The sequence below is a fragment of the Aulonocara sp. 'chitande type north' Nkhata Bay genome, linkage group LG22 (assembly GCF_057382095.1).
Source record: "Aulonocara sp. 'chitande type north' Nkhata Bay isolate Kocher_YH1m ecotype deep benthic linkage group LG22, A_spYH_male_GT1.1, whole genome shotgun sequence".
Classification (NCBI taxonomy): domain Eukaryota; kingdom Metazoa; phylum Chordata; class Actinopteri; order Cichliformes; family Cichlidae; genus Aulonocara; species Aulonocara sp. 'chitande type north' Nkhata Bay.
This window is the reverse complement of record NC_141364.1, coordinates 10,460,297-10,604,475: the sequence shown is the minus strand read 5'-3', so window position 1 is coordinate 10,604,475 and position 144,179 is coordinate 10,460,297. Positions and strand designations below refer to the sequence as shown.

Genomic DNA, 144,179 nt, shown 5'->3' with positions numbered 1-144,179 from the left:
AAGCACTAAAAGTGTTTGGCTTGCTCCGGTTAATTTGCAGGAGTAACACGTTGTGCTTCCACAAAGGAAATAAATTCATGACAAGTGAAAACAAGTTTTGAGCTTCTCACAACATCTTTGCAGCAGAAATGAACCGGGGAGAAAATCCAAATTAATCAAATCAAACAGCCGCGAACTGCAGCTGTCACAGATGATGAGCTCAAAGTCGGTTTAAGTCAGAGGAATGAGAGGAGCTCCTGCAGATGGCTGGTGGCTAAAAAACACCCAAGAGTCACCACAGCACCCGAGACTTTCAGACAGATAACCCAGATTCATATCTATCACAATTTAATAACTCTGTGGTTTAGCAGTGATGAGTGTGGTGAAAGAAAGTTGATGAACTTGATTGGCATGACATCAGAGTGTCTTATTTTGTTTGTTTAAAAGGAGACCTGTTATGCAGCAGATTTGCAATGACTGATTCATAGTTCAAGATAAACCTTATCTTAGTGCGCCTCCGCAGAGCCCCACAAATCATTCAGCGGTGGGACACGGAGCAGCTTGGAGCGTTTTTATTGTTAACAACAAAAAACTGGTATGTGAGACCTTCTGAATGTTAGAACGCTAAAAACTACTATTTTAAGACAAATGTTTTCTAATTGGCTGCCCCTCACAAAAAGGCTGTTTGTAGAACAGGTAGTGTAGCATCTTTGTTTACATCCATGTGGCAGGGATGTCACATCTCATTTTACATCGAGGGCCACATACAGTAACACACTGATCTTAACTGGGCTGGACGAGTGAAACTTCACTTTCTGTCAGCATAAGCACATTTAATAACACATTTAATCCTCGAGATATCTCCACGCAAGATAAAGAAGTGCAATTTCAACATCGCATCTCAGTTTTTCTGCATCATAAATGTTTAAATTACAGAAAAAGGCCTGGTAGCTCACTGCCCAGACTGTCCTACGTTTATAAAAATAACGTTTTTGTTGATTGATGAAAACTTTCTTCTAACCAAAATGTCCTTAGTAGACAGTGAAAAACAGTAACTTGTCATTTAACTGTTTATCTATTACTTAACCACTTTGGTGAAGGTCTTTATCAGCAGGAAAAGCTATAAAACTTACAGTTAAGTTAAAAAAAATGCATGCCCTCCTTCATATTTAGTTATCCTGTGGGCCGGATTGGAGTCTTTGCCAGGCCGATTCTGGCCCGTGGACTTTATGTTTAAAAAAGTCACAAAAAGTGGCTGCATTTCCTGATAATGGATTGCTACTTATACAGTGCTTTTCTACTTCCTGAGTCACAGCCACCCAAAAATAAAGGAAAAGTGCTTCTGTGTTGATGTTTGAACCTGTTCTGAAACCTGTGGAGGTAAGTCACTGTCTTTTAGGGCACTATGTTTACATAAATATGTCTATATAGACATTTTAACTAATTATAGACAATTACAGCACATTATTCAAGCCTCTGAACTCCAATTGTTTAAATTCGATTTTTGAAAATTAGCCTGGTAATGCTGTCACTGTGTCTAAAATGCTGTTTTTTACAGACTTTGTCGTAAACTTCACAAAATATTATGATTTTAGGAAATGTTGCTGAGCGTTTGGTTCACCTATTTGTTTAGGGTTGGCGTATCTGTGTGTAGCTGCAGGAGGTCTCTGCTCAGCGTCGCGGCAAGAACAGAGAGGCCCCACCTGGAAGTACTTCACTGGGGTCAAAGGTCAATACTATTGAACCTGAGTGACAACATCTATGAGTAAACAGAAAACACTGAGTGAAATGAGAGAAAGGTTCACAGGAACAAAGGAAAATGTATTCTCGTGTCACATGAGACTGTCACTGTTTCTAAAATGCTGTTTTTACACACTTTGTCGTAAACTTCACAAAATATTATGATTTTAGGAAAAGTTGCTTTAATTAAGTTTTCCTGAAAAAAGGGAAGAAATGCATATTTTTATTTAATTTGATCTTTTAAAGGTCAACTGTTCATATCTGAAAGGGGAATGGGCACAGCTCTAATTACAAAAATAAACTGGTTTATCAAAAGTAGTCAAATATAACAATTTTCCATTACTTGATTAAAGCAAAAATAAAAGATTTGCTTCTTTGATGGTCTTAAATGTGACACATATAAAGTGACCGTAGCACTGCATCACTAAAGCGGAAACCGTTCAGTGAGCTGCATTTTTCAGACACAGCTGTGAGACGTCTTTTAGAGCGGTGGCCCGCAGGTTGTGGAATGCTCTCCCTCCATCATTACGTTATTTGTGCTGAACGTTTGACTGTTTTTTTTTTTTTAATGTATATCTGTTTTTATATTACTGTGAAGCACTTTGTGGTTTTTATCCTGTGAAGACTGCTATGTATATATTTTTGCAGGCAGTGAGTAAAGATGGCAGACACTGCCAACACTGATTGGCTGTTTGTGCAAAGTCCGTGTCTTTAACTGTCGTTTCCAGTGTTGCGTCACAAATGTCTTTTATATTTCCCACTATGTTCACTCATAGACACTCAGCAGTATTTACTTCCTCTTAGCGTAAGCATCACATTTCCTATATGAATATCCTCCTTAAATTGCGTGAACCAGTTGCCATTCACTCCCCTAACACCGGTTTTGAGTTATATAAATTCGGGAACTGCATATCCCATAGTAATAGCTTCCTAGGCTAACACTGGGATCATTTAACTTTCCCATTTAAAGAATGTCACACACAAAGGCCGATTGATGCATCTTTCTTTGTGTGTGTTAACTTGTAACAATCGAGAAATCAATTATAAGCCAAACGTCTTTTTTCGTCTTTGTAGCTTTTCCCTTTGTGTTACCGAATTGTTTCACACAATGATGGGAAGCATTAAAGGCTTTAATATCAGGAGGGGCATCTCTCCTGACATTGTTTATCATGTGCGCACGGAGCAGAAAACTGACAGCTACAGGAAGGCCTCCGCCAGCAGAGAAGAATAGGTGTCATTTTGTTTAGCAGCTCTGCTGGAGGATGCCCCTAACCCAATATTAGAAAGTCCCCGATTAACCCACAACAATGCCAGCTATGCCAAACTAATATGAAGCCTGATGAAGCTCAGGAAAGCCCCGTCGGGCTGGAAACAACAATATCAACAACAGCGCTTGTTCCCGCAGACCGAGTCCTTCGTTCTCATTGTCTGCTGGTGGTGATAAGACACATTTCAAGAAGCCGCACTCCGCTGTGTTTTTATTCTCTCCAAAGAAAGACAACGCGACAGATAAAACAGCTTTTTACTGTGCACGAAGGAGGTCATGAGACTTTTTCAACTAGTTGGGGAAAAAAAACCTTGAAAACACGAGCACGAGGAGCACTTTGACCCACAAAGAACAAGAGTCCATATTCGACCAAGGTCACCGAATCATCTCGGAGAGTATTTAGTCTATTCAGCGATGGCTCCTCATAACATCCACAGGGGGTTCAAGTCTTCGTGTCTCTGCTTATCGAAGCATGCCAGACATTCCCTGCGCTGTGTGTGAACGTACGCTTGGATGTGTTTGTGTGTGCATGCTCTGACCTGAGCACAGACATGAACATAACATGTGAATTCACCTCCTCAAAATTCCAAACACTTGTAGCTACCACGAGCCAAAACAAGGGGATGGTTTCCTGTTTTGTTCTCGGCCCTTTTGAAAGGAGAGACTCCCACCTTTCCACCGCTCACCCAAAAAAAAATAAAAATAAAAATATCCTCCCTCGAACACACAAAGCACATGCACACACTTCACTCCTTGGTCTCATAAGCAAAGGATGGAAAGTCTGGAAAGGAAAGCTGAAAAGCTTTCAAAGTCTCCATCAGTAAGTAGTTTTCCATTTCAGATGGTGCTCATGTGGAGCGATTTCATTTGCAGCTTTTGTGTCTTATCTCGCTCACAAAAAAAAGCTACGTAACCATCTGTGAACTACCTGTTCCACAAATACGCAGCACAGCTTCCTGTTGTTCACTCCAAGATCAAGTGCTACTACCCACAATGAGTGTGTTTACATGAACATGAATGCGCTGTTTCTGAGGCTTATCCAATTTTTGATCATATTCAGGATATTACACCTCCATGGGGCACAGAAAATGCCTGTGTACACACTAAACATTAGTCTCCGTGTTACTGATTAGTGCATTTTGTTTGTGCGTGCAGCCATAACTATACAAACACAAACTGTGAATTTTAGAATGGGGAATGTGACATTCCTGGAAAAGTCACTGGCTTCAGCCCTGGCTAGTTCTTTAAACAGGAGAAAAAAAAAAAAACCTAACTGGTGGACTGGACGATACTAAATGTTCTCCAAACCAGTTATTACTGCACTCAAGAGCCCTCTGAAACCATTAATCACATCCTTTGTGATCAAGTCATATTTTAATTCCTGCTAAAATGTGCAGGACTTTGAGCTATATGCGTGTTGGATACACACGATGTCAGGTTAATTTGCAGAGTATTAATAATGTTAGCAGTGCAGGTAAACGTCCACACCCCTGTGCAGAATGTGATTACCCATTGCTCCAGTACAGCTTACTCTGACCGCGCCTTCATGCGCTCACTTTCTTCAGAACCAGTCTGATTCATGTGGTATCAGTAATACTTTCACCTTCCATGTTACAACTTCCTGATAGATAAAAAGGGAAGGAAAGAGAGAGAGGGCGCAAGGGGCGCTGAGGGTGTGGCTTCATAGACCGAACCATTTGAGTCTAAGAGGTATTTTTTGTTGTGGCAGATGGATGATCTCCCTGAGCCTTCTTCCTTTCAAAATGGAGTTTTTCCTCTCCACTGTTGCCAAGTGCTTGCCGATCGCATCATTGGGGTTTTCTCTGTATTATTGTAGGGTCTTTATCTTATAACATAAAGCACCTTGAGGTGACTGTTATTGGGATTTTCCCCTTCATAAATAAAACAACTGAAATAACTGATTCTGTGTATTAGTAACCAGGAAACTGGTCTTCTACTGTTTTTTAATTACACATATTCTAGCTGGGATCTGGTCTTCTATCTATGTGGCGTGAGACTACAGTGAATCTGGATTGGTCCAGACAAACAGTGTAAAAGATGGATGCAGCCATTGTGACATCACCCATTGGACTTTCATTCTAAAGTCTCTGTGTTAACATTTCTGTGAGAATGTGGAGTTAGCAGGCAATCAAGCAGCAACCATTAGCAGCGCGACTGCAATCCTCAGAAACACTTACCTGCTAAATAATGCTAACAGGCTAATAAAATATTACAATTTCACACAGCAAAACTAAAACACAGACATCTTGGGCTGTTATTAGTAAGATAACTTCGACTTAAAATGCTTCAAAAGGCACCAAGAGCACAAACCTGCCAGAAAGATCTAATTAGCAGAGTTGAGGCCTAGAACTCTGCTGATCAGCTTCGGATTCAGGACAGCCCCAACTCTAGTAACCTGGCGGATCAGTTATAAAAAAGTACTCTGGGAGGGAATGTAAGAAATTTGGCTTTTGGATCGAACCTCAAGTGGACATTAGAGAAACTTCTATTTTAAGGTTGTTTTCAAGCTTTTCGTGTGAAAGCATCACTTCTAAATCTGCAGAGTACTTCAACCTGTAAGAAGAACCTGCCTTTTAAATTATGTTCACTATTTACTCCACATGAACACTTCCAAAAGAAATATAATGTTTTGTCATTTGATAGTCATTTGATATTCAACATAAAATGCTAAGTAGGACAAAAATGACAATAAGAAATCTTGCATAAAGGCAGTTCAGATACCCGTATCATTTGCAGGTATAATCAATGGCAGGCTCGATTAACTGACTCTGCTGACTAATTTTAGATCTTCCCATGTGAGAGGGGTTAGATATGTCAAGTTCAGGATGAGGCAGGGCTGGGACTTTGCTCCCCTGGATGACAAACAATATCCTCTGACTGAAGAGTGGATGACCGCATCCACATAAAGAAAAATCACCTCTGTCTAGGAGACAGATGACAGTGAGTGCACTAATTGTTGGCTGGCTGAAAACATGTCTGCAGAAAGTTTAACTTTTGTTTTTTTCCCTAAACATAACCTTCATGAAGTTGGGATTTATGCAGGACTAGACTACATTAGCTTTAACCTTAGACTGTATATAAAAGATGGACAACACAATGTCACCCACTTGTTTATGAACTCCCAAAGTGAGGCTTATATTTACAGAAGAAACAAACACAAAAACATCCCGGTGAAATAATCTAAAACACAATTTTAGTTCGGTTAGCCCTGTGGTAACGGTTCAGACACCTTAAAACCGTCTTAAAACCCAAAAAAATCAGAAGAACCTTGAGGCCCCACTTTTACAGTCAAGATCATGTAAACATTTGCACTACTGCTCCACGTGAGGCTTCTGTCCTCTTTGACTTCACCTTAGGACACCTGGATTACAGTATGACAGGCGTGTCACTTTCCCAGACTGAGTTACCCAGGGGTGCTGCTTACAGCTCACCTCCTCAGATAAGGGATAAGCTCCAGACCTCCTCCTACGTGACCCTGATTTGAATAAAGATCGGTGGATGCTTTACTAAGATTTTTTGGCTCTGTGAAACAGGTGGATGCTGTTTGATCTTGGATCCGTTTCAGGTCCATCAGTGTATCGACACGCCCGGCTAACCAAGCTTGTTAGTGTCGTCTTTTAAAAAAAATAAAATAAAATAGTTTTTGACTTTATTAACTGGAGTCACCAAACTGGATCCTCTACACCATGTTTGTGCTTTTTGGAGATATCTTAAATAAACCCCATTCCATTATTTTATCACCTTGTTTTGTACCATGAATTGAGAGGTTACTTTTTAAACACAATACTAAAATGCGAGTTTAATTTGGGAATCCAGCAGCACTGTCATTATAGACAAAGCTCTGCCTGGCAAGCAATACAAAGGAGGTGGGACTTAGCCAGTTAGATTAGTTACAGAGGATTCAAGTGAGTACACTTCAGTGCAGTAAATGCACAGAACCATAAAGGCACTATGGATGTGCTGAGAGTGCAATTTGCTGTAAAAACTTTGAACATAATCATCTTACTTTAGTAACCAACACACCTTTACTGCAGTTTTAAGATGCCCTCATTCCAGTTTTACATAACACTTTACATAAAGTTTTAATTATTGATTAACTCGGATGTGCTGCTGACAGCTGTCAACACCGCAGGAAATTCCTACTTCGTTTCACATCATAAAATGGAAAAGCTAGAGGAGGTTTATCTACCCCAGTAAAAGTAAGACTGAGGATCTGAGAGTTACATCTTTAGAGGATTCCTTGCTGTAAATAAACAGAAGAGAAGGGGGTTAAAGGGAGGGGGTGAGTTGTGCAGGGAGGGAGGGAGAAAGGGAGGCTCTTTTATTGCCACAGTTGATTGTTCTCAGAGTCAAAACAACGCACGCTCAAGCTACTGTGGACTGGCATTGTAATAACAAACAGTCTTTATTTTCTGCCATTGAGGTTTATACAATCTGAATTTTCTTGCAGAGGAAAAAGAGCCCGGCCGCAGCCAAAGTGGGTGCAAGTATCTGCCTGCAGGCCGGGGGATCGCAATAACAGGAACACGCACAGCGACTCCTGCAGCGCTGCAGATAAGAGCCATGCTGAATGAGGACCTCGGGCCACATGAAAAGTTCCAGTAATGAATAATGCTGATAATATTCAGCTATTTCAGACAACATAGTACCTGGAATCTAAGGGACAAAGCCAAAATGGAAATGACACACTCATCGCCAAGGTCCCGCGTGCATCAGACAATGTCACAGCTCACGATGACGTGAAGTCGACGAGATGCATTTGTCTCCCTAATTGTTAGTTATTTTCTTCTATTTATGTCTTTTACATTGTGCTGGCGTAATGGAACACATAAATGACAGCAACTTCTGGAATGCAGCTCTCTTTAACTGCTTTTCACGCCCCTCCGCCTTCTCAAACCATAACACTCAACAGGAAGTGGTTATGAATGTAAAGGTGGAATAATTGTATACAACACACTGCTTTGCTGTACACTGTTTTGGACAAGAATCCAGGACCACTTCCAGTTAATGTCAAACATCTTCGCTGTCGGTCTCTGTGAATGAAAATATTATGAAACTACTAACCAGTATTTGAAAAACAAATAGGCTTATCAGCTTTTATCATCAGCAAACAGAAGAGGCCTGAGGAAAAGAGCTTCCACTGTGTTATGCAATTCAAATAAAGAGGCATTCGTGGTGCTAAAATGAGGTCAGGAGTTCCCTTTATTTTACATCTTGTTTACCATTTAATACAAGTTTGCATGCCCTGGGTGTGCTCCTCCTGACAAACTGCAGGAGTGAATGTAGACGCTCCACTCTGTGATTATGAAAAGCAAAATGAATCTGTTCCTTCAAAGGGTATACTTGTCATAAACAAACCCGTAGTTTGCGCAGAGTTGCGTTTCGAGGCCTCGTAATCATCACAACTTAGATTAATCACTTTAAATATAGATACAGGCTATTGCGTACAACTTTTCTCATGGTGGAGGTGCACAAAAATAACATCACAGAAAAGGAGGATATAAAAGGCGTATCTGTCAATTGCTGAAATTGGAGGGTAAACAGTAATTAGAACAGAAATTCAGTTCAATCTGAGATTTGTGACTAAAACTGTGGAGGGACACGCTAAAAAACCCCCGTCTGCAATAAATTACATTTATACGCTGCTAAACTGTTTTTCCAAATACATTTAAATGGAAACATAATTACTGCCTGGAACACCAGGAATTCAGTTTAGGTATCATTATGTTCCTGAACTGTGTGTGGTTTTGTGTACGCAACAAACCTTTGGCTCAATTAATACAGAATAAACTTTTGTGAGACAGTTACATGTAGTTACACACTTTCGCTTGATCACAAAGACTGTATATAAACATGGACACAAAGATCTCAATTGCCTGATCTCGAGCCCCTGGTGGCTTGTTACGGTATAAGCTCCACCCCCTACCACCTTAGCAGAGTTCAATTTACACAGCCAACTCGCATACAGGTAAACATTCAATGTGTAAAGGGCAAATGAGTCGTATGAAAACTTTATTTAAATTATTTTGCCTTTCTAACGAAGCCCTGGCCTCATCTGGTTACAATGGAAACCCCCAGATACTACATCAGAGTAGAAGTTGGGTTCCCAGATTGGTTGATGAAATAAACGACACTAAAAAAAGAAAAACATAAAGTGCATTTAAAAAAAATAAAAAAAAATAAAAAATAAATCACCAAATATGGTCATTATAATAAACACTTCATATGAATGGGTATTGAAACAAGCTAATGATCTTCTATTTAGTGTTATATCTGTCCTTAGTTCTGTCAAATCATAACTATGTTTTAAAAAATTAATGTATAAAACAATTCCAAATATATGTATTTTTCTAAATATGCCGAAGACAAATGCAAAGACTGAATACATATGAAAATCTATGGCTGAATTAATACAATTTGAATGTGGATTCCTTAGTGAGAACAGCAAAGTGATGTCTCCCAAATTTTTCTATGCATTTGTGAAGCTTTGCCAAAAATGTCCAGTTTTGCTCTGTATTGCATTCCTGGATCCAGATTCAAATCCCGATTGCTTTCAAAACTTAGTCATATGCTAAACCTGCCATTAAGTAAAATTTCATGCAAATTTGTCCATAAAACTTTGAATAATCCTGCTAACAAACACATAAACAAAGAAAAACAATAACCCTCTATGCCATCTTCCAGTATTTGTTAAAAATAGGGCTACTGGGACCAGGAACCAGTCATGAAAATCAGAAATGACAACCACACCAGAGAACATGAAACTGTGTTAAAAATTCAGCAAGTGTCACTCCAGGTCCCCATTTAGCCACCACTTTGTGTCTTTTAAGTGCTAATCAAAGAAACCATGTATAACAACTAGTACTTTCGTGGCTACGTGACTCTTACAGTTTCAGACTACAACAACTAATAAATCAACAAACAAAGAGCACATTAAAAAACTTTAAAAAAAAAAAAAAAATCACTGACATGCTTGAGGATTTAGAATGAATTAGGTGCCATTTCCCCAGCTACAATTCAAAGGTAAAATACCCAGCAAACACGGTGAATAACTGTTTGCTCGTTGTCCCTTCAAAATGTTTAGTTTTGGTTCAAAAATAGCTCCAAAACCAAAGTTGTGCTAATGTTGAAGACATAACTTTCCTGAACAGCACCTAGATGGCCTTCTTGGGCTTTCTAGCAAGTACAGTAACCATTTTACCTTTATTGATGAGAACAAACCATAAACATTCTCGGTTGTAAAAAAAGAATTTAAAAAAATGAAAAAGAAACTGCTGCACAAATGAAAGTCAAGCTGTTGATGTCTACCTTTACTGACATATCAGAACAGATACAAATTCATACCGCATAACACATTTATGTTTAAAATACACTCTCCCAGTAATAGTGGTTTGTGCACTTGAAGTGAACATTGTCTATTCTATTGATTTATTTAATGTCTTTAAACTTGCTTTTTTCACTGCAAAAAAATGTGAACAATATTTCTTCTTTTTATGAGACAGGCTGACTGAATTACTATTGTCCTTAGAAACAATGTCAGCATCTCCATCGGCGGTGCTGTTTCTGTTCTCATACTGTGACCAGTTTTGACAGGAGTTATAACATAAAGGGACGGGTTCAGTTGCTCAATGTAATTTTAACAAAGAATCTCAGATTAACTTCCCGTTTCAGGCTAGTAGCTATCATTATGTGTTGTGTAATAAAAGGACACAAACGTATGAAAGCAGTCATTTTGACCGTCTGCCATTAAACTCTAAAGAAGCACCTTTTTAATACTGCCAGTCAGCCATTAAGCTGCTGAGAACTCAATCTCTCTGAACTATGGATGCCCTGAGGACACTGGCATGTGAGCCAGAATCACATTCTTGCCACTCCTTACGAAGTATTCCCAACCAATCAAAACAATTAATGTGCAAAGAGGAAGTCGAGACGAAAGACTGCTTCAAATCGATGGCCTTCGAAGAATTTTTGTTGAAAAAAGATAAAGACAGGTCCCCAAAGCAGAAGCGAGAAACGCGAGTGAAACATTGTCCCTTCAAACACTTCAAAACAAATTTGCCACCACTGTCCTGCACCCTACCTCTGCTAATGTTTGCTGGTTATTCAGGTTAAACAGGAACAATCACACATTCATCCTCACTGGGGACAAGGAACAGTGCTAGGTAATTCTGATAGGCGTAAAGGTTGTGTTGTGCTCGGCGTTTGCTGCTTTCTGACTTTGATCTATTAAGTGGTACTGTATTTCTAATTAGTTGTGAGATATAATGTTGCTATGGGCGAAAATGTTTCTACAACAAACCACTCCCTGTAAGTGCTGCAGTTGAGTCACTTAAGCTTCAGTGCATGTTCTTCCAAGTCTTCAGTGTTTTGAACTAATGTAGCCCAACTCCTTTATGCCAAGTATACAATTCACAGCCCACAAGATCAGATTTATCATAAATGCTTTGGCAGTTCTTCCATATGTAATTGCAATACCACAAAACAGGTAACAGTGGACACCCTTACACCTGTCCCACTATGTTTCTCACTACGTTCGGTAGAAAACATTTAGGAAAGACTCTGAAAGAGTAAAAAAAAGATTTCATATCTCTGTGTTTAAAAGGAGAGAAATATGAAGGAGAAAAGCTAAAACATAACCCATAATCATCAAAATGCATCTGCACATTAGTAAAATCCATAGGCTTCTTTAGATGTCTTAGCACACATGGTTAAGCTTGTGACCCATGACGTTTTTGCCAAAAGGCTGCAGGAGCCTGGGTTCAAATTGGCACTGGACCATTTCCTGAACGTCATTCCTCTTGAGACTTGTTTTACAGTTCCACATTTGTGGCTGCGTAGGTATTTGTTAGGGGTGCAACAATACTCGTATTGATATTGAGCCGTTCGTTACAGTGCTTTCAGTTCGGTACGCATCGAACAATAAAATTTTTTACATTTATTTTATTAACTTTTCTTCTGACGATGCTGTCTGTGTTGAGCGCTCAGTGGATCTGTGTTCGACTTATCCGCCTAGGCTGCACTGTCGAGTGCAGATCCACTGAGCACAGCGCAAGCTAGCGAGACAGACGCTAAGCTCATTGCAACATGGCAACTGCCTCAACGCTACCCGAAATTGAACCTACCCCCACCCTCATTCAGATCTGGCGTTTGGAACTATTTTGGTCTTCATGTGAAGTATGACTCTGATGGTAAGCACGTCATTTCAACGAGATTAACGCTGACAGCACTAGTGGGAACACAACGAATATGACTGCACATTTACGCCGGCATCATCCTAGTGCAAAGACAAGTGGAAGCAGACAAAAACAACAAGCGCCATGCTACAAACTTTACCCGAGTCATTTAGACAACCGTTAGCACATGATTCTCCTTATGGGGACCTGATATGTTTAATATGCTGCTGAGAATATAGCCCAGAAGAAGTGTATAGTATAGCTTTTATTTTGGAAAGAGCCATTTCTCTGTAATAAACTCTTTTTCCAAAGATGAGTGATTTCTCGATCAGATAGATTTCTTTTTTTATTACTTTGTTGTTTCAGCAACATCAAATTTAAAAACTGTACTTTTGAGTTAAAATATAAATGTATAATTTTAATAAATGACAAATTAAAAAGGCATGAACATTTTTTTGTATCGAAAAAATATCGAACCGTGACACCAAAGTATCAAACCGAACTGTGAATTTTGTGTATCGTTGCACCCCTAGTATTTGTGTACATTAAACCTAAGCAAACTAGGTGAAGATCTGCAAAGCTGTCCATACATACGACCACTGCAAAAAACACATTCAACCCATCACCTACCTACTTCCCTGTCTGTTCTCTACTATCCTGTCAAATAAAATATTAAGCTGATCAAAAATGTCAATTCAATTATTAAAAGAAAGTTTTAAGAGTAATCTTAAAAGCAGAGAGATTATCTCTATCCAAACTGGGAGTTGGTACCACAGACAAGGGGTTTGAAAGCTGAAGGCTCTGTCTCCCCTCCTACTTCTACATACAAAGTACAAGTAAGCCAGTAGTCTGAAGGTGGAGCGCACTCATTGGACGACATGGTACTAGGAGGTCTTTAAGATGGAGGCTGATTATTCAAGACCTTGTATGTGAGAAGAATTTTCAATTTTAAACTGGATTTAACAGGGAGCCAATACGGGAGAAATATGCTCTCTCGCTGCAGCATTTTGGATCAACTCAAGGCTTTTCACTGACTTTTTAGGACATCCTGATAATAATGAATTAGAATAGCCCAGACTAGAAGTCATAAATGTATGAACTCATATTTCATCATCACTCTGAGACAGGATGCTTCTAATTTTTTAGATATTGCGCAAATGGAAGAAAGCAGTCCCACATATTTGTTTAATACACGCATTGAAGAAAAAAACATGACTTTAAGATTCCTCACTGTGTTACTGGAGGCCAGGGTAATGCCATCCGGAGTAAGCATCTGGTTAGACTAAGGAATTTAGGAGCAGGAAATTAGAGGTCATCATATGTGTTTAAGACACGACTGCAGTCAAACTGATTTATGGATAAAGCTGGGTATCATCTGCATAGTAATGAAGATGTATGCTATGCCTATTAATAATTCTGCCTGAGGGAAGGATGTATAATGTAAAGAGAAGTGGTCCCAGCACAGAACCCTGTGGAACTCCATAATGAACTTTAGTGTGTCATTATGGCAAATTGGAGTCTAGATAAAATTAAAACCACTGCATGGCAGTGTCTTTATTGCCTATGGCATGCTCTAATCTTGATAATAAAATATTGTGGTCGACAGCATTGGGCACCGCATATAGGTCTAGCAGGACAAACATAAGAATGAGTCCAAATTATTAAGTCAATTCAATTGTATGTATATATGAACAAATCACAACACAGCTGATTCAAGTAGCAATAATACAGAGAAAAGAGAAATATGGTGTAAAAATTTTCATCTTTGCTTCTGTTGTTTTTTGCTTTAATCACTTACCAGAAAGTTAAGAAAAGTTTAACTCAAGACCCACCCTCTCAGTGATGCAAACAGTTATTTTACTGTTATCCAGTTATTAAACTTCACAGACATTTATTAAGGTAAATGTAAGGTAAAAAAAATAATTTAAAAAAATCCAAATCCTTTGTTCTTTCTTTTGATACATATTAATTGGAGGTCTTAATAAATTAGTGAATAGGATTTAAAGAAGAAAAAAAAAAAAAAAAAAAAGGGGTTTGACTTTGTCTGGTCATTTCAAATTAACATAATTTCAAGATGATTATTTTGCACAAAAGCATCACACACACGCGCACACACCTTTTGTTTCTTTCATTTCAGCAGCTTTCCAAAACTATGTGTGGAATTTACAGTCATGAATCAGAATGACACGAAAAAAATCTCACCATTCAGTAATCCCCTGTGTGTCACAGACGAGGTTGTTGTTGGTGTCATGTTTCTTTGTTTTGGTTTGTTTGGACCGTTTCTGTGACACTGGTGGCGTCTGACCAAACCGAAACACTCGACGCCTTGGGAGTGAGAATGGGCTGAATGTATACGATACAATGCAAACAATAACGGCAACACAAGTTGTGAATAGAAAGTTTCACTGTCCATTCTGTGTACAGATTCAGTTGTAAACTTTACGTGTTTTCTCCTTTCATTTGAAAAGCTCTGTGGCACTGTTTGCATAATGGCTTTTGGTCTTTTGTGAATTAACATGAAAGCCGATTTGTGAGCTTACGGAGCTCTGAGTGCCACGACTGCTGAGAAAAGAGAAAAGTATTACACGTGACTCGTTTTTTGGGGTTTCTTTTTTAACAAATAACATTATATTAGTTAATATTGTTAAGTTAATTACCCTCTGGACAAAGTAATTAATTTCACTACTCGTTACATTACTTTTGTATTACCCTGGAACATGCGTCACATAATTACTAGGTAATAGGGGTGCAACGATACTCGTATCGATATTGAACCGTTCGATACAGTGCTTTCGGTTCGGTACGCATTTGTATCGAACAATACAATTTTTTAAATTTATTTTATCAACTTTTCTTCTGACGATGCTGTCTGTGTTGAGCGCTCAGTGGATCTGCGTTCGACTTATCCACCTAGGCTGCACTGTCGAGTGCAGATCCACTGAGTGCAGCGCAAGCTAGCAAGACAGAAGCTAAGCTCGTTGCAACATGGCAACTGCCTCAACGCTACCCGAAATTGAACCTCCCCACCTTCATTCAGATCTGGCGTTTGGAACTATTTTAGTTTTCATGTGAAGTATGACCCTGATGGTAAGCGCGTCATGGACAAAAGTAAAACAGTATGTCGGATGTGCCACGCAATGCTCAATTGGTGGGAACTAGTGCGTCAGCGCAGTTAGCTTGTTAACGTGTTGGCCGTCCAGCCCCATGCACGGGGCGATCCGCGGTAGCTCGTTAACGGAGATTTGCCGCGTTATGGCATTAATGTCATTTTAACGAGATTAACGCTGGCACTAGTGGGAACACAACGAATATGACTGCACATTTACGCCGACATCATCCTAGTGCAAAGACAAGTGGAAGCAGACAAAAACAACAAGCACGCATGCTACAAACTTTACCCGAGTCATTTAGACAGCCGTTAGCACATGATTCTCCTTATGGGGACCTGATGTTTAATATGCTGCTGAGAATATAGCCCAGAAGAAGCGTATAGTATAGCTTTTATTTTGGAAAGAGACATTTCTCTGTAATAAACTCTCTTTTTCCAAAGATGAGTGATTTCTAAATCAGATATTTATTTATTTTTATTATTTTGTTGTTTCAGCAACATTAAATTTAAAAACTGTACTTTTGAGTTAAAATATATATTTATACTTTTAATAAATGATAAATTAAAAAGGCATGAACATTTTTTTTGTATCGAAAAAATATCGAACCGTGACACCAAAGTATCGAACCAAACCGAGCCGTGAATTTTGTGTATCGTTGCACCCCTACTAGGTAACAATACAAAAACTAGGCAATCTGATTTAATGACATAAATTCTTCTAATGAGGATGAAGATCCTTCTTTTAACGTATTAACACAAATTGGACGGCAAATTTCACAACCAGAGCAAAGAGTTTACGGAGATTCTGCTGTAGAGACAGGAACAGGCTACCATCCTGCTTATTGATGCTGTTCTTACTCATCAAAGATCAGACTGTGATTGCTTATCTGGGCTCAACATACAATCACTTAATAGGCCACTAACATTACTCTGGGTTCTTTGCTAGCTCTTGGTGTAAATGCTTGCAAACAGCCAGTGCCCTGTTAGTGGTATAATGCAGTAATTGAAGTAAATTGCAGATGACTCTATGACTTTCTGCCTTCTTGCACATGAGCTGAAGGCGCAGGGGAAAAAAAAAAACAACGTTTTTATTACTTTTTCCTTTGTTTGATGCAGATATTGGCAGAACATTTGCAATGCAAGTAATGACAACTGTAACTGCAATGTGATTACTGAATTTATTACAGTAATGACTTACTTACTGCATTACAGAAAAATGTAATTCGTTAAAGAAAAATGTAATGTGATGACAGCAACAGGTTATGCCTAAGGCGTAACGTGTTACACCCAGCGCTGCCCATTGCTTACTGGCAAAAGTAACTTGTTTGCCTTTAATACCCAGTGCATCCATGTGTCTTATACTGGGATTCTCCTCCCTACTGATGCCCAACATTCAGTTATATTCTGCTTTGTGACATCAAAATACCAGAACTATGCAGCGCTCAGCTCGTAATGTTAGAGGTGAGGACTCGGTGCAGAGCTACAGGACACAGTCAAAACTCTGGCACTTTTCAAAATCTCTAACTGTAATTGATGTCCTTAGTGGCAACTACTGTCTAAAATCAACACGATGTGAAGAAAAGACGTGCTTTTTTTGCTAACCTATAAATTATTTGCAGGATTAGGTTAAATACTCTTCTCTCAATGTTTTGTCTCTGAAAAGGAAAGAAAAAATAGAAAAACAATAAAGTAAGAAACACCAGTTGTAAAATTAACAACAAGCTTCTTCAGTGGATCCTAATAATAGAGCATAAACTTTTTTTTTTTTTTTTTAAGGACCCCAATAGACCAAGTGTTTTATCTGCACTTACTATCACCATCCCATATGTTGTTGTCCAGTATCTCCAGTTTGGTACCAAAGAAAAGTGCTAGCTAAGAATTCTGGCATCAACTTGGTGTGAAGTATCAGTTCTTGGAATTTCATTGTGACTGGAACAGACACTAAAATGGACTTCAGGGTCGGCTTATTCTATCAACACTTTTCCAAAGTCAAGAATTAACATTGAGGTTTAATTTGATCTTAGTTCAAGACAATTTAAAGACAACCCATCGTTATTGCTCTCTGAAGAGAAGTGCAGTGCAGTTCCATACATGACAGTTAAACTACATTGCTCTCTACACACACCCACACTCTTATTTAATACCTCTGAGGGCTCTGATTAGGCAAACGTATTGCATGTACACAAACACACAGGCACATGCACACACTTCACTCTAATAATACCATAGCGTGCCGGCTGTGCTTCTGCTTCCCTACTCTCTCACCGTGACATCACAGGGTTAACATATTCGTGTGTTACCGAGCGGCTCATCTAAAGTCAGACTGACAGCCGGTGACATTAAGCAGCATTCTTTACGTGCTGCCCTGCTGGGGAAAGCAGTTAGAAGATCATAACATATTTGAGTGAAGTGTGATGAGCATGCAGAGCTGAGGGGGAGAGGCTTAGAGAGGATTTCACTGATCGCGTTAGAGCCAATAAATGGTGTTGCTCAGTTCAGCTCAGAGTGGAGCATATTAAACAGGAAAATCACTGTGACATCGAAAACATTCAGACATTTAATCTGTTTCAACAGGTCTAATGTCGAGACACAAAAACTGCAAATAGGCCGGTGTGTTCCAGCTGTTTGCCTCAAGTGCTTTAAAGCCATTTAAAGGTAATGATTCTTCTAATGTAACTAAAGTAGCCTTTCACTTATAAGTCCAAAAGGCTTCTTTAAAATCTCTTAAGATATCAAGTGTGATGAAAAGTATTTACTGAGGTGATTCACACGCACACAGCCGCACCAAATCCTCAAGTCTTTGATCAGCCAGAAGAAGGCCTCTAAAGGCAATGATGTCCCAGAGCACAATTGTGTCAATGGCTCCATGATCTGAAACAAGAAAGTGGGCAAAAAACAAACAAACAAACAAACAAACAAACAAACAAACAAACAAAAACCTGTTTTTTTCTGGTACAGACCATCCAAGTAGTTTATTCTCCCATTTTAGTAATTGAAAATCTTTTATTACAGCTTGCTGATAACTTAGCTCTCACTTCTGGCATCAGAACAACTAACATGTGGGAGCCAAAGCGCTAACACAGAGGCAACAACTGCAGAGTGAGTTGGTGATGCCACTGAGGCAACTTCTATCTGTTAAACTGTCTGTGATACATCTACATTAATTCCAGCGCATTATTATTTGGCGTTATTATAAATTTTACTTTATATTTTTTGCACACACCGTTTCAGTAAAATGCATTTAGAACTACTACATACAAAGAGCAGAAAACTTACAATTAAAACAGACTATGAAGTGAAGACATAAGTCTGCAGTCTTTCTAATGGCCAGCAGGGGGCGACTGTGTGGCTTGTGGTTGTTTATAGAGCAAACACTCACTGTTTACTCTCCTGCTTGCAGAAACACGGGAAAAAGTGCTGCACAAACCAGATATGAAGAATTTTCCACCTTTTAAGTAAAAGTTGTATCCAATTGCTGGAACATAATTCTCTTAATACTCTCAAGACAGTCGATGTTTACAGTTTGTGTTGCACTTTTCAAAACTCATAGGCCGCATCCTCCTGAGGACCCAGTCTTCGCGGTCTACGTGGGCGGGATCCTCCGAAAACGGGGTAGGCCGGAAGTGAGCGGCTGTGAAATTGGACAGTCTAGTCTTCAGTTTTGCATCAACAGCTGTCTCGGTGGAGTTTAATAACCTCAGCTGTCTGCTCCCTGCTATGTAAAATATAACAGGACACTACCGTAAATTCTCGACCAACTCACACTTCTGTTTAATCCGTTTAACGTTTAATTAGCTGTAATCTAACCAAACCGATTTACTCAGAACAAATAAAACACAGAAAAAAGCCAAACAATAACATTTTTAAGTTAAGTGACTTATATATCATGTTTAACCTGAGTAGCGAAAGACCGCAAGGGGTTTGAAAACAATGCAAGTCCGCTGTTCTCGCCCCAGTTAGCTATCGAGCTGTTGGGTAACAGACGTCTCCGAAAACGTCGGAGCACTTTTACAAATATGTGCCGTCTTGATAAACCGAGCAGATATTTGAAGTTTACACAGCTACATTCTCGCCTGAAAAAATCTTAAAAGTTTATTTTGTGACCCAGAAAGAGTAATAAGAGTAATATTAACACTTAGTAGCTGCCGCCATTTTTGGAAACTGGAATTGGCTGGGCCGCGTTATGAATTTTGGAACATGTTGTGCCGCGAAGGATACACCCGACCCATCCTTCAAATTCAGGGAAAAGAAGGAATCATTTGTCGGCTGCATTTGGAGGAGTGTACGAATTTGGACAGTCTTCTTCGTGTCGCTGTGACGTAACTGGCCTACAAATGCAGCCTCAGGAGGATGTGGCCTAACCTGCAGTCAACTGAGACTGAAGAAGTCGCCTGGATGACTGACGAAATGTTTCTCCCACAAAACGCTACGTTGAACAGAATCAACTTTTGGAGATTTACTTACCTGGATGATTGAGAATGCATCAAGATGCGGCCTATGAATTTGGAGACCCCCAGGATGTGGTTTACAACATAGCTACACTGTTAATAACAGTTGGCAGCATGGGTGTGCACTGTTCTTCTCTTGGTTTCTCAGTCACATCCATCCAACACTTATGACATCATCAATAAAAACAAAGAAACAAGGTGGCGTCTTGGCGAAAATGAAGAATAAACAGACAAAGGAGTTACATTAGACATGTAATGTACAGCACTGAAGTCATGGTGGGTGAAGTTATGACATATATGTAAATAATATTTATAGAAAGCACATAGTGTTGATAATAAACAGCATGATTAACAGAAAAATGATAGCTTTCTTATCCTATAGTCTGAAAAACATACATTATCACAGTGAAAAAAAATTGGAAGATACTTCATCACCATCTAAGATAAGAGATTATAACCGATGATTGTCTACCTCCATAACTGCAAATGAAACGAGCTGAAAATTTGACACCGATGCATCATGATGACGGGCTGAAAAAGGACGTTTACACAATCATCTGCTAGCACAAACCCCAAAAACGTCACATGGAACAAACGTAAAACGTATTCACATTCCTAATACCGCGTTACAATTATGTTTTTGTATGTTTTGCCATTGGTCGTGTAGGGGTTCGTCAGATAACAACCCAATCTCAAGAATATCCGCGGATAACTATGCCCTGGCTGAGACAAAAGCATCCGGTATGCCATCTGATACGCCCAAACGGTGTGAAAATTCCTCCGCGTGAAAAGATATGGGGTGAATCATAAGAGAAGAAAAATGTATACAGTCACGAATACCCTCATTGCCATTTTAAGCTCTAATTAATGCATTTTAAAATGTAATAAACGGTTCTGTCGGCAACATCATGACAAAATTTTATTATTAACCACATAATTCAAGAAAAATTAGGGGAACAAAAAAATAAATTCTGAGGTTTTCCCATCTTTGTCCAAAACAGGGGTGGCGTGCAGCCTGCAGTCATACGGGTCAACCCTGCCAGAGCAGAGTTGAGGTGGTATCACATTCCTGACACATGATGTCATGGACGCCACTACTGTCTGCTATCTTTGTCCATCCATACCAAACGACTGCTCATCCCTATCAAATCAGGGTATGAGGGTTTGTAACATCCCTGCTCTGTTTTCACAGGCAAACATCATCTAATCGCTGAAGGAAAAATAAATCTTACATAAAGAAATCAAAGACGGCAAAGTGAAGAAACACTTTGACCTGCTAAACATCTCTTTAAAATGGGTCCGTTGCCAGCCTTGTTTCCTCCGGCTTGTAAACTCTTGGAAAGACACAGCAGTGCAGGAAGCAGAATTGAATGCATCCCTCCAGGGTTAGCATGATCCCAGGAGAGCCTGCTCGCTTTGCTCCTTTCTCTGTTTGACTAAGCAGGATGAAAGTTTGGCTGGAGCTGCCATGCTGGAAGCTGACAAATGAACATTGTGCTGGCAAGCGAGAGAGTAGTTATGAAAGAGAGCAACTCTGATGCAGTGTTCACCCACAAACGAAACAGTAAACAGAGTGAAGCGAGTGCACGGTCTAGGAAAGTGAGCACTGATTTGCTGATTAAAGCCGTTTGGGTCTTTCCACAAGTGAAAGACCCAATTCATCCAGACCTACTTTAGTGTTTTTACTCACACAACCACACACATGCAAAGCCACCTTTACCTAACTTTATCCTAAGTACTTTATATATTGGCAAAATTGAAAGGGGCACTTCATTCACTCACAAATAATTCATCATCTGCACCCAAACACACTCTAATGAACAAAAATCGAATGATCTTATGATAGGCAGAATTGATTGAAAAGAAATAAACACAGTTTTACCTCAGTTACTATCAACTATTCTGTCTGCACAATCCTTTAAAATACAGCCAGTGTCTAATACTAGTCATGTTACTCTCAGTAATAGGGAAACTAATTCAAATGAACAAATATGTACAATTAGAATCAAACTAAGGAAAGCATTAAAGGTCATGATCCAGTGGATTTGTGCTTGTATTTTTAGGCTTTTACACTGTGCATATATGTTATTTAGCTAATGTTTACCACAACTCTGCCATCTTTGATTGCTTTTGCATTTTTTGTGCATTTTTGCACATGCACGTTAAAATTCTCCACCCAGTAACTACATATGAAAATGATCTTTTTGCTACACCTGGCACAATACATCTATTGTCCAATGTTCCTGCTGAAGAAACTAAATATGCAGCCATAGCCCGCTGTACCACAATGAACTCAGACTACAAATGCACTACTGTAGTATCAAATCTTGTACTTCGCCTGTTGTCAGCAATTAAACATAATATAACAGAGAAAAATTGAAATCTGTCTTGTGGTTTTTTTCAGAAGCAACTGTTCAAACCTAGACTGAAGAAGCTTTGTCTCCTGGCACCTCTAACAAACAAGCCGCACTTGTTCAGTCTTTTTCTAATTTTACTCTCATGAACTTCAACATTTAACATGCTAGCTGAGGCCTGTAGAGTCTGAGATGTAGCGCTTGGGTTTTTTAAAATTCTGCTAAGAATCGCACTGTCTGACCTTGGGATGAACTCTCTGGGATTTCCACTCAGACTGAGAATTGCCTTGAATGTTTTCTACCTAATAATCTTTCTCACAATAGAATGATAGACTTTAAATTGGTTGACTTTATAACCCTTCCCAGACTGCTACGCAACAACCGTTGCTTCTCTAAGATCATTACTGATGTCTTTCCTCCTTAACGCTCTGTTAACACCTGAATGCTTCCTAGCAAACTGCCAAAATGTCTGTTTTTACTAAGGTGTTCATACTTGCTGACGATCAATTAATCAAGTGCATTTGACTAGCAGCAACTGGCTGCTACTTACACTCTTAATTCCTATGGAAGCAGTAAGAATTTGCTTTTCAAGCGACAGCAAGAAGTCCTGTGAAAACTTTCTTTTACAAACGAATGAATATATTTACACTGAGTATACATCGCTGTAACTCAGATATGTTGGAGAAGATGGGTACAAAATAATGCACAAAAACAACATTTGTATTTGATAGAAGGGTGCAGACATAAAAGCATAAAGTCTTAATGACTCATATACAGTCTTTCTCAGTTTTAACATCACAAGGAATGAATGAAGAGAAGCATCAAGCCAGTCCAGAAATTAAATGATATGCAGTCAGACTCTCGAATAAAGTTATTCTAATAGCAGTAAAGCTTGAAAAGTGGATGTTAGAGGTTTGAAAAAAAAATATCTGCCAGATCTTTGATCCATAATCATCCGAGCGTTACGTGTTTGGGTGCCTATTAAGCATGACTACACTGTTTTCCAGTGGCCATGGCAACAAAGGAGCCTGATTGAGCTGCATGAGCAGGAAGTGCTGCAAGGACAACAGGATGTGCCCTGGCTCCGCCGCCGGGGGTCGAAGAATTCAAGGAAGTTATTGTACTTTGTGGAATGAGCTCAGGAATGCAAGATGTCTGCCATTTCTTTTTTTTTCCATTTTTTATTTTGAGCTCTGAGTCGTATCACATGTTGAAGGCGACAGGCTTTGAAGATAATGCGACCCCGTTGGATGCATGTGTGGCACGGTGCTGGCACACGGATGTTTGCGGTCACCCACCTCCACATTCCCCGACGACGGCCTGAAGGATTCACAGACAGGAACAAAACCCTCCCTCAGCAGTTATTCGGCTGGGGTACGCAGGCGTCCAGTCAAGCAACCGAGGTGGATGGAAAACTTGTCACCTGAAAAAACAGATCGAAATATGCACCTTGTAACCTCACTGGAAGGCAGCTTACAACAAAAACAGTGATAAAATTCAGTGCGGTGTCACCGTCTGATAGATGCAGAGTTTCAGAGAAGATAAAGAGCAGGAACACTGACCAGATCGCTTCAATGTCCCATTTAAGTTTGGCTTTCATTAGCTGGAGCTAAAAATTCTTTCCACTAAGGAAAACAATGTACTGTATACAGTGCATTGACTGTGTGGAGAAAAAAAAGGAAAAAAGCTTTAGGCCTGCATCACATGTGGGTGAAATGTCTTGAATTAAAACCACGTTTTAAATGCAACAAATGAGAACATTAAATGTGCATGATTTTACACCTGACCCACCCGAATATATTTAACACTGCTTCGAAAACGGGGATATGATCTTACTGTAAAAGAGTTGATAGATAATCATGTTTTTAAATCAAGACAAAAAAAAATGTCACATGCAACATCAGTGCAAGCTGAAATTTTTCCACTTAGACCGCATATAACCTGCGGCTGGAGGATACATCGCTGGGAGTTTTCCACTTTCCACTCCTTTGACGTGTTACCCAGTACAGCAACGTGAATGATTTGTTTTATTCACACTTTTATATACGATCGCCTATCATTGGTCTCATAATAATGTTATTTTCTATTAATCATTTACCAGTGAGGAACACCAAACGCTAGCCAGTTAAATGTGACGATTCCTTCTGCCTGTCCCCAAAAAGCTCACACTGAATTTGGAAAACGAGCACTCAGATTTGTAGCTCCTTCCTCCTGGAACCAACTGCAAAATCAACTAAAACTTGATTGATTACTTCATGCAGGAATTTGTGATGAATATTTTTGGAGATAAAATTTATCAAATAATTCAGAAGGCAGCACAGATCAAATTGATTGGTGATTATTTAACATTTCCCTGATCTTATTGACCACTTAAAGCTTTTACACAGGGAGCCATATTAATTAATCACTTTATCACACTCACTAATCAATGTATGCAAAGTGTAAAATTGGCCTCTCAGTTAGTGAGAAACACACTCTACCTCCTAAGCCAAAGCTATTCCACAAAGGCAGAAACAATTAATTAATTGTAAAAATGTGTATACGCGTCTTCTAAACTCTTAAAATGAGACTAAATGGATATTAAAAGTAGAAAACATCCATCCACTTCCATTTCCCCAGCTACTTTCTCTTGCTGTTCCAGTAGTGGGCACCGACGAGTTCCCAAGCCAGCTGAGGGATGTAACCTCTCCTGCATTTCCTGGGTCGACCCTGGGGACTCCTCCCAGAAAGACATGCCTGAAATCTCATCGAGAGGCATCCTGATCAAACATCTGAACCTAAGAAAGAGGAGCAGCTCTACTCTGAGTCTGAGCTGCTCACCCAGTCGCTAACAATGAGCCCAAATGCTTTATGGAAGAAACTCATTTTGGCTGCGTGCATCAAATATTTCATTTTTTCCTCTCACTATCCACAGCTTGTGGTCATAGTGAGGGTACCAGTCACTAAGCACCAGTCATAGGCAGAGGCCTTTTACATTTAATAAAACATTAATATTTTGTGGATGTGTAAGTCTGATAATCCAACAAGCTAAGCCCATGTGATCAAGCTATTTTAGCAGCTAAAGCGTTTTTTAGTGTGGTTACTTATGACTAATAAAATTGATACCTAAAAAAAACAGGCAGCCATTCACACCTGTGGCCAAATTCTAAATTAATCTAACGAGCACATCTTCTGGCTGAGGAAGAAAACTACAGTACCCAGAAGCTCTGTACTCACAGGCACAGAGACAACATATAACTTCAAACCAGGAACCTTCTCCCTGCAACAGGTTAACAATTTCAAACTAGAAAATAGTTTTATAACTAGACATATCACAGTGGTGCATATAAATATACAGCTAGGATCATAAATGAGCCACTTGAATTGAATTCAGCTGAGGTTTATTTAAATAGCACCAAATCACAACAGCCACATCAAGGTGCTTCAGTACCAATGATGAAAACGACGCCCTGTGAGCAAGCACTTTGTGATGGTGGGAAGGAAAAACTCCCTTTTAACAGGAAGACACTTCTGGCAGAACCAGGCTCGGGGAGGGGGGAGGGGGGCGGCCATCTGCTGTGACAGGTCGTTTGGTGATTGGAAAGAGAGAGGGGAAAAAAAAGAGAGCTGGGATGTCATGACAAAATATAGACTAAAGCAAAGACTAAAGTTTACTGACGTGCTGCAGAGGTGTATAAATATGTGGGGAGTGAAAAGAAGACTCGGTCGGAGCCTGTAGCAGCTTAATGATGGGGTGGTATGGAGTCACCTGAACTAGCCCTAACTTTAAGCTTTACTTTTCCATAAACGTTTGAGTCCAATCGTAGAAGCAGAGAGGGTGTCCGTTTCTCAAATCCAAACTGGGAGCCAGTTCTGAAGGAAAGGCTCTGCCTCCCATTTTAATCAGTCGTTTAATCCACTCACTTGCTCCACAGAAACCTCCAAACTGCTTGTGGCATCTATTCGCATATTTCCTGCAGTCAGATTATTAGCTGTCCTCTTGTGCGGTGTTTTTGATCCTGACTCTAATTGACCTCCCTCCCTGCGAGACTTGCCCGTGTTCTGGATGTTTCCGCTGTGAAAGCCCTTCTCCCTGACGCGTGGATAGAGCTGTTGTGCTGGGGGTCAGAGGGCAGCGGGGTCGTGGGTTAACACCACAAGCTGCTCTACAACAACAAACAAGTTGTCCCAAAATCCCCAAAAGGGAGCTTAAAGACTTCACTTTCAGGTCCCATAAATCCCATCACACCCCAAATAAACAGCTAATTTTCACGCTCAAGGCGCCACCGTGAATGTCTCTTTCAAAGCCGCTGATGAGTTTGCGAGCATGTGGATCTCGTCTTTCACAAGACAAATCTATTTTCCACGCTGCCGTCAGCTCTACTGCATCTCCTCGCTCTGTATCTACAGCATTAAAAACGAGTAATGGAGTGAAACACGTCGAGCTAATGGGGGATGAGGGTGAGAGGCCTGATCCGCTGACGGAAGAAATGTTTGCTTGGCGATGAAAGCTACGTTCTGCCTGTGGGATCAGGGTGTCTGTTTGTGCCCCTGGAGGTGTAGTGAACTGCACCAAAATCCCCGCTGATGATGCGATCTTCAATGGAGAGGTTAACAAGTTTGACCCCAAAGGCCTCATGGTCAAAGACAGACAGACAGGCAGACAGACACACAAACATACAGGACGCCAGCAGAGAGGATGTGTAGAAACTTTAGCTGTGGTTAAACAGCGTACAGGAACATGTAGCACAAAAATGTTAAGCTATCTGAGCTGTTTTGTTTCTTTAGAAGTACTTTGTAAGAGAAAACGAAAGTCAGAAAAACCACTGAACATCCTACTTAAAGAAAATAATAACTTGGGCACTAATAAAATATACCATAAATTGATATGTCTGGTTTTATTTCCTCTGTCTTTATTTATTTACAAATTAATTAATGATTTAGGCAGTTTTGATCCTGATGCCTTGAAATAATGGATCTGTGGTCTCATCTCTTGTAGAGCACCTTCAATAATAGAAGTGGTGATATCTGATGGATGGAACAATGACTGTGCACACAAACACAGTCACCTCAAGCTGCAAAAAGCAGATCACTGTGCAAAATGCTTGATAATGAGAGATGTGGCAAATATTAAGTGTGTAGCAGTCAATACGTTTGACTTGATTGATGCACTACTGCCCGGTCACTATAATTATTATTTGTGTGGTGGATCAGACACAACAGCAGATCAGCATATGTACAAGAAGAGGATGGAAGCAAAGATTTAACCTTGTTTATAGAATTCATTGTATACAATGAATTATTTAACCTGCAAATATTATTGGACATGAGCGGGTGAGGAAAATGAACAGGTAAAATGGATTTCTGTCATAACATCTGTTCATTTAACCATTTTTTACTTCTTTGAGTTCATTTCCAGTTTGTTTGTTTTTTTAAATAACATTGTAGCAGGCTGAAGCTGGGCAATTAATCAGGATTTTGGCCTTCAGTGAGTCTAAAAACAACATTAAAGAAATAAAACTATGACTTATTTGCAGTAACTTTCCTTATAAAGCTCTCACTTTGTCCTGTGTTATAAATTCAGCATTTCCTTTTCTTTTACAGCGTTTCTAAAAGCTCCAAATCTCTTACTGTTTATTTCAAATCAAGCCAAGATGACTAAAAGACTGTTTTTGGTCCAACTAGAGGAAATAAAAGTCATAAACGGTTTCAGTCTGTAATTTTTTTGGGATGGACTGTTAAGAACTGAATCGCTCTTTGTCTCTGGACGTTCAAGGTGTGAGACCAAAGTTGTCTGTTTGCCCCCCAATTTTCTCTCTGTGGCAACAGTGCAGGCCCCTCGAGCCGGCCAAGTCGCTTGCCACATGGGCCTCCTGTTTCCTCTGTCTGCCACGGTAAAGTCCTCAGGCTGGTAGAAAATATCAAGCAGAATCACAAGGTCACACTTATGATGAAGAACAGCTGCTAGTCAAGACCTAAGTTAACTCCAGTTAAGTCCTAAGTTGGACCAAATACACTGAAATATTCAGCTACTATTCACAGGCAACAAAATACTTCAGTTTAATATCAGAGGCTGCTAAGAAAAAGAGCAAATAATCACAGCGACAAGCATGAAGTCACAGAATGTAAAGTATTTCTCTATAAAAAAAACTTCACAGCTTGACTGTCTTCTTAATCCAGTGATAAATTCACTAATTGTTTCGGCTTTTGTCTCTTTATCTGATACTGGTTCATTTATCAGGAAATTATTAAACAATGTACATGACAGGCTGGAAGAAAAAACTACACAACAATGATAGATGACTGAAATAAATGTGTTTGTTTTTTACTGTAGTGCATTTGTTTGGACAGGCGGATATGAAACAGCCAAGGCCTCCAACCCTGCCTCGGGCTTCGCTCCAACATGGAGACCTAGTATCTCTGATCTTGACAAGTTTGGTGTTCCTAGTTATTATCTTCCTTGCGGGTGTTAGTATGATTCCACATCCAGGACCAGGGGCTGCCCAACTACACTGGGATCACATGCTCACAGAGCCCCTCCACCATGATTCATGAAGTAGCTCCTCAACATCAAACTGAGCCATTTGAGATGGTCTCGGCATCTGATCAGGGATTCCCCTGGTCACCTGTGAGGTGTTTTGGACACGTCAAACTGTGAGCAGACCTCAGAGCAGACTCGGGACACACTGGAGAAATTTTGTCTTTCAGCTGGATCGGGGAGGCCTCTCTATCCCCTCAGAAGAGCTGGTTTAGATGGCTGAAATTCCAGGCATCTCTTCCTTAATTGCTACCCTATGCAACCTGAATAAACAGAAAATGGATGGATGGATGGATCTACCCTCTGTAAAACCCTGAAACCTCTTTTTGCTCCGGGATCCCAACAGCAATGCATGAAGCAGCTCCGCCAGTGTTGAAAAAGGCAGCGCAGTCAGTAAAAGCCAGCCCACACTTCATTTGCAACAGTCACACTGATGGAGCGTCACTACTGTTGTATTCTGCCTAAACAGGTTAGGTCCAGACTAAACTGGCAGTCAGTGATTTAAAATCACAAACAATACACTGAGAAGTTAAGGCTGGCGTGCAAGGGAATAATCATCATCATCATCCATGCACATGGATCTACTGCCCTCTACTGGGAAAGAATATTTGAAACAACCGCAGAAGCAAAAACATTTCAGCTCCCTGCACGATTTAAAGCCGCTTGTGCAGTGCTCTCGTTACACAAAGATCACAGGAAATAAAATATACTCAGCACAAAGTGAGCAAAGGAAAGTCGTTAGGCTGTGGGACAGTGACATTTGATTTTTACGTGCAGCCATCACCTTAGAAATTAACAGCACCGACTGGAAATTCAACAATAAAATAATTAACATGAATTCAAATGTTTATTTTACATCTTTATCTGCAACAATGATGGATGTTACTGCTGTATTTGTGTCTCCTGTACACATTTATAATCACGTTTTTAGCATCATCTGATAACGCCGCTGATTGGAGCAGCAGCACTTTCGCGATCCTTTAAGCGCAGAAGAGTCACATGACCCGTCTAATCCAATCCTTTATGACAGATTCAAAATATTTTTGGTTCAAAATGTCTTGATATAATTCATAAGACACATATTTGACATATTACACTGTAGGTCAACAAGTAACAACAGTTTAAACCGATAATTACTTTCCGACACGAAATGTTTATGAGAGAAAGTTGATGCCCATCATCTCCAAATTGGTTTTAAGTTTTCTCGAGTTAAGGCTAATAAAGACTGGCTATGTTTAGCACACCCATCGGGTCACTTAAAATCATGCTTAATATTCAATATAAATCAAACACAAACAGGTTTCAGCGCAGCAGAAATAACCTGCTGATAATAAAAATGGTGAACACACAAATAGTGACTGACTCCAACTGCTGTAAACACCAGCAAACACTCAAAGATGTTTCACCTGTGCGTTTCACTGTCCTCTCTTCATCCCGCTGAACAGGTGGTTGAAATCTTTAGAGAGCAGGTCTTCGACTTCTTCCATCATTTTTATTTTGTTTCACTTGAGAGATGAAAGTTTTCCGAATATCTGTTGTTGGTCTGTTAGCTTGTCAGCAGGCTAGCAGGCCACGCCCACCAGCACCTGGCTCTCCATTTTTATTTCTCTTTTGCTCAGCGGGCTCCTCCAAAATTCATCCTCTCAGTTCAGTCATGAAACTCCCTCCGTGCAGCTTAAAGGTCAAAGTTCAAAGAACTTGTGGAACCGGTTCCCAGTTTGAGTTCAGGAGACAGACACCTTCTCTAGTTTTGATATTGCCATGAACCTTTTCCTTTCCTAAAACTTCAGGTTCAGACCTTTATCTCCCCTCTATTGCATGTCATTAAATGTCATCTCTCTCCCTTGGCTTGTGCTTTGGCCTTTTTCTCCTCTCTTTTGCCTGAGCCTGAGTCTTTCTGTTTAAAAGGGGTTCTTCTTTCCCACCTTCGCCAAGTGTTCCCACAGGAGGTCGTTCGATTGTTGGGGTCTTTCTCTCTAACATTTTAGGGCCTTTACCTAAAAACACCCTGAGGTAACAGTTGTGTTGTTGTTATACAAATGAAACCTGTATAGGACTATATATACATGAGTATTATTTATATACAGTCTGACTGGTTTACATGAAAGCTATATAAGATATTCAGATTTTACCATCTACATGTTGAACTTTTTTATTTTATTGTTTCGTGATCACATTATAAATTCTGTAACTTTCATGAGCTTAAGAAGACAAATAACTAATGATGAAGAAGTCTCAAAAACCCTCAAAAACTCATCAACAATGACACTCTTGGCTTTAAAGGGTTGAAGTGGAAAAGTAAACCAGCTTTCGTGCTACAGCGTTGCACAACCATTTTTACCCACTAGATGGCAGCATCACCACATGGATCCACAGTATGGTTAGTCTGTATAAAGGCTGTAAAAGCCTTTTTATTCATTCAAACAGAAGCAGGAAGCCTTGAACTCCTTTACATATGTGTTGACACAGAATTTTGAGGCTCTGTGAGGCACACACACATACCTTTGAAGGCTAAAACAACGTATATTTTCCATTCGGTGAAGTTTCAAATGTGATGTAATTTCCTTCGGGATTAATAAAGTATTTCTGATTGTGAATGTTCAAACTGAATTTCTGCCCCATTGTGACAGGGAAGTCATTGAAACACGATTTGCATCAGTGTGGCATGCAATGTAAAACACACACACACACACACACACACACACACACACACACAAATGTAAAACACTTAATTTAAAGTGTTTTCTAATTATTAAATGCAGAAGAAAAATACTGCATCCATTATTGCTACTCCTGCTGAAAGGTGTATCCATCATATTAATTACATAATTGGTCAAAGCGGGGCTAATTTGAACATTTTCTTAATATATTTGCTTTAATCAGAGCCCCTGCATATTTTATAAGTCTGTGTTTTTATGTAATTTCTTAGCACTTTCCAATCTGCAGGTTGTTCTTCCAGAGTCACCTTGTCTGACTGTTATTTAAACAGGATGCCACATTTTTGTGCTTCCTTTCTGTTGCATGAAATGTGGTTAGAGAGCTTTCAGAAAAGCCTCAGTGTGAGAAACTCCTTATTTTATTGCTGTTATTTAACCTCCTGTTTAAAGTTTTGAATCATTGCAGCCTGGAGATAAGGATAAGGAGAGTTATTTTGTTAGAGAATTCACTCAGGAATCTCTGATCTTCAGATAATCGACTTATCTGTTTGACCTTTGACTGAATTTGAGCATTTCAGCTTTGAGTTAAAAGAGTTCAAATCACAAACAAAAACCTATTTTATTGTTTTTCCTTCACGACAACACAAATGGATATCTGCTGTTTAATATAGGCCTGAAAACTGGCCTGAAACATCATGTAATCCATCTGCGGTGTGTGTTGTGTTTTCCCAGTGTGTTGTCTGCTGCTTCCTGCAGGTCTCTAAGTGAGAGATTACAGAGTCTGGGTGAGTCAGACCGACAGATGTGTCATCAGGTGAACCAGTCTGACTTCGGCAGCAGCCACAGCTGAGCTTACCGTCCCTCTCTGACCGTCTGTGCCCTCGTTCTGCAGCCCCCGTTATTGTCTCCTCTCACTCTCGCCCTCCTTTATCCTCTCCATCCATCTCTCTCCTGCCGCTGTTCCCTTCTGTCTGTGTCCTCCTTTTTACGCCTTTCACCCACTCCCTTTCTGTGAAGTCCCTGCCCTCATTTCCCTCATGTCTGCATCCCTTTACTTGCTCTCATTTTGATTTGTTTTGTTTTGATGCGGCTGGCTTTGTTTTTGTCCCTTAAAGAGCTCAGGGTGGGATCCTTTCCAACCTGAAGTGCCCCTGCCCCTGCTGGTGCTGGTGCTGCTGCTGCACAAACTGACTGAACTCAAATGGCCTGAAAGAATGCCAGTTGGGTCTGTAGCACGCAGACAAGCCATTACGTTATAAAGTATTCAACGCAAATGAATGACAAAAAGCACCAGCGAGCCATAATTATACCAAGAAACACTTAGATGAAACAACTCAGGGAGCTCTGCTGCTACAAAAAAGGAAAAGAAATCAGGAAGGCTTCATTTCACAGCCTTCCTGTAAGTCTTTTAAAGAAATTAAATAAATAAAATAAGATCAGTGGGTGTGTGACAGACAGACGAGATGGATCCACTGTGTGTTTTGATGTGAGCAGAACAAAATACAGCTTGTGGGCTTCTTTGTAACTGAAGCCTTGCTGCAGAAAAAAAAAAGAAAAAGAGAGAGAGCGAGAGAGAAAACTGACAGGAAACGATTTGTTGACTGCACCCGCCTTCCTCTCCTGCTGCAAAATGTGGGACATGACAGTACAAATCACAATTGCATAATGGATCTAGGTCAAACAACAAAAAATGACAGACCTGTGGAAAAGCAGCTCAAAACAAGGGAACTTTGGGAACAGTTCAAAGATTTTTAGGCAAAAGCTAAGATGCAGCTACGAGCCTTTCATCCACCTTTAATCTGAGGGTTCAACAAAGTAAAACGCCATAAATGGGGATTAGGATGACACCACAAGTCTGTGCTTGTGATTCCTGCTGCTGTAAAGTGATGTTGTGCACGTGTGCTTGTGTGTGTATGTCTGTTTGTGTAGGGATACAAAAGAGGGAGCGGGTGGGGAGGAGTCACCAGTGGACAACAACAGCTCTTTTCATTGCTGTCAGTAGATCCGGGTCAGCTGTGCAGGAGATGCTGAGAGTCCTGCAGCTGTTGGAGGGAAGAACAGCAGAGCAAATGAGGATGGAGAAGGAATAGCAGTGTGTGTGTGTGTGTAAGTGTGTGCGTGCTAATCATGTTGTGGGTACAAAAATCAGTTTTACACAGTCACATTGTGGGAACCTGCCTCCTTTTTTGGGGGACCAAAAAAGTTCACATAATCATAACCAGAGTATGAAGACCTGGTCTGAGGTGAGAGTGAACCTCCGGGAAATTAAACAAAGATATAGACAATGTTTGTGTGTGTGCGTGTGTGTGTGTGTGTGAGAGAGAGAGAGAGAGAGAGACAGAGAGAGTGCATGTGTGTCTGTTGAATGAGGAGATCTCCCCTATACAGCTCGAGCAGCCAATCAGCTGGCTCACTCTGACATAAAACCTAAACAGAGGCGAAAACAAAGATGGCTTTATGCCAGAAGACGACAGCTTCTGCTTACTCAAACTATTCCCTCCGTCTGTTATTTGGGTTTTAAGCATGTGATATGACACCATTTGAATAATCCACACACACATAACCTCGAATATGAAAAACTGTGCAGAGCATCTTCCCCTCTCATACACTCTGAATTCTGGCATGGAGCTACATCAGAGAGCCACGCTGTATGAAATTTGTTGAAATATGTGTGAATCTTGGTGCGTGTAGTTGCTTTTTCCTCCATTTCTGTATTTTTCTTCTTCTTTTTTTTTCATTTCCCATCAGCGCTCTCCTTTTGTGGTGTCACAGAGTCTTGCTGCTGTTGTGACAATAGTGGTGAGTCATGCTCTCAAACAATGTGCCAAATTTGTCCATGATTAAATTCAGATTTATTATGCACGGGGACTCAACTCGACACTTTGATCTTCAATCTTTATCCTCTGTATCTGGGCAGAAGGCTTCACTAAGACAGACGGTAATCAGGAAAGGCTTTTCAGAGACAACAATAAGGAAAACTCATATTTTAAACTGTATTGAATTTTCCAGGAAACTAGTCCTGTAAGAGCTAATGTCTTTAGAACAGCGTATACTCAGGGAGGCCACGAGACTGTTGGGTAAAAGGTTTAATTCACAGAAAATGATCACAATGTTGGTTTAAATATTCAAAATGCCATTGCGTGTTGAAAAATGATGCTTAACTTTACATGTACATGTTCACATGTTTCCAGTCTTTAAGCTGAGCTAACTAGTTTTGATATGAGAGTGGGCTCAGTAATCAGAGTGAGCTCCCAGGAATATCAAATTAAGCTTCTTCCCAAAATGTTGCACTATTCCTTTAATACGTGTATGTAGTTGATTTAGTTTGGTTCTTATAAAGCATTTGTTCTTTATTTGATGGGCCGAGTGGGTCAGGATTTTGTTTTTAAATCTTGTTTTCAAACACAAAATCCTTCATGCGTCAGTGAACATTTGCTGTACCCATGAAGAGATGCTGCGAGTGCACAGTCGGGGAGTTTTATCTTATTAAGCCTTCACTCTTCTGGAGGATGAGTCAGTAATAAATACAGTGGAGGGCTGTTTTTGTGACAGCTTGTTAGAGAAGCTGCCAAACAAGCTTTTAGACACATTCTGCAAGGTTCAAAAGTGATTCATGATCAATCAGGTGAGTGGTTTCAACCAAAATAACTTTTGAGAGGTCCTTTGTTGTGGTTATCCCTTTCACCATTATTCAGTTCTTTTATATTCATTCTTTGGAAAAAGATCTAATTAACCTCTTAGAAATTTAACTACCATGTGTCTTATCTTCTAGTTGGGGCACCTAAACACTGGAACTTAAAACACTAGTGGAGGAAAAGCTGAGATCTGCTTTCATTAAATGAAGCGATGTGCTGTTGACCTGACTGTCTCTGGGGGATTTTTGTCCTTCAGAGATGCTGAGCTGGGGGATTTTACCACCGGAGGGAAGGAATGAAGAGTCTGTTTGACAGATTTGAAGACATCAAGGTGATCTAATTTTGCCGCTTTACTCTCCTCTCTGAGAAGCTGATGTAGCCGTCCTTGAAAAGATTGAACTCCTCATATGTTAAAACTCCCCATCTGTGCACTCATGACGTCCTTTTCCATTCACTGCGATTATGGACAGTGGATGATACAGGCTGTATTTGGTGTACAAACATATGATTTGATTTTATTCTCATCGCCAAGCAAACATTCACTGGCCTTATAACAAGATAAATTATTGAATGTATTAAAAGATTCAATATTTCAGTTCAATATTTGTTTGAACTTGGTGAGAGTTACAAACCTCTGTGTCAGGGCTAAATCTTTTTACCGTGCGCAGGATTGTAGCTATTCACAGCTTTAATTGGATGATAGAGTGGTCGGCAGCTAAATTTATCTGATGTGTTTATTTGTGGACCTAAGCAGAGAGCATTTTACACTCTGATTAACTTTCTTCATGGAAGCAGGTTAGTCAGAATATAAAAGGAACCTGATGTTACTCTGCTTGTTCATCTGCAGTTTTTATCCTGTGTTTTCTTGTTCAGTGAGATAAGACTAGTCTGCTGTGGGTTTGAACACGTGAATTAAAGTCAGCTTCAGTGTCTGAGGTGGATTTGTGAAGGACAGTTACATTATTAACAACAAATGAAAGCCCTCCGTTCTGCATCTGAGATGTCGAATGTCTTTCCCCTTTTTTCTTATGAAGCTCTCAGATTTTTGCTCTCAGGTCCCAAACTCTTTTAGCACTTTGCCCAGGCGGAGCCACCTGACAGCTGTGTGGTAGCCTATGTCACCATGCTCCTCTAAAACTTCAAACTGTGATTCAGCGATCTTTTCCTGATGAAGTTAACTATTTTAGTTACAACAAGAGCAACATGGTTAATTTTTGGCACTGACTCACACAGCACCTGCCTGTGAAAATACGAAATATGAAAATACCACTTTTGGGTTCATTCCACTTAATAGCAACATTTCTTCCTGACAGATTTGAACAGCCATCTTTTGTAACACCTGCCAGTTTGCCCATTTCAGCCAAAGCGTTTCCAAGCATGCACTTACTTCTGTGAACGAATCACTCCTTGATGTAGGGCCTTTCATTGAGCACATTGCTGCCAGCTCCTGCTTCGTTTCAAACTTTCATTATCCCGTGCGCAAAGATAAGTAAGTGGGATGTGCCGTAGTAAAGCCAAAGAAGTCAGAATTGTCCATTTTGTTTTCCAGTTGAAGCTCCAGATTTCCTCCATTGTCACTGATCTGTTTTATTACGCTTCACCATGGAAGGTGAAGAGTAATAAAATCAAAGTCCACCAAAGGCTATTTGATAAACTCCCCCATTAGAAAATGGTTTACTGTATTTTGTGTGATTGTGAAAATCACAAAGCTGGTAGAGGTAAAGCGCACTTTCTTCTTTTTCATATGAGCTGACATCTTCCGGGAATTGCAATCTCACATCCTTTTCATAAACATCAGGTCCAAGACATTTACAGTGAAGCTTACACACACATGTTATATAAATCTTTAAAAAATATCAGTCAAACAAAAGCAACAACTGAATTGTGATTTCCCACAACTGCCAAAAAACAGTTTTCTGATGGGGAGTTTATCAAAGAGTGTTTGTTGGTTTGATGTATACCCATTTATGTTTGAATCCTAATTTCACACACAGGTCAGTGTGGGGGACACACAGACGTGGCTCGCAAGAAATAGAATTTAATCTAAGGGGACAAAAAACCTAAACCACACCAGGAAAAGAATCACCTCTCTGCAAATATGCGGTCACATTCTAACAGTAACATCTACCAGTGTTTCTAAACTTCAAAGACTTCACCTCTGTCTTGTCTTCACTCATCAACTGCTTGTTTATCTTCTGCCTGCTTCCCGTCCTCTGCACCCTCCTTATCTCTTTGGCCTATTATTACTTGTTTAAAACTCTGGTTTCCTGCAATCCTTCATCTCTGAGGAATCCTTGAGATACAGTCTAAATTTATCCTGTTTTCCCAGAAAGTCCTGAGCTCTCCATTGATGCCAAAGTGCCAGGGAAAGCCTCTGAGTCCCTGGCATGGAAAATTAAAGAGTGAGGTAAACAAATGCGTGGAAGCACTTTGCAACAGGAAATCTTTTTAAAGACAAAATTAAACACATTTTCAGGTTGCAGGTATATTTTGTTGTATTCAGTGGTCAATGCATTATGAATGCTAAGTTTTTATAGAACTGTTATTTTATTTAAAGATACAAAGTTATAAAAGGAAGCAGTAAAACAAGTTAATAAGGCATTAGTTCTGCAGTTGTAACTATTAGGAAGTTGGTAATAAGACTCAATGGGATTTTACAAAATCTAAAAACAATACTTATTCAAGATTTCTAAAGCTTTAGTAAATTATATCTTTGTTCTAGTTTAATACTCGCAAGCACTAAAAAAAAAACCATTTGGTTTCACTGCACGTGGCTTCATGACAAAGATAGACAAAAACTGTACAAGTTATTCTGCACGTGACTTCGTTTCCTCACACATAGATCCAAACAGTAGAAGAACAGAAGATATTTTATCATCCTTCCTTCCAAACAATATATCTGATCCTCTTATGAGCAACAGCTCAGGCTGACAAATGACCCGCAATACAGGATGGACACATGAAGACGGTTGCATAATACCAGCAGACCTGCCTCCACGTGAGGGAGGCTTACTCACTGTAACCCACAGTAAACCCTCGCAGGTATAGGTTACTCACTGTCATTTCATCATCATCGTCTGATATTTCATTTTCTCTGTGATTTGATTTGTGTCCAAAGGGTTATTCATCTGAGGAATGTCACGAAAAAGATTATCATGACCAGCAGGAATCGCACTGCAGCAGAAACAAGGCAGAAAAATACAATAAAAATAGTAAACAGGAGCAAAGGCTTCAGGGATGTGCTTCGTGTGCAGTTTCATATATCTGTGAGGAGGACATTTAATCTAACGATTTTGCCTTAATGTTCCTATAAATCAACACCAACCGATAATTTTAGGCCCCCTCTTCCTCCTGTACTTGACACTTTTCTCCAGGCTTCTGGGAGACTATTATACAACTTCATTCAAGTCATTACACCTTTATTGGCCCGAATGCATTCTGCACCATTTGCGGTTTATGTAGCTGAGAGCGTTTATTAGACAATCCCATCATTCAGCAGGTGAAGTGTTGCTTTGCGCAGAGTTGGCAACAACATTTGTGCAAATGTTGCTTTACAAACAAATAATACTACAGCTGCTCCTGCACTGCCACATAGACCAATAAAGTAGCACTTGCCTTACTGTGCTGCTGTTTCTCTGCAATTTAGCTTCATCACAAATTTCAGATATCTTGAACACACAAATTCAACCTGAGAAAGAAGGTTTAAGCTTGTGTCAAAGCGCAGCATCACTGATAAAAATCAGGACATATAATTAAAGCCTCCAGATGAGCTACTTAATGTGTTGAATATGTTATCTCAAAAAGTTTTAAATATTTTTAGTTTACAGCGGCCTAAATGTTAATACCCATAATTTTTTAATTAAGTATTTTATCCGTATAGTTTAAAAAAATATTATTTATTGTACTTATTTAATTTCTGCATAATTTCGTAAATTGCACAGTAGGTTATTTTATGTTTCTTGAATTGTTATATTTTAACGTCACTTGTATTTATTTTAATAATTATAACTTATATGACTTATACTATAGCCTGTTTTCTGATATAAACATGTATTTTTTGCGCAGATACTATAAAAAAACACATATTTAAGCAATCGGATGCATTGTGCTGCTGATGAATCTTGATTATGTGTGTGTGTGTGTGTGTGTGTGTGTGTGTGTGTGTGTGTGTGTGTGTGTGTGTGCGCGCGGCCGTCGAGCGCTGTTAGGAGGAGTCTGTGTCGGAGGGGGGCGGTGTGTGCCGAGCCGCTCCGTGAGCTCACTGGCTGCTCTGTCTCTAATGTGTGAGAGTCCTCTTAGAGGTCTGGCCACCGCGACCGACGTTTGGTCATTAGGTGACTGAAGCTCGCAGTGTGCGGACACTCCAGCACCGCCTTCAGTCCGACCCCGGGACCGGGAGAAGTCAGACAGAGGAGACTTTACGCACAGCTCTGCTGAGGAGATGGAATACATTGAAAGGACTCCGACTCTGTGAAAGTTTGGGTTTTTCTCGTGGAAAAGCAAATTACAGACAATTAATCGGAATGCAGTCACGCTTCACATTCGCCTTCTTTTGAGGTGCAGCAGAGGATGACACCTGCACCACACTTGGCATCTTTGAATAGTAGGTCAAAGCTTCTGCGAGAGTGACTTTCTGCCTCTCATTCTGCACTCAGATCACAGTCCCGCTCGCTCTGGTCCTTGGTTATTTTCTGCAGCTGCAGAATCAGTGCATGTGTTGCGCTCCTATAGCCTATGTCTTCATCTTTGCACCGTCGCGGACTGCGGCAGGAACGCACAAGCGGGCAATCATCTCGTACCTGGACTGCGCGTAAACGCAGGTGAGCTGCTCTGAGGACAGTCATGTACATTTCTGGTTCTGCTGTCACATTTTTCATCTCTTTGAACCAAAGAGAAGGTTTAAAGCAAGGAATAGCCAGATGTAGCTCTGTAAACAGCCTGAAGTGCATTCTGTGCTCACTGTGCTATATATTCACCATGTTGGTTCAAGCATTTGCTGATTAAGAGAGGAATCCCTTTAATAGTTTAAAATCCAGGAATCTGGAGGGAGATTAAATTAGACTGGTGGTTAACCCCTTATAGACCAGTTTATCCTGTGAGCTTTTTGCCCTTAAGGGTTGAAACAAATGGTGTTAATCCACATTGACTATGTTAAACGTTAAATAAGCGTTGCACCAGCAGTTTCAATTAGCTCCCCAGAGATGTTTAGTCTCAGTGAATTTTTATCCCAAAATGGTTTAATTACTGCAAAAATTCATGATGTTTACCCAACATTTCCAGGATGTTGGAGGCGCTTTTGGGATCTCCTCTGAAATTCAATGCACAGTTGAGTCCTTTTTTGGCTGCACAAGATGAGTTTAAAGAGGTTACAGTCAGCCACCGGGTCATTTGGCAGTAGATGATGTGTTTGTGGGATTAGTTGGCTTTGTTTACGTTCGTTCTACTTTGCATTAGATTAAACTCTTTCCTTTTTTTGTCTCTGTCATTCAGCACTCTCTGACATGCCTGCACTACTCACCTCTTCATGAGATCACACCTCCTGGATATTTAGAATAAAAGAAAAGGAAAAACTTCCTCCTCATCACCAGTGAGGCAGTATAATCTGTGAAGCACTGACTGACTCACCATGGGCACCGTACTATCATTATCACCCAGCTCTCGCAAATCAGGCTACTATGACAACCGTCCCGGCTCTCTCAGCCACTACCCGAGCCTCAGCAGCCGCTCCCTCAACAGCCAAAAAGACCGCGGGCTAAAGAGGGGCCAGTCCATCTTCCTCCCAGCACTCACATGGAAGAGACTTGTGGCCTCTACAAAGAAGAAGGGCAACTCGAAGAAAGGCTCTGGTGGCCCGGTGGCCCTCGGGGATCCTCTGAATAACAACAACAACATTAACATCTACCAGAAGGATCCCGTGCTGCACCTCAACCATGAGAATGTGAAGAAGTCGCTGTCATGTGCCAACCTGTCCAGCTACGAGGGAACAGCCGGTCTGGGTCTGGGGCTCGGCTACGGACTGGGGATGGGTCAGGGACATGGATATGGCTACACCAAATCCCAGCAACTTTCCTCTGTGAAAAAAGTCCCCCAGGGCACGGTGACCTCGTCTCCGAAGCGCGTCATCGTCCAGGCCTCCACCAGCGAGCTCCTCCGCTGTTTGGGGGAGTTCCTGTGCTGTCGCTGCTACCGCCTGAAGCACCTGTCTCCGGCCGATCCGGTGCTCTGGCTGCGGGCTGTGGACCGCTCGCTGCTGCTGCAGGGCTGGCAGGACCAGGCCTTCGTTACTCCGGCCAACGTGGTCTTCGTCTACATGCTGTGCCGAGACGTAGTGGATGGTGATCTAGTGGCGTCGGAGCACGAGCTGCAGGCCATCCTGCTCACCTGCCTCTACCTGTCCTACTCCTACATGGGCAATGAGATCTCATACCCTCTTAAGCCCTTCCTGGTAGAGGCGGGCAAGGAGGCCTTCTGGGACCGCTGCCTCGCCATCATCGACGCCACAAGCTCCAAGATGCTGCGCATCAATGCAGACCCGCACTTTTTCACACAAGTATTTGCTGAACTCAAGAGCGAAGGAGGCTGCGGCCCTCAGGATTATAGCCGGGTGCTTGATCGGTGAGCACCCATCCTCGCTGACCACATGCCTTTGTGTACACTCATGCACTCGTACACACACACACACACACACACACACACACACACACACACACACACACACACACACACACACACACATAATTGTCATGCAGATTGCTCCACCCCTTTTTCTTCTATGAAGGCCTATCTTAAAAGAATTACACAGAAGTATTGAATCATTGCATTTGTGCTTGTTGCCATTGTCCCATCCGTCCACAGATAACTGGTTGAGTGGGGCTTACAGCTGTTTGTGAGTTTACTTTAACCATTTGGTCCACCTGCTCCCTTCCGTGTCTGGTCCCAGTCGTCCCAGCTACTCCTCTGTATCTGCACAGCCTCACCTTAACATTATCAATCTGTATGCACAAGGCAAGGAGATGCCATCACCTTACGCAAAGCACGTTTTTTTTCCCAATAGTGACAGAAGAGAAAATAGGGCTCAGACAACATAGTCCACATGAAAATTTCATGGATAATACAAAGCAACATCTTGACATCCTCCGCCGTCTCAAGTGCCCGCGGTTCAGACTGATGGGAACAGCTGAGACGTCCATGTTTGCTCAGTAAAACAAAACGAACAGGCAGTGTGTTTTTGTGGAGCCTTTTGAGGGAACACTTGCTGTTTGTTTTTCCCTTCACTCACTCAAACCTGCCAGCGGCTCTTCCGTGTGTTAAAGTCTCATTTAACCCTGAGGAGGAAGCCGAACATGCGTTTACCGTGGGCATGTTTGGTGCGAGCGCATGCATGGCTGTGCGCGCAGGCATCGTGCGCTGGACGGCAGCCAAGGTCATCAGCTGTTTACCCCATCCTTTGTTCCCTGCATCTTGTTGACAGGGCACCCACAGCCGTGGTATTAATGAGATTAGCCGATTACTGCTGCCCCTCCCCTACGTCAACCTCTCCCCCTTCTTGTCCGGTCGGCAGCCCTGCAGACCTTCAGTGGCTAATCCAGCCCAGGCAGGACTGGGCAGGACTATAGACACACACACATTAAAATACTTTGCTGTGTGTGCTTTATTCTCCGTGCTGCGTGAATGTGTGGCACACGTGTGCAGCTTGGGGTCCGAGGTGGAGGCAGCAAATCTTTCCAGAGGCCATCCAGGCAGAAATGACAGACGAAAGGCGTTTGTTATTGCTGCTTCTGAATTTGTCCCACTTTCTCATCCCTCACCTGCGCATCCTCATCTGCCATCAACAGGCTCTCAGGAACTGGGAGTTCATTTCTCTCATGTTCCTCCCTCCGCTCGACTATTCCCTTGAATGAAGCCATTGGCATTTGTGCTTCAGTGGCTTTAATCCCTGGTCCTCGTGTGTTTTACTGTGCATGTCAGTGATGGGTCACAGATGAGCTCCGAGTTCATTGTTTTTAGATTTTAAGGGCTTATCAACTGCATTTGAACCACTGTAGTCATAAGAAGATTTGGTTCTACAGTAATTTATATTTGGTGGCTTTTTATTTTTTTTCTGGGAGCTCTCTCTTCTTTCACATGCATGCAGGGGAAGCCAGAGGAAGGGAGAGCAGCTGCAAGACCCAGCTGAGAACAGAGCAGGCATCAGCGGCAGCAGACGTGATATTTATTAAGTCAGACACAGCATGGAAGGACGAGCTGGGGTGGAAGTGGGTTGCAAAGTGACTTGCCCTATATGAGATAGAAAGTTGGCTCTGTAGAAGGGTAACGGCTGAGCAATCAGCTGATCTGGGCTTGCGTTAAAATCAGCCAATCTGCCAAGATTGCGGCTGAGCTTGACTTCATGGCCGCCGTGAACTAGAGCTACGTCTTGTAATGCTGACAGCACAATAAAAGCTCGATTAAAGCCCAAATGTTCAAATTTTCAGAAAAACGCTAGACGTATGGATTCTTTTAGATTTTTTAATCAAGGTTGATAAACTCACATATTTAAAGGGTTTGGGGGAGAAAAATGAAGAGGCTTCCCAACTTATTTTGGGCTTATGCTCCTTTAAAAATTATATGTGTGTCTGTGACTCATCGCTGATGCGTATGTCTAATTGTAAAACGTGTTTTTAAAAGAAAAATGTAAGTAATTTACATAAAGAAGGTAAATGTTTGTGGAAAAAAAGATATCTTTTTGTTCTCCTCCTCTTTTAATCACTTCAAGATCCTTCAGAGTCTTTCCTGTGACCCTTATTTTGGGTTCTTGAGGGGGTTTATGATGAATTTGAACCAAGAAGCTGTTTAAAACATAAAAATTTCTTATTGTGTGAAGTGGAAATGCCTTAATCTTATTGTAGCAGGGCATCTGGAGGTTTTGGTGCTCCACCTCCCTTCTCCACGTGGCAATCACTTTGGTGTGATGCTTCGCTATATTCTCGGCCACAAGGTCGTACGATACACGAGCATCTTCTAATCCTGCAGCCCAATCAAACAGATAGAGGGAACCCAGGATGAAAACATGGAGAAATAAGCAAACAATTCCCCTCGAGTGAAGCCTTCAAGCCCAGCTCTGACAAAGTGAAGGCTGCCCCACCGCCTACTCCAGCTCATCCAAGCTTACTGGAGTTGAGCCTCCCTGCTCTCCTGAGGGGTCTCGCATGAGCTCACGCCAGCCTGAGAGGAGCGACTGTGGTGAGTCACGCTCGGAGAGTCGAGTAGTGAAACATCGCTTTCTCTACAGCGTTGACCAGCAGCCATTTTGGACTTGTAGGTCAGCGCAGCTCTCTCTGCGGCCTGGTTTCGTCTCTAACAAGGACACTTGTGTCTTAACTCACCCCCTCCTGCCTCTCCCCTCCCTACACACACTCAGCTGTTGTTCCCTGCCTGTTTCATTAGATTTGACACCCCGCACCCGCCAGCCATTGTCAGGACGAGGAAGGGCAGAATGGGCCAGTTTGTTGGCACCGGCTTGGTTTGTGTTTGCGTGTGCATGCAGGTCAAAGTTAAGGGCAACATCTGCTTCCACCATGCAGCTCATGCAGACCTGGGTGATAATTAAATCATCTCATTGACATCAGCAAGAAATGAGGAGTAGAGGAGCACATCGCGACCCTTTTCTTTTAATGAAAAAGGCCTTTTTCTTACACGTGGCCTATTCCTCACTCTCTGTAGCAGCACAGACACAGCACAGAACCACGATTATATCAGCCTGATCGTTAGAATTTGACCCTAAACAAAAAGGCAACACCTCCCCCGCCCCTTTTTTCAGCACATCTGTCCAATCAGTCGGCAGCTGGACTGTATAGCTGTTCCTTAACTAACTCGCTTTTTAGCTGGAACTGTAATTCTGTTTTATCCAATCAAAACCCCCCGATATGCGTCCCGAGCGGATTCTTGCTTCTGACTGACGGCGGACACACGATGCCTGTGATTTAACCGTGATAAAACAGTGCAGTTTGGACCTCGCTCTGTAGATGGGACCTCCGTCTGGGACTCTGGCAACTGAGAGTTGCAGAATATTTCAGGTGGCTCTTTGCAGGAGGCTTTGGCTGTTTGTGAACAATGTTACAAAAGACTTAAAAGATAAGTCTGGTATTGTTCTTTATTTTTCTTACTGTCAACAAGCATCAGACTGGGTTTTTACGCTTTCAGACTTGTCTGCAAGCTGGTTCTGACTGAAGACGGGACGTGAATGTATACTTTTATTTTATGAAAAAGGGGTGGGCACTTTAGTTTATAGGAAACATCAATGACACAGGAGGAAATTAGTTGGGGAATTTACAGCTGCAGGGTTCGAGTTAGAAAAACTACAGTGCCTATGTTCATTAAATTAAGCAGCATGTGTTTGTGTTTAAGCTGCTGCGTATCAATAATTATTTGATCTGTTGACACTAAGAAATCTGGAAAGTACATCACTGCTTATCCTTTAAGCTGCCACAGCTCTGTGAGCTGTGTTATTTCAGTGCTGCTGTAGGTTGGTGTGTCATTTCAATGGCACGCCTTAGACTGATGATGTAAATACGAGGATGTGTAACAAAAAGAGCTGTTAAGAATGAAAAAATGAACAAAAACAAATAGTGTTGCTGTGTAGTAGCATGCATGCCAGCCAGGTAGTTTAGATATTTTTCTTTCTTTTTTTTTTACTTCTGCTTTTGTTGGATATGTGTGATGTTTTAAATGAATTTCTATGGTAATTTAAAACTGGATCTCATTGGTTACAGGAAACACGATGTCGTCAGTATTAAAGTCTCTCATGGCTGCAGGTGTAACGATCAACATTATGGTCTGCTCATGTTCAGAAACACTAGAGACATTTAACGAAACAGAAAAGCTCGTTTTTCGAAAGTCCTGAAAGATCAAAGCGTGTCACGTGACTCACTCTCACACCAGGCTTCATTTGTCACTTCGCTAAGTTAGATGTGGTCATCTGGAGTCTTTTTTAAAACCCGAGCTCGCCCCTGTCTTGTTGCTAAATTCGTAAAGAACTGATCGAGTTAGAGGCTTTTCTCATCGATGCACCAGCTGGTGACACAAAGGCGTCCATTGTGCGTGCAGCAGTCGTCGCAGGCGGCTCCGGCTCGGCCTGCGTCCTCTGATGCAAAACAACACGTTAAAATTTCACCACAACTTCACTTTATTTCTGCGTCTTTTCCTGTGCCAGGAGTGGACAGATGTTAGTCCAGAGATAAATATGTGACTGTCCAGTCCATTTCCTCCTCCACCGCTGCTGCTGCTCCTGAGTTTCCATGGTTACTTTCCTCAGACATCTTTTATAACTGTCGCACCGAGATGAAGCAGCACCTCGAGCGACTTTTGTAAAGCCACTCAAGTGTGCGTCTCTCTAAAAGTGAAAATACTGTTGATGGGGAAAACTTGAAGAAAAACAAATGTGACTGTTTCATTTTTTTTTCTTTTTTTTGTTGTTTATTTCCTTTTTCATGATGATGACGATGATGATGTTTACTATATTGATTATTTAATAAAGTATTGAGCTGAAATCCAAACCTGCTGCTTCCCATTTTCCACTTAAATAAACTGCCTTTGTCCTCCACACAGCACATGATGATATATTCTCTGCATTCAATCCAGCTAACTTAAGGCTGGCTGTAAATTCATGTGGGACATAAGAAAAAAACTTAATGCACAGACACACAATGGCGCTGCGCTGCAGATGGCCTTTTGGCTTCCTGTCAGTGAGGGCTGGGCTCCATCTGAGCATTTCTCTGCACTCAGTTGCCACCCTTTCCTCTGTTACCACAGGTGGAATTGCTGTGATGTGAAGCTGCCTCTGCTCTCCTCCGAGTGCGATGAGAAGATTTTTATACGACATGAAAGAACAAAGTTGGTGCTGCAGAGCTGAGACGGCTTTGTTCTGCAAGCGTACATGAGTTTAAAATGAGAAACGCAGAGAGGAAAGCAGGTTTTGTGTTGCTGATTTAGTAGCTGTGGTCAGCAGAGCGTCTGCCTCGGGCTGCCTTCACACACACACACACACACGCACGTATGCACACACACACATGCACGTATGCACACACACACACACACACACACACACACACACACACACACACACACACCGATATCTCTACATCTTAGCTGCTTCTCTTCCCACAACTTTGCATTTTTCTAAAAATTTTTCTTAAAATTTTGATTCAGAAACTACAACATTTATTTCTTGTTACGTTTACATTACTTTAAAAGAAAAGGACACCTTCGAATTGGTGCACTGTTACTAGCTAATAATAATAGTTACATAAATGAACCGCATACATGAACTTTATATGTAGAATATTCTCCAATAGCTCCAACATATTCGGACTGGCACAAAATCACAGCACTGAGGGAAAAAACAATCATAGGCATCGTCCGCTCAATGTTATTGTTAAAGGTAATATTGAATCAGATACCCTAGCAGAAGCCATTAAAGGCGTTTTAATGGCTGGCTCAGTAATAAATTGAGCTGAAGTTTTAGACTGTTTTGCTTTCTAACATTTAACTGAGCCATCGTTAGCCTGTTCTAGGCCTCAGTCACACAGGCTAAGAGTTTAGTTGCCAAACCTTTGGCAGTCGCAGGTCAATAGGGAAAAATGCACGTTCCCTCAATAGCTGGTGAGCGGATTGTTGTTTCTTGGTGATGGTTGCTGCACCAAAAACCCCTGTGTGATTGTTTTGGTTGCTCGAAGAATGCTTCCATCGCCTGGAGTTTGCAGCGAAGACTACCAAGTGATAGTGAAACTTAAAACAGTGCGATTAAGATCAGAAACGGTAAGACTCGTGTTGTTCTCTGAGGCTCGCTGGACATGGGAGCTCAGTCTTTAACGTATTCTACAGATGTGTGGTGAAGGATTCCTCTGCTTCTGCATCACTGTGTGGCATGGCAGAAAATAAGTCTTTGCTGACGATCGGTCCAACACCACCACCATCAACTCCAGCAGATGCAGGAAAAGTGTCTTCTGCATCTTGAAAGACCTTACTCACCCAGCACACACACTGTTTGTTTCACTTCCCTCAGGCAGGAGGCCGTGGAGCATCAAAGCAGGACCCCCAGACTGAGGAAGACCTTCTTCCCTGAGGCTGTAAGACTGCTGACCTCGGGTGGTGCTCTGTAGTCTGCTGCTACAAGCTAAAGATGACAGGCATGAGAAACCACTTGAGTCTTCACACTAGTCACTGCACTTTCTTTGAAACTTGTAAACTGTCACACTGTCATTTTATTATTGATAGTTAATTCACGTGGCTATGATGCTTCTTTGGTCCCAAATAAAAGCCAAGAAGGTTAAAAATATAATAGAAATTTATGCAAAAAAGAAATGCAGCTTTTAAGGCCTTTACACACTGGAAGCGTCCGTGTGATTATTTTGTGCAATAAAACATTTTTCAGACTCACCAATCCTAAATGCAACCCTCCACACCGACCAAGTAATTTCCTTGGATGAGTTTATTTAGTTATTTTTTCAAACCAATTTTTCAGATCCGAATAAATAGATCTGACCAGTCAGACCACAGCATTTGGCAACAATACACCCATAGCTCAAAACACGCACTGGTACTGAACATACAATGATATGAAAATAGTGAAATAACACTAGTTTATGTCAAACGCTCGGTGTAATGGCCTTTTCTTTGATCTCCTCACTGTGTGACTGATTAGACAAGCTGGCATCTCTCATGCAAACTACAGGCAATCGGGTAGCGACTGGAGAGGTTTCTGGCACAGCACCGTAACCTTGTGACTAATTTCACCTAGCAACTGCCGGAAACCACTCCCCAACCTGTTGGTAGAACACACATTTCTCCATAGCAACGGGTGGTAACCAAGGAGTTGCAGACCAGACTCTAAGCCTTTGTGACTGAGGTCTTTCCTTTGCTATTCCTTTTACAGTGAGTCCAAACGTCTGCCATGAAAATAAAACCCTACATTTTTTTACTTTAAAGCTTTTAAATGTCCCAGAGGAGACGTTTGCTAACAGGTGGCTAAATGAGAGTGGCACCGTTATGGCGTGTTTAATCCACGTTCTTACTTTTTACCAAAGCTAGAAATGGTTAAGTGCTTCTTAACAAACACATGGGTTTTCCTTTTAAATGCATATATTTAGCTTTTGTCATGTAACAGCTGTTCTCCATCTAACTATGACTGAGAAATGAGTTTTCGGTGAAAGAAGCTTACTTGGCGCGGCACTATGTCACCCTGTCGATGATACTAGAAAATGATTATTTAAATGTCATTTATTATCTCTTCACAATGCGAGGGTGAGAGGGCAGTCAGGGAAAACTACACAGCGGTGGTCAGTGGCCGGCACGGGGGACCCCTCATAGGGCAAAGAGGTGAGGGAGGTGAGGCCTGGGGTGCTTTAATAAGAAAAAAAGGAAGAAGACAGATGAGACGAGATGGAGAGGATTCGCTGCAGATGGCTGCCGCGGCCTGACCGAGTCCTTTCCAGCTTTCTCCTGTCCTCGGAGGACACAAATCACCAGCTCTCTGCCTCCCGGTGTCACTCTTCTATAGAGCCTCTGAGCTCCCTGGGGCTTTTCAAAGCCTCGGCTGCTGTTCACTGACTTTTATCGGTCCTCTGGGAACCAACATGCACCAAAACCCTGCTGCCATTCTTCCCATAGATGGTCTCCAAAGACATTATCTGTCCGAGCTGTGCTGCACTTTTCTGCCTCAGTCCCTGCTTTAAGTACATATTTAAAAAAGAAAACATGTTCAGGTGTTAATACGAAGAGCAAAACAGTTGCTTTCCAAACTGTATATTCAGCATATTCAGCTATTGGCAAGCAAGGGCAAGGAGCATATTACTGGGTAATTAGGTCACATTAGTGTGTGGTGGTCATAATAATAAAACCCTGTTTACAAGAACAAGCATATCCTCTGTGGTGGCTATATCAGTTATGTCTACTCTACACTAATGTTAGACACAGGGGTCATTTTCAACGCTCAATGCCGTGTTCACGTCATAGTGTAATTACCAATTTACCACTTATAAACAGCACTGGCGTCAACACTAATTAATACTGAATGGGGAGGCTGTTTGTTTAGTGTTTAAATAAGCCAACCGACTCATTATTTCCTGCTAATGGTCAAATGGACAAAATGACATGAAACAGTTCTGGTGCACATGTAGGACTAGGACTAACTGGCACTAGATTGCAGTACGAGAACAGAACATCCTTTATTTCCAAGCCTTCTGCACATACCATGAACTACCGAGGGACATCTTTTGCCCTTGACTGTTAGCTTTAGAGTAGCTATCCGTATATAAGGCAGCTTGCTTTGAGTGGGCACTCAAAGTGCTTTTTACTCAAAGCCTCATTCACCCAATTACACACACATTCATATACTTTTTTGTATACCTAACTGCCTCGTCTAAGGATGCAATCACAGGCGACTTGAGGTTCATTATCTTGCCCAAGGATACGTCGACATGTAAACTGGAGTAGTTAGAGAATCATTCCACCGACCTTTCCCTGTACCTTCTGAGCCACAGCCACCCTAACTTAATCAATGCAAGCCTGTGATCCGCTCTCACTGGGAATTCCTCAATCATGGGAAATAACTGTAATCTCAAATCCCACTGGATTCCTACTGTAGAATGGAAATTCTTTTGTGTCCATTAAAATGATCAGAGTGGCTGTTCTTCTAGGTGTTGCAATAAAGTTTGAAGTCCAGACATCCATAAAAAAATAGGATATATGAGGTTTAGAGGCAGGAATAGAAATTGGCAGTAAGTGTTCTGACTTAAATAAACAAAACAACCCCCCAGAACAGCGCTGCTATTATTTTGGATGAATGAAGATGGAAAAGGAAATAGCAGTGACATTTGGAGGTTAGCAAAGCGGAGCTAGTTGATGTAAAATCACCGTGTGGCATGCTATAGCGCTACGGTTAAGCTAATATAAACACATTAGCAGACCTAGAATGGCTAAACTGCTTTCAGTGCAAGGTCCATGGTGCAACCAAGAGAACATCTGCAATGACCCCATCCACAAGACGAGGTTAGTCATTAATGCTACAGTCACAACAGCAGTCAGAGCCAAAATTATTGCGACTTTGTGCAACAAATTCCATCGTATTTGCACTGTTGGTGACTTCTAGAATATTTTTTAACTGGATTAGATGACAAATAAGACTGACTGTGTGGTAGTATGTGTCCAAAAAGTATGTACTTCACTTCTGTTAAATAAAACGTTTGTCCTCTGGTAAAATTCTGAGGCTAGACCTTACTTGGAGCCAGTTTGATGCACCTTCTCTCCTTATGTCCCAGAGCGGGATGAAGCGCTTATCCAGTAAAATTCTAGTCTGTTACTTTGGATTCCACTTTTATCCAAACACGGCACCTTCGAAACCAGAGGGTGACATCATGGTTGCCATGTCCGTATTTTATATACAGTATGTGAACTGCCTTTATACTGCGTATTATCAACAAGCACACCACTTAAAGTTGCTTTGTCTGCTTTGACCACGTATTTTTCAGTTTGAGACATGTCAGTCTCAATACAAAGAGTACTAAAAATAAAGCTTTGCACTGCAGACATGACCCTGTCTGGTGATGTTCAACACGAACACTTGCTTCTTCACTATCGATGCACCATTCAAGAAAGTCAGTGTAAGAAAAAAAAGCAACAGTTTAAGAAGAAGATTTTCTTCATATTGAACCTTTGCAAGCTACCCAAACAACATAAAATGTGACTCTTTTTCCCTGTGTTTGGTCGCTGTGGTTTATCAAACGTTTCCTGATTAGTAAGCATTTGGGCTGATGGCATGCTGGCTCAGAGCGAGCCAAAGTAAAAACCAATCTCCCCCCTCATGTTACTGTAATCTGCAGCATGTGACCTCCTCTGACGGAGGGATGCTGGAAAACCTGCAGGGCTCACCAAACCAGTGGCTGCTCTGCACTGAGAGGATTTAAGGGGAAAAAACACAGAAGCTCTGGGACACGTTATATTCCCACTGGTAAATCCTCTCCAACTCATTACCAAATCCTCACTGCAGGGCTGCTAAGCTCTAAAGAGAGACGGACCAGGTGCCAGTCTTTTTGTAATGGAATTGCACGGCGGTTTAAGTGATTGCATCAACAATTGCCACCCCTGATAAATTAGATTAGACGTAGAAGAATCCTGTTTGCACACTGTTGCTGTAAGAAACCGAGAAACTTCATGATAATCCAAAGCAAGCATCAGATGAAACGCTGTTAGCGTCGATCTACATTCTAACCACATGGCTGATTGCAGTATTGCGTTTGTGCCAGCGAGATTGGGTTTTATTCACAGCGAGGAGAGATGTGATTGGAGCTGTCAGAAAGGAAAATGACTGCAAAAATGATGCCGAAGAAAAGCTTGGCAGCAGCAGCTGTGACTGTGATGGGGAAACGATTGAGAAAATAACTGTTGCATTTGTGCTAATGGAAAAGATGCCATTAAGCTAAACCCATCAAAAAGCAGGGGAAGCACTATGAATTTCAACTCTGCTTTTGTGAAAAAGATGTTGATTTGGTGAGGCAAAAATATGATCTGATAATTAATTGTTCATCTGTTCTGAAAACGTGTTTGCATGGATCGAAGACGCACGCGAAACACACTTAATAATCGGAGATGGAGAGGCTTCAAATGCTGCTCTAACACGTAATTGATAAATCACTGCTTTTACATGAATGATTAAAGGATTACACACAAACAAATGCAGCATATAATCTCTGTTTTCTAACATACAGCCGCCTCCAGCGAGTGATTGGTGGAGCTGTAACTGGGAGAAGAGCTGTGGTTTTCATCCACGGGAGCGACAGCAGATTAACACAGAAACTCTGGAGGCCTTCGTTTGGCGCCGAAACACAGAGCTTTCACAGTAACACGCATGAGTCTGAGGCTCACGCTGAGGCGCTGCTCGTGGCATCTTGGTAAACAAATCTCGGTCAGTTGCCTGATCTTCCCTCTGCAGCTGTAGAGACCTTGGGATTCTCTCATTTTCTGAGACTCAAAGTCGAAATTAGATTTACAATTAACTTTGTTTTGCTACTAAGTGCAATTTGCTGTGAAAATAGCAGCATGAGGGCAGAGGGCTGAGGTGTGCCGACGGCCGTGATTTCTGCTGCATGCTTACTTTAATTTTTCTTTGATTATTGAGATCTCAATATAACGAGACGCGAAAGAAGAAGCTGCTGACTTCGGTCACCTAGTTAATAAAACCTGAGGGTCAAAAGTTCACAAGAGGTTCAGAGAAGAAACCAAAAAGACTCACTCATCACTCATTGAAGTGCTAAACACATTAATAAATAAATAATAATGATCCAGTGAAGTAATGTAGTATAATACTTACTTTTACTTTGGGCATTTTAAGCATATTTTGATGCTAAACTTTTCTTACGTAGGATAATGACTTTTATTTAACAACCTAAATGATTCTTTCACTACTTTTCATGTAATCTGTATTATGGCACATGAAAGTGAAAATCATGCCTTGTGTTTTGTACAATATTTATTTGATTTGTTTTTATTTATTCCACTGAGAAATGGGCACTGAGCAAAACCACCTCGTAATAAAACTACACAAAAAGTTGCACCGTCTTGAAGGTGTGTTGCTTCAGATAACAGCGAGGCATGAAAAACAATCCAATTCCCCCAGTGTAACAAAGTCTTCAGTCAGGTAGGAACATGGCATTTTTTTTGTCAGTTCCTTGAAGCATCATCTAAATTAACTTTAATTTCACTTGTCACAGGGAAGTAAAAACTGCATGTATAAAATTACCAGACAAAAACTAATTTAAATCAGTTTTAAAAAGCAGGTTTTTGCCCTCTAGAAGATATGCCTCTTCCATCTTTATTGTTTCCATGCCCCATGAACTTCTCTCTCTCTGTTATATATGTCTGGCTTTAATACTTTTCAAACCCCTAAACACTATACAGCATTTTATGACACCACCAGATATTTTATCTTTACAAGGCTCCCATTTCCCAGAGGAAGATTATGTGTTTTAACCTTCCTCTGGATCGTTCACACGTTAATGTCACGTTGCAGTCATGCGAGAGTCATTACAGTTGCAAGAATAAAGGTGTGAATTGGCATCAAACCTCCTGAGACAGGATGTCAAGACAGCCTTGTAGTCCCAGCACCACTTTGAAGTGAAGAGAAAAAAAACAAGCAAGCTTTCGACTTTTTGATGTTTCACATTCACTAGCTGTTTAATTTGCAGTGTTCCCTAAATACACTTTAACAGTGCATTATTTATTTTTCGCTTAGTGATAGCTGAGCAGTGTGATCTGTTAACGTTTTTGGAAACAAGTTTGAAAGGCTCTTTCCACACATGAGGTCCAAACAGTTTGAACAGAATTAGGCTGGGATGTTTCCCACAGGTGTCCTCACTCACACGTGCCACACAGGACTGGACAGGAAACGGTCCAGTTCAAACTATTCAAAATACTCCCCGTCTCTTGAGCTTATTTGATGTCTGCGAGTCTGCTTGGGTCCCAGTGGCGTAAATCTCATCATCGGCTACTGGCTGTTATCTTTATATGTTGCGTACCCTGAAAGCAGTTACATTGCTTTTCTGAGCTTCTGAGACAATGATGTGGGCAACAAATCATTGTCATTTATTTTATAAAGAACTCAGAAGCTTAAACACGGATTTAAATCAGAGGAAAGACATGCTTTTTCCAACTTCCACCCAGTATTCAGAAGGTGTGAACATCCTGGTCCAGCATCACGGACGATTTTGGTGACTTTGGTGTAACTTACAGAGCTACAATATTTTCTCCTTCCACATTATGCAGATCCTACTCATGAAAAATACACACACACACATCTGTACTCTCAGAGTATTATGTAGCACTGAGATTTGGGGAATCACAGCAGGGTGTGCGTCAAAGAGCAGGAGTCACGGCGAGGGCAGGACATCACCGAGTCGCACTAACAGGTCACCGTGGAGACAGATAAAAACTGGCAGCACATCAGAGAATTAAGATCTCAGACTGTGAACAGAGACACGCACATATTTGCTCAGAGGGGGAAAAAACTACAAGTGGAGCAGTAACCGTATTTAAAACCTCACTAAAAGAAAGTGGAAGTTTTGTTGTGTTTGAAATGAAGCTTTTGCAATAAAACACTAAATCTAATTTTCCACATTAAAGTCTGCTTGTCCTTCTTTGGAAACCTGCTGCTAATCTCGGCTAAAGGCTACATTAGCTGCTACTAGCATAACACACCCGAATCTGCAGTTGCATTGAGAATAAGGAATAATAAAGGAATAAAAAAGTCCAAGGCTGTTTTAAATCCACTCTATAGTGGGCATGTATAAAAGAGGGACACTGTTATGTTTGTGCATCCATCCATGCAGGAGGGCAGCAGTCAAAGCAGAGAAACCCAGATCTTCCTCTCCCCCCACCTCGTCTAGCTCATCTGAAGGGGATACCAAGGCATTCCCAAGCCAGCTGAGAGATATAATCCCTCCAGCATGCTCTGGGTCTTCCCCGGGGCAACTCCTGCTGGGATATGCTTGTAACATCTCTCCTAAGAGTACACCCGGGATGCATCTGTTCAAGGACCCAACACATGCGATGGTTGTGCTTACTGGTTTTCACTTTACTTATCAGTTGCACAGACAAAGACACAGTCAGTCCAGACCTCTGTCTCTCCCTTCTCCGCTCGTCTGTTCCTTCACTATGAAAAGAAACTGAGACCGCCATCAGTCCAGTCGCCACCACCTGTGGCCTCACCTGCCTCCTAGAGATGGGCAGACTGATCTAAACATCTATATCGATACCAACACTGGTAGTGGTATTTGATCGATGCTAGCGCTAGGACTGATAGGATGCTTTGTTTCTACCCTCTTAGTATGAAGCGTACTGAACTGTGTTAAACATTTTTTTCTTTGGAAAATTAAAAAACATACATCAGTTATAATCTGTGAAAAATGTGCAAACCTTTTTGTGCTGACTGTCATGTGAATTGTATTTATAGCCTGTAGCACATTTAAGCAACAGTGGCTGAGCCAAAGTGCTTTAGAGGCTGGCACAAAAAGAAATTGCTAACTGATGATGATTCATTTATAAATCATGTAACACAAGCTGCCTTTACAGGTTAAAAGTATTTGTATTGGTATCAGCACCACTGGCTGATTTTCATTTGAGTCAGAAAGGTAGAATGTTAAGTTATCAACCAACATCAAATTTAATTAGCATTGGCTGCAGGTATAAACTGTGTGTTGACTGGTAGTTTAAAAATCACCAGAATGTGAAACTGAAGCAGAGACTTCTTGGGTCATTTGTTAGTACAGTAAGCCACACAACATTTTTTTGGCTGATAATACATCTAAAATATCTCAAACAAAGTGGATAGGTCTGGTTCAGTCACAGACTGTTCGCCTTAATTGAGTTTAAAATGATCGGTTATGTAAAAAGCCCTCCGGGACTAAACAACAACAAACCCTGTTCAGTTGTTATAAGCATGTAAATCAGCTACAGAGACTGAAACCATGTTTGTAGCAGGCTGTAAACATGTTTATTCCTGCTGTAACATGGGAGTCTGTGGGGATTAACTCATATTTGGAGTTAGTCTTGAGTGGCCACCAGAGGAACTGTAGTTTATAGTCCTGGCTTTATTTTTTTACCACTTGTATTATGTAAGTATCAGTTCCTTCCACGGGACAGTTTGCATCAAACATTGAGACAACAAACTAAAGGACTAATAATGACAATTATGCAGCAATCTTTACTATTAAAGGATCATTTTCTTTAAGCATGTCCGTAAATCTGGTTCATACCAAATGGTTTATCTGTTCTTCAATTGTAAATATTCTGGGAAGAATTACACAAAAGAGCTCAAATTTATCTGCAGCTGCTGTTAGTTAGACCTGGAAAACACTCATGATTATTAATGTAAAAAAACATTTATTGTCACAATTATTGTTTCTACAAATCTCAAAACGTGAACAATGCAAAGGTAGCACGATTTTCAACGGCACTGTAGAAACACACAAGGTTCAATTTAATCACACGTTTCTTGTTTTCTATGATTGGTTAGCTTTAACCATGATAAACAAGCTGGGCTTCAGTTTAGTGCGGCTTCTCCTGAGACGACAAATTTACACTTTATTTAATGCCGTACTTTTATTTAAAGTTCTGTAAAAGACTCCAATAGAAGACGTTTGTATAAAAGCAGGTTTCATTGTGAGTTTGTTCACAATAAAAGAAACATATCTGGACAACCAGATAGCACAATAAATAAACAAGGAATGTTCAGTTTCATTCCTCAGAAATCATTTAAATGACCTCTCCAGTGCTGGTTTGTGTTTATCAGTCTAACTATCAGGAAAGGGGATGAGAGAGGAAGCAGCTCCTGCGTCACGGGGTCCAGTTTTCTGTGGACGCGGGCTCATAGCTGCCACTCAGAGGACGGATAGAAGCGTCTTTACTGATTCATTATGTTGCAGGGAAACCTTAAAGCCACTTAAGGCTGAACATTTTAATGGGTTTTAAATACTGCGTAAAGTCGACATTCACTCTGTTCATGTGGCAAAACATGAGAGAAACACTAACATACAGAGAACTTAAGTAAACATTGAATAATGAATTTTCCCCCACTGTCTTTTTTCTTTCCCCTTTTATTACTTCTGACATAATTATCTCAGTCTGCAGGCAGCGGTGTGTTACAACACAAAAACATGTCCATATTTATCATCATAAAAAGTGCTTTTTGTTTCTGTTTTTTCAATCATATCTTAAAAAAACATCTTTATATTTCATAAAAATACAAAAAAGCATAAACAGTACGATACATATAAATGTGTTATAAATGAATATAAAAGTATTTCAGCTTTCAGTTTCCTCTGCGTGCTGAAGAAAGCAGATTCTCCCAGAAAAAATGCTCAGATTACTACTTTAAAATCCTCATATACTGCAAAATTGTTTATATGTATTAAAAGAAATTCTTGCTAAAGTCCAGCTGGGATGTCTGTGGCTGATATTTTCTCCTTAGATGTCGATGAGGTGTAGCTGTGAATGGTTTGACTGGGGGACTGTTAGTTAGCGGGCACCAGCAGGATGAAACCGTCTTTACTCTTCTTGAAATCAGCGATGGTTTGACCGGCTTTGGTCTCCACCGAGATGTTCTTGGGCTTGCCTCGCATGTGAATCTCCAAACCTGAACGGCAAACCTTCACAGGAAACTGGACTTTTTTCACCCTGGAAGACAACAACGCAAACATTTGGGTTTCAATAACTTTGCCAGAACTGATACGTGATTAGTTGATGGTTATCATGGTTACAGGGACCAGGATCACTCATTAAACTGCTGGAATATTGATCTGGTCAGTTAAATAGCAGAAGATGTTCAGACACAATTGCTCAGTGGGAAAATTACAAGGAGGTTTAAAACATGTCCACATCCATCCATGTCCATATACGGGCTGTAGAAATCACTTTTATTGCCACTTATATATTATCTTGGATATTAGACGAAAATATGAAGCTGCTTTTGATTCACTTGGAGACAGACTTTTTGTTAAGCCTTTTTTGACTGAATTCCCAGATGCACAGATATAAAACTAACTTTGATCTTTATTTCATTTTTACCCAGACATTAAAATACAGGTCTACACAAGCTAAGATTCAAGAGTCCCAAACCTGCCCACTGGTGTGTGGGTTTTAGGAACATTGCATTAATTGCTGCTAATCCAAAATCTTGGGATACCAAAATTGCAGTCTGCTCCTCTTAGAAGTGTGTTTTGAATGTCTACCGCAACAAGACTACAACATTTCCAGAGCAAGTCACAAAGTAAAAAAAAGAAAAAAACCCAAAACTGAAGCATCACCACAAAATATTTGTTATTGAACACCTAACACCTGGCTGTTTGCTGAGTTCTCCTGATCAAAGCAGTATCCAGCCCCTCTGCTGACAGCTGGGGCATGAAAGTGTGCCCGGGCTCGCTCGGCTGCTGCACAGTCAGCTGAAGATGATCCACTGTGAAGTCGCTGCTTCCTCCTCGACCCCTGGGGATCCCGCAGCCTCAGCGTGGCTGCCTTGACCCCGCTGCTCCACCAAACACAAGCTGGCCCAGCACATGGCTGGATCTGTGCAGCATGCTTATAAAGACTCTAACACTGAATCCACCTACGTCATAGTCAGAGGCCCAGGGGAGTTTAAGGCTCAGACTCCTGCTTGTAAGAATGTTTCTCTTGCGAATGTATTCTCTCCTTCTCCAATCAGCAAACACTCTCAGTTTCAATTCAAGTTAATGGCTTTAAAAAAGAGATGAAAGGCAATATTTACATAATGACTATTTGTGGATGCCTCTGAATATTGGTAATGTGACTGATGATAAAGGCTGGCTTGTAACGATAAGCCAACTTGGCAAGCTTGAGGTTAGTTTGGCAAGACAGACGAATGTGTTGTTTCAAAGTGTTTGTGTCATCTTCTCCCCAGACTGCATGGTCGTCTTCAAAAATTTGGCTGGAAATCATAAAGGATAAAGTCCCATTTTTGGGAAGATTGCATAATTATTGTTATGCAACAGTGCTGGCAATCGTTGGTGCAAATCTGAGGAGAAACACCTGAAATCTTAGAGTTTAAATATGCAGTTTATTATAGTGTTATATAAATATATAATGCTATGTACATTAGTGGAATAGAGATAGGAATAGGGTGAACTGGATTATAAGTGTGCGGTAATGCTTTTGTTTTGGAAGTGCTAGGTTTTTGTGTGTGCATTGTGTTTTAACCCTTCACCAAACTCTGGGGACCTCCCATAAAGTCGGTTAAAAGTACAATAAAAAAATTATCCTGCATATTAAATATAATTTGAGGCTTTGCCCCCTGGCACTAGATTGCATATATTGCAATGTCCTGATCCAACATTGTTTGGACAAATATTTTTGCCTCCAATTAGGCTCAGGTTCATGAATACTCAAGTTTGTCTTTGACAAGCAAGAAAAATGTTTTTTTTCTGGAAGTGGTATTTGCTGGAACTTTCAGTTTTACCTCATTTGTTTGAATTGTTTCAAAGCAAAGACAAGTCTGTATTGAACATTTAAAGATGATGATTAGCATTAAATACATTTAACTTTCATTTTCATGGAACTGGTTTTTACTATAGCTAACCAACATGATTAGACTAGCTTATTTGCTAGTTTAGCAAATGAATTGATTTGCTGAACTAGCAAAAAAGCTAGTTCAGCTAGCAAATAAGCTAGTTCAGCTAGCAAATAAGCTAGTTCAGCAAATTAATTTTCTAATTCATTTGTTATAAACTAATCATGAAGTTTTTGTTTAGCCTAGCTGATGGTATTCAGGTTTCTCATGTGATGTCAGAGGCGCATTGCGTGCATGTGTGTACTCCCTGATGGGTTGGTGAGTGGTTGCTGGTTGTCACTAGGCCAAATAATAAGAGTGCTTCACCAAAAACCTCCTTTTCCCTGTACTTTAATGTCTAGCAGATTGTCAAGGTTCTTCATGGTTTGCATGGAAGACAGCGGGTTGTCTGCAAACACATTTGCTAACTTCTAGTTGAACTAGAAAAAAAATTGCAATGGACAACATATGTCTTAGTGCTGTAGCCAAAATGTTAAAAAAGTGAAACTTTTGCTTTGAAGGTAAAAGGGCTTAATTTCCTGTATTAGCCGCTTATATTATAACATTTATAAGAGAAAATGAAGCACGGTCACTCTTTTATAACTAAAAAAAACTCATTAAACACATTGAGCTATCAGAGGTGTGATAGCTTAATGTAATAAACCATAACAGACAATTACAGAGAAATGCAGCCGCATTCTGAATAAAACAAAAAGATTATCCGGTGGAAAACCTCATATTTGGATCAGGTAATCAAATTGCTTAAAAATATGCTTCAAGTCAAGCAGTGGGGACATATTTCTTGAATTTTCTGACGGAAACTGAGATCTCTATTTTTAAAGTTGCAGATGCATTATTTGCTGTGCTCTTTCTAAAAGAGTTTGACCTCAGTCACTGCAATTTTCCAGAGCTGTGATGCTATTCATCATGAATCACCCCAACAGGTGTGGCCCTGCTGTTTTTTTCTCAGCCAAGCCAACCCTGCCTGGCTGAACCCCCAAACCAGCTGTCCAGCCCTGCTGGACTATGATAAACCTGACACAAAAACCCACTGACCTCCAGAGAGCTTTTTTAATTTGTGCACAATGCTGACCTCATCGTAGCACTACCAGAAGTGAAACCCAACTCCGGCAGCGCACATTGAGAAAAGCCTCTGGCTGCGCCTGAGGACAGTGGATGACAGGCTGCAGAGGCCTGTGAATTTTTCTGCTGCAGCAAGAGAATTTTGTTTTAAGGCTGAGATTGTCCACAATAACCAGACTGTCCTCCACCAATAGAAATCGGCCCAGATGTTGCTTGTGCAAACATTTAATGTTCACAAGCACTAGATGGGGAACCACCTTTAACTAGGAGGTCATTGGAGGACCTCACTTTGCAAATTCATTAAAAAAAAGAACAGATTAGCCATCTTTAAGTCTACATAACATGTTTTAGATAACGTACATAGCAGGGAAGACATTCTCTCAAGGTGCACAAGAGGATTAAAGAAGTAACTGCGGACTGGGACAGATAGAAGTCACTGACCGAGTGCACGATTTCTCAACACATTTCCATTTTTTTCCAACTTAAATGATGCTTTAAAGCTGCACAAAGCATGTTGTTACATTACAGCCAAACCTCCCAGGAAGCAGTTTGGGGTGGATGGATCGGTGTACAACCAAACCGTCAATGTCTGACACTGTGGTGTCCAGCCTGTGGCCTTTAACCAACAATTACCACGACCATGACCCTGCCCTAACCAAACTGTTTCATTTACCTACACCCACCCTTTAGACAACACCCTTATGAATGATTAGTTTGTTTTGATGTATTGTTTTTTGCAGTTATGGACTGCTGGATAGTTTTTTTAATATATTAAAGCTTCTCACAATAATTTTGTAGTTTTGAGTAATTCAGACTACAACTATTTAACAGTTGTTTTTTTAAAACAGACAAACTGCTCAGACAAACAATCCAGATTCTGGCCAAATTCTTGCACAAACCTGTTGCCCAGTAGCCAGAAATGCATCCTCATTCGCTCGGAAGTTTCTGGCATGTTTGAAAATATCACCACAAAATCACAGATGCTCTCCTATCAGCCCTGATTTATGAGAGCAGCAGTGAGCGAGAGTGAGAGGGGAGCTGTATTAAATGTAGCAGAAAATAAACAACATGGTGGCTTTAATTTGATTTGATTCGTTTTCTTGTGTAAGGTCGCATGAATATTGATTTCAGATGTTTCCAATCTTGTCTCACATCTATTAATGAGCAACAAAATGCCAACCCCCCCCCCCCCCCCCCCCCCCCCAAGACAGAGACAGTTAAGTGGTTTGAGGAGCTCTTGTGGCCTGAGTTTACTTGGGTGAAGGTTTGATTCTTTTATTCTCTTTGAAAACCTTCAATATTAGATGTTAGCATTCTCTGTCTGTACTGTGCAGAAAATAAAAAGAAGGCCCAGAAATGCAGGTCGACCTTGACATAAAAGTGAACCTGTTGGGATTGGCTTTTTTTCTTATCTTCTGTTATATATAAGGTCTAAAAAGGCTGTTCAATTTAAACATGGCTAAAAGAGGCCAGCATGTTTATAAAAAAAAATGATTGCTAAGTTTCAGTTTTTTTCTATTCTTGGCTCTGTATGATGTCAATAAGAGCTGATGTCTTTAATGTAATCATCTGTGAGCATCTTTACCTGCAGGAGGGGCAGTTAGTCAGAGGATAGTTAAATTATAGCTCTGTCAGTAGGATGACAACTTCCTTGCTACTAGGCTAAAGCGGCAGGTTGCCTGATGACTGCATTAAGTTTTTTTTTGCTTAGGGAAACTGATTGCAAGCTGCTGCAGTGACCACTTGGTTGTAAAGTGACTGCACAGGTCAACTGATGGAAGACAACCGGTCTCCAAACAATTGTGCCCTGAATCAGACTGGCTGTAATCACTCTCCAAAAGACTGAGAAAGGTTTTCAAATCTTATTTATAAACCCAGGGAATACCAACACGATGCTATCAATCTGAGTCATACTGCACCAATAAGAAACACTCGTCTGTGCTGCGTCTCTTTAGGTGATTCAACTGGTTGCAGACTATTTGGGTTATATTTCTATATGATAACAAGATTAAAGACATTTCTGTTTATGATTGGACGGTTAAGACATATTATGACACACCCCATTGCATGTAATGTGTTGATGTTAGTGTGACTCAGTCTTATTGCCATTTTATCAGTGCACCAAACTCACTTTGAGGACAGGTCACATCTGGTCGCCTTCTTCAACAAGACTGCAAGCTCACTGAACAAGGTCGCAGTAATTTTGTTTGGGCCACCGTCTCCAACCAATGTTTTCCAAATGTTCATACAGAGAGAAGCTAAAGCAGCTTGTCTCTGATAAACTGAGGTGCTGCACCAAGGCTTAGAATAAAGTAAATAAAGATTCTTTTAACTTTGAGCTGTGGACAAGCTCCTCTATCACAGTCCACAAATAAAAAATATGCAGCTGGTAATGAACAGAACCAGTCGTCTTTTGTTCTTTCCTCTCATGAAGAAGACTCACACCTCAGGTTGTTGTGAACGCTGTGTGGCTAAAACAGTCACCGTGATTGGAAAGCGTTAGCAGGGTTACACGTGCTGCTCTCACTGCCTATGACAGGAGGAGTGAAAAGCTGTTTAATTATAATAATAATTTTCCATCTATCTTTTTTTATATATACAATTTTTTCACATATTTTCAAACAAAGATGTAAAGATTCCCCTCTGCAAACTACCCATCGTAGTTGTCATTGTGATAGCTTATTTTATGAACATCTCCCCTTTGGTATTGAGTTCAAAATGTCCTCCATGGAAATCATAAAATCAGTGACACATATTAGGAGACAGTCTGTACGGGAGCAGTGGGATGTGGTATATAAACATGGTCCACAGGCTCCTGTCTGCAAAAACGTTCTCATGCTGCAGTCAAATAATTCATGGAGACGACGGTGCAGACAGAACTGGGACGAGCAGCAGCTCCTGGAGGAGCCCTTGGACCCTCCACTCCTCATCTCATCTCCCCTTTTTTCTGCCTCCTCCTCCCCCTCTTCAGCTTTTTCTAGGATTTCTCCCTGTCATCCCCAATATGATGCTGGATGCTGATAATCCGATGTGAGTACATGCCTCTGGTGTCTCCATTATGGAGACTTACAGGCCATTTCATTTACAGTTGAGCTGCATGTGTGGTGAGGAATAGCCAGTGAGCCTGCTGAAACACAGGGCTTCTGATGCTGTGTGTGCCACTGTAGGAAAATCAGATCAACAACAACACTCCCATGCAGCATAGCTCAGAGGGAGTAATGTGCCAACACAGATAAAAGATGCTTCTAATGTCTTTTTACACAGTTTTCTTTAGAAACAGTTTGTCCTGCTGGAGGACACTGCTCAGTAAACTGAATATTTTATAATATTATCAGAAGCTTCTCTTCACTTTAAATAGAAAACGGGGATCAGTGCCTCCAAGGGACAAGCGGTGACACAGCAACCACGATTAAATCATGACTGATAATTAAAATGTAACTGCTGAACAATAAAAAGATTATCTGTCCCAAGGAGACAGAAGCATGACACACTTGTATGGGATATGCACAGTATGATTAAAACATCACCTGCATTTATGTTTATGAGCCTGTGTGTCTGCACCGCTCTGCCATCAAGACTTGGAGCTGATGAATACATATATCGACTGTTAGTTTCACTAAAACAGACTGGAGAGAAGACCTCAGTCTATACACGCATTGACAGAACTATGACTGGGAAAAAGAGCACATGTCTACGGTGGATGAATATCAGCTATTTTATTATGGTCAAATAAAAACTTATCGTAGCTGCGCCACCACGACTTATAGTTACAGCTGTGGGTGGATGCAAATCAGCCTGCTTAATAAGATAATCAGCTGAATGGAAGCATCTGATTCAGAATATCCCCCAAATTTCACCACTAACAACAACTATTTTTTATTCACATTAGGCAAGTAGATCTGAAGTTCATCAAACAGCTTTATGTTAAATAATTTCAAAAAACATTAAATCATAAGTGTGATTTGCATTTTTAGAAAGCTTTGATTTCAATTCACATGCTGACTAGAAACCATGTGCTTGAGAGTTTATAGTAGATGGACTGTTTTATTTTAGCCTTACATTAAACTAAAGCACCTTCCACACCATGTGGATTCACTTTTTCTGTTGTGCCTTTAAGGTGGCAGTGTGGGTACTGACAGCTAAATTTATGTCTATATAAAAGAAGTCAAAACATAACAGATGCCATCAATGTTGCTGTGCTGCGATGGTATCATGGTGACTAGCTGTGACCCTAAAAGATGGATGCAGTCACAATTTGAAACTAGACATGACGTGTAAGGTGAGATCTGATGGCGGCTGCATCAGATCTCGCGGCTGCATGCTCACTGGCTAATGAGCGGGGTGACCGTGGCTCAGGAGGTTAGGAAGTGCATCTGCAACCGGAAGGTCGCCAGTTCGATCCCCGGGCTCTCTGTCCTGGTCGTTGTGTCCTTGGGCAAGACACTTTACCCTACCGCCTACTGGTGTTGGCCAGAGGGGCCGATGGCGCGATATGGCAGCCTTGCCTCTGTCAGTCTGCCCAACTGTAACTGCCCAACGGTTACAACTGTAGCTGCCTCCACCAGTGTGTGAATGAATAGTGGCATTGTAAAGCGCTTTGGGTGCCTTGAAAAGCACTTTATAGATCCAATCCATTATTATTAATGACTTGTGACTGACTGATCCTTAGCCAATGATCTTAAAAGGTTTACCATACTTTAAGTCTAATGGGGACCATAACTTAAAAATAATGTTCAGTGTTTCAGTGCGTTTCATGATTGAGCTCATGAACTTCGCTATAAATATTTATACAGTTTTAAGTGTAAGTGGTTTAGCCCTCTAGAGTCGAATCAAATGACCAATTAAAAACGATGTGGCAGCAAGATACACCATCGCTGAGTCTCCATTTCAACGTATGTTATCGTATGTTGCGACAGTGATACTGTGATTTTTAGGATTTGTATTTAGTGTTGTTGTTTTTTGGTTTTCTCGAATGTTTGTTGTGAGGCAACTTCTGAATGTCACAGACGTTGGACAAAGAGCCACCACAGGCAAACTGTGCAAGCTGTCTCCATGTGGGAACCAGAAGGAGTGATGAACTGTGGAAGTGTCAGACCTGTGACAACTGTAAAGTCAGGTTGTGCAGTTTTTAAAGGTAAATTCAAGTATTCAAAAAAGCCACTTGTGCCTTTGCCCCTATGTGACTGTGCACCACCTTCTACTATGACCCCTGTGAGGATTTTTAATTTATCCTCTCCCAATCTGTCATCTGCCCATCTGTCCCTCGTCACCACGACTAATCTTACACTGTGCAGTTTATGTAAAATCTTAATTAACTCAAGAAGTCTCAAACTGTCGAGCTGCAACAACAAAACATAGTATTTTGCTTAAAGAAACCCCAAAAAGTACACAATAAAGGAGGAAATGCAGCGTCTGTTGGTTGTTGCTAATTCTCTGAAGTAAAGAGCTTGTATCAGAGGCCTGTCAGATTAGATAACAAGCAGAGAGAGCTCCTAATGATCCCACAGACCCTAGACAACATCAGACTGTCAAAACACACAAATTCTCTTGTGCAGCCATAACTTTCACTTTCCGCTTCCACCGCACATAAACACACATGAACACACATAGCCTGCAGATAACACTTGGGTGTGTGAAAGATCAGGCAGAAACCTGCAAAAGAAACAACAGCTTGACACCTGAAGTCATGTAACGGCACCTTCCATCAGACACTGTTAATGAGAACTTTTTGCACTGTGCAAAAGATCAGAAAGGTTTCCTCTTTTTCTTCTTCTCTGGCAATTTCTTTATCTGAATCCTCGGGTTTAGGAAAAACTGGTTCTTGAACTACACAGGTGTGCACAGACTGACCGAGCAGAGCAAAATCTGAGCATGCTCTAAAGGAACTCCAGGTCCAAAGAGGAGACAAAACTGATGAAGGCATGTTGGACGACCAAGATGAGATGCTTTAGTTCGCAGACTGTGAACTATTTATGGGCTACACAAGATGTAGTCTGTCTATGTTCAGCTAATCTGACTGAACTTAAAGTCTCTTGGTTACTTCCTCTCCCACTCTCCTTTGCATTTAATTGTTTCTTTCCCATTCACTTTGTATCCAGTTGAAGCTGCACAACTGAATACAGTATGAACACTCGGTTGTGATTGGAAACGGGATTAAAGGAGAAGTTTGCCATTTATAAAACCGTGTATTTGGTTCATGATGTTAAAACTGGTCTCATATTGTTGTGAGTTTAGTACATCTGAAAATGTTTAGCTTAGCACAAAGAAACAGAGGGAAACACATCGTGTAAGCAGGGTGATCAAAATAACCTGCAATGCTACCCATAAAAAGGAAAAACCATAGCAAATTTGAATTTCAGCCTCTCAGGCTTTTTATTCAGCTCAAGAGAACTTAAGTACTGTTTTGACCTCTGTACGCAACTCACAATTTCACCACAAATCTCAAGTTTTGCTTCTGTAACTTTGGATTCAAGCCGAGCAGATTTTAATGTTACAGAGCCAAACAGCAATTTTGATTGGCCGAACCCACAGTCCCAGCCAGAAGGCAGAACATCAGTTCAAAAGGGTGACCAGAAACATGCTCATTTTGTGCACAGCGAATGCATACTGCTGGATGGCCTGCACTGAAAAGGCAAAGTAACCCAATGGTTTGTTCACACCCTGCCCAGCCTGCTAAAATGTTCATACAAAATGGACAATCGTCAACACGTCAATGAGTTGGAGGAGATCCAGCACACACGCGTGGTCAATGGACTTGTAGTTTATTTTTGTGGCTAGATGCACACAGACATCATCATGTCACCTGTTTTTGGACTGTAGCCATACACAGAACAAAAAACTACCCAAAGACACCTAAAGACATCACACTACAAACACAAGCTCACACGCAGTCAATACGCAAGTAAAGACACTAAACAGGAACTGACATATACAATACTAACCAGAAACCTAACCTCTGAAATATAACATAACCCACAGAGCCTTACACTATGGGGACTGACTTGTTTTGGTGCAAGATGCCAATAGTCTGTAAAACAAAAAAGTGTAAAAACAAGATGCACAGCTAAACCACTTCTTAGTTTGGAGCAGTAAACTTCCTGAAGCTACTCAGATAACAGGCATTCCCTTCAACGCTACATTTTTTGTATAGATCACACACACATTACATAACATCAGTCGGTTACGATTAATTATTTGTCATTACTTAACATGACCCTGTTTGCTGTCTCCCCCTCTTTGCAATCTTCTATCCCATCCATCTTCTTCTCAGAATTTGACACTCTGTCCTCACAATCCTCCAGTTTTCCCCTTGCAGTCTTAATTAGCACTTCCCCAGCTGCCTGGCAACCATCGCTGGGGCAACAGCATCATCTGCAGCCCCCACAGCGGGGACAACGGGGGCTGAGGCCACTCAAGTCTTCGGGTATGGGCAGGCGGGGAGCTGACCATCCTGCAGGGTTCGCTTTAGCGTCATAGCGTTGATCATCACCACCCATCCATTATGATAACCATCAGCATCATCGCTAACAGTGGGCCTATCTTAACTGGCTGCACCCTGCATGGTGAGCCTCAGCAGGGGGGCATTCTGGGAAAAAAAAGTGATTCATACTGTAAGAACAGCAGAGTTGATGCATACAGAGCGACTTCTCCGAATGGATAAAATATGATTTAAGATGCGACGCCAACACTCTGCAGACTTAAAACTGGCTCATGCACATGGCTTGAATCACTGAGTGAAAGGCACTTAAATAATTTTCCTGGTCCTGATTAATTCTCGGGACAACAGACATGTTTCTGAGATAAGAGCAAATCCGTTTAAGAGAGAGTCAATGACGGAGCGCACAAAGCAAGAGCCCAGCGTCTCCTCAAATTGATTATCGATAAGGCGGTCGAACTCTATCAGGGGTTTTTATGCAGCAGGAACATTTGTCACTGGATAGGCAACTCTTAGTCATGCCTGCTACTGAACCCGTACTGGTGCAGATATCTTCAGCTGAGCGACGATAAAACAAACAGCCAATCATGTGCTTTGTTAAAAACATTTCATTTATTACGGTTTAGTAGTTGGCACTAAAGCAACATTGTAGTGAAGAATGAAAATGATTGTGAGGAATCCATTTGTTGCACTCGGAGGAGGATTTGGAGGCAGCACGTGTGCCGTTTGAATCCACAAAGAGGCCTTTTGATGCAGTTTCAAGGTCAGTGGCTCAGTCTGAGTGCACCCAGGAGGCTTTAAAAGTTAAACGAACAGGAGCCAACGTCTTCATAAACCTGCTCCTCCGCTGATGTTGTCTTTGATGTAAATGTGTGAGAAGGCGCTCATTAGGAAAGCATGATGTAGTATTCACTTTGTCTAAATCTTTCACAGCACACTTGATGTTTCGAAAACATCTCACGGCTGTACTGTAGTATCTCCTTCATCTGCATTCATGCCGCTTTCAATTTAATTCAATCCAATACAGTTTGATTTATATAACACTGGCTCACAACAACAGCCATCTCTTCATCATCATAAAGAGCCAACGGTTTCAAAGAAAACCTCAACGAGCAGACTCGGCAACAGAGGGGAGGAAGAATTCACTTTTAACATGTAGAGACCTCTGGCAGAACAAGTGTTAGGGATGCACAGTTGGTGGGGGTGACAAGAGAGAGAAGAGGAACAAGGAAGGAACAAGATGTTTTCATGAGAAGCACAAAAGTGAATACAAACAGTGCACATGGACACATTTGCAAACACACTGTGCCCAGCATGCGGATAAATATGCAGGACACAAATCAGACAGGAGTAAAGCAGCAAAAAGCAAGCTTTAAAGGGGGGCGAATAATGTTTTCCCTCATTTTCTTTCTCAGACTTTAAAAAAATATGGTTAATATATTTGCAAGTTATACCAGTGAGTGAGTGAGTTATTTTCCACTCTCTCATCTATATGATTTCATTAGACGTATCTCTTTAAAGTTACTCTTTAATAAAAATACTGGAAAAGAACAGTAAACTTCTACCTTAATAATAAAAGTTGAAACTGAATATTAATATTCCAAGAGGGAAAACTGAACTGTCTTTTCAGAAAAATAGACCAAAACCAAAACAGGAAAACAGGAACACGAGAGGAGCACAGGAGAGACAAGAAGTCAGAGAACATGGGCTGCAAACTCAGGTAGGCAAACAAACAGAAACAAACAGATGTCCTGACAGCAAAGGAGTCAGGGAAGAGAAGGTTATATATACACATGGAGCGGAAAGGGAAATAAAGAACAAAAGAAACAAATCAGGGAGAGACAGCCAATTAAAAAGGGGGCGAAAAACAAAGACTTCAAACTAGCAGAGAAGCAAACCAAGAAATAAATAAGAAACAGGCACAGAAACACAGGGGACACGTGCAAAAGTACAAAATACTAAAACACAAGAGGGGAGCCAAAGAAAAACTTTGAAAGCACATAGTACCAGAACGGCTGTGTTAGGAAGAAATACCTGACAGAACCAGTAGTGCAAATACACAATATGCACTCTAACTGCACTGTGTGAACACCATCAGGTAGTAAACTCAAATACGAGAATTTAGAAACTTTGCCATAAAGTTCTGTGACATCATTATTTTAAGGAGTTTTCTGTACTGGGCCTGTTGTTAAAGGGTATTCGGTCCATTTGGTATACCTGTAGTGAGTCTGTTTGGTCTTGCTGACACTAAGTCAGACTCGTTCCTGCTGGGCTTCACCATGGTAGCCATTTTTTTGACAGAATTTCTTGGTGCAGTCAAAGTGGTGAAAAACAGGCCCAAGTCTTCACATTGTCCCTCTGGCTTCATTGAACATTACCATCTACAGTAGCTCAGGCTAGAGCAGTTTGCAGCTCAGTGTGAAGTAGCAAGAAGGAAAATTAGCACCTCCAAGTCAAAAAGCGCATCCACACTGAAACGACTAGCAGTGATGTGACAACGGGAAACAGCAGAAACTCTGCGACATTCAGTGACTTCAAGTATGAATGGGTAAAACTACTGCTGGTGATCTTAAGTTGCCAAGTTCTGGGTTAAACTTTTCTCAAGTTCAAGGCAAGCGATTGAACTATCAGCAACTACCAGTGAGAATAAACGATGCCACTGACTGAAACATTTCAACATGGTAATTATATGAGAAGGTTACCTAGGCAACTTGAGCCTGGAATGTCTGCCAGCTACTGACTTCTAGCTACAAAGTGACAGGCGACCAGCGAATTGCTCTTGTGTGGACACACCCTTGACGCCATGGATCTCTGTAGGAGAAAGGTTAAATGTCCACTCGAGTTTGGGAAACAGCTCTTGCCCCAAGTGGAGGAGTTCAAGAATCTCAAGTTCTAAGGTTGTTGTTTGTGAGTGAGGATAGGATGGATTGGTGCAGCGTCTGCAAGGATGAAGAAGCTGTTGTGGTGAAGAGAGTGCTGAGTGTGAAGCAAAGGTATACACTTACACAAGGTCATTACAAAAGGGCCATGGACACAAGTGCAGAAATGAGTTTCCTCTAAAGAGTGTCGGACAAGCATTTAAAAAGGCAAGGAATGGAGTCATTCCGGAGGAGCATCTGGATGAGATCATTGGGGTCTAAACAAGCCGTTTAAACTGGACAGTTAGTAGATTTTAATCTTGTTTTTCACCACATAACCCAGACATTTTACAGTCCTAATTCCTTGTTGTTCCTCAGGTCTAACTCACTGGTCACCCTGTAATTTAAGGCAGGTTCAGACAACGCCTTTACATTTTAAATACGAGTTTGAAGCTGCGTTTGAGTTCAACTTCATTACCCCATGCACAAGGTAACAACAGAGTAAAAACAAAAGGTTTATGGTGATGTTGTAACCCATATTCTGAGCTGTGCCCTGAATGTGAACCCTGCTACAGGTATCCTCTTAAGTCTATACTAAGCAGCAATTTAGCAGAAACACAATAATGTGTGGATGATTACAGCTAAATGATTTCCTGAACATAATGTGATACCAAATGCGTGACTATGCCTGCCTGTAATGAAAGTCACATGGTTTTCCTACACGGTTTGCCAGTGGCTGAAGTGCCATCCAGAAGGGCAAGGGAGAAGGAGAGATATTGTATTACCAACTTCCTGTAACATTAATGCTCTTTGAATTGGCCTTTTGTGAGTCACTCTCTAAAATGGATAAATGAAGCTTTTTCAAAGACATTACAGTCACGTGTTTCATCTGAAGTCTCATCGCATACAGTCTGTCAAACTGGAGAGTCCAAATAAACAACAAATTTGTTGTTGTTGTAAGTCTGTCATGCGCCGCACACACTGCCTGTAGTCAGTGATTTAACTGGCTCTCAGTCTTTTCTGTTGATTTTTTAAATAAGTTTATCCAGATGCTGAACGCAATCATATGAACACTACCAAATATAGTGTCTATTGTTGTGAAAACAAAGGTTAAAACCAATTATTTATATTTATATTTATATATATATATATATATATATATATATATATATATATATATATATATATATATATACATACATATATATATATGAAATTAAACTTGTAAATTACACTTATTTTCCCTAAAGACAACTCAGACTTATCATAATAACTTTTACATTTATTATTAAAAGTGAACATTTTTGTGCTTAAACATCCATTTTCTGCAGCTTAGCCAGGTTGCGGGTGTAGCATAATTAACAGAGAGAGAAGCCCAGATGTCCCACTTCCTTGCTACCTTTTCCAGCTCTTGTGGGGGAACGCTGAGAAATTGCCAAGCCTGCCAAGACATGTAATCTCTTCAGTGTGTCGCGAGTCTGCCCTGGAATCTATTCCCAGTTGGACTGGGACTGTTCAGTGTGGAGGAGTAGCAGATCTACTTTGAGTCCCCTGGCCTTAAATGACCATATTCCTCAGCCTATCTCTAAGGGAGTGCCCATACACCTTCCAGAGGAAACTCATTTCTGCACTTTTGATTTTATTCTTTCAGTCGCTACCCACAGCTTATGACCACAGGTGATGGTATGAATGCAAATCAACAGCTTCGCTTTCATGACCAGCTCACTCTCCACCACAACAGTTCAGTGTGGTAGCGGCATCACTGCCAAAGCTGCACCAATTGGCAGCATTAACAGTCGAGGGGAGAATGAACCTCCCACTCCCCTGACTTGTGAACAAGACCCTGAGATAATGGCGCTCCTGTGCCTGAAAGCAGCTAATCTGAAAACTGGAGTGAGCACTCCACACTTCTCCAGCTGAGAACCATGACCTTAATGTTGTTTACATTAAAAAAAGGAACAATATGTGTTATTCGTTATGTGAACTTGCAAACAATCTAAAATGACACCCCTGATTTAGACCGTGTGTCTGATCTCTCAAAACGAGCATCTGGTCAAAGCCCAAAAGAGGGACCAAGAATATCCTGGATAATGTATGCCAGTTCTTTCTATAGCTGCTGAACTATAATGTGTGTGGCTGTGCCATGTGATTTTGTGCACATGGGATGAATCATTCACACTTGCGCTGGTGGAAGTCAACCACACACTGCACATGTCAACAAGGCGTTTTGACCAACTTTAAATAGCAGTGCGACTGAGGCTGGATTTTGTGGCTAAATGAAGAAAATCAGTGAAGCACATGACCTGCCAGCTCTGTGGGAACTGAGAAGGAAATAGGTCAGAGTTTATATACATTATTTACACCCGTCTGGGTTAAAAGCTGCTCCTGCAGTTACTTTGCATTTGATCAAAACTCCAATAACAAGTCAAAACAAGAACCTGATCAGAAGCTGCAGGTTTGGAAAAATCTTAAGAGACAAAAAAATTAGGGACAAAAACATAAAAGAGGGGACGAGATGACCGAGGAGAGTTGGAGCACAAGATGCAGCTCCTGTTGCTCCAGCCAGCAGGACCGACTGTGAGACGAGCACATTGAGGACAGCCACTGAGGGAGAAAAAAAAAGGGGAGGCAGAGAAACAGGGGAGGCTATTTCAGGACTTGGATGACGCCTTTCACGACCTAAAAACTGAATTTAGAAATGAGAGGGCTGATTTCTCTCACACCTAGAATAACTGGCAAACTGTTGATGTCCAGCGAGGTCAAACAAGTCCTCGAGTCCATCATTAGCAGGTGAGCATGTGTGTCTATGTGATTCTCTTTGATCTGGGCATTAACGCCTAATCACAAGTCCTCTCACATATACTTTAGGGTTAATGAACTCGCACATTATTCTTGCTAAGCTGTAAAGGGATGGGTGACCCAGAAGATTGCTATTAATGCAACATCGTTCCAGGTCTTTCCATATTCATAAATGAAACTGCTGATGTGGAGACGAGTGGAGAAAATGCTGGAGAAGAGTCTGGAAGGAGCAGACTGAGGAAATGAAAACAAATAAGAGTTAGAGGAGGAGAGTGCAAGTGAGGAAACTAGATCTTAACACTTTGTGGACTCCACAAATCATTCAAGTATACGTTTACTTACAGTTACAAAGTTTAAGACTTTCATTACATAGGTAGTGAAGACTTTAAATTAAGGTGGGCTATAAAGATTAGTGCAATAAATTGAGCATCTATATATATTAAATATGATAAAAAAAAATCTCCCTTCTGTTCCTGAGTTACTGTGCTATATAAACACCAGAAATATGGAAAGTCAATGTGAAGTTGACCTTTGACCTTTTTAATGTAAAATGCCATCATTTCATTATTATATGGTAAAACATTAACATAGACATTTATAGTCTGCTAGATCACAGAGACCTCTAACCTCCAGACTGTAACCTACCAATAAGGAGGTTAGAGTGATATAACAATTGGAAAGTTGGAGGTCGGTGTGAGTGTGCACATGAATATTAGGCAAGGTGCTTAAGTTTAGAAAAAAGGACTTGCATTGTTTGTGTGTAATTGGGTGAATGAGGCTTGTAACTGGGCTTTGAGTACGCAGAGTAAGGTGGAGCAAACTCATCTTTTAGTTCAAGACGTTGTGCAACATGAAGTTAAATCCCCTTCAAGTCTTCTAGACAAATCATTTATCAAGAATGGGGCAGTCATGTGGTCACTGTGACGTTCACCAGTTCATCCTTGAGTTCCAGCGAGTGTTAGTGTTAAATATGAAAACAGTATCTGTTTCACAAGATGGGATTGATGAGTAACCTGAAAACAAAAAGCTACAGGCGACATGAAGCAACGCAGCAATTTGGAGCTGAACTGACATGTTGTTCAACCGCATCAGAAAATAAACGGGTGATCTTAGATTGTTGAGTAATATCCGGAATATAACATCTTACCAAACTAAATCCAGTAATTAGACCAACGTTACGAAAACAAATATGTCATTAAAGAAAAGAAACGTGGTCATTTCCTGCACACTCGTGCTACAATAATCTGACTCCTGTGGAAGGAAAGAAGGAAAACAGAGTAAATTTTAAGGAGTAGAGGAATAAAAATAACTTTCTCTAAATGTGACAGTCAAGTGCATACTAAGCTCAGGGCAGGTATCGATCTATCGATGCTGTACTGCTGCACACAGCATCCACTTAAACAGGCTAATGCAAAGCTAGCAATGAAGAACCTCTGACCCAGAGAGATAGTAAAGCTGAGTATATCGGTCAAAGTTAAAGTTAGCATTATTGTCAAAAACCATATGTACAGATGATGCACAGAAACACTAAACAACTAAAAAATAAAAAGATACAACTTTAATAAAAGCCTTATATACAACACAACACAACACAGTACAATACAGTCTTCTATACACAATCCAGCAATGCAACCAAAACCAGTCAGGCAGTCAGCTTTCTGCAATAAAGTAAAAATCTTGTGTATGTCCTTTATGACAGTGTTTCTCAACCAATGTGTCGTTAGAAATGATCAGGTGTGCCGTGGTTCCACCTGATTAGTACTCTAAGCGACCAGCGTAACGGGCAGAACAATTATATTCTCTTCCACTAGAGGGCAGTACAGCTACCTGCTCTAATTAAATGGGTTGCCAACTGCCAGTAAAACCGAAGAAGACGAAGAAGTGTGAGATGAAAAGAAAAAGTAGCCAATCTGACCTGGGTCCTGGAGAAAATCCCGACCCAGATGAAGGCCCTAGCATGAGTAGTGGTCAGAAGAAAGCAAAAAACGTATACCGGGGACAAACTGAGCCAATTCCGCTGTACCTGGTGTGCGGGGAAAAAATGACCAATATGCTTTTTGAGACATTTTTGTTTAGTGGTGTGTGATTTTTCGAATTTTACTCAACACTGACCTGTGTGTTATTTAAGGATACAAAAGGCACCTAACTCAAGGGATAAACCATTGTTGTTTCTACACATAACACACAACTTATCACTGAACCAATTTTAGACACTTTATTACGAGGAACTTGTTGCAAAAACGCATCTCACCATGTCTTTAGCTCAGTCTAAAAGAATGCCAAAGGTAACACAGTTTGACAGGTGTAAAATTGTATTTTTACACAAACAAGGTCATTCCCAAAGAGCTTTTAGCCAAAAACTTGGCATAGCTCAACAAATCGTAATTAGAAATGTAGACATGTGGAGGACAAAAGAAGAAATGGCAGCACTAAAAAACAAAAAAAGTATCTGAAAGTCAGCCAGCAAAAACCTGACGTAGTACCTGAGAGATGAATCTGGCCCTTCAGTTATTCCATCTGCTGTTTGAAGTCTCATTAGTAATGGTCTCAGTGGAAGAATGGCTGTCAAGAAGCCACCCCACTCACCTACCTATTTCCTACCAAAATATAAAGGAATGAGTGGTAGCTCAAGACTATAGTTAATAAGTTGTACATGATGTCAGGGTGGGTTTTGGACCAAACCAGTTTGATCGAGCGATTAAAGTTCATTTTATCTTACATAAAATAAGTATTGATATATTTAATATATACAGACAATAAACAATGTTCCTCTATAAGAGGAACAATAAACTCAATTTCTGGGCTAAGTGAGCCAGAGTTGTATTTTTGTATTTTATATCCTTCATATCGAAATCAATCCACAGACTGAGAGTTTTACAATTGGTTCTGTTAAAGTCAGTTCAAAACTGTCAATTTAAAGCATCTAATATGTGAAAAGTTGCATGAAGGATGTTAACAAACTGCACATTTTGTACAAACTTCTATTTATTCTGCAAGGAGTCTGTGGCCGTGATCAATAAGATTATAAACCCCCAAATTGCCTTTTAAGTAAAAATCCTCCTAAATCTTTTGAGGCAGGAGCAGATCATACCCTAAATCCTGCCTTTAGCTCACTCATACTCCCCCAGCTGTCCCAGCAGATGGTCCAACCCCCTGAATAAAAAACACATAGAAACACACACATACACAGTATTTCTCTCTTAGTAAACAGACACACTCAACACACACACACAAACAGCTCATTCACACTGACAGCTCTGACCCAGGTGACAGGAAGAGAAAGCAGGAGAGAATCAGGGATGAGAGGATGGGGTTATGTACAGGAAAGGAGAGAGTGGAAGAGCGCAGTCCTCTGAGGGAATGAGAATCGGATGTGACATGACAGCAAACCAGACAGCTTGTCTTTGCCATCCTCACCGACAACACAGAGCGGCTTTGAAGTCAGATTTTACCTTGCGCCTTTAACGCTGACTTTTCTGACCCAGTTTTGTACAACTCACTGTGTCACTGCAAACTCTCTCAGCTGTGAACACCGGCAGCCTCACAGATCTACTCACTTACTCTGAAGAGACGAGGAAAAGCAGCAGGAGTCACAATCACTCCATTGACTGTTTCCTCCTCTGACCGTTCTCCCCACCAAACATAAAAACTAAAATGATGTGCGCGTGACTCTCAGAGTCTGGCATCCCATTTCCTGACAGAAGGAAGCACAAGAGGAGTGTGTCTGTGTGTTGTCATCCTCACCCCCCTCTCGCACATGCTCGCACACTTGCACATCTCACCCCTGACTTTGTCTCATGAGTCTCCTTTTGATGAGTAGCCTAGCTGAGGTCGCGCCCCCTTCCATTCACCGCAGATGGTGGCACAATAACAGGCGGAGAGCTGAAACAGACTCCCCCTGAGACGCCTGCCGCACCCCGACACAGAGCCACGCAGCTGCCGCAGGGACCCTGGTGATATAGATACCCATACACCCCCCCCTGAAAAAACCCAGACCAAAAGTCTAAGACTCGTAAAATCCACAAAAGCCTCACCGGGGATCTGGGATCAGGAAGCTGAACATACACACAGAGAGACTCATAAAAGTGGGAGCACACAGAAACACATGCACCCTGGAGCGACTGCTGTCTCGCCGGATTCTGAGCTGAGAGCAAAAACAAAACAACGGACAGGACAGAAGAAATAAAAAACATGTTGATGTGAGTCAGCTGATGGCTCAGTCTACACTTCATCTGCACTCAGTGATTCCAGAAATCACATCACATGGTTTTTAATGATGATTAGAGCATTTTGTTTGGCTTCCAACACAGCACAACTCAATAAAAGTAACCATTTCAGCCTCTAACGCAGTAAACAACTCTAGAATCTATATGAAAGGATCACAGTCCTGGGTTTTTGGATTCTTTGTTATTCTAGAAACTTCATAAGTCGTACCTATAAGAATGCAAAGTCTGTGATGAATTTTACAAAAAGGGAAACGAATTCAGATATGAGCTCCACTGTTTATGTCTTTATTTTTGTAAAATTCTCTCAGCATGAAGCTGGCAGGATTTGCAGGAGATCGATCGCTGCAGACTGGGTGAGGACTCCGAGGGCAGTACTTACGACAACACGGCCACACTTAAACACACACCCGCCCACGCGCGCACAACCAAAACAGTCTGCTGTGTGTGAAAACTCGTGGGCCGTGCCATTCAAACGGAGTCTGGCAGAGATGAATGCGGGTGGATGTGAATCAGGTTTTTAAACAGCAACGAAAAATCGGAATCCGAGTGATAAATGTGATAAATGTCAGCGTGACTGATTCATTTCACGGTAGTTATTCAGAGCAGGACACAGACAGCGACAACTATGACAGTGATAAATGCCAAGGATATGATTTACGTAATTGTTATGCAGCGTTAATAGAGTTCGTTGTAACCGAGACGTTTGGCGGGCAACAATGGGGCTAAAGCCGTGTCGTTTCTTCATGTGAGACCGAGGCCTGGAAAGCGGCAGGTTTTCATTTTGAACAATCACTTCGCCGGCTCATCTCGCTGATTAATTCATTCAAAGTTTTATGAAGAATGTTTTGTTCTAATTAAAACCTATGTCAAAGATGTGAATTATCAGCATGAGAAAACAAATTTGTTTCTGAATTTGCGGATGATCTCTTTGAGAATGATGACCACTCTGTGCACCCTGTTACGCATGCCCCAGTGGGCCGACACATCCGCCATCTGGTTAGTGTTTTCTTGCATCCTCATTAACCTGCTCTCTTCTCTGCTTCACTTCTAGTGCTGATTGTCTGCGGAGGCACACCTGCTGAGCCTCGCCTCTCCTCCATCAGCATCGGTATTCCTCAGATGCTTTTTGAAGTTTCGCTTATTATTAGATGAGTTGGGAGTTGCTGCCTGCCTCTCTTATTTGTGTTCAACACTTGCAAGTAAATTTTCTTTTGTAGAAATAAACGTTTCCTGAAAGGCAGCAGTGTTGTGGCATCTCTTTTGAGCCATGAACCCCTTCAGTTAGTGCAGGGGCAGGCAGCATTTCTCCCTAGAGAGCCATACTGACTTCAATAAAGTAAGCAAAGAGCCAGACATTGGATAACTCAATCGAAACCAGGTTATATTTAACATCTTGCCAGTTGTCTGAAATATACCACTGCATAGATCACTGATGAAACAGATTGCTCTGAAATTGAGTTAAACAGCGGTACAGACTTCCTGCAATCATTGGTCTTCAGATTCCTGTGCATGGTGCTCCCTCTGATCGACTGGCTGATTCATGGGTGTTGTTTTCCTGTTTGCTATGTCTGGCCCAAAGGCTATATTTTACCCTTGTGAGTTTATAATTTCTTAAAGTAAACCCATTATGCTCATTTCAAGCTCCATATTTTTATCCCTTGATTCTACTAAAGATGCTTTGCATTAGGGCTGCACAATTAATCGTTACAAAATTGCGATCTCATTTCGAAATGACAACGATTTAAAAAAAAAAAATTACAATTGTACTGCATTTTGTTCCGGGACTTAAGCTGCATGAAAACAAGCGCTCACTCTTCCTGCTCAACAAATGACAAGGGCGGAGGCTTATACCACGTGATACAGAAGTCAGCTGGCAGGGAAAAAACAACGGAGAGCACGTGAGAGATGACGAAGCTGTAAAGGCCAAGAAAGTGTCAGGAGAAAATCCGTCCCGATCAACCACCCATACATCAATAACGGGAACCTTATACAGCGCTTCCCTATACCCGTCGAACTCCCGCAGGCACAAAGAAATTACGGAGGCTATCACTTATCACCTGACCAAAGATATTTATATTGGAAAAGAAAATCGTGAGAGAATCGTGATCTCAATTCTAAGCAAAAAAATCGTGATTCTCATTTTATGCAAAATTGTACAGCCCTACTTTGCATGATTCAGAAGTTCAGTATAATGCTTATTTATCTTATGCAGGGTTGTTGTTGTTGGTCTTGTTGTAGCCCCTGAGTTTATCTACTGTCTAAAACAAGTTGTTTCAATGCCTCTCCTTTTATCCAACTTTTTGGCTGATTGGCTGCCCCTTGCAAATAGAAAGTTAAAACAGCGGGTGGGAGGGGCTGAGAGTCAGAGATGTATGTATGATGACCATAACTTGATATCTGCTCTCAGTGACATCATAAAGAGCCAAGAGAATAAAAAAAAAAAAAAAAACTGAACCAGAGCATTTGAAGCAGTTTTTTGCTGACAGGGATTACTTGTACATACACTTACCTCATTATCATCATTGTATCAACTGTAATGTATCATCATTATTATAACAGCATATTTATACTAGAAATTCTGGCTGAAATTATTTTCTGCCAGACGTTGTTTGACTTGCGCCTGTTTATAGGATAACCCACAGTCAGGTTAGGAACCATTGCTCCGGGAGAAAATCCCCCACAGATGTTAAATAAGTATATGTTGATGTAAGGTAATGTAATCGCACATAGCTGTAGAGAACAAAGAATCAGATTTCAAACTGAATAATCCATTTTAAGATACCATGACCGAGGCCACAGCACTTGGCCGTTTATTATCATTTCAGTCATCTTTAGGAGCAAATACTTGCATTGCAATTATCTGCAGGCTAGTATTGAGTACTTTTACCCTGAAGGTAATGTGCATTACAGGCTGACAACATAAGTATAAATGAGTGCGGGATAAAAGACAAAGAAAAAAAAAATCTCTGTAACTGACCGTGTGAAGTGGTCCACAATCGCTCCCACCAGTTCACCCACTCTGTCCTGGTTGGGGCACAACTCGCCTCGCTGCAGGCACAGCAGGACGTCATCCTGGGAGGACGTGTGTAACGCCACCATCTGGTCGACCCCGGTGGTCACGCTCACTCCGGTAAACTGCGGAGAAAGAACACGTTAAAGAAAGATCTCAGCCAGATCCAAGCTTGAGCTCATGCTTTGTATGACTTTTCATGTAATATGATACACTGACAGATAAATAGTCTCTAGTGAGGGTCTTATAAATAAATGAATACATAGATTTTAATAATTTTGGTGCTTTTATTGATAAATTGCTTGTTATTTTTTCTGATTATGGCGGCATTGGAACTCCATACCCTTTACCTCCAAAGGAGTATTTCATAACTGCTGCAATGCTATTTTTATTTTAGCAAAAGACCAAAGGTGAGAATTCTCCTTCCTCTAAAGCCTCATGCATGACCTGCCTATAGGCTGAGTGACCTTTAATATTCATCGACACAGATTGCAGCATTGGGGATTCATTTGTATAAAATTGTCAGGGATTATCACATCAATGTACAAAACCTGTGAGTTTAATACAGTACAGCGCAGCATATCTTGGATCAAAAAAATTCAATGCCATAAATGAAGCCAGCGGATTATTTCTGCTCAGAATATGTAAGCTGGAGGTGCACGTGTGTGGGTGCAGTGAAGGGGAAGTCATGAGCTGTGACCCAGTTGGAATTAATGTACTGATTTACCGCAACGGAGGGAGAGGAAGGCGGCAGGGTGCAAATGAAAGAAGGACTATGAGAGACCCATATAGGTCAAAGACAAAACCAGAGGAGACATGCAAACAGTGTCATGGGTTTTTAGAAAGCAAATGGAAGGACAGAGTGGACTAAGCCTCTTACGGCCTCCAGCCATACAGGTTAATCCAGCAGGGACGACAATGTGCAGGATGTCCCAGCACCGACAAACGCTGGTTAAACCTGCCCTTCAGTGAAGGGGAAGCTGCACAGCTGATCTAGCAGCGTGATACTTTTTACTGTGTTCCAAACATATTTTATAAATTACATTACTTTACTTTGTTCTATTGTATCTGCAGCACTTCTCTTTGCAGTGGCAGTGCTTAAATTACAGCTCTAAAATAACACAAGATGGATTTGATATGAGGCTCATTTATGATCTTTTCAGTTAATCGTTTACTTCAGTCTTTAAAGTTTCACTAAATAGACAAACAAACTTTGGCTGCACAGTACAAGACCATATCTTTTAGGTGCTCACTCTGTCAACCCAACAAAAAAAATCTAAAAATATCCAATTTATAATTACAATATAAACGTCACAAATTTAAGAAATGCAACTGCCCTGCATTAGACATTAGGGGCTGTTTTAAGTTTTTATACTTTGCCTTGATTATCTGCTTTATTCTTATGATTAAGGTTTAAACTGGAACATAATCTAGGGGTGTCAAACATAAGGCCTGTGGGCCAGAATTGACCTGGCAAAGACCCCAATCCAGCCTGCTGGATGGCTTTGGAAAATGTGAAGGAGGGCAGGAATTTTGAACTTTTAAGTCTTTCTTTGCTAGTTTTACAGCTTTTCCTTCCCATAAAAATCTCCCTCATTCACAAGTAATAAAATGATAGATATCTGTCATTTTACACATTTCTCCTTACAATTGAAGCTCAAAGACTCATGCTGACTGATTTCTTTCATTTACAACAGCAGCATTTCTTTACCATGTAGGAAAACTGAGAAATAATGTTGAATATTGCACTTTTTTTGTCTTATCTCCTTGATTAAATCTGTAGTTAAACTTTTTACATCAACAGAAATTGGAGTTTTACGGGTTCAGCCCACAGAAAATCAAAGCGGGCTGCGTGTGGCCTGCAGTATAAAATGAGTTTGAGGTCCCTGACCTATGAGAAGACTTCATGGTAGATAAATCGAACCTAAATTCAATCAAGACTGACTCAAAAGAGAGATAATACAAAAAAGCAAGACATGTCCCCCAATAAATTGTAAATTAGTATCTATGGGAGACTTCTATACCTCAAAGATCACGCTCTTTCCTGTTTTATTTTGAAATCACTGCTCCTTGTGTATTCCTTTCATTTTTATTTCTTCCTTTTCCTTGTCCCCCCTCATTGGTCATCGTCTGCTCCACCTTGATTAATCCCACTTGTTCACTATTTGCCAATAGCTCACCTGCAGTATATAAACTCGCCATCTCCTCTGTTGCTGTGAGATTGTGTTGTTGTGTAAAGTTTTCCAGTGTTCCTATTGTTTTTAGTATTCCTTCCTAGCAGTCTTTTAATTTCACTTTGATTTCTACTTTGAACATTTGACTGTTCTAAATAAAAGGAGCATTTTTCACATAGTTTATCTTATAAACAAATCAAAAGTTTAATGACTGGAAATACTCCAGTGTGAGAAACGTCCATTAACTTTCTATCAGTTATTTAAATGACTAAATGTTTTAACAGTAACTATTTAAGCTTACAATATGTTTATGCAAAGTGAATGCTTAGTTTTTAATTTTGTCAACATTTTTTGAAGACTGAGTAAACATAAGCGCCAGTTAAAGTCAGGTTTTCTGAATTTGACCAGTCAGAGGTACAGAGCTCGTGTTTTGCTTCAGGTTTTGACCTCAGCTGTGACCTGGGTGAGAGTCAGAGATGCACTGCTTCTTTAATGCTGTATTCTGAGTTTCTGACCTGGATAAGACTCATATTCCTCATTCTGAGCACCAGAGTCTAATGGCACCAGCTATCTTTAGCCGCTCCGCTGCTGCATAATGATAGTTTTTAACCCTCTGGCATGCAAGCGCTCTCTCTCTCCACCTCTCTTCTATCACTGCTGGACGTCCAGCTGTGCTGACTCATTACATCTCACGAAGGTGTTCTCAGTGAAAGCTATTTTGCATTCAGTACCTGAGTCACCTCAAAGTCTGATGGCACTTGGCAATCTCCAACTTTTGTTGGAATCCATCTTAATCTCAGATTCCTCAGTGAGGAACTGGGTAAAAAATGGGATGGAAATATCATAAACTAGACAAACTATTACATACATCTCAATTTTTTAGTTCAGTTTAAGAAGTTTTTCTGGCCAAAAAAGAAGGTGTGCTACTAGCTATTACAAAACACACACAGCCACTTTATTAGGTACAACAGTTAAACTGCTCATTAAGTCACTAATCAGCTGATCACATGGTGGAAGCGCCATGCATTTAAAGATGCAGACACTGTAAAGACAATTACATACATTTAATTCTCTTAAATATATGTAATATGTATGAGAGAGCAAAGACATTAAGCTGCTTGGTCAACAGTTCTAGAGTTGGTCTCCTCCAATCTTGACTGCATGCTTACAGCCCTGCTTTAAGACGCCTTAAGTCTGTGTGGTGATAAAAACATACTTTTACCCGAGACAGAGGTAAATGCCAAATGTCCAAGAAGGTTTTTCTAGCATTAAATGCACCATCACAGTACCATAGAGGTTTGGCTAAATGCCTCTACCTGAAACAATACCACCCCCCACCCCACCCTTTTTTTTTAGATATAAAAAGAGACCCAGTGTTCCACATGTTAAATTCTTTAGTCAACCCTTCACTTTCTGTATGTTTTCCCAACACCAAGGTTCATGCATCAAGCTGTAGAAGAAAATTATGATTTCTGTTATTTCAAGAGAACTTCAGCCTCTTGCCCTGCAGAGCCAGCAGCCCTTTGAGATTCCTGATCCAGTTTCTCAGCTGAGGTTCGCCCCATATGGCAGAAAATCTAAAGCTAAGCTTGGCAGCTGCCTCCCAAGCATGACCACAGCGTCACATGTTGACAACAAAACCTAACGTACACACACAAACACGCACACAAACACTGACTGACTGATCAACAACCTCACAATTCTTAAAGGTCATCAGCCCTGAGACCCAAAGGAAGACAGTGTTCTCTCAGTGTGAGTCCTCTTATTGCTCTTGTACTTGTTGATGGATGGCTGTGACCTGGGTCAAACAGGACGGAAGATGAGTAGGTGTGTGTGTGTTTGTGTTTGTGCGTGTACACAACTGAGGGGACAGAGTAAGAAATAAAGAGCAGCCAGAATAAAGCACAAAATGTCTGACCACATTCATAACAGCTGTTATTTTTGTATTTGTACCACACTTTAAGGACAAAACCTTTTATAAACCTCTGTGATTTGTCTTGGTTTTGTTCTGTGCTTTGTTCTTCAGGAGCTAACAGGAGACTAACTAACGGCATGAGCTACACCTGGGTCCAGTGAGCTTGGCTGAAAAAGCATGTTTTTGCAGTAGTTGTGTCTCCCTTGCTTTCTGTCCTCATTTTGACATCAGCCTTCTGATTTGTACTTGCTTATGGGCGGCATGATTTCTGGACTTATTTATTGCCGCGCATTTTACTGACTTGCTGAACACAAGTACAATAATGTTTCTTCAGTGCTTTCATGTATGCTGTAATGTTCCACTTAAGTGATATTTGGATGGTTACAGTTCCTGACTTGGGAATCTACTTTTTATGTGCCTTTACATAATAATGTGAAATCTTGGTCATTTTCATGCTAATATCAAAATGTTCTGTCTAGTCAAGGCTCCTCCAGCTGGAAGGCCACAGTTACAATCCATCAATCCATTTTAAAAACTGTTTATCTAGTTCACATCTGCAAGGGTGCTGGAGTGATCTGTCACAGGCCACGAGGCCTTGACACCTGTGGCAAATTACAATCCCCAATTACCCTAACACAGGAGCGTCCAACTCTCAGCCTCAAGGGCTGGTATCCTGCAGGTTTTAGATGTGTCTTTCAACACATTTGATTTAAATGGTTAAATTACCTCCTCAACATGTCTTGAAGTTCTCCAGAGGCCTGGTAATGAACTAATCATTTGATTCAGGTGTGTTGACCGAGGGTAATGTCTAAAACCTGCAGGACACCGAACCTTGAGGCCTGGAGTTGGAGACCCTTGCCCTAACGTGCATGTCTTTGGACTACAGGAGGAAGTAACGAGAGAGAAGGGAGAGAACATGATGGCCTGTGGATTCAAACCAGTGCAGCAATGAGCCGTCCAGTTACAATTAATTCTCAGCCACAAACATTATATGCAATATATGCGTTTGTACTATTTATCAGAAATGTATTATGATGAATAACTCTGCAAATTCTGCACCAAAAGAGTTGAGCAGACATTCAGTCACTCTGAGACCACATGAAAGCACAAAATAAGTATAAGGACAGTAAAGTGAATTTAGTACTGACTGAAGCAATTAATGAAAAATGAAAGTATTTATTATTGTATTAAAAACTGTAAAATCATCATATGGTCTTATGGTAAAAAGTCAATGCCTGCAACTATGAGCATTGTTGGGGACACTATGTTTAATCAGTCTGGGGTTTAAGGGTGAGAGTTATAATGTAATCAGGCTGTGGAAATGAGTAACATATGCTCAGATCCCAACAGGATACATTTGCAATGCTGGAAATATTGGATAAAGACAGCAGGAGTGAAGATAAGAGAAGGGATTTAGAAGGGAAGCTAGCAAATGAGTCTGTGTGTGAGCTTGCATTCAGAGTGTATGCTCTCCCACGTGAGTACTTACTGAGTCTAAAGGAAGCTTCTTCAGAACCTTATACTGTTTCTTTGGCTCTAATTTGTAGATGTACTTGTCTGTGATGAGCAGGCCTCGGTCTGTGCTCTTGTTGAACCTGTTCACCTGAGAGAGCAGAACAGGGGAAAGAAAAAGCTTCAGCATGTTTGTTCATTTTCTATTTTCTGTGAAGAGCCCTTCATGCCTCTTGCAGGATCTTTTGGGTTATTTCATTTCAAAAACAGGTTTTCCTTGTAAAGCAGCAAAGAAGCAACACACAAGAAAACATAAAAAAGACTGTGGTGGGTCTGTGAGTCGGGGGTTACTTCAGTTCACTGTATCAAAGGCTACGTAACTTCAAATATAACTAAGCTCTACTCATAACTTAGGCGAAGCCCTCAATGTTCAGTCCCTGATATGGAAAGTATGGCCATTATTATCCTCAGGGAGACGATAAGAGGTTCAGCATGAGGTAAAATAATAAGCAGCGCTTCATTCAGGTTAAGGGAACTTGAGGACTGAATTCATAGTTCAGTTCCTTTTTATGATTGATCCTCAGATTACTTCCTGAGAAGGCTGTGTTCACTGGTTTGAACATGAAATATTGAAAGATGAGCTGTTACAAAAGAGAGGAAGCATGAGGGGGTGGAATGGGAAACACATCGAACCAGAAAAACATCCCAAAGCTAAAAGGAAGCAGCAGAAGAAAGAAACTCCTTGTGGCTACAAAACAGACATTTCCATTTCCCCGTGTTCTTTCCTCACATACTGTACCTTCCTACAGAAGCTCGAGAAGAGGACCTGACTGTACTCGTCTTTGTTCTTCAGCTCCTTGGAAATTCGGATGAAGCTGGCGCTGGTCTGAGGGCAGTCTCGGGCCTGCAGAAATGAAAGACCAGTATTATTTCAGGAGGTCGGTTGAGGCGACGATCTTCAGTACAGATGGAATAGGAATGCACTTCGCTGTTAGTCACAAAACTCCAGGTGACCTCTCCCAGCCTCTTTTAAGCCTTTTTATCGCTTTAATTCCATAAGCAGCAGATCAAAGCTCAAGGCCCCTGGTTGCTGTTACCAGACACGGAGCCTGACGTGCCGTTTCAGAGGGACCAAAGCTGATGAGAAATACATTTGGTGGCAAATCTAACACTCTGTTATAGTCTTCCTCCTATAAAGTGCAGCTATCACGGTCATTTTTTAAACATTTCTCCTACAATCTATTTTACATGCTTTAATATATACAGTACACTGTTTAAAGCTGTGGTTCCCAGACTGTGTGCACTGAAGAAATCCAGGTGTGACCATCGTACATTCATTTTGCAGTAAATAACTGCAGACAAACTATATAAATAAATTCAGTCTCTGTATCAGTACTTTCTGCACACTCGTTTCCCTTAAAAAATCTCTTCTATCAAAGTGAACCTCAGTCTGTTTGAGGAGTATTATGACAGCATGACACATCAAAGGCTCTGACTGACAGCAGGGAGAATACAAAGGGGAAAACAGCTCACTTTCTTGTGTGAATCAAACCACAACTAACTACCAGTCCAGCCTATTCGCCAACTAAAGAAAAGAGAAAAAAAATCAGTAGGGAGCATAGAAGAAAGTTGAACTGCCTAATGGCTTCATTTGCCTGGAGATGTCAACGTCCCTTAATCTGAATGTGTGCTAACATGACGCCAAGAAAGCCTAAAGAGCCACTTGGAAACCAAATATCCCCTCTGAGAGAAACTAGGCCTACTTCAAAAGAGCACCGGATGCCAACCAAGAGGCTCCATGACTGCCTGTTGATTGGTGTGAAGGTGTTTCATAAGGTGATGGAGGCAAGGTGACACTTCTCTCTGTTGTCTGATGCTGTAATCAAAACATGTCAGAAGACAGAGGATATATTTTTCACAGGGATGCATACTGGTTTACTCTTATATTATGGCTTATCGTTTGGAGTTATTTGGAAACGGTAAGTATCCAAAAAACCTCTTAGTTTTTAAACTTGTACCAGCTTCTCTGGTTCCAGAGGTAAATCTGAGTGCTACTGAGTGAACTGATATGCTAGTGTGATTCCAAATTACTACCAACAGCTAAGATTCAACATCTCTGACTATATATAAAAGATGAATGTAGCCACCATTTTTGCTGAATGGGAAAATCACTGTCTAAATATGTTCATTTAAGTAATATGAAACGGGGCAGGTTCAGGCACTTTTTCCAGGTCTTAGTGTTGATTACCTGAAAATTTTCCTTTGTTGAAGCTTAAGACTGGACATGAACCCCCTGAACTCGGTGAACTTACAATCACAGTAAGGATTCAGCCTGACTGAATGCCACGATGCATGCACTAATCTACAGGTCACTGTGGAATTAAATGCAATCACATGAACTTAGATCCCTGAAGGAGGCCAGCAAGTCAGGGGCCAGCTGACAAACTAGCAAAGGGAATGTCTCAGGACTCTGCGGCAGTCACGCTCACGCTCCCCGAAGGCATCTTTAAAGTCAGAAAACAACCTCATATTAGCTGGTAAATGAAGCAACTGTAGTATTCATCAATAAAGGGCTGTGTTCACATGAACAGCCCTCTTTTGGTCACAGCCCAAGGCACATCACATGCACAGTATACATTCACAACAAAAGATGATCCTATACACAGCTGATTGTTCAAGTCTTTTTTCATTACTGTGATGAATTTGTGTGAAAATTTCCTGCCAGTGGGCTGCAAAATATCCAGCTGAACTAACTAAATGGGAGTCATGTGAAATGACAACTGCTTAAGAAATTCTTCCGTTTTGAAAGTTAAAGAGGCAGAAAAAACAAGCGGAAAACTATAAAACTACAAAATGCTTTAATGTTTTTATCAGTTCAGCAGTGTTTGAGAATCTATGTCACTATTTTAACATTGATATGTTAAAATATATATAAAGAAACAAGTTTTGTTTTTTTTTTAATTTTGAAATCATGTTCTGCCTTTCCAGGGAAGCCACTGAGACTTATTTCTACTGTTTTTTGGGTTTGTTTGTTTTTTAAATCTGGAGTGGAAAGTGTAAAAACGGCAGAAAAGTCAACTCCAGCTTTTCAATAAAATGCATTGCAATATCATTTCAGGTGATTTCAAAAGTAGTTCTGCTTTTCTAGCTGAGATTTAGGTGTGCTGTCTGAATCACAATAATCGCAGACATAATGGCTGGTTTCTTAGTTTTAGTTTTTCCATCTAGTTTATTTGGTGGTTATAGTTTGCTTTTATTCACTGTTTCAGTTTATTCTGCCTCGCGTGTGTTTCTCGTGTCTTAAGTATAAATCTGTGTTAGGTGTTCTCATGTTCAAGAGCTAGTTTGTCTTGTGTGCTTATTATTCAGTTTTGCCTCCCATAATTGTGTTTCACTGATTGCTTGCACCCAGGTATTCTCCACAGCTGTACTCACTTCTTCTAAGTAGCCTGTGTGTACAACAACCCTCAGGTTTAATGTGTTTTGTTGGTGTTTTCTCTCTGAAAATGTTGCCAATACATTTTTATTTTGCTCACATGTTTTCCTTTCTTGCAGATATAGTTCCCTGTTGGATTTTCTTTGTTTTTCTTTGTACTATGCTGTCAGACAAAAGGTCATCAAATGCACATACAAGCTTCCATTTTGTCTGTGTGTCACAGTGACGTCACAGAAAGGTGGATGACAAAATCTGGATGAGCCCTACTCCAGACTTCTGGTGGTCTACAAGTGAAAGTTATTTACTTTTGCTTTGTTATCTGTAAAACTTAATGCACATATAAGAGTGGCATTATTTTTCTAATGACATCTCAAACATGTGACTTTTTTTAATGAATCACTGATATATATATATATATATATATATATATATATATATATATAATGTACTTCTTTACACTTAAAGAAAGTTGTTTTATTATTGTTTTGCTCACTAGCTATTTGCCAAACTGTATTGAAACTATGAAAAGTGTGATGTAAACTGGAAACAGAGACTGTTCATCTTCAGACAGTAAATGGTGAGACTGCAGAAAAGTCAGCATCTTTTAAGCAAACTTTAGGAGCACCAATCTCCTAGTGACCTATCCATCCATCTTTGCTGATCACACATCCCAGCATCTATTCACCAAAAAGTGTGGCGTGCATGTATGTGTGTGTGCGTGTGTTGCCTCATCTTTGCATATTAAGGTGGATACTCACAAATTTGTGAAAGATTTCATATCTCAAGTGTCCAATTTTCTTGCTTAAATAAAGGTAAAATAAATCAAGTGTCTTCCAGAGGTCAAAATAAATCCCAAAACAAATAATTTTACAACCTATTCGAACACGATGTGCTGAGAAACAACAAAGGTACCCAGGATTTATCTTGTTACTACTGTGATTCTTACATTTGCCAGGTAGTCCCTCTCCCAGGCTCGGCTGACTCCCCAGTCTTTTCTCTCTCCGCTCAGAGCCGTCATAGCTGCCACTTTGGCCCGAACTTCCAGCATGTCAGACGGCGGGATGTTTTTCACGATCTGCCTCGCCCACCACCTGACACCGAGGGATGAGAACAAGACAGCATGCCATGAGGGTGGATATTACTTCAAAGGCCCAAAGAAAGAAACGTTGGAGGAACAGCTTTAAGTTAGAGTCAGATAAAGGATAAAAATCAGTGATCCAAAACTCACTCAATCACACAGCCAAACACTGACTCGACTTATTCTGCAGCTACTGAGAATTTAGTGACCTTAAGAGATGAGTTGATTTCAACACATGTGCTTAAATGTACAGGATGGTACAGGATGCCATCCTGTACCTCCTACACAGAGCCCACTCACACCTGGATGGGGGAAAAGGCACGGTCAGGATCCTGTTTCTTGACTTTTCCAGTGCCTTTAATACCATCCGGCCCTGTATGCTTCAAGAAAAACTGAACAGGATGGAGGTGGACCCCTGCCTGGTGGCTTGGATCTCCGACTACCTCACCGACAGACCACAGTACGTCAGGCTGAAGGACATCACGTCTGACACTGTGGTCAGCAGCACAGGAGCACCACAGGGAACTGTGCTGTCCCCTCTTCTCTTCACCCTGTACACCTCTGACTTCTGCTACAACTCTGAATTATGCCACATTCAGAAGTTTGCAGACGACACAGCCATCATGGGGTGTATCTGGGATGATCAGGAAGAGGAGTACAGAAGTCTGGTGAGGAACTTTGTCGCATGGAGTCACACAAACCACCTGCAACTCAACACCTCAAAGACTAAGGAACTGGTTGTGGACTTCGGGAGGTCTAGAGCAGGTCCACTGCCGGTTCAGATAGAGGGGGAGGAGGTGGAGGTGGTCAACAAGTACAAGTACCTCGGGCTGTGGGTGGACAATAAACTGGACTGGTCATGCAACACAGAGCACCTGTATAAAAAAGCCCAAAGCCGACTGTACTTCCTCAGGAGGCTGAGGTCTTTTAACATCTGCAGGAAGCTCCTGAGGATGTTTTACCAGTCGGTGGTTGCTGGAGTACTTTTCTATGCTGTGGTGTGCTGGGGGAGCAGCACAGCAAAGAAGGACTCATCCAGGCTGGAGAAACTGATCAGGAGGGCTAGCTCTGTGGTCGGCATGAAGCTGGACACTCTGGTGACAGTGGCAGAGAAAAGGACATTAAAGAAACTGATGGACATTATGGACAATGCCAGACATCCTCTGCACACGGCCATTAACAACCAGAAGAGTCTGTTCAGTGACAGGTTGCTTCTCCCAAAGACAAGAACTAACAGACTTAAAAACTCCTTTGTCCCACACGCCATCAGACTGTTTAACTCCTCCCTGGAGGGGAGAGGGAGGGGAAACAGGAGGACAAAGGAGGGGGGAACAACTAAGCTGTAGTGCCTCTTCACCTCACTGTGCAATACCTTTTGTGCAATACTTTTGTAAATAGTCAACAGTGCAATAGACTCAATACTTGAAATGTGCAATTCACTTGTATTTTATTTTTTATTCCTATTTATTCTATTTATCCCCTTCGTATATTTTATTTATATTGTCTCTGTATTTATATATATATATATATATATATATATATATATATATATATATATATATATATATATATATATATATATATATATATGTGTGTGTGTATATATATATATATATTCTGTAACTCTGTAACTTCTGTCGGTGCTGTGCTTTTTTGGAAATCGAATTTCCCAGAGGAACCCACCCGAGGGATTAATAAAGTTCTATCTAATCTAATCTAATCTAAAAAAGAAACCAGATTTTTGCACACTTTACAAAATGAAGATGAAAGAGATGGAGGAAGAAAGCAGGCAGGGTAGAGAAGAGGTGGAGAGAGTGGTGGGGGAGACGAAGTGAGGATAAAGAGGTAAGGATGAAGAAGAAGGAGTAAGACTTTAACCCTAATGGATAGAATTAGGATTAGGTTAGGGTTTGGCACTTAGTTCAGATAGTTAAACCTAGGGTTAAGAGGCTTGAATATGTATAACTCTATGTGCAGTCGGGCGGGCAGCAGTCACTTTATGGGAAACACTGCTAACAGAGAATAAATTCCAGCTAAAATATTGAACCACTTATCCAAACAACTTCAAACTTGGGGCTGTTCTTCCTCAAACCCCAGAAAAGATCCACCAAGTCTGAAGTGGATCAAAAGAACGGCAAAGAACAGACAGATGAATCACTCTCGCATCTGTGAATTCAGGCTTTAGCCAGCAGCCACTTCGCTTAGCTTAACAAAAAGGCTGTAAACAAGTAGAAGGGCTGTGTCACAGTCTGGCGAGGGCAGACTGTATGAATTGAAAAAGGACCCAAAATGCAGACTCCAAGGAACAGGGAACAAAACTTGAATGTTAACAAAAAGCGAGCCGTTTAATATGGCTGGAAAAAAAGGTACAAACAAAGGGCAAGGCAAACTGAAGCAAAATTAACACAAACCTAAACTGGGAAATCTAAACAAACAATAAGAAAAACCTAGACAAGAAACTTGGAAGCATGGCATAGGAAACATGGCGTGGACAACAGACGACCTGACAATCACACACTGAAAACAGAGGACTTAAATACACAGGAGGTGATTAGGGGAAGTGGAGACACATGAGGAAACAGCTGGCACACATGAACATAATGACGTCACAGTGGGAGAGTAAAACTGAACATGATGAACACAGAACACCAGACCTCTTCACAATAAAACAGGAAACATAATGAGACATAGACATGACAACCCGAACTTGACAACGTAAGACACAGACATGAAACGCATGAAGAGCAGGGGAGATTTAACATGGTTGGAAACACGAGGGGAAAATAATAACTAGAAACACTTAGGCATAATAACAAATGAACTTAGGAACCTGAAGGGCTTACATAAACTAAAACATCAAAATGAACTAAAACTCAAAACACTGGGTCATAAGACCCAGGATCGTGACAGGCTGTTTCTCAATATCTTTAAACGTTAATACTTTACTAACCTCTAAAACTAATCCACTAATTCGAAAGTTACATCTCTTTTGTTTCATCTGTAATAAAGTCTCTAAAGTGTTTCACATCTAAGCAGCAACCTCTGGGGATGAACAATGAAGCCAACATGAAAATCCCCAAAGCGGCGTTTCCTAAAACTGCCACTTCAGCTTGGCTCCAAAATCAAGTCAATCCCCAGAGACAACGATTTGATAACACCCAAGTTTAAAACTGTGTGACTGTGCATCATGTTGGTAGGGTTCCCATGGATGCAGTAAGGATGGACACTGCTTCTTTTGGCTGAGCTTTTATTAAATATATAATGACACAGCATAATATGTCAGTCTATGTAATGTAAAATATCCTTAGTATTTCACAGACCACACAGAGTTGCATATTTTTATGTGCTCTGACCTGCGATGCAGCATGACTGTGATGCTGTGAAACTGCGACAGTGCTGCAGGCGGCGTCGGCCACTCCAAGCTCTTCCCATAGTCGGCCATAGTTCGCACATTAGCAAACCTCCGCTCCACCTCCCAGAAGTGTGCCTTGACCTTGTAGCGCTTATAGCAGCCCATGATGGCATAGATGGCCCTCATCCGCCGGCACCTTGCACGAGCTAGAGTCCCGCGCCACACCTGTGGGTCAGGTTAAAAAAACAACAACAAAGGGGCGTGTGAAAGAGACAAAACAAGAGAAAAATTATTGCCTCTGCATCCCACAGCACTTAAGACAAACTTTTCCTCCGGTTAGAGTTCCAGATTTCTCTGCAGTTATAAAGTAGGTCAGAGGAAAGAGAAAAGAGAAGGGTATTTCATTGAGCAAGCGAAGTAATTGACTTTAATGCAGCTGCGCTCTGGATCGCATTAATTATCCCAATTATTGTTACAGGAAATTAGGATTCAAGCTGGCAGATGAATTTCAGTCAAACATAACCAAGAGCCACATATTCATGAGACTGAGACAAACTGCAGTTTCTATTCTGATACCTTGAAGCCTGGTGGAAAAAACACTGCATGTTATTAACTTCAACACACCATCTGAACTGTTCCTGATGCTGAATTAGATGTCAAACTATCACATCAATGGATCTTTAAAATTAAACATTAAACCAGCTGTGAAGCATGGTGACACTTGCATGCCTCACCTTTTGCAGGAAAGTCACCAGGATGGGGATGAGGTGGTTTCTCTCCTGCTCCAGTGTGAAGAGAGACCGCGGCGTTCTCACAAACAGCTTTGTTTGGCCGTACGCAACGTCGTCCTGGAAACCGTGCTGGATGACGATGGCCTCCACAGCTTCCCTGTCTGACGCCATCAGGTGGTTTGGCCAGGTGTACTCGCACGTCATTTTATACCTGAACAACATTCAGCAAGAATCAGAGACGATGATCACATAAGTGTTTGCAGTCTGACCTCAAACTTGGGTAGAGACAGTTGATGTCAGTGAACATCACTAACTCTGCTACCTGAGAACGTGAGTTTCCAAGCAGTTTCCAAGTGTCAGATTGAGGGATCAATATCAGAAGCATAACCGAGAGAATTTTCATCGTCACTGTGATTTTGACATTTGCACATTTTTGTGCACCATGAACTCTCAACGAGGGTCAGACTTTATCCAGATGCCTTCTGTGATATCCAGAGGCATCGGAGGGCAGATATCTTAATTTATGGTATTAGAGTCAAGTGTAGCTTTGATTAAAATTGGAGAAAACATTGTGACCACACCAAAATAACATTCTGACATTGTCCATGTTTTTCTTCCTTTCATTGGCTCTCATTAAAAAATTTTAAAATCTGTATTTAATTACTTACATGGCCATGCTTCTGCCACATCTGCTGAGACCTTATTCTAATGTAGCACTTTCCTGCTCCCAGACAATTTTGTAACTTTAACTTTGACATTTGCTATCGTGCCATTGTGCACCTGCTGACAGGCCGTTAAAGAAAAACTCAGGAGTTTATGAGTAACACAATCACACTTGAGCTTTCCAATCTCCAGATCGGGCTCACTGCTACTTCCTCCTCTTCCCAAAAATCCAAAAATGGAATTCAACTTGAAGGTTTGCTATTTTGAAACTGTGGAGGAGATTCAGCAGATGGTCAGAACAGGACTTTAATCCTAAAATAGCTAGGGTGCTTGCAGTGGTGCAGAATTACACAAGAAGACAACCCTGAAGGGAAAGCAACCAGAGTATAAATGCTGAACATAGTCTGACAACTGAAGCCATAAACTTTTTCTTTTTAATTACCACCAGGGGGCGATCCCTCTAGCTCCCAAAAAAACTTCCAGTCCTGTGGAAGTCTGCCCTCCACTTTCTTGTGATGGGACCTCTAAACACTGTCCTGATGGCTAATGACTCATTTTCTAGTTTCAGGTCATACTAATTAAATTATGGTCATTATAATGACTTGTCCAACACGTAGTGACTTCAAAAAATACAAAACATATCATGCATAAACCAGGCTGGTAATGTTGGTAATGTGTTTTTTCTTTTAGCCAACTTTTTGACACACCTTAAATGTTAACTTTAGGTCTTTTTAGTCGTGTTAGGTTTTGTTAAAACAGGCACCAATTGTCAAATAGTCTAAATCTCTTGAGTAGTATTATTTACATAAATGTGTGCCATCTTTTTAAGGTTTCAGATCAAAGTACATTTTGGGTAAGAAAAGTTACTTTTTTTTAACTTTTTACTCATGGTGTTACACTCCGCTGCTGAAGAGACCACTTCACTAGACCGTAATCACGTTGTCTTACCTCTGCAGGAAGCGAGCATAGAGCTGCCTGTAGGCAAAGCCCGCCCTGCGTACCCTCACGTTCTCCAGCAGGCCAAGGTAGGCCACCTGGTGCTGGCAGCGGGCGTCATCAAACAACACCGGTGACTTCATTTCGTTGGGCTTTATACATCGCACATAGTATGGCTCCTGCAAAATAGAACAAGTTGTTCAGCTGGCATGGTGTGAGCTTTCTTTGGCTGTATTTCAACAAGCCTGTTTGCATTTTCAATAAAGTGTTACATCACTGGTGACACAGCAACACTGCATTTAGACTGATACTCTGAATGTATTTTTTCATAACACTCTTGTTTTATCACCTGCACAAACTTGAACAGGTCTTTGATTTTTCTCAGTGTTCGCGTCACCGCTGCGGTCATCACTGTGCGAGTAAATAAACTGAACTCAGCTTGTAAACTGTCAATGAGCTGCACCACAGCCAAGCTGCAAAACTGGCAAACTGAGTTCAGTGACCTTAATCAGACTTGCAGAATGTTTCAACAAATGCCACAGTGAGCAGCTGAGCCTCACAACAGCCCAGCCCCGCGCAGCTACTCGCTAGCAGCACGCCGAGCTGCACTTTAGATGAAGCAGGGTCATGGCTGGATGCCTGAACCTTGACAGTTATAGCGGGGATGCACTACATCCTGTCAAAGAACTGGCTGTTGTGTTTTCACTGATTTAACCGCTCTGTCCATTAAAGACAAATAAGGCGAAGCACTTTCTGACACCAAACACTGATCCCTGTGCAGGCTTTGCCTGGAGTTTCGACTCAGCTCGGCAGCAGTTTGAGAAAATGTCAGAAAATGAAGGCTGAGAGGAAATGAAGTGGGAAGCCTGAGCACAGGTGCTTCAGTACTGCTGCTGAAGAAAACTGTCTGCTCTTTCAACGTGACCTACAGCAAAAAAAACCCTTCAGGCATGGGAGTTTACTTTCATTTCACCTCAGCCACATCATGACGAGATGCTACAGCAGCCCGGAAGCAGGCCATCCAAAAATAACAGCAAGAAATGTCAGACTTCAGTCAGTGAGATGAGGCCAGGCGAGGTGAGGTGCATACTTTATGTACCACCTCCATCTCCTTCTCCTCCTCAGCACCCTCTAAACGCCACAAAAAGACAGATAGGATCAGGACAACTTAGAAACACTGCTACTCCCTGACACCACAAGGAACAGACTGCGATGTATACATGTAAATGCTACACCTCTTCTTCCTCTTCCGATGTTTATTATGCACTATCCAAAGGAGACATCACACAAACACATTGGGAGTCTCAGAATAGTCTGTGAGTCATGCAGACTTACAGGGACCAGAACCGCCTATAACTGGTGCAGAGCATCAGTACAGACAGCAGAGTAAACTGGGGAGATGATCTACGCTGGCACTAAACACAAACTCTGACACAGAAATATAAACAAATCTGTAGGTTTCCAGAGTAATTGATTTGACTTCAATTCATGTTCTACAAAATCAAAGCACAGAAGCAAAACCAAAATAAATGCTCCACTGGACTCAATCTTTCATATGTTTTTTGCTAGATTAAAATCTGTAACCTATATAAACAAATGTGTTATGTGTTTATGAAAACAGCATATAAAAAACACAAACCATAGAATTATAGGCTGACTGTAAAGCTAATCAGACAGTCATTCCACAAAGCTAAATCAGGAAGTAGCTAAATCCAATCATGATGGAAGAAAGAAGTCTACTAAAATCCTCTAAAGCTAACAAGCTTAGAGCAACTGTGTAATAGGGTAACTACCTAGACAGTAATGCTAAATAATGAAAGAAAGGCATATGAAATTTTACCTGATAAGACTGGCATGTAGCTTAGCTAAAGCTAAAATGATTGATTCAAATATATCCTTTCTTACTTTTAATTAAATTATATCTTAGTAACTTATCTAATGATTTGAGGAAAAGGCATTTTGCCTATTTCTAAAGTTAGCAAGCTTATAGAAACTCGGTAACTGGGTAGAAACTAGGTAGCTAAGCTAAATAAAGCAAGAAAAGGCTAATTAAATGCAAGCTTGTGATTAGCTACCTACATTAGCTTTAGCTGAAGCTAAACTAAACTGAACAATATTACGAGAATCATTTTTATGCTATCTTTTTTAGTGAGATTTTATTTTGGTAATTTAACCAAGGTTTGAGCCAAAAACTAAATTTCTCACTAACTCACTAATTGGGTATCTATGGAAGCCCGTTTCCGCCACTAAAAAAAAAAAAAAGGATCCATAACTCAAAATTTCGAGTTATTTTCTCGAAATTTCGAGTTATTTTCTCGAAATTTCGACATATTAACTCAAAATTTTGAGAAAAGCAACTTGAAATTTCGAGTTAGCGCTGCCAATCAGTAATCTACGTGAATGACGTCATTTCCATGTTACCCGGAAGCTGAAGCCCTCAGCTACAAATGCTACAGCTAAGCTACCGGTATTACATCCAGTCGTGAATGCACAGATTGCTGAGTGTTTTCAGCCTGGCTTCACAAATGATGAAATCCCTGTGTTATTAGCTGAATCACATGGTGTTACTATCAGCAAACATACTTTAATTTGTTGGGATCCGTTTTTGAGTGCGCGGTCCTGCGCCATATGCTTCCGTGTAACAAGAAAGCGACCTCATTCACGTATATTTTTGATTGGCAGAGCTAACTCGAAATTTTGAGAAAAGTAACTCGAAATTTCGAGAAAATAACTCGAAATTTTGAGTTATGGATACTAGCTTTTTTTTTTTTTTTAGTGGCGGAAACGGGCTTCCATAGTTATCTAACTACACAGCTAAGCTAAATAAAATGAGATATGCAGCTGGTGATATGACCACTTTTTTTTAGTTAAAGCTAAATCTAAACTGAACAAATCCCCCTTAACTGGTTTGTGCCTTTTAATAAAGTGACATTTTGGTAGTTCTAATAATTGAGAAAAAACAATTAAACTCATCTAAAGCTAACAAGACTACATTAATAAGTAGATGGCTGCACTATAAAAAAGAGAACTATTTGAAATATCATCTGGTGAGACATCCACCTACAGTATATGTGTTCAAAAGTACTGGGTCACCTACACATTAAACCTACAAGAGCTGGCCATGGAAACTATACCATGAAGCTCCCAGTGCACAGTTTTTGTGCTGATGTTAATGCCAGAGGAGGTGTACGGGACTTTTAAGAGCTATGCTACATTGTGACTGAGCTCTTGTAGTTCCTAAACACCACAGATATTGTGGGATATCTAAGAGGAAAGACATTTCACTAACTGATGGCATCTTACTACAATACCACACACAAATTCAGCGAGCCCTTTAGAATGACTCAGTACATTTCCAATAAATGGGGAAATCCAACTAAGTCAAATTCTGGCTTGAATGAACTGACTGGTGCTACAACCTAAAAGTTTCATTATATTTTCAGTATAAAAGCAAATACTTTACTGTAACCGTAATGGATGCCACAAGTCATTTTAGACCATTTACCATTTTGGCTTCACACCAAACTACTAACATTTATTAGCAGTTATCTTACACAATCACATGCTATCAAGGTAGCACAAGGTAGGAAAAGGTACCGTTATAAAGTCTTAACCATCCAATCAACACCCTTTTGCAAAACGCTGTTATTATTTTAGCCATTTAACATCAATCATGTACTGTCTCATGGCAGCTCTCTAAGTAGACGGAGTGGTAGCGATTAAAATAATTATCTTAACACCGACATAAAGCAGCAGTATTATGGATTAACATATTTACAAACTAGTTTAGAAATCAGTTTTCTCAACTTTAATGCTTCTTCATTTACTACTCTTTGACTGTGTGGACATCAAACGTGCATTAATTAGCTGAAAATACATCCACAGCCTCCCACTGGGGTTAAGAGAAGAAACGAGGAAGTCGATCATAAGCAGAAACTACTAACCTTGCACGCCAGTTTATCAACCAAAGCCACAATGGAGTTCTTGAACAGGGTGGCAGCAGTCAAAGGCCGCTTGGTGACCTCTGTGATGCTCAGATGTCCATCTGGCCACATCTCTTTTAGGACTGGATTGGCACTATGAGAAGCAAGAAAGCGGGGTAAAGAGTAAAGAAAGGACACCATTAACTAGGCTAGCAGAGGAGGGATGTGCAGACTGAGGGAAGAAGAAACTCATATATACACATGACCCAGTTAATGAACTGTCAAGAGCATTATGATGCTGGGAAAAACTGTCAGTGATGCTTGTGTTTGGCACCTGTTGTACATAAGGCGCTTGAAGTCTTGGAAAAGCAGGTCCTTGTTCTTGTCCAAAAAGCCCTCGACGGAATATCTGCAACAGATGTAGAGAGGGTGATATGAGAGTAATTATTTAGTAATGAGAGGGCGGCCCCATTGATGAGTATTTGGAGTGAACAATAACAATCAAGATGCTAAAGTTACACAAAAGTCAGACTAAAATAGCAATAGAGTTTAAAGAGTAAGTGTCTGCCACTCAAAGGGTCGCTATCATTAACTGCACTCTCTGCTACTAATGACTCACAGACCTCCGGCAAAGGATTAGAGCAAGAGTCATGCTGCTTAGTCAATTTACAAATTAGGTACATGGTCAAATTCTCCTCATGGCTCGCGTTTAGATAAAATGAACTGTCTACAAACTAATCTGTCTGCCTTTTTTTTTTCCCTCCACAAACTGCTCAGTTGGTTTTGATGAGGCATCAGTGGGAGGTCACGGGCACATTGTAAGGCACAGTTACATAAGCTGTCCAGCTCCGGGGGATGAGCCTGCTGTAGTGTAAGCATTGCCTCATAAAAACCTCTCCCTCGTATTCACAGTGTAACAATACGATGCACAGTGTGGATGCATTTCTGACTTTAAAGAATGCATTCCTTTTATTGGACTGTGCACATATCCTGTAAATGAGAAGCTTTAAAACCAGTAAAAGCAGCAAAACAAAAATGTATACAAATATTCCCCTAAAATTACATTTTTTTTAAACTACATTATATATATAGGGGTTTTCTACTGTTATCACCCAGTTACAGGACTTTGGACTATAATCCATATTAACATACTCACAACAATGACACGTTTGGGGCACTTTTGGGTTCAGTGTCTCACTAAAGGACACATATGTATGCTGACTATCACAAGCTGGGACCCAGTCACCAACTTCCTGATTACTGCAGGACTTGTTTTACCTTCAACTGCTAAACCACTGGTTCTCAAACGTTCTCTGTCTTTCCCCACTTGAGGTGGCTGTAGCTCTGAAGGCAGAGGCAGGTCATCTACTAATTGGAAGGTTGGTGGTTCAATCCCTGCCATGCCAAAGTATCCTTGTACAAGACACTGAACCCTGAGTTGCACTCTGATGTGTTCACTGGAGTGTGAATGTTATATAGAAAAGCACAAATGTGAGTGAATGAAAGCGTTATATAAGCACCAGTCCATTTAGAAGCCAAAAAACCCTGAAACATCTGCATTTTTATCCAATTATTAACAATAATAAAGTATTCAACATGAATTTTACTTTCAATAAAGGCCTCCCCAATGGCTTCAGAATACTCTTGTTTATGTTAAATTAGCTTCCCTTCATATTCAGTCCAATGCCAGAGCAAATTAGCCAGTGTCTGGTCTCATTTGCACTGTTTCTTGGGGGGCATATGAGGGCAAAAACGTCCATATTTGGAGTCTGGAAAGGCTGATGCTGGACAGAATTATTTCACTGCATACTCTAGCATCCTAAGTTCAAGGCCAACATGTCACAGATTTCCATAATAGACAGTGTAAAAGTTGGACATAGCCTCCAGATCTTAGAAGGGATGCCAACGTGGAAGTGCCTTAAATCTGTATTTTAATGGCCACCAGGGGGCGATACCTGTGGCTCCAAAGAGACTTCCAGGCCTATAGAAGTCAAAGGGGAAATGGTCAAGGATTCGTTAACAACTTATCAGTGCCTATGACAGATGTGTCTCCTTGGCTCTCAGAAGTCAGTATAACCTGATCAGATTTCTTGGAGGCTCGCTGAAGTAAGACAGTGTAAAAAAAAAAGTGAGGGTTCAGGACCCACAACAAGAAGCCACAGCACTTATTTACAAGCATAGGAAAGCTGTTGCGACAGAGCAGACAGGAGAGGACAGGCAAAGACAAAGGCAGCTGGTCTCCAGAGAAACGACAATGATTTAGAGGAATGTATATTCAAGTATGAAGGTCAAGGCTGATGCAAGGAGACCGCTGAGTGGCACAAGGTGAAAGGCAGCACATATGGGGAGAGTCAGGTGACAAAGATGTGAGATGCCTGCAATATAAAGCTGTAGAGTAGGAATATATGAAACTGTATATCTTTCCTGAAAGGCTGGCTGAAATTCTGCAGGGATTTAAAAGCGCGGATAGCAATGAGAGCTAGGTGAGTGTTGCAGAACAGAAGCAGGAGAAAAGGAAACAGGATGAGAAAAGGAGGAGAGAACAAAGTAGGTCAAAGCTTCTGATACTGGTGGTTTGGTGAGAGTGGAGAAAGGGGGGGCCAGCGGGTGGTGAGGAAGAGGGTATATTTAGCTAGAGTAAGGAAAGACTGAGACGGGATGGGATGGGACAGGGGATGGTGCCACCAGGAAGCAATATACGAGAGGTGACAGCTCAGCTGGAGAGACCCCGTCGTGGCCCTGAGGTGATCAGGGGGCGGATGATGGGGACACGTAGTGACAGGGACAGCCATCTGTCATGACTTACTGCAGGTCTGTGACACACGCTCTTATCCAGCCCGTCATATTACCGCTGGCAGGACCCTGACGACATGGTTTTTCTAGGATGCTCATGACTAAACAATTAAACAAACGTAACATTCAATAATTTAACCCTCTCTGACTCAGCTTACGTGTGTGTTTTTTCTCTGACAGCGCAGTGGTCTGGCGATCAAAATTAATCTGCTTATCTTTCCATCGTCTAGCCCTAACCCTAATGTCCAGAAGAAAAGGAGGTTTTATGAGCGTTAGAAGTTAACAGGGAGTTAGACAGTTGAATTTTACACAAAACTGTGTTCTGACTGAAGTATTTGTATAAAATCAAAAACATACAGCACTGCTTTAGCTTTAGACATAAACAAGGATGAAAAACTAAATACGTGGAACATTTGGCAGGTTAGTGAAGTTGGCCTAGTTGCCTGGTACTTCTGTACTATCTGTTTATCACTGTCTAACTGGCTAATTTCATCCAATCAGATCAACGAACCACTCGACATAGAGAGCTAGATGCAGCTGAAAGGGAGTGAGCGGTCAGTCCGTTAGCATGTTGTAAGATGTTTCTTTGTAAGCAAAATCTTCATTTAAAAAGCACCCGCAGGCAATGAAAAGAACTTCAAAAAGTTCTTGACTAACACTCATGTTGATCAACCAACTGTCACAATATTTTTGATTAAGTGGTCTCAAACTTTTTCTTTTGGGTTTGCATTAAAAAAAAGCATAAATTTGTGAAATAATTAAAATTAATAGAGTAATTCTTAAAAGAGTCTTGTTAGTTACAATCCTAATTAATATAAAAAATAATAAAATGAACAGCTACTTGGACATTACTGCATCAGTAATAATAACATTTTGTCTCATATACTACATCACTACTACAAGAACCTTTTCTTTTATGCATTTCAGGGGAATAGAAACACCATTGCTAACTGTGGGTGAGAGCGATCCTGAGCTGATGCATGAAATTGTCCTGTGTTTCTGTGTGTGTTTGACATCCTGTTAGCCTGGATTTCCCAGAGTCACAGAACCTCAATAAACCTCCTTCAGTAGTCTTTGATTACTGCTGCTGTATCACACAGAGACGAAATTGTCTCATCAGTTGGCTCCATCTCTCCTCATCCTCCTCTACTTGTGTGTTCCCTTGACATATTAATGTCCTTCCCTCTCTAGATTGAGGGCAGTACACGTGAGCTGTGGGGATCCAAAGCCACGGTGGCTGACTGCTGGCCAGGGGCATCATCTGGCCGCTGCAGTGTTTAAATCCCGATAAGGAAATGGAGCAGTGATGGAGAAGGAAGCTGAGCAAAGTGTTTCTTCTTTAGTCTGTGTGTCATAAACCAAGCAACCACTAACATCAATGAAAAATAAATTCAACTTTCAGAGCAGGCTAAAAGCTAAAAAGCTCAATATGCATATATCAGTTTTATAGCCATACATGTGATTTATGATGTCATCTGTCCTATAAATTGTTTTCTAGCAGCTCAGAACGCCTCCTGTTTGACTTTGGTAAAGTACACATTTGTAAGCCGCTGCCAGGGTAACTATAGCTCTTTTTTTAAAAGTTTTTAATTTTTAGATTTAGCCTACTTTTACAAGTATAATTTATCTGTGCATTTACTACAGGGTCACGGTTGCAGGGGCATGTGTAGATACCCAGACCTCCTTATTAAAGGCCACCTCATCCAGCGTGACATTCAAAGCCTGACATTATTAACGTTATTTCCCCAGTGTCCCGGGTCTTCCAGAAGGCCATCTCCTAGTTGGACTTGCCCAAAATGTCTCGCATAGGAGGCATCTAAAAGGCATCCTAGTCATATATCTGAATCACCATACCTGCCTCCTTTCAAGGTGGAGGAGTAGAACTTCTTCCTGGGAGAGCCCAGACAGTTTTAACTGCTTTTTTCTGCTTCAGTGTTACGTTCAGAGTGTTTTTGCTATAGTGATAAAGGCTGATATAAGCAAGTTTTCAGAACATAACTTACAAACACTTGACTCATAGTCATGTTTACCCTCCAGTCTCAATAAACATAAGCAAAACTGTCTCACAATCCTGTCTATATTCAAAAATGTCACTAAAACAAAACGCGCTTTTTAAAAATCTTTACTATCTCTACTTACCTTTTATTAACATTCATTAAAATATCTTATTTTTCACATGTGGTTTTGATTTTTTGTTTAGTTTTAGTGAACTAAAACAACCTTTGTCACTACAACAAAGACGATATCAGTAATGAACGGTTGTCTGTCTCTCTGTATTAGCCCTGTGATAGACTGATGATCTCTACCCCGCCTCTGTCTCCACACGACAGCTGGAACAGACTTCAGCACTCCGGTGACTTCAAACTACATATGTGGTCAAGAAAATGAATAGATGGAATTTATTCTATGTGTTGTAAAACATATATTTTAAATTATACGTGATTTAAAATTTGACATATAAAATATTAGCGGTTTGGAAGCTTTTGGACATGAATATCCACTGATCCTGTTGAAAATCATGTCTTTCCAGCTCTTGTAAGCAGATGTGTGCGTGTCCTCTCTATGCCACTACATTGCCCTGTTTATGTGCAGAGTAGTGTCCTACTCACATATGTATATGTGACTTCTGAACCCTGCTGTCATCTGTGGAAACATCCACTGTCCATACAATTATACATTAAGTGGATATGAAAAGTGACAACATCTTTCCAGGATTGCACAGATTTTGGTTAACATGGGAATTTACTACATATTCTGCTCAGTAAAGCTGTCACTCTGGACCGCTGGAGCCCAAATGATGTCATTGACATGAGCTGACCTCCTTTAATAGGATTTTATGGCTTACACTCGTGAACTCAAGCACAGCAGCCTGTCATTATTTTTTCTCCACAGAGAATCCTTGGACTGAAAAACATGACAACAAACAGTGCAAAATGTAGCGACTCACGTGACGTCTCCGGCATAGTGGCGAATACGGAAGTGTTTCTGAAAGTCCATGCTTTTGTCAGTGGGGCTGAGCTGGAAACAAGAGAGGACAATGTGAGTGAAATATGATCTATTTAACTCAATTACAGACATCTTCAGACTCAACTTTACGAGGAGTTTTGGAGATCCTGCACTTCATAAAGCATCTCATATCTGGAGCAAACCTAAAAGGAAAAATGTTGGAGAAACTCTGCTCTCTAGTGGTAAAACCTCAAAACTGCACCTGTTCTCTTAGGTAACTATGGGTGTTTTTATTCTCCTCTATATTTAAATTTAAAAAAAAAATTGTATTGTGCAAAATTCTCAAACCGCCTCTCATTTCTTCACATTTTGAACAATGAGAGACAAGATCATTGATTTACTGAAACATGCAGACATGAATACAAACACAGTATATAAGAAAAAGCCCTGCCCCAAACCCTGACACAGCTTAAATCGCGTTTTACAGATGGCCGTTGACCCTCTCTGTACACAGTGATGAAAATTTGGACCAGAAATTTCAAATCCGGTCTCATCACTCCGTAACACCTGCTAACACTGATTTTCACTCCAGCTCGGATGTAATTTGGCATACCTCAGCCTTTTCTCCCCGTTTCCCTTCCTTAAGAGTGCCATCTTGAGCGCCACCCTTCTATTTCTGATGAGGCTTCAGTGAACAGTGGATGATTGAACTGAAGGGCCAGATGCATCTCTTAGGTTCTGTGTCAGGTCTTTGCTGTTTTTATGTCTGATTTCCTGACAGGACTTTCAGATACTGTTCATTTGATTTTAGGACTGTCACTTCCTCTTTATCTCCACTTGTTAGTTTTCCTCAGTTTCTTAATGACAGAGTGCACACCATGCTGAGTTATGCATGATAACTTTTCAAACAATAGTTCTTTGGGAATCAATCTCTTGGTACAAAAATATATTTTATGCCTGTCAAACTGTCATCTTTGGTATTTTTCATATATGCAATAAAGAAATGCAAATAGACTGTTTTTGCACCAGGCTGCTAATAAGCACCCACAGATATATTTTAAAATTGGTTCTTTGCTAAGTTGTCTGTGTAAAGACAATACCAATTGAAGACCGTTGACCCCTTACCCTTGAGTTAGGTGCCTTTTATCCTTGAATGATGTATAAGTCAGTGTCAGTAGCTTAACAAACAGTAAAACAAATGGTCAGGTAAAAGGACTGGACTGGAAATGAGTGAAAAAGCAGCCAATGTCCAAAGTAAAACATATGAAGGACCTTCAGACAGTCTAAAGAACTGTTGCTCAACAATTCCATTAAATATTGTGACTGGTTAAATTATACGTCCACGTAAATGGACATTTCAAGTCTTTCAAGGCTCAGCACTGCCTTCCATTTACTAATATCTGCCTGAAAGAAGATTTCATCTCATTTATTGATTCTGACTAGTGTGGATTTGTCTCAACCTTTATCCAATAAATTGCTTCACTGGCTTTACTGGTTTTGTTTTTACGTGTTTACAATCCACCCTTCCCCAAAATGAGCAAAACTCAATTTATTTTAGGTTGTAGCATTTCCACTGCTTTACTTCGGTGCTTCTAACCTACAAAAGGCAAATATTAGCATTTCCATTTTGGCAAATGATCAGATTTCTTCCTTCTTTTGCCTTTTAGGTTTACTGTAAGTCTGATGAGAACATGTTGAAAATAAAACCACTTCCTTCCCAGTTAATTCTGAAAGTTCGAGATCCTGTTTTTAAACCACTTTGTGTTAAAAACATTTAAAGATCTTCTGCTTTTGTTGAGAAGCTTGATAACCTCATGTTATAATTCACAAAAACAAATACTTTTGTTATTGTGCACTGGCAGAAGTGCTAATGAAACCCAGTCATTATGAAAGCATCTTTCCAAGTATGAAGCAAATTTCTCCTAAACTTGCAAAATAATGCACTGGCTTTGGCAGAGGATGTGCTCTTTGAGTGCCCTTTTAATTGTGTGCTACTGTTAGAGAGTATAAGCTTATTTTCTAACCTTCGGGTCTAGTAAGGGAATCGTAGTGTAAATGTTACATCACATGAGGAGATGTAGTAATTAGTTCTGACCTTGCGGGAGGTGTAGTGGGGGTGCTGTGCCAGTTTGGTGTCCATGCTGTCCAAGCAGACTGTGTCAGTGACTTTTCCAACGGTGAGGCAAGCCTCATCCAGAATGGAGATGATGCCTTTGTGGGCCTGCTCCACCAGGTCGACAATGATCTGGTTGTTGAAGTATTCGATCTGCGCATAAAGAGCACGACTGTCAGTTCAAAGAAAGAACAGATTGGTTTGTGAATGAAGTGGTTGCTCTTGTTACTGCACGAGAATTTTGTTCTGTTTATGAGCTTTTGTGACAGATGTGTCCACATACAGCGAGTGTGTGGTTTCGGTCAGTTTCTTGATTTTGCAATGACACCCCCATACAAACAGATTCACAGATTGTTGTATATCTGATTTTAAAATAAACTACAAGTAATGAGAGTTAACACAACAAGAGACTAGCAGTGATGTCGTAATCAGAATCCAACAACATGTGGCAACAAAAGGCAACATAAGAGTCAGCAATGCAAAGCTAAATGGTAACTTTTCTCAACTTTGAGGTGAGTGATTGAAGACACTACAAATGGGAGTGAAAGATGCTTATTGACATAAGAAAGTGTTTAAATGACATGAGAGGGTTACCTAAGCAACCAGGTGTCCACTAGTGAGCAGACAGGTCAGGGTTTTAAGCTCACACAAAACTCGTGTCTTTTCACGAGACTTTAAATCCAACACTCGATTAGAAGATTTTCAATTTGAAAATCAGTGATTTAAGAGTTTCCTTTTTGGATCAACATTATGAAGGATAGCTGTAGCTTCTGGAAGTGAAAGGTGAAGCCATTGGACAAGTTTCTTTAACCTGCATTAGTTTTAAGAGAATCCAGCAGGGGGCGACTCATCTGGCTGCAGAAAGACTTCTTGCATAGGGGGAAAAGGTCCTTGGCTCACTTTGTCTGTGTCCTCAGTAAACACTTTGATGAAGACTTCAGTGGATAAATCATAAATAAAACATGAAGTTAATTTGTAATTTATGGACCTCATTAAAGTCAGAACTGAGAATTATGCAGGGTATGCTAATTTGCAAAAAAAAAAATTCTCACTGACAAGTCCAGTGTCCTCAGTTTCCCATTCAGATCAGTCCCTCATTTGAACTGACCAAACAGTGAGGGGCTGTTCTGGGTTTGGGGGACAGCAATGCTACATGGGTTATGTAAAAGTTAAAGCATAATTAAAACACAAATTTGAGATGGGATGGGAACCACTGAAGTTGATGTTGAATCCAAAATACACTTTTAATCTCTCAGCCTGACCTTTAGATACACATAGACACAACATTACACTTCAAAGTCAGAGTTGATGGGTAGTTTTGCATAGTTCACTGTAAAATTATGGCTATTTATCTCATACTGGGTTTTGATGCCCACTTCATCCCCTGTCTGAAATCCAGCTTTCCTCTGATTGGCTGCCTCTCTCAAACAGAAGGTTTAAACAGCAGGTGTGTGAGGCTTCAATGCAAGATCTGTTTAAGATGACCATATAAAGACATCTCCATATTTGAATCACAGAGACAAGGCGGGAGAAATCTGTCTGGCTCAGAGCATATCAAGTGGTCTGAAAGCTGACCTTTTGACCTTATTATTTGAAATTTTGTCATATTTCATATGAGCATCCACCACTGGAACCGGATATATAATACAAGAGAAACAATGACAGGCCCACTTTGAGTAAGAACAAATATGGACGCAGCCGTTGTTGTGCAAGTGCTTGTGTTTGTGTGTTTGTGTGTTTTCCTCACATGTTGCCAGGTGATGCCTTCTCTCTGATATTCGTCTTGTTCCTGTCTGAGGATCAGCTCGATAAAAAGCTGCTGCAGCTTCTCGTTGCAATAATTGATGCAGAACTGCTCAAAGCTGGCCGAAAACAGCGGAACAAACACTTGAGCAACAACATCAACAATGACTAGTATTCACAAGAAAAGAGGGCGGATGTCAAAACACTGTTGTGACACCCACCTGTTGTTGTCAAAGATCTCAAAGCCATAGATATCCAGCACACCAATTACAGTGTTTTTCCCATGCAGCACTGGGTCGTAGTCTTTCACCTCAATGATGCTGTTGATGCGGCTGACGATCCAGCCGAAAAGCCTTTCATAGAGAGCCTGTAGGAGAGAAGGCAGAGCTTAAAAAAGGTCACAACTGTGACTATGATAAAAGGAAAACACGTTACTGTATGTTGTAAACATCTATATTCATCCTCAGTAGCCGTAACACCATTTAGCTTTACTGTTGAGCTATTTTGGGCCTGTTTCTGGCACCTTGGCAAAAGCATCCCGTCCAAAGCAGGCGTCCTGCTCTGTGTGCCCCTTCTCAATGACCTCGCCTCCTCCAGTGGCCACCGTGCGGTACAGGAGGCTCTTATTGACGCTCTCCGGGTCTGTGGCCGTCAGTTCTGAGATGTGGTTCACAACTTCTTGTCCCACAATATTAACGCTCTCACCATCGCTCTCAAATTGCATATTGCCCTGAAAAAGACACCATTCTATTTCATTGGATGCTTCAAGTATATTGACCAATTTATGTTTTGCATGTATGTCAAGAAAAGTCATTAATCCGAGCTCTAAAATACCAAAAGCAGAATGGTGGCGAGGATCTGATAAACTGAGGTGATCTCTTCTTTTGAGAAGCCAATAACTTCCAGTGCGCTCAACACGGCTTTGTGGCTTGAGCGATCATTGTTGGAGGTCTGGAAAGCGAAGAGATCAAATAAAAATGCAAAATAAAACAAATGGGCTGCTGGGAATATTTTTCCAAATTATGCAAAAAATTTAAAAAAAGATTCATTTTAAAATTCAGACAGTTTAATTTATATCAGTTATTCAAACTTTTATTCACTCTTAAACTAAAACTCTCAAGATGATATACTCACAACAGTTTCCGCTCCCTCTTTGGTATAAACGTAAACAGCAGGATCATTCTGCAGGTGAAACGACTGCAGCATTTCATCAGAGCCTCCACGCAGCAGCTATGAAAACACAGCAAATATACCAGCTCAGCACCATTGTGACTGTACAGCTGTGCAGGCATCACTGGGCAGGTGACATTTATTTGTGGAGGTTACATTGCACAGCCTGGTTATAGCTGCGGAGTGAATGTGTTCATGTGATAACTGCGATAACTGTTTTACAGCAGAAGTGCAGACTGCAGTTTACCTGATAGAACGAGTGGAAGTTCCTCTCACCTCCTTGCTGGTGCACCACCCTGGACTTGAACAGGAAAACAGATTATGGTAGCAAATAAAAAATGCTACCTAAGGTACTCTTACAGTGTTATACGATTACTCTGTGATGACGAAGCTTTTTCAAAAGTTACTTTCAGTTAGGTGCAGTTTCTGTAACCAATGTTAGGGTCATTCCTCAAAATGTGTTACACATTATTCTGTCGCATAATGAAAAATAATGCATTACTTTACTTATTCCTTAGAGGAGGAAAAAACCTTAAGACTACTCCATCCAACTCTTTCTTTAATTCAGGGTCACATGTGGGGCTATCCCGGGTGTCATCAGGTGAGAGGCAGGCAGACGGCCTGGACAGCTCAATAGCCTATAACAAGGTTAGACTCCCTAATTAAGCAAGAGCACACAGAGAGAACCCCAAAAGAATTTGAAACCTGGAACCTTCTTACTATGATTTAACAACTACCACTCTACATCCTATTAGTTTTCTGCTACTGTATTACACGACCTGTGTGACTGCCATATATCTGCAAACCTCAGACAATTAGCGTTAGCTGGAATATACATCCATACATGTTTTCTAAGGAGCTTGGAAAGAAAAGCAACCGGACTTTCTTTCCAAGCTCAGATCACCATCACCTGGATGACTGAGAACACAAACATCCATATATGTTCATATATGTTCTCAGACTAACTGAATATTAGAGTAAATGTATCCTAAATATATTTGGTCACTTTGAATGCAAAGCTGACAATAAATGCCTATCTGTGTCTGTTTGTTAGAATTTCTTCTCTTTTGTTCACTGACATTAAATGAAATATTTATCTGACAAACTCAACTTCTAACCTTAAAATTTAAAATTTAAAAATACCATTATACCTTTACTACATACTACATACAATTCCCCAAAGGTCAGAGCTCATTGGTTTAAGTTTTTGAGACAAAAAAAAGAAAGCTTTGGACGCTGAATCAAGTGGGTCAGTCCAAAAGGGAAACGTGAAAACAACACTAATCACTCAGAAAAATTAAACTTGGTGGTTGTTACATTTACACAATTCTAACTTGTAATTTTAAACAAAATAATTTCATGTTTATATGGTGAACGTAATTAAATCGTGTAGGATCTGCGTGAAATTCAACAACTTAATTTGTTCCAGTTGAGATGACATGATGCAGTCTAGTTGGAGTGGAGTGGTTAGCTGACTGGACTCATGAAGTGCACAGGTTCACATGAGACTTCAAACCACAGGAAAACCAAACTCACACTACGTAGATGCTATTGCTACTTACTGTGGTTTAACCTGTCAAGTACCTAAATGTCAAGAAAATTCTGTATCAAGCCTTATAATCATAGCTTTCCTACTTATTTAAGTCTGGATTGACAGCCCGGCACAGTGGTTAGCACTGCAGCCTGGGCTCAAATCCAAATCCACAGTTTGGCTGAGTTTGCAGTGGGTTCTCTCTGAGTACTCTGGTTTCCTCCCACAGTTAAAAGTCATTAGTTAATTAGTTAGTTGGTAATGCTAAATTACCCATAAATGAGAATATACGTGCAAATGTTTGTATGTCTCTATATGTTAGCCTTGCGACACACTGGCCCCACACCTGTCCAGGGTTTACTCCGCCTCTCACCCTGTCACATCTGGGATAGGCCTCAGTGTGAACATAGCATCACATGTTATGCTAGTCAGCTGTCATTTTTAGATATCAAAGACTAATATTTCCCTGGATGTTTCTGAAACACTGGTGAAAAGATTTACCTCCAAGAAGGACTTTCATGGCTTTTCCGAACACCATTTGAGCTTTTACTGGAAGGCTACACATGTACAGTCCACATACAGTAAAAAATATAAGCAGTTGCTTATGTATCGTCCTAATAAACTATTATGCTTTAGTAAATGAGTTAAACAGCAAAAGTAGTGTGGAAGAAAAGAATTTTCACAGTGCTGATGGTTTTCTTTTGTCTCTGTTGTGGTGTCAAAAATTCATTTTTCCAGGAAAAACTGTTTTTGCTTTTTGTTTTTTAGACAGCAACAACCCCAGTGCACCATGCAAATAAGACCAGACCACCTAGTTTTGGAGGAAAAAGTCCAAATCTCCACCTTCTGTATTTCTAGCTGTTTCAGTTTTTCATCTCTGGATTTTTTTTTGCTGCTTCGAGACAGCGTGGTTATTTCTGCCCTCTGAGAATAAATCATGCACCATCATTTAAACTGGATCTGAGTGTCAGACGGTTTTTTAACAGAGCGGATAAATACAGCAGCATCAAGTACCCCCAGGTGAGCAATTCATTAACGCGCAGCAGCAGGAGGATAGAGGCTTCACAGACACATCTATTCATGGATGTTCCCTCACACCTCTTTGTTATCACCTCATGAAACATTCATGTTCAGCAGGAAAGATGTAATTTAAAAGCTAAATGAGAAGAACTTTTTGGTACTTTTCAGCAGCGGCTCGCTGTGAAGGCCCTCTCTCTGCAGTTTAAACCCTTTCATCATCTCACCTTCTCCAGCAGGTAGTTGTTGATGTGTCCTCCGGTGGGATCGCCGTTGAAGTTGAAGTTGATGTCCATGTACTTGCCGAAGCGGCTGGAGTTGTCGTTGCGATTTGTCTTGGCGTTCCCAAAGGCCTCCAGCACACAGTTGGACTTCAGCAGCACGTTCTTCACACTGATTGATCACGTTGTGGTAACCAATGATGGATTTACAGAATCAGCCATGAGGGAGGTAAAGCGCAGTCAGAGGAATAGAAGAATGACAAGTTATTTATGGCAACATCACATTAAAATAAAACTTATGAACCTAATGATCATGTGAGGGCTCACCTCTCGACCTCTGCCCTCTGGCTTGGGTTTGTGATTGCTGCAATGTACTGCATGATGTATTTACTGGCTTCTGTTTTTCCGGCCCCACTTTCACCTACAACACAAAAAATGTTTCACACAACCTTTTTGAGCATGGAAGTGAATATAATATCAGAATATTTACATGATGTGAAAAAATGGCATCTCACTGACAAAAGGATGTATTTAAGCAGCATGCCATCTAATGAATGAGGATACAGACATTTGGTCAACGCAGTAATAATCACTATCTAGCAGATCATATTGTTTGACAACCTTCATAGTCCTATATCTATTCCTGTCTGCATAAAATAAGTCTCACATCCTCCCTGCCTACAGAGTGAAAGAAATAAGTAGTAAAATACAGTATACTTTATTTATGGTAAATGGTAAATGGCCTGTATTTATATAGCGCTTTACTAGTCCCTAAGGACCCGAAAGCGCTTTACATATCCAGTCATCCACCCATTCACACACACATTCGCACACTGGTGATGGCAAGCTACATTGTAACCACAGCCACCCTGGGGCGCACTGACAGAGGCGAGGCTGCCGGACACTGGCGCCACCGGGCCCTCTGACCACCACCAGTAGGCAACAGGTGAAGTGTCTTGCCCAAGGACACAACGACCGAGACTGTCCGAGCCGGGGCTCGAACCGGCAACCTTCCGATTACAAGGCGAACTCCTAACTCTTGAGCCACGATTTATGGGAAAAGGTTGAAAAAATGCCCCTCTTAAAACAGCCAACAAAATACATATATACAAAAAAAGCTTGCATACACAGAACAGGCATGTATCTGAATACACATATATTTACACAATGATAAAACAGTTTGATCAATGAGGTGAAAACGACTCAAAAAGCACTCAGAAATAAACTTAAAAAATCAAACGTAAGCCAAACACCTAAGTTATGGTGTGACTCATCACCTGATGACATCTTGGTTTTGACCAAAAAAGAAGCATAAATTAAATTCCCAAAAATACCTAGCTGAGTATTAAAACTGCAGAAAGCGGAAACCAAACACAGGGCTGATTTGTGTATGTGAAAATACCACAGCGTAATTTTTTTTTACCTTCATATAAGTAAAACCACGCTGTCCCATGCTGTCACCTGTTTAACCCTAAATTGATTTTACAGTCACTGGTTTTGACTGTATCTCAATTCTGTATCCCTATAGTAAAAACCTGTATAGGTTTTAACTATACTAATACTACCATCCTGATCTGATCTGTGATTAACAGTGATAAAAGTCTCCCATTATAGGACTTGTTTTTCTAAAGCCTGAAAACAGTGTATGAATTAACTCCAGGAACACTGTGATTACAATTCAGTCAAAGGTCACTGCTGATTTTTAGTAGAGGGACGCAAAAAATGTATTTTTAAATCCAGATTTAGGCAAGCTGCCTGTTCAGGTAATGATAGAAAACCAGTTTACTAATTAATACTGCTACTGGTATAGCCACCTTATTTGGTATAGTTACAAGTACAGCATCGGTGCTTCCTTACTGTTAATTATTTTCCTAATTAATTAAATAACTTTTGTCTCTAGCATTAACCTCAATGTCCCAACATAACAGTTAACTTTGGGATTAGCATCATGCTAGTTAACTAAGGACCTTGGAAAAAAATAAAGAAAGCGACTGGACTTCTTTAAGTGGGTTGAAAGGCCTTCACAACACTTAAAGAAGTCCAGTCGCTTTCTTTGGTAGTGTAGATCCTGAGACTACCATGACCTGAATGACCGAGAACCTATACAAGCTAGTTAGCTTTGCGTTTTAAATGTTAGCATGGTGCTTTAACCTAAATGTTCACCATATTATCATGTTAACTGTTGAATTAACAATGATATTAAGTGCTAAGTGCAATGTTTTCATATTAGGTTGAAGATTTACTTTTACAATAGAAAAATCCTAAACAGTTATAGCAACCTGATAACTTACACTCACTAGCCACTTTGTTAGCCGCATTTGTTCAACTATTCATTAACGTATCTAATCAGTTAATCACATTCCAATACTTCACTCTTCATGTCTACTATAGACATGAAAGTGAGTTCACTGTACTCTAATTTGCTCCACAGTCACTTGATCACCTTTGAGATGTGGTGCAATGGGTGAATGACATCATGTGCAGCAGACAGATCTGCAGCAACTGTGTGATGATGTCATGTGAACATGGACCAAAGTTTTAGAAGAATACTGCCAGCACCTTGATGAATCCATGTCATGAAAAATTAAGTCTGTTCTGAAGGCAAAAAGGGGTTCACCCTGGTGCTAGCAAGGTGCACCTAAATCAATTTTACATTTTTAATTCCATATTTTTGTCAAGGCACAAACGAAGAAAAGCAGAGTCATACTTAAGAGGGTTCATATTTTGACTAAAGTTTAGTTTTCTCTATAATTTCCCTTTAAGTAGCTTTGAAGTTGTTAAAATGATCTAATTCCTCATCGGATTGTTCCAAATATTTAATAAACATAAAATCAGAGAAACCAAAGAAGGTTTCATCATTGAACAGAAATCCCACCAGTCAGACATTACAAGCTTATTATGAGGTTATTGAAAGTAAACAGCAGTGAGGTTAGTCTGACCTGATATGACAATGCAGGTGTCTTTGGCCCGTCTCTTCATGGCTTTATAGGCAGCATCAGACACTGCATACAGGTGAGGAGGGTTTTCATACAGCTCGCGGCCTCGGTATGCTTCAATGTTATCTTTGCCGTAAATGTCCATCTGCCTGTATGGGTTAACGGAGACGACCACTTCTCCGATGTAGGTGTAGATTCGGCCCTTCTCGAACCTGACAAGACAAAAGGCAATCACATACACCTGCTGTTATTAAAGATTTGTGATATAGATTTTCCAAATGCAGTACCTGCAGACCTGCTGTGCACATTTGAGATTAAAAGAAGTCACAAAACATAGCATTCAGCCATAGAGTCAAGATCAACCACAGATCAGCTGATCTTAGTGCTAGCTCATATCTACTTATACCCTTCTACACAGCAAGTTAGCAAATCAAATGCATGTATTAAGCTCCTTTGTGCATGAATAAGCCACTGTGCAACCCGCCTCTACCCCAGCCCCCTTTCTTCAATACTTTTTCTGACTCAGCCAGTGTCATATATTTTCTATCTGTATCTGCTTCTCCAGTTACTGTAGATTTAACTACCAATTTCCTTTTGACTGTAGTGGTCCAGTCTGGACTGTATGTCAGATAGAATTATGTCGTTTATTCACTCTTTTGTTAACAGGTATGCAGGTGCAAGTTAGCTGCATTTGCCATTAATTTTTTCACAATGCACATGAAAATGAAGATCACGCACCACTATGTCACAGCTGACAGGAAGTGACACAAGTGTCTGCATGCTGAAAGCAGGAAATGAAACTTGCGGCTCGAAGGGCGTCACCAAGCCTTGGGTAATCTGACTGTGGGTTTGTTGAGCTGGGAGGGGTTAAGACTACATGCCACAGAGGATAAACAGGTTGCTAGAATGAATAAGACCTAACAGTCGTGTTGCATGTGTAGCTTTGTAGATGGTAGGTGTTGTATTTGCTCAACATGTGGCAGAAATGCTGTGTCTCAACTCAGAGGTTGGAATCTGTCTTAAAGAATGATTCCTGTTTATTTCATGGTGTTTTCCATTTAATGTGCTTGTGCTGGCTCTTTGCATCAGGCTAAGTTTCAGGCTCCACCAGGATATGAAAGTAAGTTCAGACCACTTGCATAATTGTCTAAAACTTTAACCTAAAGACCATCAACATAATAAAACGTGCGCACGTGCTTTTATTATAACCGTTGTGTAATTTGTTAGTTTATTGTTCACCCATAGAGCCAGTTTAGAATCACCAATAAACAACTATTTTTTGGTATGTGAGAAGTAGCTTAAGTACCTGGGCAGAACTCACAACGGCACAGGAAGAACGCACAAACTCTTCAGAGAAAAGCCAGCCAGCAGATAGGAAACAAGGAATCTTTTTGCAATGAGGCCATAGTGTTAACCACTCCCTGATCAGTGGTGTGAATGTGAGTGTGAAACATTATCTGTCTCTCTGCATCGGTCCTGCGATTGACTGTTAACATAACATTACACCTGCCTCTGGCACTGTGACAACAGAGATGCGCTCCAGGCCCTGAACGGGTTCAGCGATTAAAAATAGATGGATGAGTAGTTTATTGCATCTAATTCATTTTATCTGCTCCAATCTGCGATCGTGCTCCTGATTTTAGTCATGCTACTAACTGTCAGACACCAAAACTGCTTCTTCTTTTGGCTGTTACCACTTGGGGTCACCGTAGTAGGAACAGTTCTTTCATCCCCTTCTGTCAAACCCTCTGCATGTCCTCCTGCACTACACAAAAAAACCACTGTATTTTTATGTTTGTGGACTATCTGTGCATGGTTTATGTATTTAAGGTCAGTTTGAAAGCGTCTATAGTTAAGTTTTCCCAACCTGAGTATTCAGGCAATAATTAGCTATACCAGAGAAAAAAGAGGGAGATGTGGCTCTATCAGAGAATCCTGAATTTGAAATCTATTGGATAATTTTATAACGGCAAAGATGTTGATAGAATAATAATGCTCAAGAAGAAAAACTTTATCTTGTGCATAGTTTTGAAGCAGTTTTCATTCAGATTTGATGATTATGCAGTTTTTACATGCTAGTTGTCATCACAGTCATTGGAAATTAGAATAGTGTTTTTAAACAACTGACAAAAGTGGCCAAAAGCATTTCCAAGACAAGTGCTGAAACCTGTTTCTACTACTACAAGCATCTTTTAAATTTCTTAAAATTATTTAAGAAAATAAGATAAAAACGTGATTTCTTCATAATTTGGAGAATTTGTTTGTTACAGCTGCTAAAAATTAGGTTTACCTTTTGAGGTTTAAGTCATCATGGGTGGTAACTCCAACACTAAAACCACCCTAAACCGTTTAAAAAATAATAATCTGTGTCAGTTAGAATGAGTTTTTATTTGTTTCTTGATAGCTAAGCCTTGGCAGAACAGTGTAATGAGAGCAAAAATTAGATATTCTTGGTTAGGGCCAGGGTTGGGGTTATGTCTAACTCACCAGTGGCTTAGACCTAAGTCAACTCAGAGGGTCAAGCACAGGGTGTTGCACACTTAACCTCTGGGTGACCAGATTGGTCACTTCTAACTGCAAGGTGATGGCTGGATTGCCTGCTGGGAGCAAGTCTCCACACAAGCTCAGACTGACTGAACTGGTTACAAAGTGTTTGTATTCAGGTTATAATCCTACAATATATTATATAGTGGTAAACCTACTTTAAAACAAGGTTGCCCAGCACATATGACATTGTGATCTAAATCCTGTGTCTGTGCATGAAGACAGCAGCTGTAAAAGACAGCAAAATATTTGCAGTGTTTGACTATTTGTTGCAGTTGTTGTATTATCACAAACGGATTGCATGTAATTGGGAACTTGACCCCATTAAACTGCAAGCGGATAGCAGACTGTATCGAAATGTATGCAACTGAATGTTGTAAATTTTGTTTGGGTTTTTTTTTGTGAATTGCCTACAACAAACAAGAGTTAGAAATTAGCAGTAGCTGTAAAAGCTATGTGTAGCACATCTGTGTTGGAACAGACGGATTGAAACTATGTTAAAATTGATCGTCCCTTTCAAACAACTGGCAGCGAGTGGTCACAAACCGGTCCTCATTTCCAAAGAACCATTTAAAAAGCAACGAGGCTGCAAGTTCACTGCACACCATTGCACTATTTTTGGTTGTGCCACAGTCCCCAGCCATGATGTTCCTTAGTATGGCTGTAGCATAGGTTAAACTACTTTACATATTAGTAAATGAGGGTTAGTCCTTAATTATTTTTAAAATTTGAATGCAGTCAAATACATCAATCTATGTACTAATGAGCAGTTCAAATTAATTGAGTAAACTACATTAATATTACATTTTATTTAGAGGTGTCAGTAATCGTGTAGTTTCTGTAAGTATTTATAAAGTGTCTCCCAAATGCAGCCAAGAAATGCAAACTTTCTTTCCCCCGAGAGAGTGCAACCATTGCAGACCTCAGTGTCTAAAATTCATGCCCCGTTCAAGTTATTCATGTCAGCTCATACAGTAAAAGTGTTCTGACTGACTGGATGGTACTTAGTAGCATTCCCAAATTGCAGATCACTGAAAAATCAAAAGAAAAAAAAAAAGAAGAAGAATCTGATAAGGTGTTTGGGCACCAGATATAACCATTAAAGGTTTTTCCTTTAATTTGTCACCTGTCTATGAGTTTGGTAGCTGTTCTTTGGCCCCAGACAAGTCTAATCAAGCTTCTGGTGACACTCTAGGCCAGAGTGATGTGAAAAATGTTCATCTAGAGCCATCAGCTGTGCACACGTCAGCTGATATAGTGTGATTATTCTCTCTAAGTCTCATTTAACAGTGTCTGACATTCTGGTGTTTTGGCTCCCTCTGCTCATCCTTCAGGATGACGACGGCCTGGATAAAAAGTGCTGTGTGACTTCTCGCAATTTGAAATGAGGACACGGTGCCCCTCTAAGAGGTCTCTGAGGAAGCGAGAAAAGTCTGGACCGAAAGCATTTACACGCTAAAGGTCATAAAAACAAAACCAGAAAAAAGTTATATCAGGATATTAAACTGTTTAGGTTTGGTCTGTTGCCATGTGTGTAATTTGTTTCCCCTGACAGTGAACGAGGTGTGGTGGTGAACAGATCAACCACAAGCATTTACACTGAAGCTGAGCGGGAACGTGGAGGTAGAAGTGAGTCATGGTCTTTTTTTCCCCTTTTATGTTTTATTGTAACATCCTCTCTTAGCCACAAGCTTATAAATTCAACACGCCAAACTGTTAGTATCAGTATTGTTGTATGAAATTTATACCGTTTGTTTTTTTTTAACTTGCACATGTTAAATCCTGTCAGTATTCACCTTAATTTATCTTTTATTTTTTTTATCCCTTCATAGCTGGCTAAACAAAGTAAAACCCAGCTGTTTTCCTTCACATACCATCCGGTACACGTGAAGTATAACCCTCTGCATCTCTACCATCCAGCTGCTTCCACCCTCCTCCTCCCCTCCCTTCCTCCTCTCTAACTGTATCTCAGGCCTTACCTCAGCTTCAGATTTTCCATAAACTGCTCCATCGTGACCTCGTCCAGGAGCACAAAGTCTGACTTCCCAAACTCCAGGCCTTCCAGCTCCGCCATCCCTGTTTGAACTTGCTAGACACAAAAAAAATAAAAGACAGACCAAACCCGGGGGAACAGAAAGCACCTCAAGGAAGAAGAAAGAGAAGTATGCTCGACTTCTGGGACCCGGTAGTGTGTAGAGAGTGTGCTGTAGGCGTGGCGTGATCTTTGGTTGGTTCTTGAGGCTGTGTTCAGTCAAGTCACTGCTGTGGTAACATGCTACAGCACGTCATGCTGTCAGTCACTCGCCTGTGCCCTCACACGGACCTATATAAATAGGAGGAGGCTATCTTTAAAAGCTCAAACCGCTTCTGCATCCTCCTCCGGCTCTGTCTTCCTGCCACAAGTCGTCCAAATTTCTTAGCTGTCACTAAACAGTGCTTAACGCGCTTGCCTTTAAGCCTTGTCTTTTTGTGTGTCTGTGTGTGTATGTGTGTAGATGTGCGCTTATTTTTACTTATATCTTTACTTTCCAGGAACAGAAACTCACATTTGAGAAGCTGCCAGACAAGAGCAGTTAACCTTACTAATTTGGGGGTAGAGAAATGGTCTTAATCTCGTGGCATTTCCTTTCTTAGTTCTGCATCAGCAATGCATCATGTTCCTCAGAGATTTCTCTCAAACCAGTTTCCAGTTTGTAGATGGTGAAGATAAGGTTTTCCAGCAGCATGTTAGTATGTACGTATGGGTGATTTAGTTCAGAGCTACAGGAATGTTGACAAAGACAGATTTCCAAACCCATTTTGACTAAACATTGCCTCATTTTTGGCTTTTAGTCAAAGATCATGAAGTAAGAGCTAAATTTAGATAAAAGGTTGACAATCAAAAAAAGAATTATCGAGACTTATCCACTATCAACATACGGTAAGCAGCTATTAACTTCAAGATCACTCAAGATCTCAAATCTAGGAAACGTTCCCACCTTACACCCTCAGAATCATCAATTTTTTTTCTACAATAACTTAAGCCACGCAAAATTTCATCTTCATACTGTGAAAATTTCAGGCTCTTGTAGTGCGTACACTGGGGTGGGGTTGGCACTCTTTGCATTGCCTGATCCGTTTCATTCTCTCAACTGCAAAAGGTGTTAAATCTCTGTGAAAAACTGCAACCTAATTAATTTTACAGCCTTTTCAAGAGTCAGAACCTCAAGCTAAAATAACTTTGACACTCACTCAACTTTAAGCATTAGTGTCATGGGGCTTATTACTGCACCAGTTTCAAATCTAATAACAAAAACAAGCATTAGTATTCTGGATCTTTTATTTAAGATACTTTAAGCTGCTTCTTTGGCACCATGGAGCAACTGCACTGGGTGTTTTATCCGTTATCTGACAATCTGACAAGAAAACATCAAAAAATGTAGCAAAAACACACAAATTAAACTGAACAAACAAGGGACATAAATCAAAGTTAATTTTGTTTCTTAAAGTAGATTTCTCAGTTGAATGGTTAATCTGGCTGAGAAGCCTAGAAAGGCAGATCTTTCCCAGCATATAAGCGTTTCCCTGTTTTATTGTCTGTTTGTCTCTAAATGGGGCTGTAATTCACAAAAAGAGCATCAGTTCTTCTTAAATAGGACTTGAAAGTAGAGATTGAGGACAGTAACTAATCAGGAAAGTGTTTATTGGGGTCTGAAATCAAGTGAGCAGTTAGGTCAATTTTCCACAGAAATCAATACAGTGGAGTTCCCTTTTGAAACTAAAACATTGCCCCCTGCTGGTGATCAGAAATAATGCAGGTATTTCAGACGCTTCCACATTAGCTTCGCTTTATAAACGTGGCAGTCTCATTTATATATATATGTATATTCAACCTTTTCTCAGTGGTTAATGATGAATTTGGCTTTCAGTTGACTTTGATTAATTATATCTTCAGCCTTTATTAGAAGCATGTTCAGATAAAAATGGTGATGTGTAGAAAATGATGAAAAAACATCACTTCCTCTAAATGTGTCTAAGTATAGAGTAAGACCAAAGACTTGATGAACAGATGTCTAAAAATGTATTTATTCTCAAACCTTGAAGCCCATTTAGCCCATTTGGATGAACTTATACATTCAGATGATTATATCTGGATTCCTCTCAGCACCGAGTCAGTGAGTCTAAACTCAATCTGCATTTCCAACATGCTCCTGCAGTTCTCACTTATCTTTCCAAGCACAGACAAGTGACACAGCATGACTCAGTTGGACTGTTTTTGCCATGATGAGCCAAATCCATGCCTGTACTGTCTCTTTGATAAATGGAGTCTGTGATAAGGATAAGAAGCTGCTCTTTATGAAAAACCATAAACGTTTTGCTCTAATATAGTGTGGAAGTGCTTTTTAAACCTGCATTTTTTTCCAGTGACCAACAAGCGGCGACTCCTCTGGGCGAAGAAGCCTGGTTTTATATTGTCCTTTAAATGTGCTTAAGGACAATCATGGAAAGGATGTCTCATTTTGTTAAATGCCTGTTACTTCAATTTCCTGTCCTCCCTTGCCTCCTCCGCTTGTATCTCTTGTGGAAGAGATTAAAATGTGAGGAGAGCAAGTAAGAACGTGCACACTAGGAAATGGACATATTTTGGCAATCCCCACTTACCCAACCAATTATCCAAGAAGAATTATACACATGATCTGGGTTAACTAAACTTTCCTGTCTATTTACGAGAAAAGGGAACTTTTGAACCCTGATCAGTGTGTTAACAACTACTTGTACTTCTAAATGATAGAAACCATATTTGGGAAAAATGTTTTTAGGGTGCGGGCTTTATGCCATATCCTGAAGTCAGACCACAGTCAGTCACACCATGAATCAAGTTGGTAAATCCACACACTCACTGGCTAATGACTTGTGATTGGTCACCATGCCCTGGATAATTGTTCTTTTTTACTCTAATACTCTGGCTATGACACAAAATCTCTAACCTGTGTCTTTGTTTCTGTCTATAAAGTACTTTTTCTTTCTATAAAGTGCTCAAGTAGAGTAGAAAAGCACTAAGAGTCAGTCAATTCACCAAACTGGATTTAAAAAACTCCTCCTATGCCTTCAGCACTTTAACAAACTCAGTGCGCAGGTACATCTTAGCCTCTTAAGGTTCTTATCTATTTCAGATATAATGATGACATCATGCTATGAACACTTAGCAACAACCTAAAAAGTCTTAATGCACCGGAAACAAAAAAAAATTAATACATTATATCATTTTTATTTGATGACAGTAACATCTAATTTATATCCACAAGTGCTGAATTATGCATTGTATATTATGACACCATTACACTTCCTGGCAACCACCTAGCAACAGGCTAAAAAATACCTGTTTTGTTTTTTTTTTCATTTCTTGTCAGTAGCTCAGCAATAACTATGTAATTTATATCCACAAAATTTTAATCATAACTGTATAGCAACCACCTAGCAAAACACTAGCACTGACTATTTTTAGCATTTAAACAACATCTACAGCCCCTGTGACTTTGTATGTAAGCTTTCCAGCATCACAAACAGGCCAAAAACACTGTAGCTCTTTAAGCACTAGTGACCATAATTCACTTAATTTCCCTAATTAATTCAGCAGAAAATTCATCCAAAAAGTGTACTGTGGTCACAGATTAAGGAAGTTGAGGGTTATTTTCCCATAGACTATGCAACTGGAAATCTTTTTGCATCTAGAAGTGTCTCCCCCTGGTGGTCAATAAAAAGAATGCATTTTTCACGTTCTCCTATACTTTTCAGACACTGAAGCTGTTGTCTGTGGTTTTCAGATTTAATGCTAAGAATCAACTTGCTTAACCTTTAAGTCAGCATGAATGGGGGAGTCTTTATGATAAAAAATGCCCACAAAAGTCATTTGATGAAGTCTATGAAACAGCTGAAAGCTTCAGTAAAGCACTAACTCGAGGTTGAGATGGGATTGGTGTAATGTGGCTACTCTAATCCTTGAAGTAAAAGTGGTTATCTTTAAGTTTTCTGTCTTGATGAATAAAAAATATGTCAGTATTTGATTTCATGTTCAGTGTGTGACTGAACCTAGCAACAGACCGATAACAAAACAGGGAAACCACAACATGAGGCTGCGTGGAGACATTTCTCACCATACTAATGTGTTTTCATTATTACGTAAAAAAAACAGCCTTTGAATCATAATCATAGTCATCAGTGTGTGGTCTTTATGATTTACACTTGATACATACACTTACTGGAAAATAGACGTGTAAAGGGACTTTTTGACCGAAAAACAAAACGCCTACCTACTGCAGGGCGTTCATCTACCTCTTGACATCCTCTAGTCTCCTTTAAGTGTCCAATCCTAAATTTATTACCACAAAATGGCAGCAAAATCCACTCAAACACTCAGCTGGTCTTTCAGTTATTACAGTGAGCCTGTTAGATCCTCATCAATACTTCCTCTCTCAGGTCAGATCAACGTCAGAGACTTTTTCACTTCCTGCTCTGGCTTCCCCTCATCTTTTTCTGACTCCATTGATGTTACAGGGAAAATGTGATAGCACAGAGCACACAGTCACTAAAAGATCCAGAAGAAAAACACAGATGCATCACATTTCATAAACATCGCGTAACCTTAAAATGTGCACAGTGCTTGTTTTTTATTCACTGGTTTATACATTCACATACTTTGCATTTCAGTGAGCCATTATGATCCAGAGCAAATACTGATGTGTGAAAATATTAAACAATGGTGGTGCGACCATCAAAAATAACGATTAAGAGATGTCAGTCAACTGAGTTGACAATAAAAACGTTTCATTAACTATTAAATACAGAGTCATGGTATTTTCAGTTAGTCTCATTGTCCTCCCTGTCCTTATCATCCCCCTCTGTCACACCGACCCTCTGCATGTCCTCCGTCACGACATCCTGGTCTTCCTCTTTTACCCCTTCATATTAAGCATGTCCAGTATATCCATTATCCCTCCTCTGCACATGTCAGTGTGTAATCCTTTTTATGTAAAGCTTATTTTTAGTGTTTAAAATGTTTAAAAAATCTACTTTTGAAGAGTGTCGTGTCAGAATCAAAATCAGAATATTGCACCACAAAACAGAAATAAATCAATGTTTACACTTAAAGTATTAAAAAAAGTTAAAGGTAAACAACGGAGATAAACTGGTACATCTACACAGCTGATATTATAAAGATAGGCGTACTGGTAGTGGTGTATCTGCCAGCATTGATAGGTTTAAGGCACAAACCTTCATTATTCAAGCAGTCTGGACTTTATCCAAATGAACCTCTGGAAAATCTCCTAAAGTCTGAACAGCATAAATGACCGCCTTCATTCAAGGGTCACCAGAGGATAACTAGATCTGACCCGGCCATCGGCCTGACCTTCGACTGACAGATTACACCATCATCTAACAAGTCTGAGTGTAAAAAAAGCAGCAATAAAACAGTTCAATCATCAACAGAAAATGAACAGAAACAGTCCTTTGGTTTAAGCTCCTTAAACATGAAAACAGCTTTTGTTTTCTTGTTTGAACAGAACATTGATTCACATTTCTTTGCATTTTGAAAGTTTGCTCACAACACTACACAAACTATTTATTCATTTAGTTAATTTTAAGTAACAGTGAGGTTTGAAACTCCTCAGATAATAACAAAAAAGTTAGGATGGAGCTGTTTCGTTAAAATGACTAATCACTGGGTGGCTCCATCCACTACATATTGACCAGCAGTCTCAGAAAAGGGGAAGAAGGAAGGGCTCACCTCTACCTCCTCTGTTGTTGTATGTCATTATTAAACAGGAAACTGATGTGTGTTTTTTTAGTGGTGGGGAGGTCCACAGTCTCGTGCTTTATGCAGACATTTTATTACTTCTGGTTTCAGATGCTTTTAGACGTTTGAATGATGAGCTCTGTTTCAGTATTGTTAGTTTAACAGAGCCAAGTCAGACACACTGGTGGCATCTGCAAAAATAAAATAAAACCTTCTGTCTCTTTTCAGAATATGTAGATTAATTTTAAATCTTTTGGTTTTTTTAAAATGTCAAATTATTCTTTGCAGAAACAGCACCAGGCTAGGACATATTCTACCCACAAAACACGTGTTTTGTCTGGATTAAATAAACAACAAACAGGTTTATTGTCATTCTCCAGTCGTTATGCTAGGCTAAGCTAACCACTGATCCAGGCTGCATTTCCTTAAAAGGCAAACGCATATTCCTTTCAAGCTTGAGCCCTGGTTTCAGTATTAGTGGTGTAACACCACACAGGTACTCAGTAAGAAAAAAAAACATGCATTTAGACCCTTTTAAATACTCACAAGAAGAGCAGCGGTGCTCTGTTTTGTGTCAAGAGAGATTCTCTCTCATTTCTTTTTTAAATTTCTATTTATGTTTTTAAATGTGTTCTTTATCTCATTAAATGTTAAAAGGTTTTTTAACTTGTATGACTTCTGAGGTGGAGGTTTACTTTCTCTCTCTTTCGGGTTGCCATTGACCCTCTTTGCATCTTTATTTTCACGGGACAGAGACCACACTCTTGGCCGACTGTGGAAAGCATCAACTTCCCGCCCAGTTGTGGCATCTTTCTGTTCATCATCCTGGTGCTTCGATGGGGAGTAACCTGTGGCTCCACCGGGCGATGTATCAGGGTTGGCAGCTGTTTCTGTGCTCTTGCGATTAGTCGGTGGAGCGGAGCTGCTCCTTCCTCTGGAGCCTTTAGCTGAGGCTCTCCCCGTGCGTCCGTGCTGGTCACGCCCATCCAGCAACCTCTGCTTTAACAAGAAGCTCTCGCGAGATGAGCCAATAAGATGAAGCCTGTCGCCCATCTCGCACACCAGCACCGAACCGTCGACGTTTCCTTTTTTCTTAATTTTCGTTAAAAGCATTTTGCCATCATCAGACATGTCCTGCAGAGGAACTTCCTGTGTGCGTAGTGTATTGCTAAGAGAAACCATAAGGCTCTGCACTTTACTCAGTGCTATCTTTGAGTTCCCCCCCGTTAAAGTGATGTTGACCATATCACCACAATCCTGTGCTTTCATTTTCACATCATGGCTGATCAGGATGCTGTCCATTTCTTTTTTCCTGAACCGGTCAGCATACTTGAACACATCTGCATCAATGACAAAAGTCTTCTCTCCGTGCCTGAGGGAACCACGCTGGTCTGGGGACGAGCCTGCAGCGTACCCATGAGAGGCTGGATGGCTACAAGAAGGGCCTGGCGCTGATGATGAGGAGGAGGTGGGGGAAGATAGAGCAGCGTGTGGGGGCTTGTCTCTGTGACTGTAGTTTTTGGGAATGGCTCCAGAAGATGCAACTGGGGTTGGTGAGGATGAAGAGGATGGCGACATCTTGGTTTGTGATAAGGGAAGCTGTTCTAATTTAGCCTTTACCTCTTTGAGCTTAGAAAAATGACCCTTTACACGCACCTGACCTTCTCCTAGATCATGCATCTCAAAGCCATGCAACCTGAGGATATTCTTCACTTCTCTCTCATCTTGAAACTCTTTCAAATGTAGTGTTGCCTCCACTGGGAAATCCATCTGAGGACAAGGGAGAGGGAGAGAAGGACCAACAGCATGAATACATAACGGATAAATCTGACCTAATAGAACATAAATAACAGTAAATGTTCAAGTTACCTCAGACATTTTCACGGTTAAATGATACTGTTGATCATCGATCTGCAGCACATCAGTCTGCTAAACTCAGCAGGAACTGTTAAAAAAAAGATGTTAAAATTATTTTATAGCCTCAACTTGGGCGTTAAAGTGTCCTGATTCACTGTAATAACATATAATCAAATCCCTTATTCCTCTCACCTAGTGCTGGTAAATAAACCCACTCTGCAAACTAAATTAAATAAAACTGAAGTAAAAACAACAATATTCACTGCACAGCTTGTTTCAGAGGATGAACTGAGGGTCTGCATGAGGACCCAGGATCAGATAAAGAAAGACTATTTTGACCTGTGAATCATGCAAAGCTACTCTATCATAGTCCAAGACAAAAACGGGAGCGCGGAGGCAATTTTACTGTTGTTGCATTTCATTCTAATGCCTACAGAGGGCGCTAAAGTACCACAGATTAATGCACCCTGAATGGCTGAAATTATTATTATCCACACAGAAACGTCCAACCCACAGCAAACACCTTCACCTCCACCTGACCCCCTGTTTAAGGCCAGCTGAGCTCCAGGTGGACTCACCCTCTGGTCCTGGACTATGATGACGGCCTGTCCGGGCTGGTGAGAGGGGCACACCACACCTACAGCACCTCCCCTCCTCCGTGCTTAGGTCTGAGGAAATGAACCGATGTTTTTCAGCTGTCCTGTCACCTGGTGAAACACCTGGAACCCCCAACCGCCTAACCAGGCCCCCCTGCTTATGCATCTCCAGGAAGGAGCTGGAAACCCCTTGAGACTCACTTGTTTTCTACTTTCTGGTGCCAGAGAGACAAAGCACGGGATCTGTCGCGTTTACTTAGTTTAATCGAAAGTGAAAGTAGCGCTTTGAGGTCAGTCATAGACACAAAACATGTGCAGATTAGCATTACTGACCCGCAAAACTGAATAAAAGATGTGCAGGTATGATGTGCAGCCACTGCAAAGCAAAAACTTCATTTTTTAAACCCCTCTAAACTTTTTTTTTACGAACACTGCTCCTGCTGATTCTTGAGATTACTCCATCATGGTTTCAGTAAAGATACCAGAAACAGACAGACACCGAGGATCTGACGACCCACAACTTACTGTTACTTCTCACTTCTCTGTCTTCATGACACCGGCTTTGTTTACTCCACAGCCCCGTGGAAGTCAGGACGAAATCGAAACTCACACGTCACGTCCGTCACACACTTTTTACACAGAAAACCATGCAAAACATATAATTTATTACCACCAATAATTAAATTATAGCTTAAAAATAAACCAGTTTTAAATGGAAATCTCTTGGGATACATTAAAATAGGTTTATTTACACTTTAAAAAGGTGTTGGTTCATTTCCGCCTCGTTCACAGACTAAAAATGTCTCACTGCTGTGTAAAGGCCGTTAAAAGCCATTAAACTTGTCATATCAATTTATTAGTGTTAGATAAACAGAGAAACCCAATTAGATCACGGTCACGCTTTAAAGTCAAACAGGTCTTTAACCTTTAGTGCCTACATGTAGTGCAATGGCGCCCTCACGTGGATGTAATGCAGAATTAAACATTTAGGCAGAATTAGTTGTTTTGGGACAAACCTCCACAGCTGCTAATCCCACTACACAAAGCATCGACACAAAACATTTTGCAGAGGGCATCAGCAGCCATGACAGTTTGTCTTCAAATAACAACTGTAATCCCCACGTTTTAACTTTTTATCTTGAAATAGTACTTTTTTCAATATTTGTTTTCTTAATGTGTCCCTAATACTCCATCATACCCCTCAGCATCCTACTAGATACACCTCTGGTATTAGTTTCAAAATCCTGTCACCTTGTTAACACAGTCACGACTTTATCAGAAAACTGAGATTTGAAGTCTACAAGATTTTCAATAGATGTACCTACGGTATCAAATCAACTCCAATCGTTCTCCAGTTATCGCATTCACAAACTGTCCCTTCACCCAGGCCAGCACGGTGTTGACAATACCCCACAAGCCATTTATGGCTGGAGGGTATCAAAAAGAGGCTGAATATGAAACTGCCAGGCAGGCGAGGAAAGGGAAGACCACAGAGAAGATTTAATAGATGTATTGAAGGAGGACATGTTGGTGTGACAGAGGAAAGATCTGGCCTGCCTGGCCTGCATTTGTATAGCGCTTTTCTAGTCCCTAAGGACCCCAAAGCGCTTCACACTACATTCAGTGATTCACCCATTCACACACTGATGATGGCAGCTACATTGTAGCCACAGCTGCCCTGGGGCGCACTGACAGAGGTGAGGCTGCCGGACACTGGCGCCACCGGGCCCTCTGGCCACCACCAGTATGATAGATCTGCTGTGGCCACCTCTAAAGGGAGCAGCCAGAAGAAGACAAGCTGGTTACCCATCACAGATTCAATCAGTAGACAGATAAATGTGCATTTAACAAATTCTGCAGAGAAGAGAGACCTCTGTTTAATAATCCGTATTTCACTGTTTTACATCTTAGTGCCGTTTTGGTTACTGTATTGTTCTGTCTCTGTAATATTTTGTGTTTAAATCCTTTTTTTTTTTGCTGGTTTTTAGTCTGTTTGGGTTTTCTGTCCAAAGCAGGAGCGGGGAACTCCAGGTCTCAAGGTGTCCTACAGGTTTCAAATGTGTCCTTAATTCAACACAGATCATTTAAATAGTTAAGTTACCTCCTCAACCTGTCTTGAAGTGCTCCCGAGGCCTGGTAATGAACTAACCATTTGAATCAGGTGTGTTGACCCAGGGTGAGATCTAAAACCTGCAGGACACAGGACCTTCAGGCCTGGAGTTCTCCACCCAGCTCTAAGGGGATGGGGTTTTGGGCGGGATAACAGGAGCAGAGAAGCTGCAGAGGCGTGTGAGACTGCAACTCTGCTTCCGGGTCCCAACTCTAGATAGTCACGTTTTGGAGGGTTAATAAATTTGGCCAGATTTCTAGAAATGAGAGCAGAGCAAAATCCAAAGTAGGATGGATGCCGTCTCTCCTAACAAGACCAGGTTTCCTCCAGAAAGTTTCCCAATTATCTATAAAGCCCACATCGGTTTTTTGGACACCACTCAGCCAGCCAGCAATTTATGGAGAACAAGCAGCTAAACATGTCACTCCAGGTCTAATGTGTCATTACTGACGATGTGAATTACAATTTTACTGAATTTACATTTAGCCTTAGCCAGCAGTTTTAACTTTTTCCCAACGTCACCTGCTCCGGCTCCTCGAAGGAATAAGATAAATAAAACAAAATCCATTTTCATGATTTTATTTTAATGTTTCTCTAGTATTCATTTCAATTGGTTGAACACTTTCATGTGTTTAAACGTAGAACAGATTATAATCGATTTATCTCTGTGCAAATACATTTTTCTAGTTTCTTTAGTGTCACAGATTCTTTCAACATTTAACCACAAAATCTGCAAGTCAACTTAACCAACAAGTGCTTCAAATGACAGTCAACCTGTACATTACTAAAGCAGTGCAATAAAAAATATTTTAATATTTATTTATTTTGCTTGATCAACTGGTTCTCCGGCTCTCTGGATGAAATCTGCAGAGAACAAATTTAAGAAGAAGAAGAAAAAAAAAAGACAGTTTAGTAAAATGGTTTTAAAAAATAAAAATAAAAAGATGTCAGATATTCATGGATTCATTTTCTCACCTGTGAGGCCAGACTCTTAAATCTCTGGTGCTTTGAGCAACAACAACCATCTGCACTGGAGAGCTTTTCTCTGGAAGCACTGCCATGCTAGAAAAGACGAGAAGCACAGGTTTCATTTACAGAACTGTTTATGTGCAAACAGAGACATCACCCAACAACCTGACTGAGCCGGACTAAACGTACACACACAAAAGTTCACTAAATAAACATTTGTTTATTTATTTGCACCTGACGTCTAAATGCTGAAACATGGCGCATTTAACAGAAATATCTTACTGATGTTAAACACGTAATTCTTTTTGTAAACACAGGATTTAGTGGTAGGTAATGAGTGAGGCCTCTGTGAGAGGACCTTAAAACAATTCGCACTTCTGGATTTAATGAAAGAGCCTTTGTGTTAGTCCAGAACTGCTGCTATGACACTTATTACAGTTAAGAGATGTCCAGGTGAACGTACCACTTGGCGTCTATTGAGACATCAACAGCAGACACATGCTGTGGTTTCTCCTGTGCAGAAAATAGAAAAACAGGTTCAGTAAAGAAGCTAAAATACAACGCTCGAGTGTTACAACAAGCCTTCAGCTTCAATTTAAACAGAGTAAAATAATGTTGGAGGTTTACCTACAACCCTGCAGCGAATGGTCAAAGCAGGGCCTCAAACAGCCTCACATTACTCTAGCAGACACAAGAGGAAAGGACAGAGCCACTGCAGGCTGAGCCTCGCTGGAAAGTCTGCACACCACCTACACATTCACGTCATGCGTGACGGAAGATGGCGATGGAGAGATTACCTTATTTGCAACTCGTGGTCCACGCGGTTGGAACTGAAGATGGCAGCTGCCCATCTTCATGTGCTACTCTTTATGAGTCATTCCTGAAGAAGCCAGCCGCCTGTGTAAACACAGAGAAAGATAAATGTGAGGTTTACGTGGTTTGAGATCCATTTCAAATATTAGCATCTGTAAACTTCAGCAAGGAATTTTGCCTGAAATGTTACCTAACTTTACTTCTGACAGTATTTTTGAACTTTTTAGAAATACTGAAGGTTTCAGATTCATCAGGACCAAAAGTCTCTTTGCAGAAGGTTTAACACATCTTTTCACACCTTGAAGCTGCTTCTGTCTTTTACGCCGTCTGTGTGTGGACATTAGTAATGCACAGAAATAAGGAATGCCTGCTTTGTAACTGATAAATCACTTAAAAGAAACAAAACAACCTGTCCACTTTGTCAGAGGTTTACCTACAACCCTGCAGCGAGTGGTCACAGCAGGGCCTCAAACAGCCTCACATTTCTCTAGCAGACACAACAGGAAAGGACAGAGCCACCGCAGGCTGAGCCTCGCTGGAAAGGTCTGCAAACCAACTACAAGAGGGAAGATTATGATGAAGAAATTACCATGGTCACATCTCGTGACCCATATGCCATCGACGGCAGCGGCCAGCCTTCGTGCACTGCCCCTGTGGATTAATGCAGAATCCAGCCACCTGAATAAACACAAATGTACAGAGACAACTATTTGATACACTGAAAACCAAAATGACTAAAATCACTCACTTTAAAATCTGTTTTACTTTGTAATGGGTCTGTGAGCGCGAGGAGGGAGAAAAAGGCGAGTGGAAAGGTACGAGTTGTCATCAAGGAAAAACGGGAGCTGGAAGCATGTAAATATAATAATAACCACTGCAGCCAAGAAGAGAGCCTGACGAGCCCAGTTGTAAGTAAGCTATTAAGACTCGACTGTACTCCGTACTCCGTGTTCGTGTTTTCCTCCGAAAACAATAAGTTCCGTTGGGGCAGCCTTTCAACGCCTCTCTCTGTCTCTGGCAAGAAACGTTGGGGCATGCATTCTGTATTCTGCAATGGAATACATTTTAAAAGTAACCTTCCCAACACTACCCATATGCCATCAACGGCAGCGGCCAGCCTTCGTGCACTGCCCCTGTGGATTAATGCAGAATCCAGCTACCTGAATAAACACAAATGTACAGAGACAACTATTTGATACACTGAAAACCAAAATGACTAAAATCACTCACTTTAAAATCTGTTTTACTTTGTCTGAGGTTTACCTATAACCCTGCCATGATGGGTCACAGCAGGGCCTCAAACAGCCTCACATTTCTCTAGCAGACACAACAGGAAAGGACAGAGCCACCGCAGGCTGAGCCTCGCTGGAAAGGTCTGCAGGATTTTCACAACACCGTAAAATGTTTTCAGCCTGTGGGCCCAAAGTAAGAAACACCGGCTGTTGTTAAACTCAGTCTGCCATGTGTGTGAAGCAGCCAGTTTGAAGAAACGAAAAAGAAACGCGGCGTGTAAAACTTTAAAACGCGACTAATGTAAAAATAAGTAAATTGTAACGTAACCTACCCGTTTCAAAGTCATAACTTGGTGTGCGAAAGCTGAAACACTTCATATTTCAGGTTGGATGGTAGCAGATTAATCAAACGCACCGCCATGTTCGTCCACTGAATTCAACTGGAGACTCTGTGCGGATGTGACGTAGGTTTAGCATGTGCACGGGGTTTCCCAGCAGGGGGCAGTAAAACACCAAAGATGGCTACCGAATGGTGGTTTGATTTTTTTTCCCCTTTGTAAATTTTTTATACATAAATACATAGAAAAATACATACACGCATAGATAAATAAAGCTAAACGGTTAAGAATGTAAAACTGTGACAAAATAATAATAGACACCATAAATGAAAATAAGTTAAAATCTGTTTAAAGGATAGGGGTTTTCTATTGGTTACCAGTTTCAGTGACTTACTCAGGATGCTAAACTTGTTCATCCACTGATTTATACATGATCAGTTTTGAAGTACTTACTTTATGTGTAAGCAAGCCTCCCTAATAACAATAAAGGATTGACAACACTTTTCACACAGATTGTTGCACTTGTTAGGTGAAAAAAGGAATTTTTAAGCAATCTTATCAGAATCAGCATGCTTTATTAATCCCTAAGGGATATTATGTGGGTTACAGTTATCACATTCTCAAACAAAAGATACATTCCAGTTCTTAAAGCAGAGAAAAAAGCGTGGTGGTGGTGAGGAAAGAAGCTGTAGTTGGTTGGCAGGGTTGGCAGCAGACCACTGAAGACAGATAGGCAACTACTGTAATTTTGATGGTAGTCTGTGACACAGGACCAACACACACACGGGTTATGCTTAGTGTCTTTTTATTTTGAAAATAATCTTTTGGCACCCGACTCGGACTCAGCCACTCCGTCTCTCTGCCAGCATCATCTGCTCCAGCTCACTGTGGGCACACAAAAAGACATAAACACAGTCCCATACACCTGTTGCCTCCCCACCTCCGTGCCGCCCAGAAAGCTCACTGTGTCACCCTTCCTCTGCAGCAGGCCAGCAAACCACGCCCCCGCCACAGAGTCATTTGACGATGGCCTTTGGCTCAGGTCACTTTGCTGTTCAGAAATGGATCAATGAACTGATCATCATTGGGACAGTTGACTTTGAGCAGATAATATCCTTAACACATATCCATTTGTTTTGCAGTTTTCAAATAAGGTTATGTTTAAAAACTAGATGCAAAAGCTCGTCATGGTTTCAGTGTCCTTAGTAATGCTGGGTACCACAATTTCTGCAGAACACTAAAGTACTGTGACAGGAATAATTAGACTGATGTTATACTGCAATAGCTTAATGGCAATATGGGTGGTTAAGATTTACATTACCAAATTGTAAGAATGTTTGTAAATTAAAGTATATCAGCAGAATTCACCTAAGGGGGCATATTGGCTTGGGTTGGCCTGGATCTCTGAGGTTCCTGTTGGTTGGTAAGTGCGCAAAGGAATTTTAGTGTACAGTCTGTGGGAAAACATCACCAACACTGAAGTTAAATAGAGAAAAAAAAATTCTTAAGAAGAATTTACCAAAACCAATACATATTAAGCAAATCATAATATATTAAAATCTTGGGCTTAATAAATCTGTTTTTCTCAAGCCAGAAACACTAAACTACTGTTAAGTATTTTTAGAATCACCACATTATGGGATCACACCAAAGCAAATACATGCAGGTTTAAGGAAAGTGCTTTAAAAATATTTCATTTTCCTTGGACTGAGCTGTTGTGCTCTTCTAATAAAAATTTTAATTAGCAGTAGTTTCTCTAATGGATGCTACATAATACTTTACTGAATAGAATCTTACCCATAAAAGAAAAACATTTTGAAAAGTGCTTTTTATCTACCAGCATGGACTATTTCTACGTAGGAGGGCTTTTATAACCCAGTGGACAGCCGTTGATGGTGGGTGTTGGCAGCTCTGGAGCGCCCATGAGGAGATCTCTTGCGGTCGATGACTCATATTGCATGGCGGTACAACAATGCGAGCTACAGACGAGCAACCGTCTGCCCGGGCCTGCACCATCAGCAGACGTCCGAAAAGAATTTCAGCTTTGTTTGCCTGCAGTGACGCTCGCTCAGCTGACACGGCCTACATACAGATGAAGGCCTAAAAGGGACAAAACACAGGTTAATATTTTTGGCAAGATGCTGAGACTTAAAGAAAAACTGATAGATTTTTAAAACCTACATAAACTGTAAACAATAAACCAAATATATAATAATCCTATTTCAGCCTTTAATTCCAAAAGTGTTTTGTTTCATGAGGAGATCTACCCGAAACAGCTTTAAACAGTTTCGATCAGAGAGACGTTGAAATTGAAATGATTTTATTTCAGCCTCTAGTCAAAAATGACCAAAAATAAGAAAATTCTATATTCTAATGTTAGCTTTCCTTTCATATCAGTTATTAGATCATAAAAAAGAGGAAAGTAGTCCATGCTGGTGTCATGTGCTCAGGTCTTTTACATGGAACTTTGGGATTTTACAAAACAATATCGAAAACTTGCGTGTTGCCACCAAGTTTTTTTTTTCAACATTTAAATGAAAAAGAAAATCAACTAAATTATGTCTTAGCTGTTTTATATAAACAATGTATTAAAAATGATTTAGCTTTATTTATCCAGGAAGAAGGACACAATAGTGTCCCAGATCTTCAGAAGAAAACTAATTTCTGGGTGAGTGCAGGCGGCAGCTGTGCTGTGTTGATTGGTTGTGGCTGCGTCTGATGAACATGCTGACCCAGTGTATCCCAGACATGTTCAATAGGAGACATACTGGCACTGAATGTGAGTCAGGAAAGCTGCAGCAACAGCTCAGCTGCACAAACCCAGCTTCAGTCGGCTTCAGCTAGTGTCTGTATCAGTCAGTGAGTATGGTGCCACTAATGGCACCGCTGTGCAAACACTGTGTTGTTTTGTTTGTTCTTTGGATGTGTGTGTACTGAGACACCCGACTTGAGATTGCAGTAAATTAAACTAATTTTGTGCGAGTGAGTTGATTTGAGTTTGATAAAACAAATTATCATCTCACCAATGATTTAAAGTAATCACAGAAAAGACATTTGGGGCTCTCCTCAGCTCTTCCCAGGAGGGTGGCACGGTTGTCCTCCTGGTGGTTCTCCTCGGGTCCTCGTATTCTGGGGCCTCTGGATGTCTGGGGCCTGGATCTCCTCCATACCTGCTTCATACCCTGGGGGATGGGGCTATGGCTCCCCACACTCCCTAGCAGATCATTACATGGAGAAACCTTTTGAATACAAGCGTGCCGATCCACACAGGTGTACACACAGGTTTTCACAGACACAAACTATACCTTTCTTGGCTGCTACCTCGGAGCACACTTTGTGCTGTCGATCTTGCGTGCTGCACAATAACATGTAATATTTAGTATCTACTGTTAACTAGTTTATTGTGATGATGTTGTATTTATTATGTTGCTCTGTTTTGTTTGTTTTCTCATCTGTTTTTTCTTATCCCCATACAGGTGATCCAGGTGTTTTGTTTGTGTTTCTTTCTTTTTTTTCTCTCTCTTCCCCCCTTTCTCACCATCTCGTCTCCCCTCTATTTTTCTTTCTCTCCCTCTCTTTCTTTCATTCTTTCTCCCTGTCCTATCCCCCAGTCATGTCTGTCCCGTCTGTAACAACTGGAAAATCAAATCAAATAAATACATAATTATAATAAAGGTCAATCAAATGGACCAATATGGCAAGGCCATGATGATCCAGTTGGTAAAGTAAATCCACTTGGCATCTTTCTGGGCCTTCAGACAACAGTTCTGATGGCTAAAGATCCAAACAGGACAGGCAAAAAAAAAAAAAGATACCAACATGAAATTATTCTAATGTCCCGTTTGAAGTTTGTGTGTTACTTCCAATTCTGCCCCCAGGAAACGTACACTGAATAAAAATTAAGAAGGACTTATTTTCATATTTTTCAGTTTTTCAAAGTTTTCAACGTAAGTGTCAAAAATAATTTTATTAAACAAATTTTGAGCTCTTAACCACATCTACAGCTGCGCTTCACTTCCACTGCAGCTCTTTACAAGAACGTTTTTTTCAGCTGAGTGTGAGGATGCAAACGCACAAAAAAAGTCATAGTGGACGTTAGCTGGTCTTTACACTGCTAGATCCTGAACACAAAGTCTTTGTAATGTTGGATAGCACATGTAACAGCATAGTGTGTTACCCGCCAGTGGTTGGATACACACTCTACCCAGGGAGCACCTGTATCTAAACCACACCCAGCATTGTGAAGCCATCTGCATCAGATTATTTCCTGCTTTGTGTGTTGCAACTATACAAAAAACTTATTCTCTCAAAATGATCTGAGATCATGTGTGAAGAAGGCTTATAAACAAGAAAAACTTCCAAAACACAGGCAGTATTGTATTCCCCAATTTAAAAGCATGACATTAATACCTTTATCATCTTATAATGACGCCACTAAATTGTTATTTATGGCAGCTGTAGAACATTTTGTTTCATTGGAGGGGTTACAGAGGCCACTTCCCAGAGGGACCAAGCACAGTTCACTTAAAAGAGGAGCTCCGATAGTCCTCGATGCCTCCACACAGAAGCTGAGTCATTACATTCATACAATTGAGGCTTCTTTGTTATGTGAACTCTTAAAGGCGCCCCTTGGTCCTTACTGCATGAGTGAACCCAGTCTCAAAAGATTTCCACTACAGCACTGTGGGTTGCTTTAGACCAGAGGTGGGTAATTAATTTTCCCAGGGGGCCACATGAGAAACTGGGACTGTTCTGGAGGACCGCACCAATAAACTTACAAAGAGATAAAATTAATACTGAGCATAATTGAGTTTAGCGTACCCACCCACAAAAAATGTCCTGTAAGTTTGCAAAGTTAATTGTCGTGGGTAATAAAAATCTTTATTATACTGAATAGAAAGAAACAGGAACCATGTGAGTCTTAATCAAGTTAAATGGCTGGAGAGAGGTTAGATAGCAAAATTAAATTTCTGGCGTCACAGAAACCACTTCATTGCCAAACCTGAAGTGTAATCCCGCTAAAGGCCTTTTGGCGAGCAGGCACAGCAGCGAATACTGCTCCACATGATGTCACCGCCTCTGATTTGTTTCAAGGTGACGCTCTGAGGCTCAGCACTAACTGAGAGAGTAACACGTAACAACTCCACCCTAAGAGCCTTTTCTCAGAATCACTTTGAGGTCACATAATTTACTTTAAATCCAGCTGCCAAGTGCATTCACATCACCCATTTATGTATATTTATATAAATGCAGTATGCAAAAAGGGAGCTGCAGGATTTGTTTGACTTAAGTGAGACTCATGTAATGTGCATTAGACCATATTGGGTCGGGATGTGAATAACGCCTTTGTGTAAGTCAGCTGACCAATGAAGGGACTGCTGAAGCTAACGATTAACTGACCCATAACTACTATTTTGATTATTGTTTAACCACAAGAGCTATAAATTTGAGAGAGCTGTGACAGAACTGATCAGATGTTAAAACCATGTTAAGTTTACATATAAATCTAAAAAGCCTCATAAGTTATTGATGCACATTTTAAATCCTATTACAACAAGTTTACCAATCTAACAATCTGCAATGTCTGTCTCCATTTTTACCCCGCGGACTTTAATCTTTACTGGCTTCTGTTTTCGTGTTGGGGCACATTCTTGTGGCCCTTCTCAGTTCGGCCTGATCTGCATGCTACATCAATGATGGAAAACAAGGAGAGCTGAGGTGCAGCTGAGGCTCCAGCTGGTTCCTCCCCCTGTACAGGAGCTCCCAGCTACTCTTATGAAACAGCGCCGTAATTTGCAGGACTGCGGTTTGGGAATAATTGAGGTTTGACGCAGAGTTTTTTTTTAGTGAACACATAATCCTTTCCACCTGATCCCTCCCCTCTGAAAAGAGGTGAAAGCCTCCAAGACGCTAGGTTGAGAAACATGGAAACCCAGCAGAGTTAAATGGTTTAAGTCGGCACCTGATTTTCTGTCTAACTCGACTGAAATTTGACAAACATCACATATGAACCCCAGGAGGATAAGGAAGAGTGCATCCGGTCCATTTACGCCCGTGGTTATAATTCAGGAGCTGGATCACACACACTAAGAAGTTTTCCAGTGCACGATATTCTCACTGTGCATGTGAGTCAGGCTCTTAACACCACACAGTGCTCAAGGCAGGATGTTCCCTCGCTGTCCCACTGAGTCAGCTTTTTCTCATCACCCACCCGCCTCCTGTGTGACACCATAGCTCCACCTCTGCACCACTAATCCATGCCCTCTCCCAACACCTAGCCAGCTTTTTCCCCGGTTCTCTTTCTATCAATGGCACTACCATGGAAAGCTTAAACCCCTGTTATTTAAAGAGGCCAGATCCTCCGCTAATAGCCTTATCACATCACATACACTCCTGACTTCATGACTATGCAGATACTCGTTGCCAGCATGGGTTTGGGAAAATGTGCATCATGAGTTAGTGAAGTGCAGTCAGTATCCTTTTCTAGAAGTCAAGAAGGATGCTTAAATGATTCTTATTTTAATCTAAAAAAGTGTTGAGATTGTATTCAGTCTGGAGCAACATTATTCAGCTTATGCACGCTGCCTTTGGTGCATTTCACAACCTGCAGTGTTGAGAAAGAAAAAAAATGTTACTCATTAGTGTTTCCAGTCCAAGTGGATCAAAATGTTTTGTTCTTAAGACTTCAAAACAAGAACGCATTGCACATGAAAAAGGATTTCCCCAAGGTAAAGCAATAGGATTAGTGATAAGAGCATTTTTATGATAAGCAACACTGCCTGCTCAGAAATGTTTCACAATGGGAGGTGACGATTGTTTTGTTGTCACCGTTTATAGCAATCCTGTACGGCCCCGTGCAACTACAAGCCAATAAAAATACCAGAGTCACATCAGGTATTAGAATGAGTGCCACGGTTGTTTTCTTCCACGTTTCTGCATTTATGGTTTCTTGTGCTGTCACATGCGGTGAACATGCAGGGCAATGCTGACAGAAGAGTGACTGATATGTCTGAGCGTGTGGAAAAATCCTCAGGTCACAGCAGGGCTTTAGCCACACGCGGTCGACACACTTAATCTGATCCATCCTGAGTTCTCACACTCGGGCCTGGATGATGGAAAAACACACAATCAAACCTGAAAAAAAAACCCAGTGTTTCCGTTTAAACATAAATAATCAACATTGCACAGCAAACAAGCAGATCCAATTTCCTTTCAGAAGGAGCTCTAAAACAGAAAAAGAACATAATAATATTACCACGGAAAGCTTAAACCCTGGTTATTTATTAAAGAGAAATTATTTATACAACTTTAATAACACTTTAATTTATGGTCATTGCTTATGTGCAGCCTGAGTTTGGCCACAGACTGAATGAACAATGCAGGCTACGGGGTTGGTGAAGGACAAATTGTACCTGCTTCCCAAAATGCCTCACTAAGTAGAAAAGCACAAATGGAAATTTTTTTTCTTTTCTACTTTTATGGTCTTAACAGTAACTGTTAGGGAGCTGCTCTTCTGTCACTCTGTTGATCATCTTTGGGTTTCAGTGGGGGATACACTCGCAGATTACCACATCTCGATTTCAGCCACATGCTTCTTGAGAAATTCTTTTGCACACTTTTGTAAATTGGAGCTGATCAAAATGTTCGTTGCCCCTGATTGAGTAACTTTGGAGTTTTTAAGTGTTTTCCGTTTGTTTTTACTGCTTTTTCAGTGCTTTAGTCCCACATTTTTGACTATTGTTAGATGTCATGTTTGCATTTCTTTATTATTCTACTAAATCATCAGTCTTAGTTCTGGGGCTCTTTAAGCCCGTAACCAACATTAAAATGTAATTGGAATCTCTCTGTGATGTGATTATATGAGACATTTCCAAAAAACTGTCAGTAACTCTACTTTTGAAATATACAATGACCAAATTTGGCACAAAAAAAGCACCAGCAACTTTTTAATTATATAATTAAAAGCAACAAATTGTTATAGTGTCGTGTCTTCAGTGCCTTCAGAATCAATTTTGGAATCAATCTGGTACCAAAGTATTACTTTTTGTGACATCTTGATTAAGTACAGCTGATATAATAATTTTTATATGATTTGTTTTGTCACAAACAACAGCCTCGTGATGTTGTGGTGGTCTCAAACCTGGGAAAATGGAAGATTTTGTATCAGGAAGACCATCCGACACAAAGTCTACTGTATGTGAAATCCGACATGCAGAACAATTCGCTGTTTAAATCTTTGGGAAATGAAAGTAACTGAATCTGTCTTGTTTTTTCATATTAAATAAAATGTAATGAATTAAATGTAATTTAATTTGATAATTTATTTAAGCTATTTTGCTATAGATTCTGAGTCACTTTTGGCTGCTGTAATGAAGGACTTTGGCTACGTTTGTGTAATAAATACACTTCTTCTTCTCT

The 144,179-nt window shown here is 40.7% G+C and overlaps 3 protein-coding genes, 1 long non-coding RNA gene and 3 other non-coding genes across 16 annotated transcripts; 1 reads left to right on the top strand and 6 right to left on the bottom strand.

Moving 5' to 3' along the window:
* Nucleotides 1-39,187: 39,187 nt before the first annotated feature.
* LOC147303564 (cyclin-dependent kinase 5 activator 1) lies at nt 39,188-46,302 on the top strand. Of its 2 annotated transcripts, XM_086280303.1 has the most exons (3): nt 39,188-39,457; nt 39,556-39,720; nt 40,391-46,302. In XM_086280303.1, the coding sequence occupies exon 3, from the start codon at nt 40,527-40,529 to the stop codon at nt 41,517-41,519; it is 993 nt and encodes a 330-aa protein (XP_086136429.1). In that variant the 5' UTR covers nt 39,188-39,457; nt 39,556-39,720; nt 40,391-40,526; the 3' UTR covers nt 41,520-46,302. The 2 variants fall into 2 exon arrangements, with proteins under 2 accessions (XP_086136429.1, XP_086136428.1); XM_086280302.1 differs by having other exon boundaries at nt 39,188-39,720.
* Nucleotides 46,303-56,795: 10,493 nt separating this feature from the next.
* On the bottom strand, nt 56,796-123,058 carry myo1g (myosin IG). Of its 2 annotated transcripts, none has more exons than XM_086280825.1 (22): nt 122,052-123,058; nt 117,532-117,740; nt 114,920-115,013; nt 114,599-114,764; nt 112,071-112,124; nt 111,791-111,883; nt 111,488-111,604; nt 111,177-111,383; nt 110,875-111,020; nt 110,658-110,772; nt 108,893-109,063; nt 106,799-106,869; nt 101,393-101,467; nt 101,080-101,212; nt 97,148-97,314; nt 95,540-95,747; nt 94,807-95,030; nt 91,322-91,466; nt 87,739-87,843; nt 86,977-87,090; nt 81,366-81,523; nt 56,796-58,102 (listed from the first exon to the last, which is right to left on the bottom strand). In XM_086280825.1, exons 1-22 carry the CDS (start codon nt 122,144-122,146, stop codon nt 57,940-57,942), a joined length of 3,030 nt encoding a protein of 1,009 aa, XP_086136951.1. In that variant the 5' UTR covers nt 122,147-123,058; the 3' UTR covers nt 56,796-57,939. The 2 variants fall into 2 exon arrangements, with proteins under 2 accessions (XP_086136951.1, XP_086136950.1); XM_086280824.1 differs by having other exon boundaries at nt 111,788-111,883; nt 122,052-123,057.
* Nucleotides 123,059-125,548: 2,490 nt separating this feature from the next.
* On the bottom strand, nt 125,549-130,904 carry rbm43 (RNA binding motif protein 43). Of its 2 annotated transcripts, XM_086281124.1 has the most exons (4): nt 130,825-130,904; nt 130,282-130,371; nt 129,716-129,791; nt 125,549-129,616 (listed from the first exon to the last, which is right to left on the bottom strand). In XM_086281124.1, the coding sequence occupies exons 3-4, from the start codon at nt 129,722-129,724 to the stop codon at nt 128,438-128,440; spliced, it is 1,188 nt and encodes a 395-aa protein (XP_086137250.1). In that variant the 5' UTR covers nt 129,725-129,791; nt 130,282-130,371; nt 130,825-130,904; the 3' UTR covers nt 125,549-128,437. The 2 variants fall into 2 exon arrangements, with proteins under 2 accessions (XP_086137250.1, XP_086137251.1); XM_086281125.1 differs by lacking the exon at nt 130,282-130,371 and having other exon boundaries at nt 130,825-130,894.
* A 2,282-nt stretch (nt 130,905-133,186) lies between these two features.
* LOC147303558 (uncharacterized) lies at nt 133,187-135,911 on the bottom strand. Of its 7 annotated transcripts, none has more exons than XR_015126837.1 (8): nt 135,756-135,908; nt 135,422-135,603; nt 134,957-135,351; nt 134,781-134,869; nt 134,176-134,275; nt 133,842-133,891; nt 133,385-133,471; nt 133,187-133,273 (listed from the first exon to the last, which is right to left on the bottom strand). It is a non-coding gene; the product is annotated as an uncharacterized LOC147303558 (long non-coding RNA). The 7 variants fall into 7 exon arrangements; XR_015126834.1 differs by lacking the exon at nt 135,422-135,603 and adding an exon at nt 134,382-134,518 and having other exon boundaries at nt 135,756-135,896; XR_015126836.1 differs by lacking the exons at nt 134,781-134,869; nt 134,957-135,351; nt 135,422-135,603 and adding exons at nt 134,382-134,518; nt 134,625-134,747 and having other exon boundaries at nt 135,756-135,898.
* Nucleotides 133,989-134,122, bottom strand: LOC147303561 (small nucleolar RNA SNORA9). The gene has a single exon (XR_015127058.1). It is a non-coding gene; the product is annotated as a small nucleolar RNA SNORA9 (small nucleolar RNA).
* LOC147303560 (small nucleolar RNA SNORA9) lies at nt 134,608-134,742 on the bottom strand. Its single transcript, XR_015127057.1, has one exon. It is a non-coding gene; the product is annotated as a small nucleolar RNA SNORA9 (small nucleolar RNA).
* LOC147303559 (small nucleolar RNA SNORA9) lies at nt 135,438-135,572 on the bottom strand. Its single transcript, XR_015127056.1, has one exon. It is a non-coding gene; the product is annotated as a small nucleolar RNA SNORA9 (small nucleolar RNA).
* Nucleotides 135,912-144,179: the final 8,268 nt, after the last annotated feature.

Bases quoted from the DNA above. Each gene is read 5' to 3' on its own strand.
- LOC147303564 (XM_086280303.1), top strand. From the start codon at position 40,527: ATGGGCACCGTACTATCATTATCACCCAGCTCTCGCAAATCAGGCTAC.
- myo1g (XM_086280824.1), bottom strand. From the start codon at position 122,146: ATGGCGGAGCTGGAAGGCCTGGAGTTTGGGAAGTCAGACTTTGTGCTC. The intron at 109,064-110,657 runs GTGAGGAAAACA...CTTTATGCGCAG, and splicing joins AAGGCATCACCTGGCAACAT to ATCGAATACTTCAACAACCA. The intron at 97,315-101,079 runs GTTAGTAGTTTC...TCTATTTTGCAG, and splicing joins TTGATAAACTGGCGTGCAAG to GAGCCATACTATGTGCGATG.